Source organism: Oculina patagonica, chromosome 5 (assembly GCF_052425735.1).
Source record: "Oculina patagonica isolate OP01 chromosome 5, crgOcupat, whole genome shotgun sequence".
Classification (NCBI taxonomy): domain Eukaryota; kingdom Metazoa; phylum Cnidaria; class Anthozoa; order Scleractinia; family Oculinidae; genus Oculina; species Oculina patagonica.
In genome coordinates this window covers 15,819,038-15,963,216 of record NC_135762.1, presented here as the reverse complement: position 1 = coordinate 15,963,216, position 144,179 = coordinate 15,819,038, and the positions used below count along the sequence as shown (strand labels likewise).

At 38.2% G+C, this 144,179-nt stretch overlaps 5 protein-coding genes, 2 long non-coding RNA genes and 1 pseudogene across 7 annotated transcripts in view; 6 read left to right on the top strand and 2 right to left on the bottom strand.

Moving 5' to 3' along the window:
* The first annotated feature begins 2,142 nt into the window (after positions 1-2,142).
* On the top strand, positions 2,143-3,661 carry LOC144654780 (uncharacterized). Its single transcript, XR_013570986.1, has 3 exons — positions 2,143-2,313; positions 2,665-2,699; positions 3,088-3,661. It is a non-coding gene; the product is annotated as an uncharacterized LOC144654780 (long non-coding RNA).
* A 4,203-nt stretch (positions 3,662-7,864) lies between these two features.
* Positions 7,865-49,426, top strand: LOC144653000 (uncharacterized). Its single transcript, XR_013570648.1, has 3 exons — positions 7,865-7,931; positions 47,469-47,584; positions 48,413-49,426. It is a non-coding gene; the product is annotated as an uncharacterized LOC144653000 (long non-coding RNA).
* LOC144654510 (uncharacterized) lies at positions 14,878-18,481 on the bottom strand (annotated as a pseudogene).
* On the bottom strand, positions 41,920-43,725 carry LOC144654077 (E3 SUMO-protein ligase KIAA1586-like). Its single transcript, XM_078514185.1, has 2 exons — positions 43,459-43,725; positions 41,920-42,942 (listed from the first exon to the last, which is right to left on the bottom strand). Exon 2 carries the CDS (start codon positions 42,640-42,642, stop codon positions 41,920-41,922), a length of 723 nt encoding a protein of 240 aa, XP_078370311.1. The 5' UTR covers positions 42,643-42,942; positions 43,459-43,725.
* Positions 49,427-62,987: 13,561 nt separating the features above from the next.
* LOC144652981 (uncharacterized) lies at positions 62,988-116,848 on the top strand. The gene is made up of 48 exons (XM_078512877.1): positions 62,988-63,093; positions 64,198-64,307; positions 65,138-65,311; positions 66,177-66,632; positions 67,172-67,564; positions 67,885-68,000; positions 68,807-69,077; positions 69,419-69,609; positions 69,953-70,119; positions 70,428-70,603; positions 71,275-71,361; positions 71,876-72,051; positions 72,858-72,924; positions 73,277-73,366; positions 73,649-73,923; positions 74,454-74,562; positions 74,939-75,163; positions 75,485-75,595; positions 76,060-76,155; positions 76,447-76,584; positions 77,474-77,733; positions 78,379-78,478; positions 79,170-79,253; positions 79,679-79,959; positions 81,284-81,392; positions 82,558-82,707; positions 83,501-83,665; positions 84,040-84,180; positions 84,657-84,888; positions 86,439-86,584; positions 87,593-87,832; positions 89,666-89,934; positions 91,209-91,317; positions 92,996-93,343; positions 93,947-93,976; positions 94,263-94,380; positions 107,202-107,273; positions 108,010-108,081; positions 108,693-108,764; positions 109,400-109,471; positions 109,600-109,671; positions 110,133-110,204; positions 111,987-112,058; positions 112,605-112,682; positions 113,506-113,890; positions 114,090-114,711; positions 115,079-115,221; positions 116,110-116,848. The coding sequence occupies exons 2-48, from the start codon at positions 64,226-64,228 to the stop codon at positions 116,224-116,226; spliced, it is 8,031 nt and encodes a 2,676-aa protein (XP_078369003.1). The 5' UTR covers positions 62,988-63,093; positions 64,198-64,225; the 3' UTR covers positions 116,227-116,848.
* LOC144652991 (neuropeptide FF receptor 2-like) lies at positions 97,036-99,480 on the top strand. The gene has a single exon (XM_078512889.1). It carries the CDS (start codon positions 97,303-97,305, stop codon positions 98,464-98,466), a length of 1,164 nt encoding a protein of 387 aa, XP_078369015.1. The 5' UTR covers positions 97,036-97,302; the 3' UTR covers positions 98,467-99,480.
* Positions 102,659-103,823, top strand: LOC144652992 (neuropeptide FF receptor 2-like). The gene has a single exon (XM_078512890.1). The coding sequence runs from the start codon at positions 102,762-102,764 to the stop codon at positions 103,821-103,823; it is 1,062 nt and encodes a 353-aa protein (XP_078369016.1). The 5' UTR covers positions 102,659-102,761.
* Positions 116,849-128,846: 11,998 nt separating the features above from the next.
* Positions 128,847-144,179, top strand: part of LOC144655022 (WD repeat-containing protein 19-like) — a 17,283-nt gene continuing 1,950 nt past the window's right edge. The window contains exons 1-24 of the mRNA XM_078515241.1: positions 128,847-128,954; positions 130,413-130,504; positions 131,194-131,259; positions 131,741-131,805; positions 132,502-132,562; positions 133,337-133,389; positions 133,668-133,713; positions 133,924-133,984; positions 135,078-135,149; positions 135,783-135,863; positions 136,419-136,499; positions 137,126-137,157; positions 137,577-137,658; positions 137,962-138,053; positions 138,438-138,505; positions 138,916-138,978; positions 139,251-139,336; positions 139,953-139,979; positions 140,369-140,483; positions 140,995-141,101; positions 141,661-141,783; positions 142,215-142,281; positions 142,929-143,011; positions 143,531-143,611. Of these exons, the coding sequence (XP_078371367.1) occupies positions 128,949-128,954; positions 130,413-130,504; positions 131,194-131,259; positions 131,741-131,805; positions 132,502-132,562; positions 133,337-133,389; positions 133,668-133,713; positions 133,924-133,984; positions 135,078-135,149; positions 135,783-135,863; positions 136,419-136,499; positions 137,126-137,157; positions 137,577-137,658; positions 137,962-138,053; positions 138,438-138,505; positions 138,916-138,978; positions 139,251-139,336; positions 139,953-139,979; positions 140,369-140,483; positions 140,995-141,101; positions 141,661-141,783; positions 142,215-142,281; positions 142,929-143,011; positions 143,531-143,611 (1,710 nt within the window). The 5' untranslated portion in view covers positions 128,847-128,948. The remainder of the gene's footprint in view (positions 128,955-130,412; positions 130,505-131,193; positions 131,260-131,740; positions 131,806-132,501; positions 132,563-133,336; positions 133,390-133,667; positions 133,714-133,923; positions 133,985-135,077; positions 135,150-135,782; positions 135,864-136,418; positions 136,500-137,125; positions 137,158-137,576; positions 137,659-137,961; positions 138,054-138,437; positions 138,506-138,915; positions 138,979-139,250; positions 139,337-139,952; positions 139,980-140,368; positions 140,484-140,994; positions 141,102-141,660; positions 141,784-142,214; positions 142,282-142,928; positions 143,012-143,530; positions 143,612-144,179) is intronic.

Genomic DNA, 144,179 nt, shown 5'->3' with positions numbered 1-144,179 from the left:
TGTTGTTATATTTTGTTGTATTTTTTTGTTCCTATTGCGAGCCATCTTGTTATATTAGGTTATATTTTCTGTTTCCTTTCCTCTCTCCCGTTTTCTGGTGGAATTTCTGTTCTTGTGGTAGTCCTCCTCTTGTGTGTTTCTTTTCTGTGCCTTGCCCTCATTTTTTTTTCTTCTTCCGCTCTATTGTTCTTTCTCTCTGGTTGCTCCTTTTTTCTGGTTGCTTTGGTTGTATTATTCTGGTTGATATTGCGCACTCATGTTGTTATATTTTGTTGTATTTTTCTTGTTCCTATTGCGAGCCAATCTTTTTATATTAGGTTATAATTTTCTGTTTCCTATTGCGCACTAAACTCATCATATCCCGTTGTATTTTTCAGATTCCTGGTGGAAATTAATCCTGTTGCATTATGTGGTAAGTTTCTGTTTCCAATTGCACACTGATGTTGTTATATTATGCTGTATTATTCTGGTAGCCATTGCGCACTCATTTTGTTTTACTATGTTGCATTTTTCTTGTTCGTATAACGCGCTAATCTTGTTATATTATTTGGTAATTTTCTGTTTGCTATTGCGCAGTTACCTTACTATATTAGGTTGTATTTTTCTTGTTCGTTTTCCACCCTAATTTTGATTTATTATGATGTATTAATGATGCATTTTTCACGTTTCTTTTGCGCACTAATCTTGTTACACTTTGTTGTACTTTTCAGGTTTTTTGTGCACATTAATCCTGCTATATTATGTGGTAAGTTTCTGTTTGTTATTGCGCACTTGTCTTGTTATGTTAATCTAGTTGCTATTGCACCCTCATATTGTTATATTATGTTGTATTATTCTGGTTGTTATTGCGCACACATGTTGTTATATTAGGTTGCATTATTCTGGTTGCTATTGCGCACTCATGTTGTTATATTTTGTTGTATTTTTCTTGTTCCTATTGCGAGCCAATCTTGTTATATTAGGTTATAATTTTCTGATTCCTATTGCGCACTAAACTCATCATATCCCGTTGTATTTTTCAGATTCCTGGTGGAAATTAATCCTGTTGCATTATGTGGTAAGTTTCCGTTTCCAATTGCTCACTGATGTTGTTATATTATGCTGTATTATTCTGGTAGCCATTGCGCACTCATTTTGTTTTACTATGTTGCATTTTTCTTGTTCGTATAACGCGCTAATCTTGTTATATTATGTGGTAATTTTCTGTTTGCTATTGCGCAGTTACCTTACTATATTATGTTGTATTTTTCTTGTTCGTTTTCCACCCTAATTTTGATTTATTGTGATGTATTAATGATGCATTTTTCACGTTTCTTTTGCGCACTAATCTTGTTTCACTTTGTTGTACTTTTCAGGTTTCTTGTGCTCATTAATCCTGCTATATTATGTGGTAAGTTTCTGTTTGTTATTGCGCACTTGTCTTGTTATGTTAATCTAGTTGCTATTGCACCCTCATATTGTTATATTATGTTGTATTATTCTGGTTGTTATTGCGCACACATGTTGTTATATTAGGTTGTATAATTCTGGGTGCTATTGCGCACTCATGTTGTTATATTTTGTTGTATTTTTCTTGTTGCTATAGCGAACCAATCTTGTTATATTAGGTGATAATTTTCTGTTTTCTATTGCGCACTAAACTTGTTATAGTCTGTTGCATTTTTCAGGTTTCTGGTGGAAATTAATCCTGTTTTATTATATGGCTACATGCGCGCCGTTGGCTGCTGGCGGCTTTCGTCCGGCTTTGTCTCGCTCGCGTGTGTGGTGCTCTGCGGGGGGCCGCGCCGACCTTCTCCGTCTGTGCTCCGTCTCTGTGCGCGGGGCCACGGGCGGGCGGCCTCCAGGTTTTCTGTCTCTTTTGTGTGCTTGGCCATTTTCTTTCCTCGTCCTTCGTCACGGGATCTCACCTCGACCTTCCCCGTCCTCGTCATCCGCTCGTCCCTACTCACTCCGTAATAAGTAGTATGCATTATGTGGTAAGTCTCTGTTTCCTATAGCGCACTGATGTTGTTATGTTATGCTGTATTATTCTGGTAGCCATTGCGCACTCATTTTGTTTTACTATGTTGCATTTATCTTGTTCGTATAACGGGCTAATCTTGTTATATTATGTGGTAATTTTCTGTTTGCTTTTGGGCAGTTATCTTACTATATTATGTTGTATTTTTCTTTTTTTTCCTTTTCCGCACTAATTCTGATTTATAATGATGTATTAATGATTCGTTTTTGCTCTTTTCTTTTGCACACTAATCTTATTATACTCTGTTGCATTTTTCAGGTTTCTTGTGGAAATTAATTCTGTTATATTATGTGGTAGGTTTCTGTTTGCTTTTTCGCACTATTTTTGTTATATTATTCTGGATGGTATTACGCACTCATCTTGTTATATTATGTTGTAATTTTCTGGTTGCTATTGCTCTGGTTGCTATTGCGGACTCATCTTGTTATATTATGGTATATTATTCTGGTTGCTATTGCGCACTTATGTTGTTATATTATGTTGTAATTTTCTGTTTGCTTTTGCTCGCTTATCTTGTTATATTATGTTGTATTTTTCTTGTTTATTTTTTGCACACTAATCTACGTGTATTACTGATGTATTAATGATGTATATTTCACGTTTCTGTTGCGCACTAATCTCGTTATACTCTGTTGTACTTTCAGGTTTCTGGTGCACATTAATCCTGTTATGTTATGTGGTAGGTTTCTGTTTGCTTTCTATTTTGCACTTATCTTGTTATATTATTCTGGTTGCTATCGCGCACTCATGTTGTTTTATGATGTTGCTTTTTTGTTCCTATTGCGCGCTAATCCTGTTACGTTATGTGTAATTCAATTTAGACTTTTGCCTCCTGTCCTGAAATTTCAGTGGCTGTGGAGATTGGGATGAAATGGTAGATTATTGTTTGGGAGTCTTGATCAAGCTAAAATCGAAAGTCTTGAAAATAAGCAAATGCTAAAAGAATCAATTTTACTTCTCTGAGTGATATGGCTATCATATTTCAAAGGAAATGAATAATATTTTTATTTGTTAAGCTGCTCTCACTGCCTTAGTAATATAATTTGCTTAAATAACATTTTTTGCAGGTCATGGCATTAAAGCTATAGAAGAGGAGAAGAAAGTTATTTTATGATCAAGAAACATAATAAAATCCCTTTTAAATGATTGAGTGATGTTGAATGATTAGTCAAGTTACCATAAATGTTAGTGTCAACCCTGCTTGTACACAGAATACAAACACTGCATGTTTTGAGTACTATTAGAAAAGGGGTTGAAGTCTGAGGCAACAGGAAAAAAACCTAACATGGGGTTGTTAAAATCTAAGATACTGCATTTTTTGGGACGAAAAGCTGAAGTGGCAGAAAATTTTCAGAGTTAAATTTTATTTAATACCGATATCTGAGTTTTTCCATCATGCAAAGGAATTCATATCATGCAATCCGGATAGTCCTAAACAAAATATAAGAACTTTTGTGCACACCTGGAACATTTTCAGAGACTCGCATATATTTTAATCATTGAAAATGCATGTGACACATGGGAACGATAGAATAAACTTCCCGTACTAAAACAATTCTAACCTGTGCTAGATTGTATTCACAAAGAGCTGAGTTTGAATTCACTCCCCCAGCACATCAAGATGAAGATTTTAAATGCTCGGAAATGGAAGTTCACAACACTTCAACGGTCATAATAGCCTGATGAAAGAATTATAATAGTGCTTAAACTAGTAATTTAGCTGCAAAAGACTTCTTCATTTGGTAATAGCAAACAGCCACGCTGTAAACCCATTTTGAGGCCGAAGTATCGTTGTTGGTGGCATGCATACCGGAATGTAAGCGAGTGTTCATGATGCTTCGGATGTCTTAGCCTTGCGAACGAGACCTCGTGCATAAAAATCATTTATATTGTTAAAGGGGTCCGGCATAATTTTTTTTAAAATTTTTTAAAAAATTCATATAAAAAAAAATTTAAAAAAAAAAAAAAATTTTATATAAAAAAAAAAAAAAATCCTTTTCCTAAAATTTTTTCCCGGGCGTAAAAAAAAAATAAAAAAAAAAAAAAAATTTAAAAAATTTTCCCCCGGCCAATTTCAAAAACCCAACCCAAACCCTTTCAATCTTCCACACTTTTGGCCATCCGTACCTTTTTTTTCATTTGGTTTGTTATTTAAATATTCCTTCACTTTTTTAAGAGGTTATTTTATAAATTTAAAAAAAATTTAAGGTCATTTCCTATTCCCAAATTTGGCTAAAAACCGTGACACGGTCCCTTTAAGTATAGTGCCGTAGCCTGCGAATACAGCCGCCTCTTTTTCGCCCTTCGCAGCGAGAGCAAACGAGAGGCGGCTGTATTCGTAGGCTAAGTGTTCATTCGCTCTTCCTAGTGCCGTGGAATCCCAACTTATCGAACTTGAGGGGAAACGAAAATTGATTCGAGAAAGCTACGAGAGAAAGGTATGCGTTTATAAGAGTAAAGCAAATCCAAGGAAAACGACCACTGGCTTGAATTGAATCAACCGGGGGTTGAAGCTTGGGTTCATAAATCGGAATTCTACTTCATTGCAATTAGAGCTTGTTATACTCTAGAGCTCTCTTCCATCAGACTCGTGGGCCGACCGTCCGCCAGATTTCTTTTTGCTCATCTTTTCACTGGAGCTTAGTCCTTTCGCGGTCAAAGAAATGGTTTGGTTTTGTGTCAGCCAATCAGATTACAGGAAATCGTATATCCAGCAATGGATTTTCTTACTTTGTAGAAGTTCTTTTCTGAGAACTGTCCTTTGCTGGCCAGGAATGCAGAAATAGTGGTTTTACAACCAATGGATTCCAAAATATCTCTAATGTCAAACCCTTTTTCTGCCATCAGCTGGTCACCTGGCTCCAGTGAGGGATAAAGACCTGACCTTTTCACAAGTTATTTGTCAGAAATTGAGCGTTCGAATAGAGCACTTACTTGAATAATTTCTTCAGATCGGGCTTTCACCATAGTGCCCCTTGTACGTGGTGTGACTGTTGAGAGCCATGCTTTAATCATTTATTTTAGTGACATCAATAACACCCCTGCACCTGGGGTAATGTACTTTAAAGCATGCTGGTGTATGCTGTCTTATCTTCTCCCTCAACATAAAATACAAAAAAATAATCCAAGATACAAAATGCGTCACAGAAAACATCTTCTGTTAAAAAATACGATTTTACTTAGTGTCATTAAAATTTGACAGTCGCCCTCGCATCCTTGGCCTAAAGGGATTTATTTGCTAAATATCGCCAAGATAACGATCGCGCGCACTTTTTATTAAAAGGGAAATGATTCTTAATTTTTGGCTGAGAAATATACCTTGATGACTATTTGTTTTTTGTTTCGAACCACTACACTTCCTTGAACCAAAACAATCCTTCAGTAATGTCTATTTTCAGCGTATAATGCAGGCCATTTTGATTTAATGATTTAACTTCTTTTAAAAACCAAACTAATCAGTTATTAAGACCTCAAAATTTACCATCTTGATTGACACTTGTTGATTTCGACATTGCTGATCCTAGCAGTATGCAGGACACGTGTCACATATCAACCTAGTAAATGGCCCAGCTCATCACGAGTCTCTCTTAGATTAGTTGGTTAGAGCGCCCAACCGGTATCTGGGAGGCCATGGGTTCGATTTCCGTCGGGGACTCCGTATTTTTCTCTGTCCCATGCTCGTGTCATTTTTGGAAATACATCTTTATTATTTATCATCGAACTCAAAATTTACCATCTTTATTGTTTACTTGGTTTCTTTCAATTAGAAAATAAATTTGCTCGTACGAAAAATAACATAATTTATCATAACACACACAGCTTCTGAATAGTAAGGAATTCAGCTTCTGAATAGTAAGGAGACGGGCGTTTAGGATGTGTAGCTGGGGAACAACTGAATTTATGTATCGTGCTCATTGTATTGACAGTATTAAAATTTCTCTTCTTATAAAAAAAAGGTTTCTCAAACAATTCACAAAAAAATTTAAACAATGTATAACTTGGACTGTTTCCAACACTTTTTATAAACGAGAAAATAACTTAAAATATATCAATACTACAACTTGGTGAATCTATCGCTCAATAACTTGTTCACGCAGTACATTGAATTTACAAAAACTGACCTGTTTAGCACGATCCGACTTTTCATAAAACATATCGAGCAAAAAAGGGGCCAACTTAACCAGTATTTCTCTCAGGTTTCTTAAAAAACCTGAATGCTAACGTAACTGCAACTTGGAAAAGACTATTTGGTTATTAATTTTGTCGTAAGTTTTATAATAATAAAATAAATTTTTTTTGTGGCCCCCCCCGCGGGGGGGGGGGGGAAAAAAAAAATATTTTTTTTTTTTTTTTTATTAATTTTTTTCATCGGGGTAGGGGGTGATAATTAAGTAAAGTTTTGAACTGTTCAATAAATTTTTTTGCAAACCAGAGAAAAAAGAAACTTAATTTTTTTCTCGCAAGCCAAGCCTCAGAGAAAAAAAGCCGCGGTTATGTCTCTGCGCGCGCAAATTACCAGTAAAACTTTGCACAGTAACTGGGCAATGCAGTCCTGGGGGTTTATCATGCAAAAATAGACATGCAATTTCAGCATTAGCCGGCTGGTCATTGAATAGTTAACAATTATTCACCGAAGTGGAGGTGAATAGTGGCGGATATTTACCGAGCCGCGAATTTAGTATATACTACACAAGTTGACTAACTAGCGGACTTAAACATCACTTTTAGTAAACAAAGCGACGGGCGAAGGCAGTTTGTTTCTCTTTAGCTGCTCAGAGGTAAATTGTACTCTGCTAATCACCTCCGAGTTAACCAATCAGCGCGCGCGAAAAGCACTATTCAGTTGTGTGGTATATACTAAGTAATAGTAATTGGGCTAATTAATCGTATCAATAACAAAATTCGAGGTCTGGAAGTCTTTGAGAACCTTTTTTGTGAGAAAAAGGTAAATTCAATTGCTTGTACAAAAACTAGGAAAACAGCAAGAAAAAAACCATTTAAATGCGCGTGATTGACACGCGAATGGCGTAGGTGTCCAATTACAGGTATCCAATTTGAAGTTGCTCAAATTGGATACCTGTAATTGGACACCCACGTGATCGCGCGCCGATCGCGTGATTGACCGCGTGGCGTGGTTTCACGGTTCCAATTGGTGCTCATTGAATACCTGTAATTGGACACCCACGTGATCGCGCGCCGATTGCGCGACAAATAGGCACGCGCAGAACCAATCAAAATCGAGAATTTTGTTATAGATACGATTAACTGAAATATCACAAAACGCCTTAACTGAAGCAGAAATCACAAGAAACACGGAGAAGCCAATAACGGGCTTGAATAGTCACTACTTATGCATTTGGGTAAACTTTAAAAACCAGGCGCTGATTTTTTTCAAGATAATCCCAGCTTGACTGAAAATCTAGTGAGCTCTAATAATTGGTTACGCATGGAAATTTTACTGATTTTAACTAGGCTAGATATTTTTTCTTTTTACAGGACCCCTTTAATAACAGTACTCATGTACTGAAGGGCCATCCTGTTTAAATATTCGTTATTATTATTTTATTATTATTATTTGTCCTCGAAGTAATAGCTTTATGGCTCAGATAACAATTTGAAAATATCTAATACTGTCTTTAGTGTGCATAGGATTGATTTCCAGCCATTTGGAATCGAACATATAGCGAGCAGGAAATAAGTTGTCTTGCAGTTACTTCGCGCTCCCTCCCAATTGACCCTCCACGACCCCTCACCCCCTCACAACCCCCCTCACTACCCCTCACCTCCCGTTTTTCTTGTAGTTCCCAGTTTTACGCGGTGTACCATGTGACACGACGCTCGCATGGGAAAACAAAGTTCAGCTGAGCTGATATGGACGGTGTTGATTTGCGGAGTTTTCAGACCTTTTCAGGTAGGAATGCGTATTCCTTTGTTATTAACGAAATAGCCATACAATAAGTAACACTAAAATGAATATGTAACAATGTCCCCAGACGAATTTCTCGTTTAGTCTTACAAATGTGGCTGGCATGCTTCTGGAACTGCGACTGGGATAACGCGGCCCGCCATGTTTAGCTTCTTTCCCGCCATTTCGTATCGAACGTTTTTTTGTCGTTTTCTCGTTGAGCGTACCGTATGTATCTTAGTTCATTATTTGTCTTCAGTGACTACCATCGTGCTAATACGGTGTTCTGGATTCATGGAATCTTCATAATTATTTTTGACAATCAAATATTTTAGCTGAAGTGTAACTGCTGGTTTGCTTCGCGACGCAAGCTGACGGTGGTTGCAAACTTGCTTGCTGGCTTTGGGTCAGGCTTTGCATGGCTCGAAAATGAAAGAAAATATATTTGAATTGCAACACTTTCGTTTTCTTTTTTTTTTTCATTTCTTCTTGACCTCCCGCCTTGAGTAGTTATGTTAAGTCAAACTCTTTTCTTGCTGGTCCAGCCAAGAACAAACTGCTCATGTTTCCTAGGCTTCTCAAAGAAATTATTTAAACGCTATACACAAAACCAAAATTTATATGCTCAATAGATTTGTGAGACATTATAGAAAGTGAACTACACGGAATTAAATAGCCAAATAACAAAATTTATTATAACTGTTAATAACAAGAAAGCATGTATACATGTAGTTATTATTCCACTATTGCACCATTTTACCATATTAGGGCAAAAGAACGCACAAAATATGTCACGTTATTACACAGTAGAACAGGGCAAAAATACGGGTGGACAAACTTACGGAATACTGGCCCAAACAAAGTGGAAAAATTAGTGGAATAATAAATCCCTTATTCAGTGGTTTAACATATAATACGAGCGGAAATTTTGCTCATTGCATGTATTTTTCCTAGCCCCTACGGGGCTCGGATAAATACTACGCAACTCGCAAAATTTCCGCGTGCATTATATGTTAAACCATCGAATAAGGTGTATGTACATGCATGTGTGCATTCATATAGGAATTTGGTCAACTGTTTTAGGATGAAATATACATGAATGAAAAAAATTTGAATCTGCAGCCATAATTGCAACATCAATTTATTGGTTGGTTGTGTTTTGCATTGTTCTTCTTGTGAAATGCAATCCAAAATCTCTGATCAATGTTAAAAAACTATTTAAGAGACTGATGTAAAACAAAGTCCATGAAATAAAAGTTTCACGAAGAGTGGAAGCAATAAAAGTGAGGTTCTTTACACAATGCAACACCACACTGTGTGCACTTGTAAATTGTTTCCCTTCCCTAGTTGCTTGTTTTCCTGCCATCCTTTTTGCACTACATGCAGTTTTGTTTAGAGATACATGTACATGTAGTAAAAAAAATCAATGCCTCTGATATATCACATAGAAAACACAGTGAATAGCAAAATTAATGTCAAAGCAAGGCTGATCATTCCAGTTAGCAAACATAAAAAAGTTGTAAAGGAAAACTTCAGCAATGATTAATGATTAAATTCAGTTGACTGCACATAATATTGTGTGCGTATACATCAAAAAAAGGAAAGATTAAATAATAATTTATGATGTATTTAAAATGTACACGACCAAAAATGTGAACTATCACAATTTTGAAATTTTGCAAATGTCTTCAACTTCTATAAACTCACATGCAAATGCTTAATCAGATAGCTCAATCAGGTTGAGGTGATGTGAAGCTTACTCTTTCAGTGATTTTTTTTATCCTCTTTGCTGTATTTGCTGAGTACATGTAGTCTATCAATCCTTTTAGTTCCACTAGGTTATCCTCTGAGCTAAAGGCTTGGCTCAGAATTTATCACATCCCAATCCACCGGAGAGTTTGGTCTTCTTTTTGCTACCTCTGTGGCAAGCTGGATATTATTCGTTGGTCAGTGAAATGGAGTCATTTTTCCGTCAAACCAAGGGCACTGTATTAAAGTTGTACAGCAAGTCTAATTGTTGGCCTCTACACATTGATAGCACATGGGAAGGCATTTTTCAGTTGCTGTTTTTGTTGGGTGAGGTAAACTGGCATAGTCCTAGAGTCTTGGACAAATTCCAGAGTAGTAATAATTTGATAAGGGATAAAGACTGACTTTTCTGGATGAATGATCAACCCCAGTGAGTCAAATAATTTTATAACAACATTAGCTAGGCAGTCCTGTCCTGGGACATTCTGAGAGCAAAGCCTTGCACAATTATTCTTTCTCGAGGCTAGGTCTTACTGCCTTGTGCCCTACCATTTAATTAATCAATCACTCACTCAATCAATAACTTTATTTAAGTGTCAGTAAGAAGAATAGCGGTGACAACCTTGATAAGCAAGGGGAATTTAATGGTAACATAATTTTGAAAAATGTCAAGAAGTCCTCCCTGGGTTACTAATATTTTAAAATAGCAAAAAAAAAAAAATATAAAAAAAAATAAAACAGTGCTATCTTATCTACATTGTACAAACACCCACTAGTTTGAATTATAGTTGGCAATTTACCACAACCAGTTACTTGGATCAGCTTTTAACTCAAGGTTTGTTAAGTATTGTTGTAATGTGACATTGTTACCTTTGAAATAATTTCACGAAAATCCAAATCCGGCACATCTAATACAGAGCACAATCTGGCTGCTTTATCTAGATCCCCCGTTGCTAAATATTCATAAACAGATGGGCTCATACATGGAAAAGATATATCATGATGAACTATTATGTAGCTCATGATTTTTCCAGCCAATCCAAAAATGTCTGATTGGATGGCTGAAGCGTTGTATATGGGGACCATTCTGTCTGACAACCCCTCGAACAAAGATGCATCATTGGAGAAAATGGTCTTTGCAAGGAGAGAACAGTACTCAATCCTCAAGCCTCAAGCATCTAACCCTGCTTCTCCAGCAAACCGTACCTGCAAAGTTCCCCGGGCGTCAAATTTTGGGTTTTTGAAGGCAATGATGGCATCTTCCCATAGAGTTTCCCTGTTTATGTTCATTTAATTAACCACTTCCTCTGAAATAAACTTGGCAGGATGTGAGGAGAGTACTTTGTTAAGACTGGATGGCTCTGAAAATAATGCACAAAGGATTTTGATATAACGATAATGAAGAACTTCAGCGGACAACAACAGAAAAAGCCTTGCACAATTATTATTCTTTCTTGAGGCTAGGTCTTACTGTCTTGTGCCTTTCCATTCAATCGATCGATCAATCAATCATTCAATCAATCAATCAATCAATCAATCAATTAATCAATCTATTTAAGTGTAAGTAAGAAGAATAGCAGTGACAATCACTCATTGGGGAAACCTATGTAAAGTTGCTATGGAAAATACATCAATGTAAGATTATTTTAAAAAGACTACAATTATTAACACTTACTCATTTTTAAAAAGGTATAAAATTCATGTGCTGCACAATTGTGCAGGTACGTAATTCAAATTGTGTGGCCCAATAAAGCCAGAGCATTGGTATGAAAACAGACCATTTTATCAAGGTCAATTTTGTTGGCATCTGTTTTGCAGGCCTTGAGCAAATTGTCAGTACGTTTTGCAATAATAGTGCCCACCTTACAAATGATGTTCTCAATATTTGCTGTTATCAGGCCCACATGTTTTACCACAAGGCTCATGTTTGTCCAAATTTCAGAGTTCACTTGTAGGACAACTAAGCTATCAAGTTGCGGGACAGGCATGTTTGTTTTAATTTTTCATAGTTTGTCAGAGTTCAATTTCTCCCACCATCTCTTATTGAAGATTTTTGGTCAGTTTGCACATCTGCATTAAGGATATTTGCAATAGTGTCAAGCAGAATGCCCCATAGCTTTGGGCGCTTGTTTAACTGGGCCTGAACCGCGACTTGTATCCTTGCCAGTTGTTTTGGGGGCAATCCCAGCAGAGTTTTCATCCATTCGTTTTTTTATTGTCTGCTCTTTTGTTAAAAACCTTCCAACTACCTGGACAGATTCTGCATCATGTCAAAAAGCTGCTACGATTCAAGTTGCTTTTGCGGGCTGCTTGACTGAAGATGAAGAAACAAATTTTTCCTGGCATGGCGGCAACTCCTCGCTCCCTGATAATTTGTCGTCAAGAATCTCATTATTAACTGGTGGTCCAGCACAGTGCTTGCTCGGGGCAGCGAAGGTATGGTGCTGTGTTGGCATCTTGCAGCCAGGGCAAAGAGATTTGCGCCTGGCATGATAAACACGGAGCTAGCAATACGAAACACAAGGTTACAAAATGAAATGCGATTTCTAGCTATGTACAATACATGCTCACCATTTAAACTTGTATTAACTATCAATACGTGTACCACTAAGCATTGTCACACTGCTTGTTTACACATGCTCCCATAGTTGTTTTTCACTTGAACTTTCAAACCAACTCACTCTGATAGTGCCTCTTCTTAGTTGAAGCCATTCTTTTCAAGCAGCTGCTTCAAGTGCTCAGCAAGTGCATCAGTGGTGTAAAGTTTAAAAACAGAATTTTGATAACTAGGTCTTTATATATATGTAACACAGTCTGAGATACACACTCCCAAAACACGAGTTCATAGGTAGGATGGTGGTGTGGCCCTTGGCTGGAGGTGGTATTGATGGCTGATCAGTTCAGTGGGGTCTGCTGCTTTTGGGAGCAGGGGTTGTGGAGATGGCATAAGTGGAGGTTGCACAATTATATTCTGGGGGTTGAGATGATTGCAGCTGGACATAACTACATGTACATATTCACTTGAAGGATGGGGCTGCAACGGGTTGTTGACGATGTGGCAAGACTATTGTTAAGATGAATTAGTGTGCAAACGTGCGAGCTCCATAGCTATGGTGACAGGGAAGGTTGCATGTGCAAGGTAACATACCAGTAACAGTCAACTCCTTAATAATTTGACAAGCCACAATAAACTACGTGTACATTGCAACAATACCACCGAAACTAAAATAGGTACTGTATCAAAATCTGCAGCCAAAATTCAGCGGTAGCAAATCTCTCCTAACTGTCCATAATTAAAGTATACCTTGAAATTGTTTGCTCTTTGAGTTTACTTTGCCCCATACCTTTCACATCAATTTTATTTTCTGTATAACTCTTAGGAATCTTTTGATCGTGTCCCATTTCTGCCAACACAAGGAAATTTTCTATATAACTGTATTCATGTTAAAGGTAAAGGAACTAAACACACTTTATTGTCCCAAACTTGGAAAACCCAATAGCTAAATTTTGATCAACTGGTGGTTACTTGTTTGCGACTTAAATCACATGATTTAAAACTTCTCACTTCTCACTTAGTAAAAGCAAGAACAACAACAAACAAACAGAAGTGATTGTAATAATTATTTTGGTTCTTAATTATTACAAAACCATAATCAAACATAACAAAGATAAGATATTAATAATGCACTAACTTGTTTAGAGGTATACTTTGAAAGGTGAAGAATATAAATTAGCTTAAAATAAGAACAAAAATTCTAGTACAATAAAAGTTGAATATTATTAAGAGTTTCGAGTACTATAAAGAGGCTTAACTCCATGGCTAGTGTCACCTCTACTGTACAAATGCTGATATGATGGTAGTGCCTGTATTTGTGACACTTCATTCTTTCGGTACATGTACACTGTTAACTGATATAATTATGTTTCAAGCTGATAAAGCACTGTTCTTTTCTTTTTCAACTCTTTACTTGCTGCGGTGTTTGTCACTGTCTTTCAGGCATTGGATATGTGTCCATTTAGAATATGTACTGGTTGGTTTAGACTCCTTGGCAAATAATTGCGGTATCTGTTGGTTGTTCTTTGTGGCCTTTGCAGTAAAGGCGTTTGCTTGACGATTGATCTTTTTTTTCTTATTGCTCCCATTTGCTCGCTCTCTTGCTTCAAGCTGTCTTCTGAAAACCTCAAGAATTTGATCAAGATCCCACTCTCCTTCACTTTTTGACTGACCGTAATCTACAAATCTTTTGGTTACTTGCCTATAACAATAATATTGAAAGTTTTTACCAAGAAGTTCTTTATATTTACCGGTTTGTGCCACAGGGCCTCCACTGTGGTGAAAATGTTGGTCACATTTTTAATGTGATTCTTAGCCCACACATAATCTTCAGCAATGACATTTTCTGAAAAAGGCATGGAATGCATGCTATGGCGATGACATTTCATAAAGCACGTCAGTATGTTTGAAGCCCAGACAGACTGAGAATAGACATTTTGGGCTTTGTTTGGTTGTTGTCCGATTTCATACTATGTGATGTTAGCCTTGAGAATTACTTCTTTCAAATTTAAACAAATTCACAAAATTCAGATAGACGAAAGGAAATTTTCTAGGCGGCATTGTGTGATTTGTAATGGGCAATTTACATACAAAGCTAAAAAGGTCTATTGTTGTGATTGATATAATTGATTGAAGTTGATTTGCTATAAAAGGGGAAAAAGGGTTTGAAGAAATAGCCTTCTCGATGTACAAAATTCACTTTAATGTCAACGATGAAGGAATCATTCTACAATCGAACAAGAACGGAAAAATTACGATACAATACAAGTAGATTAATAACGAAGCGAAAAGCACTTACAAGAAGTCCATAAGGCGAGAAATAGCTCGTTTAGTCCTTTAAATTGTCCGCAGTGTTTCGTAACACAAACATGGCCGACTCGTTCGGCCGAGCACGCGAGTCCCCAGTCAGCGGGTGTACTCAAGAGGAGTCCTGGTACCGGTATGACCAGCGGATAACTCTGCATCCCCCCCTAGTCCGAAAAGCTACAGGCTAACGTAGGTTGGCGGACTCAATCTTGCACCATGTGCCTGTCTCAGGTTCGAACCGTTTCGGTGGCCGACGTTCACAACAGGGGCGTGGTGGTGCTGGCAGGGGTGACGATGACTCTGGTAACAATGCCAGTGGTACTTTTGTTGCTGGCTGTCTGTGAGGGTGCATTTCTGTTGCAGTCTGCACATCTTTCCCTAGTGTCGCGGATGTCCTTTGACATGCCGGGCCAATAAACTATGGCACGGGCACGCTGTTCCATCATGGATGTTCCTTGGTGAGCGGCATGGAGGGTCTGCAGCACTCGGGAGCGGAGAGACGAGGGGACTATGACTCGGTCCTGATACAAGAGGACACCTTCATGTGCATACACGGACTCGCAGATGGGCCACAGGGTCGCGAGAGAGGGGTTGTCACGGGCAAGACTGGGTGCCCCTTGTGCGATCAACTGCAGGAGTGGACTCAGTGAGGTGTCTGAAGCTGTCTCACGCGCGAGGAGGGACCATGTGATGGTTCCAAGTTCCTGAGTGTCTTGGCGGATGGACGGCATCAGTGCCGATTCTACTAGGCCAGGGATGCTGGACACTCCAAGGGAGGTACTATTTGCTGAGCCTGACGGTGAAGGGTGCCTTGATGTTGCATCAGCAGCATGGTTGGTTTTGCCGGGTAGGTGTCTGATGTCGAAGCGCCAGGGAAGGGTATGCTGTTTAAGACGGAACAATCGGGAGTTGGTTATCTCGTCCAACGTGCGGTCGCCAAATATTTTGACCAATGGCTTGTGATCAGTGACGACGACGAGGTTATCACAACCTTGGGTGAAGTAGCGAGTTTGCTCAAGGCCCCATGCGACAGCCAGGGCTTCACCTCCGATGGCCGCATAGCGTTGTTCCGCAGAGGACAGGAACCGTGAACCAGCCAGGGTTATCCGCCATCCCCCAGGGCAGCAGTCTGGGATGCCAGAGGGGCAGCTGCAGTGTTGCTGTAAAAGAAAGTAGCCAATGCCACGCCTGGACCAGTCGGGGCGAAGGCAGGTGCGTTTCTGCATGTCGAAGATCTCCACGCCCTGACGGATGGCGGAGAGGATGGCTTCTTTAGATAACTGAAAGGCCTCCTCCAGTTGAGGGGACCATGAGAACTTGCAGCGGGGACTGAGGAAGGGCTTGAACGGCTCCATTATGTCACGTAGCTGAGCATAGTTGGACACCTGGTTGACTAGGCCAAACCAACTTCTAATATCCGTTGTCGTTGTCGGGGAGGGAAAATCTCTGATGGCATCGAGGTATTTTGGGAGTGGTTCGATGGTGGAGTCTGATACCCTAAATCCTGCAAAATCGACGCTCCTCTCGGCGAACTGGAACTTGTCCGGATTTAGCACAATGCCGGCCTGACCTACACGTGTGAGGAAGTCGATGGTTCTCCACCAGTGCTGCTCGAGGTCAGAGTCATAGTGGATGGTGTCATCGACGCAGCGTTCTTTGCGCTCAAAGGTCGACAGGACGGCATCAAAGCGGCGGTTGTAACCATCTCCCGACGAAAGGAATCCTTGTGGTGCCCTTGTGTACCGCCAGCGGCCAAAAGGGGTGATGAAGGTGGTCAAGTGGCGATCGGACTGGCGCAGAGGTACGCTGTGGTAGCCATTCCAGGCATCGGTGACTGTCTTCCACGTGTCTTTGGGGATGCGACGTGCAAGATGGAAGGGTGTCTCGGTAGCAAATGTCTCTCTTTTACAGAACTTGTTTAGTGGGGAGAGATCAACTGTGCGACGAGGGGAGCCATCATGCTTCCGTGTGATTACCATTCGGTGGCACCATGTCACAGGTTCGCCGTATGGCACGCGTTCAATGACACCAAGAGCCTCGTCTCGCAGGAGGTCTTCATACACTCGCTGCTGCCAATGTAGGGGCACGGTGGCTGGGGTGTGGCATGCCTTTGGTGTGGCAGTCTGGTCGACATGAATCTCGATCGGAGGGCCCTCCATGCTGGGTAATGCGCGGTGAGGGCACGTGTTGAACGTGGAGGAGGCATATCTGTCAAGTAGCCACTTTTTCATCTGCCCATTGTTTTCTGCAGTGCAGGTGAATGGCAGCTCTGAGGGGCGTGGTGGTGTGGCGTCACGCTGAGGGCAAGAGCATGTGATGTCATGTTGGTCACCTGTTGTGTTGCAGCCGTCGTTGATTGACCGCATGGCATTGATGGGCGGTGGCGTGGGCAGCATCAGGGTTGCTGGTGTGGCATCTCTCATTCGGCGTGTCCACTGTCTGGGGCAATGGGAAGTCCTTGGACAGGATACCAAGGTTCAGTAACGAGTCGTACGATAAGTACATGGCTTGGACAGAGCTGCTGACATAAATCATGGAGCGGCAGGAAGTCCCCTCACCATTGCGGAGCTTTGCTGTGAGCTTGGCAAAGAATGCCCCCTCGATAGAGATGGGAGAGCGGTTGGCGGCTGACGGGTAGTAGTTCGTCACGCGAGAACCCACAGGCTAGAAAGTCTTTCATTGACCATATGTCAGACTGGGCGCCGGTGTCGGCGATGGCCGAGACTTCCGCATGAGTGTTTGAGGTGCGGGTGGGGTCGCGATATCTGGACTGGGCTGAGATGTCAATAGAGATGGTGATAGGAACTCTGGGGTGTTCTCTGAGGCGCGCTCGTTTCCACTCACCCTTAGTGAAGATCTGATGGGCGAGTTGCAGGGGCGGATGTCTGCCGACGGTGCCATGTGTTGCAGGAGCACGATTGTGGCGACGTCGCCGGCGGGTTCTGCTGGATTGACACACAGCAATCTGGGAAATTGGATCTGACTCGAAGGCCTGGCTGGTAGGTGGGGGAGCTTGGGGTGTATGAGGTGGACGTTTCCTGCGGCGGCGAACCCTGTAGCAATTGATGCATACTGTATGTGGTTTGGTGTTCCAGCCCCGAGTCCCCTCCGTGAAGATCTTGAAGAGGCTCTTGCAGTCTGGGCAGGTCGCCTGTCTGGCCTGATCCACACGAGACGGGGTCGCTGAAGGAGGCTCTTTCGGTGGATCCTGCTGGCGTTTGAACGAAGAGACGGCGGACAGGGTTGATGACGGAAGGGCATTACGTGCCATCTCCTTGTTTTCCACAAGGGCTATGACGTCATTAACTGGGGTCTTCAGAACATCCTTGTTTCCAAGAATTTCCCTGCGAATGTCTGGGTCAAATATTCCACTAAGAAGGACATCTCGTATTACGTGGTCAGTGTAGTCGACGTTTTTTCCGCACTCACATTTTGTAGCAAAAGCACAGGTTTCTGCCTTCCCACGTACCCTCGTTGTAAATGCGTGAAATGGCTCGTCACGCTCCTGACGTAGTTGCAGCAGCTCGGTGCGTAGGACACCGGTTGCAACCGGGATTACGGCGAGAGAACGCATGGCATCTAGCAGGTCTGTTAAAGTACTGGAGGCAGCATTCGGGTTGGCTTTGAGTAGACTGTCACCGAGCTCATTTTCTGCGCACTGGAATAACTGGGAGGGCGCAGATGCTTCATCAATGCCTGATCCTGTTTAGAATACTTCCCAGCGGCGGGTGAACACGTTCCATTCCTCGGTCGAGACGCCAATATTTACTTTCGGCCGGTCGAGTTTCGGGCCACATGGGGCAGGCGGTTGCGAAGGTCCAGCGACGGTGGGCAATGTGCGTTGATGGACTAGGCCGTGGTTTGCCAAGAGGGCGATGGCGATGGCCTCTGAGACGTCATCGGTCTTGAAGTCACACGCGGGGACGGTACAAGCGATGATTACCATGATTACCATGATTACCATGAAGAAATAGCCTTCTCGATGTACAAAATTCACTTTAATGTCAACGATGAAGGAATCATTCTACAATCGAACAAGAACGGAAAAATCACGATACAATACAAGTAGATTAATAACGAAGCAAAAAGCACTTACAAGAAGTCCATAAGGCGAGAAATAGCTCGTTTAGTCCTTTAAATTGTCCGCAGTGTTTCGTAACACAAACATGGCCGACTCGTTCGGCCGAGCACGCGAGTCCCCGGTCAGCGGGTGTACTCAAGAGGAGTCCTGGTACCGGTATGACCAGCGGATAACTCTGCAGGGTTGGTCAGTAAATAAATTTTGCAAACGGTTGCTTTCGGGTGGTGTTCTTTATTAAGTTGTGCATTCCAAGGCAAGAAGGTTAGTTTCTAACCAATGTTAATAGATAAAAAGCAAATATTGAGCTGCTTTGAACACAAAATTGATATTTAAAGTAGTATGATCCTAACTAAATGTCTTTTATTGTATTTTTATACAGAGAAATGCAACATAGTATGCAACTGTATTAGAAAGCCAGGAAGCTGCCACAACTTTGGCAGAAAAATACTGTCTTGAAATAATGTAACTTGATTAACTCGTGTTAAAATGCAGCTGATAGTTGTCTTCACTGACTATATAATCAGTGATGGAAGATATGTCCAATAAGTTGAAAATACTGTCATTTGGAGCTAATAAAAATACGGTACAAGTGGAGTCCAGGAAGTAAAGGTGATACAGTGGTGAGCCAGTTAAGACCTCTAATCGAAGTGTCTTTTTATTGGTGAATCCGGAGATGTTTAACACAGTTTCTTTTTAACTCCGATGTTACTGCTACATGGTTTTTACTATGTGTTGTTTGAATATAGCTGTCACTCATAGTGAGAATTGGGCCTTTTATTATAATTGTATAGAGACCAATAAGTTCTAGCCAGTTCCAATGCAATGGGCACTATCACACATACATAGTGTCTCTTGACAAAATGCAGATTGAAAATCTTGGAGTAATCAGCACATAACATGACAGGCAGTGGATTCTCTGAAGACTGTATCTTGTGCATTTTCTTGTTGTTTTACATTTCTGTTCTGTAAACATAGTGAAAGAAAAAAACTATAGTTAAAAAATATTATTTTTTTTAACAATATGCTAATACACATGTAAAATAATTAATGTTATCAGGTAATTAACATATTTATATATATCACGATTACATGTACATATAGATAATATGATGTCAAAACAATCTTTATTGTATACTATTTGTATACCTACCTACAGTATTGTGAAAAAGTAATGCAAACGAAATGCGCGAATTTCGTTCTTTGTTCTCCCGAACTTTCGCGCAAAAGTTCGCGAAAAAATTCGTTGCGAACTTCGCGACATTTCACGACATTTCGCGCGAACTTTCGCTGGAACAAAGAACGATATTTTCTAGAACTTTCGCTGCCTCACTGATAATTCGCGAAATTTCGCTAGGTGAGACAATAAATTTCGCTAGACTCTCAACAATAGTTCGCTTTTCTACGTGCAGACTCCGCTACGGGATCGTTCGGTCGGATGGTCATGTAACATACACGAAAGATATCTTTGTTTTGCTCGCAAATGCATGCCGAATTTAAGTAATCAAAGAGGTCTATGACCTACTCGTGAATGCGTTAGATATATTTGAATCGTTCCTTTGGACAGTATAGTATCGATGGAAAATATTCATTATAGTGATTAATAATATTAATCAACTTTATTTAAAGAGGGTGAACATATAACAGGTCGCTTAGGTATAAGAATTACTTTTTTCATCATTTTAATTGCTCAGTAAACCGATGGCTCAGTGGTACTGCTTGCGTTCTGAAGCGTGTGACCCGGGATCGACTCTCATACCCTGTGGCTAAAATTCTTTTTTCTTCTTATTTTTTTTTTCACGAATATTATATACATATCTGTCTTGTATAGAGTTTCGTTACTCTTTTACTGATTATCCTTTAATAAATCGTGCCGTGATTTAACCTTCCCAGTCTTTTAATAACACATACATAAAGTCACTGGTCATCGTTTCCGAATGTTCGCGATTATTATATACGAAAAGGCAATATTTCCTCGTTTGGGAAACGATTGTTTCTCATTTACAGGGTGAAGTATTTTCTACACTTATTTCTTTGAAATGATACCTTTGTAAAGCTGTATTTTTATCCACAGCCGAGGGAAACGAAATTTAGAAAGCGCCCGTGAGCATACCTAATTTGCATAATGTTAACAACGATGGAAGGAAGGACGGATGGACGGATGGCTCAACTTCCCCACTATACTCGTTCATTAGGCATTCACGAGTAAAAATGGTACGTATTGATCATTAAGCGAATAAAGCACGCAACTAACATATATAAAGGGTACTCACGTGGCATTTGCGAAAGGTTTTTAAGCAAGTTCGCTGGCTTGGCTCGATTTGACATACAGTGCTGTCGATGTATACATATTTCATCTATAAGCCGAACGATCATCGATAAAGAAAATTAACAAGCATTTGTTATTAATTCTTGTTCATTACCTTTTATTTAAATGGCGGCTCCTAAAAAGCCATTTGGTTTAGTGAAGAAACGTTAAGAATGAAGTTTTCATTCGTCTTTCCTTCGCTATTTACTTCGCTATAAACTTCGCGCGAAAGTTCACGAATTATCGCACGAAAGTTCGCGACAAATTACCGCACACAGCGGACAACTGCGCGAAAGTTCACGCAAATCGAAACAAAAGACGTCGGGAAAATTCGGCGAAATGTCGCGAATTGTCGAAGAGATTTCGTTTTAAGCGAAATTTCCTCGAAAAGCCACGAAATTTCGTCGAAATTCGTTTGCATTACTTTTTCACAATACTGTACATTGTTATACTGTCGCTCCTCCTCCTTCTTTTTCATTTCTTCTTGATGCTTTCTCACGACCTCTTGAGTGCAGTTTTCTCTTCAGCTCATCCCTCATTTCAAGCGGTGTGACAACACGGTTTCCTTTAAAGATAACCCCATTCTGCAAAGTGAGTTCTTCTTTGAATGGGAAGTAGTCTTGGAGTTCTGGCGGTAAATGAGGCTTGCTTTCTGGCCAACCTTGCTTGATCACATTGGCGAGGGCCTTGAGAAGGAGATCTTTGTGGGTGAATTCTTGAATCAACGCTGTCTGCATTGTCTAGAAGGGGTACACTGTCTTCCCCATATAGCTGTTTGAATGTTTCTTCTGGTAGAATGTTCACCGTGGCCCCACTATCCAGCTGAAATTGCGCTTGTTGGTCATTAAGTACCATGGTAGCAAATAGTTTATCCTTTTGATACTGATTCTCAACAGCACACACTGGCTTCTTCACATCTACACTAGCACGTGAGTAGAGTGTTGGTTCTAAGCAATTTATTTACATCAAGATGCTCAGGATCTTTAAGCCGTGCAGCTATAATTATTCCAGGCTCGGTGAAATTTCTTCCAGTTAGTCGCTAGGCTGCCGCTGAGCTCTAAACGGGGCACTCATCCAAAACCATCAGCCTTAATGCATTTGTAGGCCCTGTCATTACTGATCCAGCTAGGTCTCTTAACTCTTTTAGTGTCTTGCAGAAATACTTGTAATACTTCCAGGTACCTTGCAACATTTCTTTTACTTCTTGAAAGAGTAGAATTGCCTAATATGTGTCTTGTTATTCCACTTCTAGGTTATGGGCAACGCAGTAGACACTTCTAAGGTTTGGGATGCCTCAGTTTAAGATCCCAAAGACTCCACTATTCTGTCCCACCATCACACTGGCAAGCTCACTTTTTTTGCCAGTCAGTAGCCTCAAAGAAACGCTACTGAGTGCATAGGGGATACTGATGATTTGGCAAAGCCAAAATCTATGACAAACCTTCCCTTGTTGAGTAGTTCAAAAACGTCGTAAAATTCATGGTGTTGGAAAGTTTGACCTACTTGCTCGTACACACAAAGATTATATGCCTGCTTTCTATTTCTCAGAACATCTGCCAATAACTTACACCAAAAATTCCCTTTGCCTACTTCTTAGTAGTAATATATAGATTTAGGCGAGCCTAAAAGCGGAGCTCCCCATTTATTTAATTTTCACTGGAGCTTACAATGTTTTCATTCTAGTGAATAAGCGGCCAAAGTACTAATGTTTATGGCGATTTATAGGTGCGACACAAATTTAAATAGCTCACGGTTGTACTGAATGTCAGCAGTACGACAAAAATAATAATCTTAAAGCGGGGCAAATTCATCACTCATGGCACGAAAATTACTTTAGAGTACAGTAAATTATCTGCCTTCTAGCAATAGAAAATAGTTTCGCGATCCTGTTATAGTTTCGCAGCAGTTTAGTAGACTCCACAATATCTATTACATTGATATAGGATATATTCAACCTGCATTACAGAGTCTGTCGGATTAGCTCAATCGGTAAGGTGCTAGTCTGCGGATCCGGAGGTCGTGAGTTCAAATCCCAGAGGGTCAAGTTTTTTTTTTTATTCTATCAACCCGATTTAGCTTTCGAATGCTCCTTCATGTACGATGCTGGCTTTACAGATAGACACGAAAGTCATCGATCGATTATGGCTCTCAATGTCCACTTTTTTGGCGGTCGATTACTTTCTACACGTAATTTTCAGCCACATTTTGTTTCATTGCTTCTTGTTTTTCTTTTCAAACCTCTTTAAATTTTAAAGGCTGCCTTTATACTTTGGGTGTCAAACTAGAAAAATCCTCGATGGGGTGGGGGGGGGGGGGGATTAATTTTTTCTGGAAACACACATTTCTAGTTGGCTGCTAATTTTAATGACAGTATATCGTTGATGAACATCAATAACCAACCACGAATTATTATATAAACAAGACTCAAAGCAAGAATTTTCAACAAACTGTTGAGACTTTAATTTCTTCACGTATTCAACAAAAATATTATCACCTCAATGGTTATGAATAACGAAAACGTTTTTCCCTCCTCCGTTCCCGGTTTGTGGTGGGTTTTCTTCTGCAGAAAAAGAAAAAAAGTAAAGTAAAGTAGTGTACTTAAAATAAAAAAAAGTGAATAATTTGAAACAAAAGGCAATGAGCAGACAAAGAATTGTATCTATGATTTTAATTACATTTAAATCAAATTTAAATAACACATGAGTATATGGTATCTTAGGTGTTTTTAACCAAGGTATGCAGTATTTTTTGGCCAAAATATGGGTACTAAGTATTTTGTTCAGTTTCATGAGTTTTTGGTATTCTTATGTAAACATAATGTTGGTGTTTTTTATTATTTAAGTGTTTTATCCTCAGTGCTTGTGTGACATTTAAAACATCATAAAAGATCTGCAGTTCTTGCATGAATTTAATAATCCGCATGCGACCTCATGCTACGTGTGGTCATGAGTGGGGGTTTTGTCTTTGTCAAAATCTCTTAATTAGGGAAGGGCCATTATTTTTGTTTTGGAGGAGAGGATCAAAACTCCTGAGAAAGGTTATTTGCAAATGCAAAAATGCTCAAATAAATTGTTTGTAGACATGAGAAGAAGAAAAAAAAAAATAGTTTGACGACAAAAGATAGTGAGCGATTTATATACAACATGACACATGATCAACATCATTTTTTTATGCCCAGAATGCTGGAAATGAAATTGCATTTTCGATCTTCTAAATTTCAAGTTCTCTGCATTCTCTGGGAAAGAATGCCCCAGACCCACCTAGGAAAAGGGGCCTCGCATGGGGCCTTTGTTATCAGCTTTAGGTATTTGGTATCAACATCTTACTGGCCTTAAGTGACATTGATATCAATTAATCCTTCCTACTAATAAGTTCTCTAACAACTGCTGGATATAAATTAAACCATACCTTTTCTTTTCTTTGGCCTTTTTGGCCTTGGCCGGGGAGTTGGGCAAAGATACTTCTTGTGCCCTCCCCCCCCCCCCCCCACAGCGAAAACATTTGAGATCGTGATCTATGAAAGAAGTGAGAATGATAATCATTGTGGAGAGGGAGGGGTTAGGGGGTGTTAGAACCCTCACCCTCCCTAATTTATCTTTAGGCGGGGGGGGGGATCCTGTCTATGGGGTTATGGGATGGTTAAATCTTAAAGGGGGATAAGAGGAAACTTGTTGATGGAAGAGATAAATAAAAATATGACTTCTATATTCGTTCTTAAAGTGGCAGGGTGGGGTTACCAAGTCTCAAGGGTCAATTGCTTCTTGCTTTCTTGTTCACGTTGCATGTTATCAGAAAAAAATTGTTCTTTCGCGAACTGCTCCGTCGGTACGTGCCTTGTAGATCATTATTAAAGTCCTGTGAAGAAGTGGCATGGCTTGCCAAACGACTAAAACGGCCTGTGAAAACAGTTCAAACGATTTCTCTAACGCTTTAAACTACCAGACGCTTTTCATAACCACACAAAGGCCATAATAAATTAATATTATAATGTACGTTTCCCCGTGGAAGGTTATTACAATTTTGTTTGCAAAGTCCTTGTTTGACAGACAGCAATTAATGCATCTGGGATACTCTAGATTCTAACTATTAACGGGGATGATCAAATGGGCGCAAAAAGCAAGGTAGAAATCGGAAGTATGTATGTTAGAGATGTGTTCATCTTTTGACTGAAGTGTCTATAATGATGGCGAATATTGACTATACAACATTCCTGGGGGGATTCCCTAATATTTACAACGGGGGTGTGCCGCTGAGTATCTGAGACTCAGAACCTGTTCCAGAGGAAAATTAAAGCTTAACAGTGCTTAATTTGCTACCCTGTTACACTGATAAACATTGCAAAATAGGTACCCTGTTCCATATATATCTCAATTAAAGCGCTCGGCACTCGTCTGTGGCTCGGAGATAAAGCAATTAGATGAACGGAGTTTTGTAGGTAAACTTTATTGTGTTTAATCAGGATAATGGGGAAAAATTTGACCCTGTTTCAGAGTAAAAAGGGTGATTAGTATACCCTGTTCCCGGGACAAGTTATTTACCTGCATCTTCTCTTGATGGGCATATGTAGGCCACATGCCCACGCCCATTACACTTGAAACAGATTTCTGTAAACAAATTTGAAAATATATTGAAGAAAAACTTATGTATACATGGCATGTACATTACCTGTATCAGTTACCACTGTTGCAGTCACTGTGACAGGGTTTACATTTCCAGCAACATGATCCACACCATAACTTTCACCTTGGGAACGACATTCTGCGGGGAAAAAAAGCAATAAATTCATTAATTACCAATAGCGGAACTGTAATTGACCTAATCAGATGTAATGCTTAAGTCAGTCTATACTTCTTGAAGATTAGAATTTCAAAGCTAAGGGTAGGCTTCATGTGAAATTTCTTTGCTATCATGATTCTCAGGCAGACAACACACAAAGACACAAATGTCTAGTAGTGAAAACAGAAATGCTGGACATTGGTGTAAATATAAATTAAAAGCATGAAAATATCCTACAACATCTATTAAATCGATCAATGATTATTATGAATCTGTTGTGGATAATGACAATGAAAATCGATGATGTGAAAAATTACAAAATTTAATTCCTTTCAATTCTGTTTTGATTAAGCTTATCAATATCAACCGACTGATTGATTTATTCATTTCGATTGCAATATTGATCATGGATTTCATTGATTGCTCATGGCCTTCGGTTTTGATTAATTCACAACGTAACACGCATAAATAAATAGAAAAGAGTTAATCTACAAAATAAACGAGAGGTTACTGTACCATCAATTCCGTGAAAGTGCTTGACAAATTCCGAGAAACGTCAAAATTACAGCGCTTAAGCATTCACCATATCAAAAAGTCCGAAAATCCTTAATGGGCAAATTATGCAGAATTTCTTCTCTATTAGCGCAGCAGATTCTGTTTTAGGCACACAGCTTTCTCTGGGATTTTGTTAGTCCGTTGCTACAATAAAGATGGGCTCTTGTCCTTCCAAAAAGCGGAAGATTTACATTATCTAGCATCAGCAGCCATTTTGTATCTTTTGTCCGCAGTAGTATTGTGAAATGATGTCACAAAACTCACTCTCTACTACTCCCTAAGTTTTGATAAGTTCACAACGCGCCGGGCTAATAAATTCAAAATTTTTATTATATAGAATTTACCTGAAAATCTTCTCGCCTCTTGCTGCTCCCCGCGTAAACTTGGCTGCTCTTCTGTACTATTTCTTCTTATTATCCGTTGCCGTTCCCTCTCAGCTTTACGCTGGTCTTCTGTTTTGTTCCTTCGTATTTCCCGTTGTCTCTCTTTTTCTGCTTCACGTTGCTCTTCGGTACTGTTCCTTCGTATTTCTCGTCGTCTTTCTTTTTGTGCTTCACGTTGCTCTTCGGTACTGTTCCTTCGTCTTTCCCGTTGTCTTTCTTGCTCAACTTTACGCTGCTCTTCCGTTATGTTCCTTGCTATTTCCCTTCGCCTCTCTATCTCTGCTTCATGCTGCTCTTCGGTTCTCTTTCTTCTCTTTTCTCTTTGTCGTTTTCTCTCTTTCTCTCTCTTCTTTTGTTTCTGCTCTTCGGTCAAAGTTCTCCCAGCCATCATACAACCTAATAATTATTTGCAATTACAATATTTTAGAAGGGCAGTAAAAGAACACAATATAAGGCAAACTGAGCAACTCTAAAGAATTGAAAAAATAACACTGAGGTTTAGGCTTATATTCCTAGCTTTCCAAAAAATTGAAAAATTCAGGAGAAGAAACTTCCCAAACCGCTTTTTCAACTAAGATCAACTGTAGATTGCTGTAGCTGACCTGACAGATCGGTTGTGTAGCGCGGGGAGCCACGGAAAGCGCGCGAAAACAAAAGCCGAGACCTTTCAAGATCCCGGATGTGCGCAACACCGTATGCCGTACGTACGCGCCCGCGAGGCATGCCGCTAGCCATGATGACCATGAAAACTCGGATGCATAGGTTTCCTATTTTATTTCATGTGTTTTTTTTTCATGTTTTTTTTTTTATGGTTATGGTGCTCCGCTCTGCGGCCCTTACGGGCCACTAAGGAGCTCCGCTATAAAATTAATATGTAATTTTACCGTCAATGATTAAATGAAGAGAATAAATAACATGAATTATTCACTACTTGTCATTGGCAACTTTCAATGTTTTTTTTTCTGCTTTTTCAGGTTTACATTAAAAACTTGTTTTTCTTTCTCATGGCCACATGTCAACTGGGGGTGGTGTGGTATCGTCTGCAATTAGGATACTGTAAGTGTTGACAAGTGCCTTTGACCTGGCCAAACTCTTGTATTGTTTTCCCCTGTGTGTCCAAGTGAATTTGAACTCAGCAGCTCCACGCTCACAACAAGAACACTGCATTACTGCATCAGGACTTGCACCAATGTAAGGCCAGTCAACAGACAGAACTAGACCAGTTTCAGAACAGAGATGTTATAGTGTGTTATTTCTGTGAAATTTCCTTTTATCTCTTTCTGGCTATTGGCTGGCTCATTCATGAAACCTCTTTATTGCCTTTGTTTTCACTTCTCTGTTGTAGCCAAGAATTTGAATAGTAAGGTTATCAGTAGACTGCTATTTGCTATCTTCATCAGTTTTTGCCAGTTCAGATAGTAACCGTGATAATGCAAACACTGTAAAATGCCCATGTCGAACTACAGGTTTGCCCTTTGCTTTTCTTTGCAATAACTTTGTTTAGAACTCCAAGAAAATTCTCAGAAAAACTGTTCACACTGTTCTTCTACAGAAGGGTAAACCTGAGGAACTATTTCAGCCTGACGATTTAAGGGATGGTTCCTGACCTTTTTAGCCGAAGGGTGGTTGTATTGAAAATTAAAATTATCTAGGAAGCCAATGTTCGATTTTTGGTAAAATACACCATAATGATCAAATATGACCAAATTTTAATTTTTTACCCGTCACTTTGTCACAATGGTTACCATAGCAACCATTGACGTTTTCTTTTGTTCTCAAACAAGCTTGATTTTCTCGAAATCTAGATTGACTCTTGGTATACATTTCATATCAATATTGGCAACTAAAAATTCTGATTTATGTTTATGTTTCCGTGTAAACCTGAATAACGGCAATTTTTTCAGGTATTTGCTTCTCTTCTCTTCCCAGGTATTTGCTTCTCTTGTCCTCTCATATTGCTCTACCCACGTGTAGTTTTCTGAATAATCGTGCATGGCACAACAATGACCATCAAGCACAATTTGTTAACTCTACAACTGTCATATTCTCTGTTCATTTACACTTTCAATTACAGTTTGTTGAAAACCCATTAACAATTGGTGAAAAACCCATAAACACATTGTTCCTGATCATGAAAATGGAACTTCTCCATTTCATAGACTTCTTGAAGCCAATACATTTTCTATGTAATTCGACTTGATATCATCATTCATCATGACCCATGAATAAGCATTTTATGGCTAGAAAAATTTTAATAAACCAAAGTTAAACGACATGGGGTATGAAATTTACAGGAAGTGTCAAGAGCTACATTTCACAACCCATGGGAAAAAATTTCGTGGCCACGAAAAATTTAGAACACACCAAAGATTGATTTTACAGGACATGAAATTTCTGTATTTTTTTTTTAATTCATGACACCAGGAAATATTCTCAATGCCCCACGAGTTATCCACAAATGATGAGTCATGACAATTATGATAAGATGTAAGGAAATAAACAGGTGAGCCACCCCGAATAGAGATGTCAGATCTGCTTCTATCGTTGCACTCATACTTTCTCCTTCCCATTGTCCATCCCTTGAAAGCAATCCACAATCGTGTGTAATTCGGGTTCTTTTGGGATCCTGTGACTCATACCAAACAAGAAACGCATTCCACATGAGACGAAAGATACATCTGACTCAATCAAGAGATTTTCAAGTCGAGAATCTGTGTGAAATGTGCCTATGCATACCACTACATTAGAGAACTCGTCAGAAAATCTCCACTGAATTTCCTTTGCCTTGCTATATTGCAAGGTCGAAAGTTGTCAAGTGTCGGCTTGGCCAATCATGGCGCTTATTTTCTGTGCATGTTTTAGGACTGTGTAGATGGTAAAATAGTCAGTGGATGATCATCGACCAAGGACATCTTGGGATAGGTAACAGTGTTGAATCCGGACCAGCTTGGAAACACTTCCTTGCCCAATGCTTTTGCAATAACAGCTTCTCCAAATTTCTTGTGAGAAAGTTGTAGAACAAAGATGAATTAGCGTTACAAGTGGTGCGTATTCCATCGTTCATATTCTTGTACCACTCCATGCCAACGTAACCAACGTGACCAATAACGGCTGGACGTCTTTCTCAAACAGAACACTAATGTCACACACGGTGCTGGTTGTCTAAAATGAATAACAAAAACTCTTATAAACTAGATATATACATGGTCTGTGCATGGAAAAGGAAAACTTGAAAATTCAGTTTTGTAATAATATATAAGCACTTCTAAGTCTATGGCTGTTTTCCTTATATTTTCTCTTGTGTGCTTCTGCAAATGTAGTTTGCCTGCTAACAAAGATTTATTTAATGAAACTGGCAAGGTGACCATTTGTTTGCCTTTATTGAATTGTGGAAAAGGTCCATGAGCACTAAAGGCCACAATGTTCTCGTTTAAGGGTAGGTTATGTTGCAATATTCCTTATGTTCGTTTTGCACTCGACTGGAGAGTTTCTGTATTCTGCTGAAAAATAAAATACTTCAGGGAAATTGTGGTTCTTAGTAGAAATGACAAGTATTACAGTGGAGGAATCATGCCTTCACAATAACTGCAAACATGCATCATATTTTTTTCGTGTTTTGCTTTTCCCTTTTATCGAGGTACATCTCAAGTAATATAGTTTTAAGGAAAGTTGGTGTGATGCCTCACTCTTTACCGACTAAATTAAATGTAGATGCTGTGTATCATTGATTTATATTTTCTTTACTTTTGCCCTAGGCTATTTCTTTCTCTTGTAGGATTTGTCGTCTGTCTTAGGTTTTGACAGTCATGAAACCCATGACAGCCCGGGCACTGTTGCTTTTGGTGAACTGATTACCTCTGGGTATCTGGTATATTCGTCAATGTTTAGGAGCAGGTATTCCCCATTGGGTAGTGACCCCCAAAAGTCCATGCATTTCTGCACTGTCAGGGGCCGTCTGGGAGTTTAGTTGGCTTTGGAGGGTCACATGTAAGAGCATATATGGTGGCTTGTAAGGCCAGGCAGTTCTTGATTTTTGTGTCCACCAGTTTGTCATGGAGCGAGAATCAAATTCTGGCTGCGAGGAGGTGCTTGGGTTTAACTGCCCCTTGGTGCCCCTTAGGTGTGATGTCATCCACGTGTTGAAGGATCCAAGCGATAATTGCTAAAACGTTGATCTAAATGGGCATGCAGTATGTCTGCATATTGGCTTATTCTTTAAACACCAAAGATCAGGAAGAAACATTTATTTCCTTCAACACCTGTGTGAAACAGACAGATCAGTCATTAATTAGCACACGCAGACTCGAGCTCTGCAGTAAATGAAAATCAACTTCTTTTATTTGTATAGCAATTGTCAAAAGCAAGTTGAACTCGAGCAACTTTTCTCATTTACAATACTTAATTACCTTAGTCATGGAGAAGGTTCATTAATGACCAGAAAAATTGGCCAGCAATTCTGCTTATAATTTTGGTGACTTCTGCGGTGCAACACCATCTGTATTGAAAGAGAAAGAAATGTTCAGTAGGTTGCCCTGCTAAGGAGGCCACCAGGTTGCATAAATTGTGTGGTTGTTCACTGAATATATCAAGTGTTATCATTATTAAGAAAATCATTTTCAAAACGATATCCCAGTAGTTTGATAAACTCTGCAAAATGATATTATTACACTTCTAAGAATAATTTACTGTGAGGGCTAGCTAATAAAATTCTGTATCAGAATACTTCAGTTATCACAGCAATGGCCCTGAGAGAAATGTGTTTAAAATTTTTAGTTAAAAGAGGAGTTTTTGAAAATTTCGTATAAACCCATAATATAAGAGGTTTAGTCTTAAAGTGTAATTAAACTTATGCAAAACAAAAAAAAAGTTTTTTAATCGTATTTAAAGCACTGAAAATTGTACTTCAACAAACCATTAAGCTAAAAATCTTGTCCTGAAAAATTTAAATCAGTTGAATCAAATTGCCCACTTTCAGTTTATTTAATCCTATAAAGTTACCAAGCAACGACCCTTTGTTTATACCAAAGATAAAAACAGACAGTCCCTTTGAAAAGGGACTGTTAAGACAGTCCCTTTGTTTATTTCTATTAACAGCTGACATAACGCATATGTAAATCCAGCTCTAAGAAGTGTTCAATCTTCTTTGCATTCCAACATTTATCCTTCGTACATTCTGCTTGATTCTGCTTTTGGAAACAACATTTTTTATAGGTCAGAACGTTAGGTGCTACTGGAAGACTACAGATATTGAAAAAGCATATTTTACATGTAACTGGGAAATTACCAAGATGTGGAATAATTTGACAATTGTAAGGAGAACTTGCTGAAGGAAGTGAATCAGCCGAAGTGAATGAAGCTTAAAAAATGAGCTTGTTTAACAAACACTTCTCAGGGTCTTTTTTAAGCTCTCACATGAACTTTGTTGTATTAGTATTCTATAATTTTTGCAGATGGTGTCCTGCATTTGGATTTTCCCTGAGAAAAACTGATCTTTGCTGGCTAGAAAAAGCTTGCTGTTGCTGGTTAGGTTATAATCTGAATCGTACATAAAGTGCTCTATCTGCAGCCTGACAAAAGCTTTTGTGGGTGCAGGAATCCTTTTGAGGTGTTGTGCCAAGCTTTCTAGTCCTCGTCATCATAACCTTTTCTTCTTTTTGGCGTTGACTCAGCTTTTATCACTTTATCAGCCAGTGTCTACTTTCTTCTTTTTTGTTGACTTCCGTTTTAGTTTTCTTAAACGAATAGTCTTGTTGTTTATCTTTGTTGTAGCCATAGAAGATGAAGTATTTGTGGTACTTGCCTGACTTCCATTGTCACTGTTTGCTGCATCCCTCTCTACTTGCAGTGAGTTTGTGATTGACTCTTCAAGCTTAATGTCGATACTGCCTCACTCTTCCTCGCTTTCACTAGGAATTGCTATTCGGTCACTGTTTCAGCAGGATGATTTATGTGTTTATTCAGCCACTCCACTTCACAAAATTAATTTTCTCTTGAACGACTCCTCTTGATAGCAAACCATCCAACTGTTATTTCTGTCATGGAATCTGGAATGTCTGGAGTTATGATGGAGATCAGGTCCTCGCTTGTTTACGAAATAATTATTTCGTACATGCTCAAACAACTGGATATTTATGTTGACCTTCAGAAGGATTGCCATAGTAGTTTGCCTTTTGGCAAAATTATTATTATTATACATGTTTAAAGGTTTCACGGGTCACATCTCAAAATAGTGACCATAGGCCCCCCTTTTCAGTGAACTGTAGTACAGAAAGTACAGTCTTTACTCATTTCTTTTTTCCAGTCTTTCAAACAATTAAAAGCAATGTGTTCAGGTCGTGGTGGGTCTTCAGGTATGCAGTCAGCTGATGGAAATGATGAATTGATCAAAGAAACCCATTACCAGTCCACGAAATAGTATGAATGAAATGAAATGAAAAACTTTATGAGTGTCAAAACCACATAGCTGGGAAAGATTCCCTTATTTTTTGGGGGGCACATGATTAAAACAAACAAAAAGTGACAACAATATTAAAAACAATAAAATATCAAAATACAAAAATCTAATGTACTAATCATACTAGTCAAATAATTTAAAAATAGTTGGTCTAAAAGTGTAAAAATCAAATTGTAATCGCTAAAAAGTTGATTTCAAAAAATTGATGATATGATTCTAAATAAAATGTAAGATGAGCCGATGGAACAGCCCTTGCAGCCATGATGATTATGATGATGATTCATTTCTTATTTGGTGCAAATTAACATGTATTGGCCTTTGAATAGGTACCTCTTTGCAGTCAGTGATCACCATTACGTTGTTGCACTTTTGAAGCAGTGTGGATAGTAAAGTGACAACTGTTGTTTTGGCTGGTACAAAAATTGTCTTAGTTTAGCAGCTAGTAGTAGTACACATGTAGTCAGGTTGATAACACCTATGAAAGAGAATTGTGCAGGTGAGCTAAAACGGTTCAGCCATTTCATTTTCTGGTTAAAGAGGTCTCTTGGGTCCAGGTCTTTGTTGTTGTTTTCCTCTTTATAATTTTACTTGATTTGTTAGTGCTACCAGTTTTAAAGCACACAGTGGTTATGACCAGTGCCTGTGACTCTGGGCAACATCTTAGGGATAGCAGAAGAACGTCTGTCGTGGCTAGAATAGAAAACAATTCTTTAGTGCCATTGGAAGTTGTGTCTTGAGCATGGGGCACTTTCTTTGTACTCTTGATTGCTTTGAAGGTGGTCTAAATCTTCATATGTCCCTTGACATTCACTTCCCACTTCCCCTTGACTGGCACAACAATAAACATTTTTGTCCTCTCTGCATGCTTGACAAACATCCTTCCCAGTTAACTGCTTCGCTCTCTCTTAGTCTTAGTGTGAGAAAGGAGTCTTATCTTTGATATCTTGGCATGTGTGTTGAGTCGGTAATACTGTAATAGGCGGGGTCTTAACTAGCCTGCCTTTCAACTTGGGTAGCTCACTTAAGAGAGGATGGCAACTCATTTCTATCGAAAATCAAACAAAGTTAAACTTTTCACAGTGATTCTTTTGTTCCAGTGCTCAAGGTATTGCAGTTCTGCCATATCTCAGCGGCCATTAAATCATGGTGGGAAGCGAAATTCCTGGCAATTATTGCGATGGTTATTCATATTTCTGGCGGCAAAAAAATTGCAATGAGAGCGAAATTCCATGACAAATAGCAATATTGTCAATATTGTAAAACTCTTGGTGGGAGTATCAAAGCAGTCAGTATTGACTGCCACATATTTTATTAAATTGCATTTCAAGTGGATTACCTGTAATCCTTTTGTCTTTAAATCACTCAAATCATTTAGTTTCTTGGGGTGCGAAACCAGAAACCGGTGTTCTTGTATTCTTTGGGGCACTGTATTATTCAGTAATGAGATACATGTATGTGTATTAATTCATAAAATTCACTTCATGTATCATTTAAATGGTTCGTTCTTTCAGGTATTGAAACTGGACGCTTCTCATAGTATGCGACCTATAATTGTTAGGTCAGCGTTGGTTGAAACTCACCTTAAATCCTCCAGCCTGGATCCTCTGAGTTCATAAGATGTCCAGATACCGGCTAAATACAAGAATAAGTACATGTAACTTACTCTCAGGATCTGCACTATTGATCCTTCCCATGTAGATTCCTCTAGCCAACTTAACAGGTTTTTTGGTAGTCTTATAAATTATCAGCCAATGCCTGAATATATTAATGATATATATTAAAAAAGCAGCTGGAAATCAAGACTAAAAACAGTGGTCACATGATATTTAATTATTAAATGTTGATATTTAATATTTAAATGTTGTAGTAAGCACAAACATGAGTGGCAACTGCAGTAAAGACCTCATTACTATTACTTTGCAATACAAAGAATTATTTTATAAGCTTGAGAAACCAGTTTGTTGTTTCAAAAAGGTGAAGATGATTTCAACATAAATCAAAGAGAAAATCAAGAAAACGCCATCTTGATAGCAGAACTAGTCAAAAGGAAATTCAATAGAGTCTGCAAATTTGAAGCAGCATGCGCAACTTCATTCTATATATAACCTACAGTTGCGTGTTTATACTTTACTTTTCAGTCGCCAACTCACCCAACAGTAAATTCCTCAGAACTTGCAATTGTGTCAGTGTGTGTAGCTGCAACCAGTGGTGCTGAAGCAGTTAATGGTGATGATGAACCTATAGGCTTGGAGGCAGTCGGAAGAGGTGTTAGAAGAGTTAAAGGAGCCCTTAACTTCCTGCACTGAAGTGTTTCCAGTTTTGTACCTTGCCAGGCTTTTTGATAGAGTACTTAAACTTTCTTCACGTTCTCTTTTCTTTCTGGTTGACAGGACAAAGTACATGATGACCCTCATGTGAGACTTGATCAAAAGCACGAACGTCACGAAAATGCTTTACGTTTTTGTCCTAAATAATTGTATTTTTTTGTATTTTATATAAAGGAATTGAGAGAGGTTTCGTTTCTCTGACATGCGTTCTATTCGGTTCATTCAACATGTGCTTAGGCTGTAGCGTTACTGCGCCCATGCATGCCCACTTTTGTTGTCACATTCCTTTTCCTCTTGTGCTCATGCAATTTGCAATGCAGGCTACATGAACGCTTCGTTTAACGACAAATTTTCTCTGGATAAAACCATATCTGTCATCAACCATGGTGTGTCAAAGACACTGTACATAGGTCTAAACAGTGCACCACAGCCCAGTATGGAAATATGAGGTATTTTGTCTTATTCACTACGCAACCCATGATAAAATCATAAACAGAATCCATGAGCGTCAATTGGGCTCCATTCCTTGGTGTTTTTTAGTGGTTTAATGAAGTCATACGACTAACACCATGTATACAGAAGTGGTGTACCACACCATATTTAATTTGTGGCTGGGCTGTTTCACTTCGGACGAAGAAAGGAACGTAAATTAAAGGGCTGCAAAATGACACTGGCAACAGTTTTTCACACCCGGTGGGGAAAATAAAGAACAGCGTGCAACCGGCAGAACCGCAGGAATTCGTCAGCCGTGTTTGTACATAAACATTGATGGCATACTGGTTTAGTTTAAAAACGTTTTAAATGAAAAAGGTTATGTTAATGAGAGAAATCTTATGCCAATTTATGATAAGATATTGTATCTGGATTTATTATAGCGCAGGAAACACTTCACAGTTGCTACTTGCCTTATTCTTTGGCCTGGTATGTTTTATTGTGTCTCTGCACTTCTGATTTATTTTGCCCAGCAACTGTTTCCTCATTTCCACCTGGTTTTCTTTCTTTATTAGGAAATGTCTGAATATGTGGCCTTAAGAACAGTAATTAAAATAACGTGAGTGGGTAAAGTATACAATTAACACATATCTAATGACTTGATATATAAGATATCATTAGAAGCCAAACTAGGAGATGTTTTGTGTGACGATTATTAAACATCACTACAAATGACTAAGCAACTTCATACTTCAATATCCCCCTCCCCATAAGAAACCAATAACCCCCACCCCCATTTAATGTTAGCTATCAAGGCTTTGATTGCTGAATAAAGTTTCCATCCGCTCTGCAGAGTAGCATAATGGCATTTAATTGAGTGGCATTGCCACACTCATCAGGGCTTTTCAACATTAAAACGATTCAAAGGTTAACCGGTGTTTGCAGGATTTCATTGTTTTTGCATCTTAGGACTTGAGCATCGTGCATGCTATTCCTGGATATCGAGCAGAAACACCCATGAATCATTTTCTTCCATCGACAACTGCTTGAACAACTATATCATGTTGCTGGTAGCGGCTGAAGTAATTGACTGCACTTACTGTAGGAGGTTGAATGCATATATGGTGCCGTCGATTGCACCAATAGAATTAAGAAGGTTAAATATCTATTAAATGTTTCTTCTTGTTTATTATCTTCCAAAATATGAAATGACCACGTTAGCTTATTGTCAATTGTGACTCCAAGAAGTCTTGATTGAGTCACCCACTCTATATTTTGGTCTCCAATTGTTGTCTCCATCCACAATCACCTGTGATGACATAAAGTGGCAACGTTTATCTCCACGGTAAAATTCTGCTTGAAGCGGCCCGGAAGGATGGCGAATCTGTAGGATGGTCCCATTAATGATACTCATGGTGCTTGGGAAGAAAGGAAAATGTTTAGGAATTGGCGACACTATTGCATCGAGTGCCATTTTATGTAGTGTCAAAAATTCACAAATAGAATCGGAACAACATGGTAGATCTCTTCTGCCACGTACTTTCAGAAATTTCGAATATATGCGTGAGGACGTGAAACTTTAAGTATTGCTGAAGCCAAACAATAACAAGCAGCACTCGGTTGTGCATATAAATGTCAGCAAACTCTGCTGGTTGTCGTAATTGTTCTTAACCTGACCTCATTTAGACCATGTTCCAGGTCCTGTAAGGTTGTTAAAAGGAGTTAATAAAAAAAATTGTAATATAATATTATGTATAACAGAATGGTACATTCCAATTTTTTGTTTCTCGGTGTATACAAGGCAGTTAATTCACACTCAGTACTGAAAAAATAACTCTTTCCACGTTGTCATCATCCGATACCGACAATCATTTTCCTGTAAGACAAAACGGCAGTTCATACATATGCTTCTGCTAATAATTCCACAATGACAACTTGATGTACGCAATATTTGGGTACTTCGACATTAAATTGGAAATGGAACAGTAAAGATTCTAAGCAAATCTGGTTTATCTTGGCTGTTTGCGAACATTTCAATAATGCAAACGCGCTGCAATTACCATGAACTGCCTTAGAGTCAGCCACAATGGCGAATTCATTTACTGCTTCATTTCTTCTTTCAGCATTCCTGGGTACAAGAGGCGGCAGAACATCTCTAGCCTATTTCTTCCAGAAGAAATCCACCATTTTTTTGGCTGAAATTAAATCGATGGCAGGGTTTCTCTGTGTGATAAAATGGGCCTTGGAGGAACTGCGCTGGTTGGTCTTCCTAAAAAGATATCCTTTAAGCATAGGTATGCACTATCATCAGGATCATCTGGTATCCTGCCAATGGGTTGCTGTTTACAAGGTTGGCAACTTTAAGAAGACAGGTGTAGAGCTCAAATGGGGTGAGCACAGTATCTCCAGTGGCTTTCTTGAGTGCTTTCTTTACAGTCTGTACCGTAGCCTCTGAACATTTATTCTGGAATGGTGAATTGCCACTTTACCTCCATTGGCGCAGAATTCTTTAAGCTGGTTGTTGTCCCATCCTTCTATCATCAGGTGCTATTCATGCTCTGTTCCTACCATTTTTGAGCCAGACAGAAATTAGAACCTTGGGGTAACCACGATATGAAAAGAGCCTTCTTTATACTTGAAGAAATTCCATAGTGGTGAGATCTGCGGCAAGTTCGCAGTGAACTTCTCTTGTGTTGAGGCACGTGAATATTGCACCATAATGTTTCTTAAAATACAAGTCGAAAAGAGTGCTTTTGGGAAGGAATCTGCTCTTTTTATGAGGCTCACGTTGTTTGCGAAGGCTTTCTTATCTTCCAAAATATGAAGTGACCATGTTAGCTTATTATCAGTAGTGACTCCAAGAAGTCCTGAATGAGTAACCCACTCTATATTCTGGTCTCCAGTTTTGGTCTCCATCCACAATCACCTGTGATGACATAAAGTGGCAACGTTTATCTCCACGGTAACATTCTGCTTGAAGCGGCCCGGAAGGATGGCGAATCTGTAGGATGGTCCCATTAATGATACCCATGGTGTTGGGAAAGAAAGGAAAGATGTTCAGGAATTGGCGACAATTTTGCATCGAGTGCCATTTTATGTGGTGTCAAAAATTCACAATCAGAACCGGAACAACATGGTAGATCTCCTTTGCCACTGTATGTTCAGAAATTCCGAATATATGCGTGGGGACGTGCAACTTTGAGTATTGCTGAAGCCAAGCAATAACAAGCAGCACTCGGTTGTGCACATCAATGTCAGCAAACACTGCTGGTTTTTTTGGGGGCCCTTTTTTTTTGGGAAAAAATGCTGGGGTATTTTTGGGGCCCTTTTTTTTTTTTATTTTTTTTTTTTTTCCCTTTCCCTCTTTTAATAAAGTTGATTGATTGATTGATTGGTTGTCGCAATTGTCCTTAACCTGACCTCATTTAGACCATGTTCCAGGTCCTGTAAGGTTGTTAAAAGGAGCGAATAAAAAAATGTAAAAAATTATGATATTATAACAAAATGGGACATTCCAATTTTTATTTCTCAGTGTATACAAGGCAGTAAATTAATACTCAGTACTGGAAAAATAACTCATTCTTTAAGAGACCCACGTTGTCATCATCCTGTGAGACACGACGGCAGTTCGTACACATGCTTCTGCTAATTATTCCACAATGACAACTTGATGTACAAAATATTTGTGTGCTTCGACATGGGCAGGCATTTCTTTCCCTTTCTCCACAACAAAACCCACTGCACGGTAAGGTAGGGATGTCATTTCTTCCTGCCTCATTTGCAACTGCCTTGATATTGGTTTGTTTTAACTCACTTTCTTCCACAATGGTAGAACATAAACTTTTCATTTCCTTTATGGAAGTATTCATAAATGTTACACTTTGTGACCTTTCACATATCGCTAATTCAAATCAAAACAAGAAACGGAAAAAAATAACAGAGTCTGCACAGTACGAACTGGAAATCATCTTCAACCTTGTCGACGAGTTTAAATTCCATTATTTGTTAACCGTTATTGTTTGTCCAATGTTTGTCAGCAACTCTTTTTCTTTGACGTTTAAAATTACTGAATCAATTGGTGTGGATGCTGTTGTAGTTTCCAGTTGTCTTTCCATTTTTTTTTTACATCGAGATTCTTAAAATGGCACAGTTTTCCCCTGTTCAGCATTGCAGTGGTATCATGTAAAAAATGAATTATTGCATCTTCCAAAACGCAATCTTCTTTGACCATTCTTTTTTATCCGTTTATTTTGAGAAGTTCTTTTGGCTCCAACGAATTACAGTGCAGGCATTACTGCCACTTTTTTCCACCTATGGATGACTGGCAAGTGTAGGAGGGCAGTAGCCTCTCAGTTACATCAAAGATGTTGTCTACTTAACAGGGCTGTCATTAACTTTTCATGTTTGTAACCCTGATTTGGTGAGGGGGGTAGGTGCGGAGGGTTAGGTTTTAGGCAACAAAACGTTTCTCAAAACGCATTAATTTCAATGCAATTTTTATACCACTCCAACTTAAATTACTACAAGTGTTCTCTCTATATATGCATTGACAAGACCTGTTCTGGCTAGTTTTCAAGAGTCATTCTTGATTCTTGTATGCTTTTATCATGACAAAACATCTGAAGGTGACCAACAAAACATTTATGATTTGACTTGGGCAATGGGATATTTATCTTTTAACTCTCTTTTCTTCAATTCAGTCCTACGAAAAATTTACGTCCTTGAATATCTTGTGAAACAGGTTACTGTCACAGAAATGAAACTGTTTTACAATGTGTTTCTGCTCTATAATTGCTTTCAACAGAAACAGTGTATGTTGAACAAAATAACTTAGGCTTAGATTCAACATTGAAATAGTTCAACAGTAAGTCCTAAAAAAACTCATCATCTTCAAAGCCCTCGTCATCATCATCAACATCACCAGGGGCATCTGGAAGGTCACAAGCTTTATGGAAAGCCTCCTCTTCTTCTTCAGCACTGACAGTAATTTGAATCTCTTCTGTCGGCCCTTCTGCATCTGTTTGGACTACAGCATCAACGACAACATAACGCTCTTGAGATTCTCTTTGGGGTTGAACTGTTCCTTGGCAGTCTCCTCCTGTTCTTGGCAGTGGTCCAATCCTTTACTGATCTCTCAATCAGGTCTTTTGCATCCTCCGTTCCAGCAGCTGGCCCATTGATGGAAACTTGCATCAGTGACTGAAGGCGGCATGTCATTTTTAAGGTTGAACGAAACCTTGTTTTTACACGTTTCACACAACTTGCACCTCTCCCGGGCCAGGCATTGGACACAGGCGTTGAGAACATTATGTCCGCCACATTTCTGAGCTGCGGGTAAATGTGCGAGAGACTGCAAATGCGCTGCAGACACCATTCAGTTGCTGTTACTTTACATGGAGACTCAGATGGATTGCATTCTAGTGGAAGATCTTGTTTCCATGTGATTATGTCATACTTCAATTTGGCAAACTTGGTTTTCATTTCCTCTTGAATGGACTACTTGTGATCAGCAGGAAACTCGTGAAGTGATCGGCTATTGTTTGCACCTGGGATTTTCCATACAGCTTAAAGTCAGGGTGATCCTTGTTTGGGACTTTCAGTGGGTCGAATATGGACCAAGCAGAAACCACAGACAGACTTTCCTGAAATCTGTTTTCAATGTTGGTCTTCAAGGCATCCACATAATTGCACAACAGATTTTCCAACACTTGATAGTGATACTGCGTAGCATTCATGTCCAGCAAACCCAGCCTTCCATTTTCTTGGAGATCTTGTTTTAGCTTGCTGATAGAGGACTTTGTTTCAACTGACCCATCAAGCTGCCCCATGATGTATTAAATTGTTGGCGCGATGCTTGAAAAATCTACAGCTCCCTTTTGAAAGATCTTACTCATGGTTGAGAGATGTGGTAATACCATCCTTCAAACTGTTTAAGGTATGAAGTAGAACGGGATAATCTGAATATACTGCCTTAACTGATGCATCAAATGAAAGCGATCTGGTGGTACATGCCTTTTTCAGACGCCTTGTAACTTGACGGCGAGCTTTATCAGTTGACAATGTAAGCTCTTTCATTTCAGCTTGCGTTTTGGTGAATTTTGAAACATATACGACAACTGGGACAACCATTTCAGGACACTACTTATGTAAGACACGCTTGTCAAGGTGTCAGTACAAGCTAGTGCCAATCTGTGGCAAATACAATGAAAGTTAATGAGTTGAGGGTTCAACTCTTTCAACCTCGTGGCAACACCTGACCTGGAGCAAGTCATATCAGATGCTCCATCTGACACAAAAGATGCCAACTTTTTGGAATCTAAACTGAACTTATCCATCGTTTCTATGATGCAGTTGGTGATGGTGCTAGGATCTGCAGATGGCGAATCCTCCAGAAGGTTGTTAATTGACAAGAACCCAGTCTCAACTACTCCACCCGATTTGTTGTAAAACTGTGCAAAAGATATCATTTGTAAAGCAACAGAGATATCTGTTACGTCATCAACTAAAAGACCAAAGTGAGCTGCTTGTTTGAGCTTGCAGAGAAAGGTATCCTGAACAGTTTTTCCAAGTGTGAGGAATATTTCTCTCAATGCATCTTGGGATCGGTATAGGAAATACTTCAAATCATTCATTCCAACCTGTTCAAGAATCTGAAGAAGTGATTTTATTTTGTTGTTTGATAATTCCTCTTTCATTAGCCAATACACAGCTGTAAACACCTTGACAAGCACATCTTCTGCAACTCTTCCACGCTCATCTAGTGTTTTTTGGAAGCAGGACACCCTCTGCAGCATCTCTGCAGATACAGCGTTTTTGTGCTGTGTAGTTTGGAGGTGGTCTGCCAGAGCTTCAAGGCGAAATCGTTTGCAAGGTTCCTTGTTAAAATTTTCGGATTTGTTTTGGGGGTTGAATGTATCATGCTTTCTACACGGTAAACAATAAAGGCCTTTACCTTCTACATACACAGGCCACCAAATCTCAGTAGTAAGACAGAATGATAATGACGTTTTGAACAACCAGCTGTGCTGGAATTGGTAACTTTGCTTTGAAAGCTGTTGTGCCTCATTCTTGCTCACACTGCAGCAATCAGCTTCCTTGCAGAAATCGCGTTGATGGTGCTTGGATGAAAACAGGCTTTTTTCACATTTAATGGCATTGTCAGAAAACGCACTTACGCCATGGCTACTTCCTTGTTCACAGGCTTGCTTATCAAATGTGTTTGACGCATCCTGACTTGGACTCTGAGGTTGACATTGACCTTCACAAGACCGCTTTGCTGTCGACTTCTAAGATTCTTTAACTTCATTTCTAGTAATTTTGGAATTACAAATCATTATTTGTTAAATGTCTCACTAAAAGAAGAACCCTTGTACTTTTTATCATTTTCATTTATATACTTTTTTGAGTCGTTGAGTTTTTTGGTCGCTAGTTTTCCCTGTCTCTATGATTTTATTAAAATGAAAACATACATACATTTTTTTCAAAATCACACTCAGTGATCTACAGTCAACTCTCTCTTAACGGACATCTCTATAAGACGGACACCTGGTGACGGTCCCTGCCGTTGTTCAGTCATTTTATTGTAACCAAACTCCCTATAAGACGGACACCTCTCTAAGACGGACAACGGACACTTTGAAATCGGACACTATTAAAATGTAATTAAAACAAACAAACAAACAAAGGTAAAACAATCAGGTCTCTAAAAAATTAAAATCAAGCTCCTCTTCAGGCAACATTTGAAGTCCTTTAGTGTTGGTTTCAACTTAAGAGTAGAGTCCAATGAGTTCTAGAGTTTAACTGTCCTGAAATAGAAAGTTCTTTGTCCTGTGGCAGTTTAATACATAGAGGATATTACACGGCGGCGCGAAGATATGAATTTTATTTTCGAGTGGTAAAGCAATATTTTACAAATGAGCGCAGCGAATGAGTAAAATATTGCTTTTACCTCGAGAAAATAAAATTCATATCTTCAAGCCACCGTGTAATTTTCTTTTTATTATATAGACAAAAATCATGCATGAAGTAAAAATTAAAGTTCATTTTTATTAATCAAAAGCTTAAACACGAGCGACGGCTAAATATAACAATTGAGCAAATTGCCAAACTGAAAGACAATTTTCGCGAACTGAAGCTTTCAGAAGATGTATAACGTAAATGTAAAAACAGTCTGTTTATTAGCTTTCATCAATGTCACTGACAATAAATAATTCGCCGTTTTGAAATCAGTTTCTGCTCAAACTCACCGCTTTACTACTGATTTCTGATCGCGAAGTCTTGCAGTTCGACGGCTGGAATTTCTTGATTTTCCCGGCTCTCTTCGTCTGACTTTCCACAAGCAAGAAGCTCTTTAAATAATTTCAAGTCATAAGAAGTTTTCTTCTTCGTGTAAGCATTTCCCTGCTCCTCAGTAAGGCATTTATTTTGGCTTCAGTGAACTTCACGAATCGATCTTGATAGCTCGCCATTTCCAACCGGCTTTGGCTGCTTTGCACAAACAACCGTGTAAAGGCGGGAAATGACGTCATCGATATCCTCACTAGTGAGGATATGGAAAATACGCCACTACAGTCCCGGATGCAGTTTCGTATGAATTTTACGGGTGGTCTATTTTCCAGTAAAACACTCGCGGCTATATAATAAAAAGGAATATTTAGTATTTGGGAGTTCCTCGTTGTACGCTTGCTGATGGTAACTCTTTGAATATATTTAGAAATTGGTGCGCACTCAGTCATGCATTTAAAGGCCATTATTGCGTGGCGATAATACAACTGCTGTCTTACAGGAAGCCATTTTAAAACCTTGAGGATTGGGGAGATGTGTTCATATTTCCTTGAATTGCTGACGATACGTGCTGCGAAATTTTGTACGGCTTGAATCCTGCTCAGGTTGTGCTCTGATGTGTTGCACCAAACATTACAACAATAATATAGCTTGCTTAAGACTAAGGCATTAATTAAAATAGTTAAGGTGGTTTTGTCAAAAGCATGTTTAACCCGGTTAATCTGGCCCAGGCGCGCCATGCAGCTGGACACTGTTGAAGTTATGTGATCATTATATGTCAAGCAGGGATCTAGAATGACTCCCAGGTCCTTAGCACAGGCAGCTGGTGTAATTTCCTTTCCTAATAAAGTTAGACGAAAATCCTCTACTTTGCTGACCATCGCTCTGCTGCCAAAAATAATTAACATTGTTTTACAAGGGTTTATAAGAAGTTGATTTCTAAAGGTCCAGTTACTTATTCTGCATATTTTATTTCATCTTATTCTACTTATTCTGCATATTTTTATCATGTTTTATTAGTGAAAACACTTCCAAACTTCGCAAAGTTAGTCCGCGCCCTAAGGATACGTGTATACCAAGCTTACTAACCACAAACAATGATGCTTTAACGGATTACGTCTTTGCTTACGTATATGGACACTAAAGAGGTCGTTTTCTACTTACAGTTTTACAGTCTGTAGAAGCTCTCAATTTTTGCTTTAAAAAGCAAATACGGTCCTTTTATTATTTTAGTCTTGTTATAGCAAAGGTTTGTTGCACTGTGCAAAGGTTTAGCTTTATTTTATCAGAATTACTGGTGTCATGTTACCTCGACTCTCTGTAGAGCTAACACCTCTCTAAGACGGACAGCTGCGGCCGGTCCCGAAGGTGTCCGTTGACTGTATCTCAATACAGTTCAAATATAAAACATAAAACAAACATTTGGCATTTTTATTTATCTAACAGAAATACGTGCGGTGCTATCAATTTTGGGATTCGGAATGATAACATACACCAAGACACCAAATTAAACGGCCGGCGTGACTGGTGACTAATGGCGTGACAGAAAAGAGAAGTTGAAAAAGACTGCAAATGAATGAAACTAACTCGTGACCACGAGCGGAAAAGATGGCGTCGAAAACGTTTCGGGAACGTCAAACTGGTTCAGTTTTTCTTAAAGAAAAACATTGCCTTGAGAAATTAACATGTCAAAACTTTCAGCAGTGATATGGAATACAAAAGGACGAGACAATTTTTTTTCAGGCAAAGCAATAACTGGAACGCATACAAAGCATGTACGATCATGTACAGTTCAACTACCACTCGGGATCTTGCAAATTCATTCACGTATCATCCCGGGTGGTCGCTTCGAAGGCTAAGAGAAACGCTGATCGAAACTAAACCCAAACTGTTTCTTGTTCAGTAAATTATAACCTTACCTTGAAGCAGAGTCAGGACAGAAGAAGGATTCCAGTTTCTTTGGTTATCGACCTCTGCTTTCCGTTTTCTGGATGCCATTTCCATACAGAGCCAAACACTCCGACAACAAAAGAATGTGAATGAAACAAACACGTCGCAAAATCGCGCGCTTTCGAAAGCAGCTGACATCGTTCAATATTACGCGCTTTCATTCAGAGCCTCGCACCAATTGTAATATCGCTCTCTTTAAAAGATCAATAAGAGTTTGTATTGATAAACTAAAGGGTTTTTTAATTCACAATTTTGTTGTTTGATGTAGTTTCCACTTTCCATTGTTTTGGTTTGGTTTCAAAGTAGCCGGGGCTCAAATACGTAGTAGCCGGGGGAATTCCCCGGCCCCCGGCCCTTAGTGACAGCCTTAACTAGTGACAGTTATGCATGCGAATAGCAGCCTGAGAATCTGGTTTCGATAGTGGAACTGATTGGTTGTTGCGAGTACGTGTACTCTGACTACTCCCAGGCTGGTTTGCTTTGTGCCATTAACATAGACAACTTGCACAACTGACTGTCCAGATGCAATTTTCGCAGAAACTACATTTTACCCGTGCATTATTGTCATCCCTCTTGTCTCCACGAACAGGATGGGGACATTTTCTGCAGTGAGGAGGTGCCTTGTTGGGTGAAGGTGCGCTTTTGCTATGAATTTGACTTTGCCCAGGGTTGGAAGAAGAGAGTGGCTGGGCAGCTGGATTAAGATTGGCGAGTTCATTGTTTAGCTGTCTGATGACTCTGTCAAACTCCTCCCTATCCGTGTCTCTTCACGCCTGAAATTTCAGGAAAAGAATCTTCTATTGCCACTGTTGATGTTTCATCACTGTGAACACTTTGGGCATCAGGAACATGCCTGATTGATGCAGAAAAAGCCATTCAAGATCCTGCATCATCCAGGCATGTACATGTACCTGATGTGCAAAGTGTTCACGCCTGAAATTTCAGTAGAAGAATCTTTTGTTGCCCCTGTCGTTGTTTCATCATTGTGAACACTTTAGGCATCAGGAACATGCCTGATTGATGCAGAAAAAGCCATTCAAGATCCTGTATCAAACAGGCATGTGCCTGATGTTCAAAGCGTTTACGCCCGAGATTTCAGTAGAAGAATCTTCTGTTGCCCCTGTTGATTTTTTCATCACTGTAAACACTTTGGGCATCAGGTACATTCCCGATTGATACAGTAAAAGCCATTCAAGATCCTGCATCAACCAGTCATGTACCTAATTCCCAAAGTGTTCACGCCTGAGATTTCAGTAGAAGAATCTTGTTGCCCCTGTAAATGTTTCACCACTGTAAACACTTTGGACATCAGGTACATGCCTGGCTGATGCAGGATCATGAATGGCTTTTTTTGCAATCGCACCAAGTTTTTTACTTTTTGTTTTAGAAAACCTTTATGCAGTCGACATGAAGTTGATTCATTGCAGCATACATCGTGGAAGGAGTGAATACCAATATGCAAGAGTGGCCAATTCTTATCCTGGCTGTAAATGTTAGAATGAGGTTAATCGCATCGTTTTTTAGTCTGGTTTGATTTCATTGTGATATCCTAGAGGTAAAACATTAATTTTTATACTAATATTGGAGGACATCGTTGGCAGAGTGATATGCGTTGGAGCACCTGTGTCGCATCTGTTTTTTGAAGAGAGTCTGCCCTGGACTCTGACAGAGTTTTGTAAACATAGAGGACAGTACTTCAGCGCAACTTCCCTTAGAAAAGCGAGGCTGGTTATGTGAGAATGAAAACTGTTTAGGTGTAGTGAAAAATGATCTGAAGTGGGCCTGTTTATCCTTTGACTGGAAAATAGACTTTGCCTTCTTCCTAAGTTCATCAGCAGAGTCAGAATCTTTTGTCTGTAAACGGAATATGCTATGGGTGTTTTCCACAGGGTTATCCATCAAAAATTGTAATGTACTTCTTGAGGAGGTTATGCAGTTGTGGAGCATGTTTTCCCCTGTAAGAAAACATGTTGATCTAAACAAGTGGTGCTTTGTTAAAGTGCCGGTGTTGCAGGTAGGAGAACATGATCCCAATTCTGATCTCTGAAGTTCTCAGAAAAATTGTTCAGTTTAAAAGAAATGCTATATATCGACAACACCAAAGGTATATTGCTGTCTAACAGATTGGAAAGGATCCATGCTTTACATCTTTGAACGTAGGGACTTTGTCATTACATTACGCCGTATAAGCGTCTAACCACCACACACCATCTCCAGAATCAGACTAACTCTCCAGACTAACTCTCTTTGCTCCTTGGGATAATGGTCTCATAAACTCTTTTTTAAAAAAAATGATGATATAAATTAACTAAATGTTCTCTGCTGTTGAAGGAGATATAGAGTGGCCTAGTAGTTGGCACTTAAGACAGAATGGATGGCTGTAATGTGTTCTGTGGCATGCTGTCGTTCAAGAGATTGCCAACACCACCAGACGTCGATGGAAATGAATTTGAGGAGTGATCAAGTGGAAAGACATCTTGATAAATGCGAAGAAAAAACCACATGAAGTTTATGAGTTAGGATCACGTTTCTTAAAACAATACAATACAATCTAATTAGCGTGGTCAGCACGCCTAGCTGAAAAGGTAGTTTACAGTTGCGCCACGAAATGAAAATACAAAATAGCAAAATATAAACTTCTTAAAAGTGTATAAATTAAGTAAAGCTATAATAAAGAATGACTTCGTGTTACAATATTTTGTGTAACTAAGAATAAAATATAAAAGTTATAAAAATATTATTAAAAGCAGTGAAATAGTAAAACTTGTGTTTAAAAAACAGATTGTTGGATACTTTTACGAATGTGCAACACAACATTCCGTTTTTATGTCTCATTTTAAATGATAAAAATAGTAATATTACAGTGCTATGCACCGTACCGTTGCTACTCGAGAAAGGTTTTGAAATTTCGACAACTTTTGCTGGCTTCTTATTGATCCGGCCAAACAGAATATGGGAGCTGAGAAGAAAAAATAAAAGACCAATGCTGGCATTACCTTATTATTGGAAATAAACGCTTCATGAAATTAACACGAATTTCAAAAATTGGCGTTAATTTAAGTCGCGATAATTTTTGTTAACGTTAATTTCCGTACCGTTAATTAAGTGGAGCGTTAATTTCCGCGACCTTAATTTCAATTAATTTGACCGCAATTTCTCGATACAGTCCAGACGTTTTAATCTTGTAGGAAAGCACAGGGTGAAAATCTACCGGTATCACTGAAACTGTGAAGAACGCTGGAAGCGGTCAGATTCCTTCGCTTAACCCACACGTTTCGGTTATTTTAAGTATCACGAACATTGTTCCGTCTCGGATTATACGCGCCTAGTGTTGAAATAAACTTGTTCCTGTTGTCTCAAGAAGTGTTTTTCTTTGTGTACGTCGCGTTCATTTCCTTCATATTTAAATGTTACCCGCTCTTTCGCGTTAAATTCCTTTATTGGGAAGTAGTTTTCATTTCGATTCGCGTTAATTTAGGTCGCCTTAACTTCAAATACCTTAATTAACACAAACGTTAATTCCTATAATAAGGTAATCCTCAGTTCATAGTTAATATAGGGAAATGGTTAGGAAGCCCGGCAAACATCAAAGGAGCAAACAAAGAGGCTAAGATTTATGTTGGAAGGTCCACGACCCTGCACATCTTTTGTTTTGCGCTCATACACTATGCATGAATTACGTAATCGCAATGTTGTTATTGGTTAGTTACATGTACACACGTAACCACCTATTGTATTTTGTCAGGTTTTGTGCAGGGTCAACCCCCAAAATAGCGAACAAAAACATGCAACAAAGAACTTTGTCGGGATTCCTAACCATTTCCCTCTATTAACTATGCTCAGTTCAAAACCGCTTTTCCATCGAAGCTCGAAAGGAAAAATAAAAGTTCGAGGAATGATAATCGAGAGCTGTTATTTGAAAAAGAAAAACAAAAGATGGAAGGAGTGTTGAAACTCTGGCAATCTATTAATTGTCCAGAACAGCACCACACGTAAAATAAAAAAAGAGCAAACCAGAGTGAAGACAAGTAAATAATAAAGATGGTAAATGTTAAGCTCGGTGATAAATAATGAAGAAATTGTTCAACATGACACGATCGAGGGACAAAGAAAAAATCTGAGTCCCCGACGGGAATCGAACCCATGGTCTTCCAGATACACGCTCGTGTCATGTTGAACAATTTCTTCGTTATTTATCACCGAGCTTAAAATTTACCATCTTTATTATGTACTACAAACTTGATGATTTCGACATTGCTGATCCTAGCAGTATGCAGGACGCGTGTCACATATCAACCTAGTAAATGGCCCAGCTCTCAACGAGTCTCTCGTAGCTCAGTTGGTTAGAGCGCCCAACCGGTATCTGGGAGGCCATGGGTTCGATTCCCGTCGTGGTCTCAGTTTTTTTCTTTGTCCCACGCTCGTGTCATGTTCAACAATTTCTTCATTTCAGAGTGAAGACATTTTCCTGGACGAAACAAATAGGTATTCGTCAAACAATCACAGAGCATTTCCTCGGCAAAACGGCCATGATGGAAATCGCAGTTATCCATAACAAAGGTGTCCCCTCTTCCTAAGAATACACTTCCATCAGGGTTTTGTATTAATAGAGCATTTTCAAAGTATAACAACACAACACCACCTTTGAAGGCCATTTAAAATGTTGTAATGACCCAGACACAGGGGCTGACTGGAGTAAATTGACCGTAAAAGTGGCATTGGATACATACACGTTCTGTTGCCTTGTGTTAGTATTTTCTATCTGGTACGTCTCAAAACTGTAACTAGTCTTCCACGACTAAAGGTCCATTAAAATCTCAGCAAGATGCGACAGGGTTTTGTGAAAGAGACTGTTCGCTTGATGCTTTTTAGCAACATAGCAAATACCTGCTAAATCTGTGCATGTTTCCTAACGAGTACACATCCAATCAACCCAGAGAAATTTGTCAGGAACCGTTTATAACTGGCTCTGGGCTACCCTTTCCTGCTGGTGCTGTTAGCTTGATGAATTATGGGGAAAGAAATTATTGGTAAACACTTGTCAATCATTGTAGTTAGTTGTGTTGAATTGTCAACTTCGGGTCTCACCAGGAACATCGAGAAAAGACTACACGACATCACTGACCTTTGATTGAAACATCGACAGAATATCCCCTTAAAAATGCGGAAGATTGAGAGCTCTTTTCTTGTCGGAGAACTGATTTTTCAACTCTCATAAAACTTTTCCCACATTCTCCTTACGGTTTGTCTAGTGAGATTAGATGTCCTTCTAACATCAGAGACAAAAAGAAATACAGTTTCCATCATTTTGCACAATTGCGTCTATCATGCCTTATCTCATGTCCTCAGATAGGACTTCTCCGGGCAAGAAAGTTCAGCCTGCACTGAACGTACATACATCGCCAGTGTAACTTAAGTGGCGACGCGAGCCACAAAAATAAAGTCACGTGATCAGTATCTTTGAAATCGCAAAACTGAAGCCAACAGTGTTCGACGTGGACTGCTTTTAACTCTTGACAACAGACATCCCCACAGGATAAATCGTCCGTGCTGGTTTTCTTAATGCGCAGGACTTAGGGAGAGAAAGACCAGTGTGGATTCCCGTTTAGCCGAAGCGACAGGACTCTTTGATAAAGAAGACGCCTAGTGAGCGTTTATTGGGGTTAACAACTAGTTAACAAAATCTATAGGTTCGCCACGTGTCGCGTAGTCTCCTGATGGTAAGATTGAATTTTGTCAAGCTGATGTCGTGCGATCCGGTCCTCGTTTTCCTTTTGTAAGGCATACGAACAGCCGTAAAGCCAAATTGAAAACCAATTCAGTATAACTTGCAGGTTATACTACTTAACAAATTGATCTGAAACTAGAACTGTAATTGTACACATTTTAGAAACTCGCAGAGGGCGCGATGATCTAATACAAATGGGAAACTCAGGTTCAAGGTAGGTTTTTAATTTTACACTTAACGTGCACTTTCATAAAGAAATACATTTATCATATCACTTCCAAGAGCGGTTATTCGAACCAGCATTTATCTATAACTCGCTGTGGCGTCGGTATATAATCGTCTCCACCTCTCCCCCGCCTCCCCCTGCTGTCTGTCTCCCTGGTGACAAGATTAGAATGCTGTCTCGTCTGGTCCACGCGTCGACTTGAGCTCGCAGAATATCTTCTAGCGTTTGCACGCGCATCAGGATCTGGAGTCACTTCATAATTATGCATTTTCTTCCAGTCTATAGAAAACCCATGTAAAGTTTTCGATTCGTATTTAGCTTTATCTTTATTCAAGAGCTTCCATTCACCTGTTTCTAAATCGCGATTATTTTTATTACTCGGATCTCCCCAAACATCCATTTTAGAGACACAAAATGTCATTTTTTTTCCTTTTTGTTTTAAGCATCAACGAGACAAGCAAGACGATGATGTAACGAAGACAGTGTAACCGCGACGGGAAAATGTCACGATACCCCGAAAAGAGAGAAGGTGAAGATGAAATTTCAACTCAGGGCGGCAGCCCGAGTAAAGAGCCGATTTCATACCTCGGATACCCATTGCATAGGCTGAGATGATAAGAAAAGACAAAGAACTGCTTTGTTGTAAGTAAGGTTGCTTTTATTCAATCGAAAGGCCCTTGGTGTTATTAAACGAAGATTGAAACAGTTGGGATTTAATAACTCATGTTGGGTTTCACCATATAAAAAAATGATTACCAACTAAGAATTTGTTTTTTGCTCGAAATTTGCATTGCGTTTGCCGTATTTCGCTTAAGGCCAAAACATTATCCATTAGTGAATAATAATGAGTATTTCTTTAAAATCAAAATCAACTTTGTTTTACGAGGGTTGCACATAACGGTCTTTCTACTGACAAACCTGTGGCTCTCGGATTCCCGATCGAATTGGAATTTAGAGGTGTTGGCTTTTGTGGAGGGAGGAAAACCGGAGAACCCGGAGAAAAACCCTCGGAGCAAGGACGAGAACCAACAACAAACTCAACCCACATATGACGCCGGGTCCGGGAATCGAACCCGGGCCACATTGGTGGGAGGCAAGTGCTCTCACCACTGTGCCATCCGTGCTCCCCTCGAGAGAAAGTCCAAACTTTGTTGTGTAGTTTGGTTTGTGTTGTCTGTTTTTTTTTTGTAAATATGTGTTTGTTTGGAATTTGAAGGACCCAAGAAATTGAATTGGAAATTGAATTGAAATTGAATGGAATTCTCTACCCAATTTTATAAGGCTTTGTAACTTCTCAGACTTCAAACAGGACATCAGCAAAGCCAATACATGAAACATGTAAATGACAATTTTATAATTAGTTAATATAGGTCAATTGTAAATATGTAAATAGCAATTTCTATTTTTAATTTTTCGTTATCAAATATTTTGTTCTCGAAATATTAGCTTCTCAAGCTACTCTGAAATTCGAGCTTAAATAAAGTTTATGATGATGATGATGATGATTCCTTTAAAACACGGCATCCTTGTTTCTCGCATCATCAACCTGAGAATAATTGGAATAAACTAGGTTTGTGTGAGTCACCCGTTAATAGTCGTCCCCGGAAGTTCAAGTTCTATTTCGTTTTGCGGTGCAAGACGACCACGTGAACATTTCCACTGACATAAACGCCAGTTACTCAGCGCAGCACGATAATTTGTCCCAAACAAAAAAAGAATAACGGGATTAATAACAGTGTTGAGTAATGGAAACAAATAATACGATAGTGTTCTCAGTATAAAACACTTGTCTTTAAATAAAAATTCGGCATTGACAATTTGTAAAAATGCGTAGATGTGATATGGAGTCCAACAGATGAAACAGGCAGCAACGATCGATATCGCTATCTTTATAACTTTCCCGTTTTGTCTATTTCGCCTTATACTGTCACCCGGCCTTGGTCTTCTTAAGGACTTGATAATGTTATAGTAAAGAACGATTATAAGGATGAAGGGTACACAGTACCACAGAATGAAATCCACGAAAGAGTATATTAACATGAAGGTGTTATCCTTGATCGAGCAAAATGCTTGTCCACCTACATGGACGAGTGAGAAGTGGAAGCAATAGGGCAAGTTAACCGCTATTGCAAACAGCCAAGTTAATGACAGTAAAATTGTGCGAATCTTTGTTGTGATCATGTTCATCTTCAGTGGATAAACAGACGCAATAAATCGATCCTTTGTTATAAGTAGATTACTTGTGATGGAAACTGTACTCGATATTAAGGCAACAAAGCCTATTGTCTGGCATAAAAAAGTTCCTGCCGAATCCATGAGGTCAAAAGTAAACGTTTTAAAGCCAGTGGAGCATTCTATAATGATCCACGGTCCTACAAGGACAATAAATATCAGATCCGAGGTCGCCATGTTGACAATGTAGCAGTTGGCACTTGTCCTGAGAGTCTGTGTCTTGAAGAAAGCCATGACAATCATTATATTACCAACAAGACCCGCGACCGTTAGAAGAGATGAGGCTACCGTGCACATGATGTTAAACATGTACGGACACTCGGAATAATAAACCACGTTAGAGTCGTTCATATTTCCGGGGAAACTGAGATGGCTTTGTTAGACCAGATTCTGAGAAAAAAGAAGATTAAAAGATATCAATGAATATCACATCCCAAAGGTGAAGACCATTGAACAAGTTAATACTTTTTGCAAACGAGGGTATTAACTGTAGTAATAATTACATTTCGTTAGTGTGTCAACTACGCTATGATAGGTTAACGTTTGTCGAAATTACGATCAATGTTGATTTATCAAAGACAAAGCTTAATGAAGCAAATGAAGCAAACGAATGAGCGCTTAACACCTGTCGAGAATGACAGTTTTAATTAACGCAAACTTTGATGTTTGCAATTATACTGTAGTCAATATTCGTTTTTGTTCAACCCGGCATTTCTAGCCTAGCATTGCATATTTCTTTTCTCATCAAACCTACCGTCATCGCTACTTAGCAACTTATGTTTTTATACAAGAATCCCATCAATGCAGGCCGGGTTTTGAGGTATATCGCTTTAAGTGCATTTGCTTGACCTTTTCCAACAAGAAAAGACTACTGGTGCGCTCGTCTCCAGAGATCCACCTTGTGTACCACAAGTGTTGGATCACTGAGGTGGGAGAAATAAGACCTTTTCTCCCATTACCACCATGCCTTACGCAGTGCTGACGCAGTGCTGACGCAGTGCTGAGTCCCAAAAAGGACGAAACAGCTGTCCACTGCTAGGCTGGTGTGTTACCTCAGTCTGGAGATGAGCAAAGTGCACATACCTGAGCGTAGTGAGTCCAGTTCACTAATAAACATAATTATAAAATATAATTCTACGTCGTGTCTTTTGTTGACATGTTTACCCGCGTTTACCGCTGAAGAAGATACCCTTGAAATACAAACTTCGCATAATTACGCATCATTGTATCGCAGTTCAATTCATTGGAAGCACAAATCATTAAATGATCGCTAGATGTGTAACGATAAGGCTTTTCAGATTCCAAGCGTCAATACTTGTTTTGTAAGACTTGTCTTTAATCCATACTAAACTTTAGAAACGATGTCAGTAATAATCAGACACAATTAAATCGATATGGAGTTTCCTTACTGTCGCTCGAATACATTATGAATTACGAATTTGCCGTCACAACAATGTTTTCAATCCAAAAACTGCTTTCTTGTCACTGAAATTGATTCTAGTAAATTACCTTAGTTTTTGCGGTCTTTCAGCAACGTGCTGATGAGGGCAAGTGGACATTACAACTCAACTTCATCTCAATGAAACTAGATCAATAGATCAATTTCGCTTCATATTCAAATCATGTGGCGCATGAAGAATTGTTCCTTTATGTATCTAGTAATGTATTCATGGAAATGTGAATATTGTCAAACGTTAAAGAACCAATTATTTAGAGTAATATTACGTGATATGCAATATAATTTAGTGTCAGCTGAATGATTTTATTATTTTCCTTTTAACCCATTTAATCCATGCCATCATGATAAACAGCAAAAAAAGCAATTGTGAAAAAATGTATATGGTATGGTAACGTACCTGCCTAAGAAATGATTATATATTTAAACGTGCTCAAGCTAGACTAAATAAGTGAATTTGAGTGACGCTTTGGTTTAACTATCAAGTCAATCATGAGAAAGTTGTCTTTTTACCCGAACCTCAAACCCCAAGACAATCGACTTTTTGTTGAGTCGATACCATTTTACTTAGTTGTCAAGAAAAGTAAATTTAAACCCCGCTAAGTTTACAAATTTTAACACTAACTATTCCAGCCGAAAGTGAGACTTGTTGGTGCATTTTTACTGAAAGAAAAATCAAACTAATCAATATTACAGTGGATCCGCAACAGCTCGTGTTTCGAGCTTGCCATCAAAGCAGCAGTCGTGAAAGTGGTTTTGATGTTCGTATTTAATGAAAATGGTTCAGTTGCAAAGTGTGTAGTTTGCAGTTGTCAAAATAGTAGAAACATTCAGTATTTATTCTCATAACTATGCAAAAAAAGTGCGCTTTTCGTTGGAACAAAAATAGTTACCTTTTGTGTCTCTCGTTTTAAAAAAATGCAGTCGAATTCGAGGAATTTTTTTGTATGGTTTACTTTTTGCACTTTATGATGAGTTTATCACTTCCATTTGCCTTAAAATTTCCCAAAAATGGTCTTTGAAATCGAATTTAAAAACGTTATGGAGGTGCCGTTCGGTTTACCATCAAAGTTGCAAGCGGCACCTGCCTTCAACACTTGGCGTTAATGAATAGCGTGTTGAGGTCGTTTCATGCAAATGTTAGACGCTTTCAGAAACGTTGTGTGTGCAAATGTGCTTCCCTTAGTTAGAATTAATCAGAAGGATTCTACTGCCTTTTTTGTATTTTGCTGAGTAAGGGAAGTGATAAGTAACAACACTATTAATCGTTTGTACACTACCTTTAGAATTTTACAGTCAAACCGGATGTTCTTTTGATGGAAACTTTACAATGTTGAGGCGCAATGTTCCAATATTGATTGACAGTTTGCTCGTCGCAACTTGCAAACCTTATTTCAAATTTGCCTGAGCAAGTTGCCAAGTTCCGGTTTTCATTTTGCCATATAAAACGAGGTTATACCACCTTTGTTTCAAAGAAAAAAATAATTACCCCTTATTCGACTGTTCGTCAACAGAATGCGAGAAATAAGCGACAGGCTTTGTTTCATTGCTAAGCTATTACAAAATTTCAAACGTAAGCCGTAACTTTCGGAGCAAATTTGAATTTTTAATTGTAATTCCAAGTTTGGCGATTTCAACTAAGCCTGTCGCTAATTTCTCGCAGTCTGTCGATAAGCAGTCGACCATAGGGCAATTATTTCATCCTTTATTTAAACAGAGGTCGAATTATTATGTTTCATACGGGAAAAATGAAAACTGGAACTTGGCAACTTGCTAACTTGTTGAATCATCTTCGTGTGCCGTTGACCGAATAGACTATGCGTTAACAGGCAGTGAAATCATCTTCATATCCCGTCCATCAAATATAATAAATGGTTAAATTAAGCCTTTTATATTGATCATATAAATGGCATTTACATCTGAAAAGATAATGATAATTTTTTTTAGAATTCAAGCTGCTTAGCGGACATTTTGTTCTATAAAAAATCGCTAAAAGGGTTTGTGCTGAAAAAGTTCAAGCTGTATTCGCGTTCACTGATTTATCGATGGGTTCATCAGTTTTAATCTTGAGGTAAGTGACAAGTCCATTTTTAGTTAAAAAGTAAACAAAGTATTTTGTCTCAGACAAAACCAAGTAGAAATACTATTTTCATAAAGTAATTTTCCGGAATTGTCTGTTTAAGGACATAAACCATTTTTTTCGGGGTAAAACTACTGGCTGGCAAAGAGGACAGAAAATCAACATACCTTGCATAAAAAGATGAAAAGATGTTCCTGGCTGGGAAACCAGAACAAAAAAAAACACATTGCTGACAAAAAGGGTAAACAAATGTTCCTGGCTGGGAAAAAGTCATAACATTATGGATGCTGGCTGGGAAAAACGGCTATTAAAATAATTGATAGCTGGCTCTGAAGAGCAGATATTTTTCCCCACGGTAGTTAAAAATTAACTGAAAATGCCTTTGCGCATGCCCATTTATCATTTAGGCCACTAATGAATGGATTTTGATAATAACCTTCGTTAGATACTTCTGAACCATTGGCAACTAAGCCTACCACAATCCGTGACGGCCGTCCAAGAACACGTATATTCTTTTTATTATATATGAATATAGTTTATAAGAATATCGAGGCTGAAATTTGCGAATTTTTAAGAATATTTTAAGAATAAACCAGAGGCTCAGATTTTGAAAAGAATATAATTTTGAGCTAAAATTTTGTAAATACAATACGGTTAAATGCGCTTTTACTGAACCGTAAAAACCCTTTATTTCTCATAACGGCAAAACTTTTAACTAGCCAATAAAACAATAAAAACCTGTTTTAACCAAATGTTCGATGCTTATGACAGTTCGATGAATGGTAAATCTATTTCATAATTATGTATGATGTACGGCACAAAAGACACAAACTGAAACGCAAAAAGTATCATTTTTATAAATTCTAAAACGGAAATGTCAAACAGAATTATCTAAGAATGCTCATAAGAACAGCCTAAAATCGGCAAAAATAGAATCAGCCTGGTTCGGAAATACAATATTCTTATAAAATAAAAAGAGTACTTACATTCCCAGGTGACATTGGATAGTACCAGGAATTATGCAAATATCCTTCAAAACAATTTACAGTATCCTCTTTTATTGCGAAGATTTGAATTACTTCTCAAGTCCACAGCAAATCCCAAGATGTGACATAGAGAATTTCCTATGTTTGACATGTTTTCTCGACTTATCAGCATTATTACACGTGTTGGAGGGTCTCAATGGGGTGGTGGCTTTTACGGTTAACGGTAAAAATTTTGGCTTTTTTAACGGCTAACGGTTAATTTATTTCCAATACGGTTAACAGAAGTTAAAATTAATTTCCATTGTTTTAAAAATTAAAAATTAATTTGCTTTACTGAAAACACATTTTAGGTCTCAGGTCCATTCTTGGGGGATGAAGTGACCTAATCTGTTTTATTTAAAATTACTGACCGATTTTCTACGGTTAACATAATTTTTTTACGTCTATCGGTTAAACTTTTCTCGACTTATCAGCATTATTACACGTGTTGGAGGGTCTCAATGGGGTGATGGCTTTTACGGTTAACGGTTAAAATTTTGGCTTTTTTTTACGGCTAACGGTTAATTTATTTCCATTACGGTTAACAGAAGTTAAAAATTAATTTCCATAGTTTTAAAAGTTAAAAATTAATTTTCATTACTGAAAAATATATTTTAGGTCTCAGGACCATTCTTGGGCGATGAAGTGATTTTCTACGGTTAACATATTTTACGTCTAACGGTTAAACTTTTCCAATTTTTACGCTTAACGGCTAAATTTTTGGCCGTTTAACGGTTAACCCTATTGAGACTTCTGTGTTGCGCAGGTCTCAGCACAGACAGCCCAATCGTTGTAGGTGACTCTAACACTGTGACGAATTATGCATAACCGTAATTAGAATATTAGAATATGTAAGTGCACGTGCATATGTGTGCAGTATTTAAGTAGTAATTTATGCGAGTAGCAGCCAGCATTTCCAATGTAAGCGCTAGCGATGTTCGGTCACCATTAAAGTCCACATTTACCGTTATCTCTCGTTACAAACACATTGTACTATCAAAAACTGTAGTTCTCAACAGTAAAAATTTCAAATAAAATGTGCTTATTTTTACTTAATTGTTTCTTCAGTTATCCTGGTCGCTTTAGAGTCATTATAACTGTATTTTCACGCCGAATTTGTACAGCATTTGCAGTCGTATTGGACGGTTTATCGCAGCGGCTGAAAGATTGACAAACATGCTGAAGAAAGCCTGCTTACCTTTAATCCATTGTCTCCTATATTAATACCTGGCTCGTTTGAAAGCAATTCTGACGATTCTAGCCATTCCGTTTAGAGTGGCGGACTTGATGAAAGTCTTTTTCGTACAGAGCGAAGGTGTCCACAAGGGCCTGATCTAGCATTTACAAATCCTACAAGGGATGCTTTCAAACTGTTACATTCGTCATTTCACAAAGCAAAGTCGTTCCTCTCTGAAAACAACTTGCACCGTATTGCATAGGATGTCTGCTTTCCAAGTTTTACGACACTGCATGTGGAATAAATATATTTCTTTTCCGGAATTAGTACCCCAAGTCGTCCTACACCAGACATGCATGATTATGCCAGCAATAGACAATATGAAAAAGCGATTAGTCTAAAAGAAAAGGAAGGAAATGAAACTGGTATATCGTCAGTTTTCATCCTCCACAATTGCAAAGTTTGTTTCTTCGTTGATGTTCGAGCCTTCAATGGTCACCGTCTTTTATCAATCAACAAAAGTACGAGTCCTTGGTAGCGTAAATTTAAAAAAAAACTTTAAGTGCTACGGCGTCATTGAAATAACTACATACGAAAAGTAAAATGAAAACTTGTGTTGAATTACAAAAAGCATACAAGAGCGAAGAAAAAATTTAAGAAAACCGCGAGGAATCTCGCTTGTTCTTAAATGTTCGACAGCGACCTGTCCTGGTGTATTAGCAATTCTCCGTATCATCAATCCTTCGTAAACTAGCAATTCCCCTAACTTGTAAGTGTACACGGCTTGTGTTTAGGATCCACGGATTTAACGGGAAAAAAGACTTTCACATAGGACAAGAAAAAGATGAAACCAACATTCTTTACTACATGTAGATGTCATTCCAGCTAACGGGATGCAAATACACCTTCCGAGAATTAAAGATTAGGTTTTGCACTGGGTCACCAGCCGAAAAATAATAGATTACCTGTCGAGATCACTCCTTGCCATATTTTAAATGAGCTGATAAACGTTTTCTTGTTTGCATTTCTTCATTAAATGAGAACTGTTTGTCGATGTAGAAACTTTTATCAGTAAAGTACTTAAGTTATCATCACATCGCTTTTTAATCGGAAAACGTGCTCTGTGAACTTAAAATAGTCACGTAGTTCAAATCGGTCGAGAATTTAAAACAGCTTTAACTGCCTTGTAAAATGCCTGAGAAACTCAGGCATTGGGCTTTTGTTGAGGATCGACTCAACTTCGCCTCATGGATCTACAGCTTTTTAAAGACAAATAGGTACAATCGAAAACACGGCAAAAGGTGCTCAATTTTGCGCTTAAAAATCTCATTTCGTCAAAATATACTGCGCTTGACTGACAGAAACTGTCGCTTGGTTGACAGAATGCCTTATTTAATAGGTAAAGCAGAACGTAGTTGTTCTACTAGCATAAAACTGATAAAGGGTCTAATCGTACGACCAAAATGGTCGAAAATTGCAGCACGTAACTGGTAATTTTCCTGGTTTTAGTACCGAACATTACGTGTCAATGCAGCTATTTGCAGTTCGTTATCTTGGAAATGTTTCCCGAAATGGTGAACCACTAGAGTTAGATAAATATCTAACGATTATTAAGCAAACGAGTATTTATCGTGGTAGAGTGAGGTTTTTGAAGCGATAAACAACGCAACATATTTTATTCCGTTTTTGATGCTTGATAATTTTTGCTTCTTTGTACACTTCGTGCAGGTGTTTAAAACTCAGTGTGTCAAAAAACGTTAGGATAGTAGACCTCATTTAAATAACAGTGAAGACAGATAAAGTCAAACATTAATTTATACTCGAAAGAATGACTCATTCTACCGAAATAGAACTCCTGACACCAACATTGTAATAATACACCAATAGCGTGACTGTATTTCATTTTAAGATATATTTCAAGTAGTTTGGAAAACACACCCTTCATTTGTCTAATTTATTAAAAAACGACAGCATGGGTGACTATCTCAGACACTTTTGGAAAGGCTTTTAAGAAAGAGTTAATCCTTTATTCAGCGAATGAAGAGCAATAAATTATTTTGGTCTGCCTTTATGTGCTTTGTCTTTTATAAACCCCGCGAGGAAATGCTGAAATTTCAAAGGAAGTGATGAGCGGATAAAAAGGCCCTTGACAAAAAATTTTGTTTTTAACATAATATACTAGTACTTATTATCGTGGCACACTTATACTTTTCCTGACATAAGTCAAAGTTTATAGCCACGTGCAGTGCTTTTTGCACGGCAGATAAACAAATTATTACGAAAGATAAAACACCAGAGCTTATTTTTATCATATGACTAAATTATTTTGTCGGGAAATTCGCTGTTATTTTTTGAGGAAGTAAACATTAACCGTAACCATGGTAAATAATAATTCGTAACAGCTGTGGAAATATTAGCCGCAGGCGAGTGTTTCTGCAGCTTATTTCTCTCTTCCATCACCTACGCATGTTACCATAACTCTATGGAAACACGATTAAGGTTTTTTTATTCTTACCTAGAACCACTCACGCAAAAATTCATACTCGTTGTGCGGCCTATATAGAAATAAGAATAAGAGTGAGGACAGTTCAACCTTATTATAAGTTTTATGATACAAGGAAACTAATTTTGTCTAGAAATCCGCTATAGGTTGACTTGAAATGAAATATTCCAAAACATTTTCTGATCGCGTGCGTATAATGGCGTCATTTTCACAGCTTTTGTTCCTTTTTTCCTTTTTACAAAGCACACTTAATTTGAATGCACCACTGTTGGAGCTATAATACAAACAGGAACTAAACAAATCTCCTGTGATGAGCATTTTCATCAAGTGTTGAAGGTCCAGTATCATAACGCGACTTTCCGCCAAGCTCATCCAGGGATGATAAATGGGAATAGGCGTAGTTGTACTTAATTAAAAAACTGCCATAGTTTTACAAAGTAAAACGGCAGATTTAAAAGAGACAGGCGTTGTTGGCACATTACCGGAGGGAAGAGAGAAAAATATATCAGAATGGTTTTATAGAAGGATTCTGAAAGCATACTGTAAGATTAGTTATACATTTCTACAATATCAAAGGTGATCAAGGTACGTGACAAATTAATATATTTTCTTATTCTTTAATTTCTCGTCGTTTGGAATTCCCTCCATGTCGTAAAAGCCTGCTTATTACCGAGTTATAATCTACGGCTATAATCAGAACTTTCAAGTGGTTATTAAATGTTATGTATCAAGAATTATCTTCATGATTACCTTCATGTATCAACTGTTTCTCCAAATTTGAACTACACAGAAGAGTTGTGTTTGAGGTGTCGGTAATTTTTTACCTTTAAATCGAAATTAGACACCTTAAGAAGAAAAACATCAATGAAGTAATAGAAAGAAGGAACAAGGATTGTTAACACTAGTGGAAATTGAGGCGATTACACATGGTGAACATTAGCGATTTGGATTATTTTGGCAATTTGCACCTTCCGCGACTTTGCTCATTTAGTCAGGGCTTTAATTTGAGATCATTTCTCCTTCTCTACCTGTATCCGGTGAGGTAAGATATTCTATAGACCTCAATCGTTTTCTTCAAATATCAAAATATAAATTCCTGAAACGTTGCGCATTCATGATTTAAAATATCTGTTCCATCATTTCGTTTAATTTTCGGATTCTTCTTATTAACTTTTACCTTCGAAGGGATCACAGCGTATTCCATTTTTCCTAAAAGGACGTTATTTTTATGTAAACAATACTTTGCTTTACTCTGTGTCTTTTCAAAATAATTTGTTTACTCGCATATTTAAATGTGGATTTTTTATTTGGGCAAATCAGTGCAATTTACAAGTGTTGAGTTTTATGAATATTAGATACAAGGCCAAGCTTATGAAATTAAACAGATAGTTTACTTTTTTATCCCATAAAGAGCCTTCATAGCGTTTTTCATCATTATTTGTGGTTCCTAATTTTATTAATATGAAGCTAAAGAAATGTTATTTTTAGTTGATTACAATTCAACTATTGCGAGAGACACTGTTGTTAGAATAAAAATTGTAAGGTCAGCCATTTCAAAAGCCTGCCTGTTTGCAGTACAGACAGCGATAGTGCGAAGACTGCAGACAACTGAAAATACTAAATATTTTGAAAAATTCATGAGTGTTTGTCTTCGCAATTCCACAAACTATTTTCTACTTTATTTTCAAGATAATTTTAAAGCGGTCCATAACTGAAAATGCCATGTGATCGTGGGATTTGTTCAAGACTGCCAGTCGTTCCTTTAGCTCTCATGTTTGTAGCAATGGTTTCTTCTTTAGGTAAGTTAATTATTTCAAACGTTTCGCCTTTTGTATATGTGTAAATAAGTAGTTTTCCGTTCGATGAATTTTCTTATGTTTAGAGTGTCAATGAACACAGAAAGGTAGGATACTTATGGGATTTTGAAGGGCCTTCTGGTGTCAGCTTCACACACACTAAAAAATAAGTGATTAAAAAAACTAAACATTTATTGTAAAACACAACAGGTATACCACAAAGACACAAATAAAACTGAAAGAAGATTTATTTTAATTATTTAGATATTGTTAGATGGATTTTTGAATTATAAAGCAAATAAATCATCGCAAGGTGCTTCGAAGTGGGTTCAACAATTCTCCACGATTTTAAGCCATATTTGGTGGACTTGACCTTCCCTAGTTTTAAGTCTGTTTCGGCAAGTAAAACAGGTAGCATGAGAGTGAAAAAAACATATCAGGAAGCTAACAGTAAGAGAGCATAAATTAAAGAAAGTATAACAGTGACAAGGGATAAAAATGACAAAGCATAACAGTAAGAAAGCATAACACAAGAGGAAGCACAAATCACAAAGAAAAGTAGTGAAACAGAAAGCATAACATGATAGTAGAGTATGATAAAATCACACCCTCAAGCTGATGAAAACGTTGATTAACAAGTTAATCACAGTTGTGTTTGCAATTTAAACAATTGCAAAAAGGCAAAAAAGGCTGAAAAATAACCATTTTCAGGCTTCTTTGCAGGCGTTTTAATTACAAACGTTACTGCCATGTTTCTTCCTTTCACACACTATTCGCAGTTCATATATTATTTTCTGTACATATAAATCACTTATCATACTCTTTATTCTAAGCACCAACGGAAGCTTGTTCTACAATGCGCCTTCGATCGGGAAAGTGTTGCGTGTTTCCATTTGAGTACAATGGAAGATCGTACAATGACTGTACAGTTGACGGATCAGCCGGGAGACCTTGGTGTGCCACAACGTCAAATTTTCCCCAGGACGGAGAATGGGAAAACTGTGATTGTAAGTGGTGTTCTGCTGTCATTTTTAATTAACACCCGCCCGTTCTTATGATTGTTTTTTCACCAAATAATATCCACCCCAAAGGTATTGTTTATGGACATAATTGGAAGTATCAGCTGTGATATTGCACGGAACGTGTACTAGCCTAGAACATCACGCTAGAAAACGAAATGAAAATAAGTTCTATCTTTGGTAAACTTAGAATTACAAACCCATGGGAGTATAGACACACATTACAGACACGCAGTGGCAGATGGTTCTTGGAAATTACGAATTGAAAACCTTTAAAGCCTAGTAACTGGATAAATAGAGAAATTGTTCAGAAGTCGTTTCCTTTCGTGATTGTCGTACAACACGTAGAGGTAAAGCCGAAGGTTTTTCGAGATCTAAGCGATCCTTCTAGGAATTCTTATGATCTGAGCTGTTGTCTTCACGATTTACATTAAAGTTTTAGTTTCAGGATTCAAGTAGTCTTTGTTATGATTTAAGTTACACGCTTGTTGTTCTGAGATATCAGGTATTGTTATAGGATATAAGCTAACAATCGCTGGATCAAATGGTTGCTGCGGTATCTTGTCACTGATACCGCCAAGTTGAAGCTTATTGCTATCTATTTTTCTGCTTTGTTTTTTATAAAGTTTGGAGCTACTAAAAATTATTTGGATTATTTGAATTCAGATTCTCAAACGACCAAACATCATTCTTTTCCTTATTACTCTTCAAAGTAAAGCTTGTTGACAGGCGAACAGCCCTGTTGGTGTGCAGCCTTTAATGCCAGGTTACAGTGCTTTGCCGAAAGACGTCTATTGAAGAGTAAATTTATAAGTGTTTTCACACATATAACGATTAGTTTATCTCATTCTAGTGCAACAAGGCCGGTGTCCTTCAGGATGGTTCCATCTAAAAGACAAATGCGTATTCATAAATCCGATTCCATCGACTTTTGATGACCATCACTATGGCGTTAACAGGTGGAAAACTGCATTGAAGAGATGTAACGAGCAAGGTGCTGACCTCATGATGGTGCGAGATCTGAAGGATCTAAACGGACTCTTATCCATGTACTTCACTACGGGAGTTTTTTACCGCAGACCACTGTTTCTCGGATCACGAGAAAACTTCAACTTACGTTGGAAATGGCTAAATGGGGCCGTGGTCTATCCGGCTCTCTGGGGAACCAATGAGCCCAACACAGAATATGGAAGATGTGGAGCGGTTGAGAACTTTGAAAGAAGGTGGTTTAACAGAGGCTGCGGTTGGTGGCTAGCCTCGAAGGGCTGCAAATTTAGACGGGGAGCATACATTTGTGAGACCCGACCAAGTGAGTGTGAAAGGTATTACTGGATTGTAATGCCTTACAGGGTTGCTGCATGACGATGTTGAAATAATACAGTGCCAACAATCGCTACCAGCGCGTGAGGGTTTTTTGTTAAGATCAAGGGTTATGGAAGGCACAAGGAGCAGGGAAAATACCTTAAATTAGCGGTATATAGTTAAATGAAGTTTTGGGTACGTTAACGGCAACGACAAGCTGACTCGAAGTCATTTTAAAATTAATACTATGTTCACTCAGAATGGTATGTGCGAAGGGACCAGGTCAGTTAACTACGCGCGGGAAATATTGGTCTGCAAGTGATTAATAAGCACAAACTGTGTTAGTTTATTTTGACCAAAAACTAAGAAATTAGAAATGAGTGGTTTAGTGGTTTTAAAAATTTATTACAATTTGTAAGTGGTTAATCGGCTATTTATATTAGGATAAGACAGTGACTTCATATTGGAACCACACCACCTGTTATTAATACAAAATTATAATCTTCATTCATGTTATATATATTGATAAGCATAATTTTATTTTAGTAAACAACACCTGTCAACACGATTACACATTGATTGATGACCGCTGCTACAAGGTGCACACCAATCCTCGCCTTTTTTGGAACGATGCTTGGTGGGATTGCGACAGTCAAGGCAGTAACCTGGCAATTATCGACACCCCCGAAAAACTGCAAGGAGTCATTTCACTGCTGGAATCGGTGGAGTGGACATATGCTTTTCAGATTGGGTTGATGAGGGATCAGGACAGTTGGTCATGGCTCGATGGAACAAGTGTCGACATAGCATTGTTTAAAGCAGGATATCCCCAAGTAACACAGAAAGACGAATATTGTATTGCATTTCATGGGTACGATCCAGTCATTATTAATGTGCCATGTGATGACGTTGCTGGCTACGCCTGTCAAAGCTCTGAAGGTGAGAAAAAAGGTTTAGTGATGATCTTGTAGAATTACGGGTGTAGTCTAAACCAGTGGCTAATAGAATCCGAGTCTACGGATCTGGTTTTACGTCCGCCACTCTCGGGAGCAGAATGAAATGGCTATGATCTTTATCAGGGAATAAAAAACTTTGGTTTTGCATTATCTTGTGCAAGTGAGAGTGCATATTGTTATTGATATGCGACGAAAAATCGTGTTTGTGTCAAGGTAGGAAAGTCGAGCCCATAAGGCGTCTGATGGATTTACTGTATTCTTATTTAGTTCTTTCTGTAACTTTAAAATGCCTTTTTTTATTAGTTGTCAAAGCCAATGTTGCTTATGGAAGCTTGACCCGCTTCTCAAGTCTGGCTGCAGGAAGTAATTCATCATTTGCAGTCGACAATAACCTTACAACTTGTTTTTTCTCTAAAAAGGTAAGATATTAAATTATCCATTGTTTTTTTTAATATATTAACACAACACAGTGGCATAACATTTTATGATTATTCTTCTTTCGCACGATTGAGAGAGAAAATTGAAATGTATAAAGTATAGTCTTTTTAAAGATGGATTCCGCTGAAAGTACCAAAAATTAAGTACCAAAAATCTACTTATAGTTCAGTAACATTTTATATACTATTTGAAACATCTCACTGAAATTCATTTGGCTCAGTGACCCCGTGATAAAACTCTAAAGCGTTCTCGAGAAAATTAAAGCCAAACCTCGTAAAAATGTTTAAAACGCGCGCCATTTTCTTTAAAACCGACGCGAAACGTCCGTTTTAACTGAAATGTAGATAATTTCAAATCTATTTTTTCAGGCGGGGTCAGCTTGAGAGCTTAAGTTTTGGTAGGTTTTTGTTAGCTGTGCTCAAACTGTTACCATGCTATGAGATCTCTTTTAGGTAACTTTATTTTTGCCTGTATTGCTCGAAGTTCGGCGGAAACCATCTCAATTGACTGTGCATTGAATAATACAAATACAGTCGAACCCCTTCTAACGGCCCCCTTTCTATAACTGCCTGGTTTTTATTTCCTAATCGTACAGCGATCATTTTTTTCTTGTTGAAACCTAGTAAATGTAGTTTCGAGGATGGGGGTTGCAAAAATCATGCAAGTTCAGCTGTAGTCAGTCGCTTTAAAAATGTAACTTTTCAAGAATACCGATGACCAGAATAAGTAGAAATTTTTTTTTAAAAAAATATTGCTTATTAATGCCTATTTGTATATTTGCGGAAAGGAGGCGAATCCATGGCTCAAAATTGAACTTATCAAAGAATTCTTCATCTACAAAGTGACGGTAGAAAATCCCAAGAACTCAAGCAACGACGGACCTCTAACAGTGTCAGTTGTGTCACGCAGTAATAGCAGCTCGGTGTGCACTGAGAAGCAACACTCTTCATATTTGGAATACCAATGCATTCCCCCGGTGAAAGGTGACGTGTTGTACGTCAACGGGCCAAGTTTCAACACCGCAATGGTTTTGTGTTATGTAACTGTTTTGGCGTTAGGTAAGCGTTGTAAGATTTTCAAAGACAATTTGTAAATCTAAAAAGTTACTATCTGGGTTTTTTAAAATTTATATATCATTATTATTCATTTATTTACTTCTGTTTGGTTGGTTTTTATTTGTTTAATTACTGTAGGTTCTGCAAGGTGGAATTTGAAAAATAGTTTGTTTAGAAAAACATTTGATAAAACATCAATGTTAAACTGCTATCATATAATAATTCCGAAAATATTAAAATTATAATTATATTACGGTGACGGCTGCCTCCTAGTCTGTTATGGTAGAGTCTTTGCGGCCGTGAAAAACTAATTTATAAACTCGAAATTGATTTTTTCTATATAGAAACAGAGATAAACGCCAGAGGAATACTCAGAGAAGTCTGGTATGCGCCAAGAAATAACGAAAGCCCTGATAAATTAAGCGAATGGAATGTTTTCCGGCTTCAAAGTAACTTTTGGAATTTAATTCAAATGATGGATGCACCAACCAACTTTGATGACTACTACGCACAGAAACTGAGCGCCTTTATGAAGGTAAAAAGTATGCTTGGTCAAAGTAAGTAAAGGAGTCTTTTTGGTGCCTTGACTAATATTTTCACAATCTTTATTGGTTCATTATATGGCAAATTAATACAAAACAGTCTGTTCGGCACCAAACTCTCTACATTATGGTAAAAATATAACAAATGTACTAGTGGTCCCAACGAGTAAATGGAAATGTTATGTATTGGCGGATTGTAATAACATTTAATAATTCACCACTTAGCTAATTGTTACAGTTATTGAATGCGTTATGCCAATAACCCTTATAACCTTTAACTCGTACCCTTCAGCTATTTTTGTTATCATTACATTACATTGAACGATTTCTCCTTAGGTCACTGAAAGTGGTTTTCACACATTTTATATGACCTGCGATGATGAATGTGAGTTGTGGTTTCAAGATATTGGCGACCTTCAAGGCTCGGGAGGAAACAAGTCTGAGAGTAAAGAATTAATAACACTTAAAGAGAAGCAAAAGTTAGTGCGACTAGAGTGGGACAGGTAAAATAAACGCTGCAACTTGCTACTGGCTACAGACAAACATTCGTATTTTCATAAAAAAAAAAGTTTTATAAGGAGTCGTTTTTGAGTTAAAAGCAACTCCGAAACGGCCTTATAATAATTTGGCTCTGTTATCTATCTAACAAATGTCGTTCGTCTGGTTTACCACTAGTATTCATGACCTTAAAATTAGACTTCCATACAGGATAGCAAATCGCATGCACTCAAGAAATGTGTTTGTTGACAACATTATTTAAAGTAGTGAGTTTACAGTCACTGGTAGCAAAATTCTTCCATTTTCTGTTTAGGTCGGTCAGCAGGCAAACTTCAAAGCCAATATTCCTTTCTCGATGTCGCTTTTACAAAATTGAGGTCTATATGCGAGAAGAAGTACGTGAAGATCACCTATCTGTTGGAATCAAGTTTCCAAATGGACAAGAGCAAAAGCCAATGAGTGCTGACAATTTATTCTGGTTGAAAACAGGTTTGAGTTTGTGTTTTGTAAATAACTAGCGGGAGCCAATTATGGTCTGAATAGTTTGCTACAAAGGCTGCAAAGTGTCTGTTGCAGTTTGGTAGTGGACTGGTTTATTCCCAAGCAGGGTAATTTTAACATCTAAACCTTAAGCTATTTCATTTTGAGTGACGCAGAACAGCTTCTTGTTGTTAGAAAACAAAATGAGGAAGCTTAAAAGGCCGCGTGAAGTGGACTTAAAGCTTCTATAAGTCGGGAAAAAAAAAAAATCAAAATTTTAATGAAATGAAAGTGAGCGAATTGTAAGCAGGATTAAAAAAAGGCTTCAAGTTGCATGAACAAAACATTTTAAACGACATTTAACCAAGCAACGTCAACAAGTTATTGTGTCATGTTCTTTGGCTAGATACTTGGTATAATACAAAGATGGATAATTGGTACAATACTAGCAAATCGTTGGACAAACTGACACAATGATGAGGGAGTAGGACGCAGATGGGGGGGGGGGGGGGGGGAATTCTTGATCGCCTCCTCAATTCCATCGAGCAATATTTCTGCTCAGGCCATGCTTTGCAAATTGAAGTTGGAGTTGAAGGCCTTTTGTGCTTGCCTGATAGCTCAGAAAATATTTCTATTGCTTTGAAAAAAATTATGACTAACATTTTTTTATTCTTTACCAGGTGAACGGCACCTTACCTTTAGCAACATTCGTTTTGAGCCTGGTCACCAGTTCACAGCAGACGTTGGATCAACGATATCAATCTCAGGTTTGCATGATTTATGCACTGTAGTTTTACCTTTTGCGTCGACCAATAGCTCTTCACAGAGCATGGTACGCCAACAAAACCTTCATCGAAACTAGTTTTTGTCCCTCCCGATCACACCTTCCCACCACTAACCCCAGTTACAGCCAGCGATTGTCATTTTGTATTTGACACTTCCCGTTTACGTTCCTCTAGCCCTTTAGATTCCATTATTTTCCCTTTGGATTCCATTACAATCTTTTCCTCGATGTTCAACTCGAACTTTTGGTGGGTGTTTCCTTCTAGCTCTTTGCCTACGGCACATCGTTTGGTTTATGATTGGCTGTGTTTCACATGTCTTTGATTTTTTTATGTTCTGAGGTCTTCCCTATGCTCGTTTGGGGCTACTTCATGTTTCAGCACGACAGAAGTCGACAGAGTCGACAGAAGTCCATTTATGCATAAATGCGATATTTTAGTCTGATGTCCTTGTTAAAAAGATGAAGGATCAAAATTTACTTCCGTTTCATTCAATTAGGTTCGTACAGATATTGCTGCCAAGGGATTTCCTGTCCTGATTGCGATCGACGAATTTCTATAACGATCTTCGACAACGAATATGTAATCAATTCTTCTCTGCCGATGAGTTGCCAAGAAAATTTATTCAACATTTCACTGCAAGTCGATGTGCGACCAGGAGCCTATCGAATACAGGTGAGTACAGACAAAAGAACATATGTAAGGACTGTTTCCGATAAATCATCGAAGCGCATCAGATTCCGTTTGTCATCGAACCAGAGAGAATTAAAACGAGCAGTCGCTCAAGATTGACGCCATTTGCATGCTGTTTGCTAATTTTTGCACCTGCTCACATAGAAAAAAAGTTGTCCGTTGGTCGTTGTCCCGCCTTCCATGCTAGGCCATTCCAAGAGCGAGAACTTTCATAGGTTTAAAAAGTTTTCTGAAGGGTCACTGGCTATAAAAGTAAGATAATCTTGGGGGTAAGCCAACTTTTCCTATATAAACACTCTGGATATTTTTGCCTTGTCCCACCCGGGAAAGTAGGAATATATGAAACGTGAAAAACCGACAAGAATACGGTTTTTGGCTGGTAAGTAAGGTCATTGGCTGTTTCCATATGACACAATGTGGAAAGATAAAAAGTAAAAAGGCGCAAATTGCAGTGTGGAAAAAGAGCAAACTTTCAGGTTCGAGATATATGGTTGATGTTTTTGCCACGTAAAATTATCATTGCCTTTTGAGAGAGAACATGTGGCAATAAAATTGACAACTGATGGCCCAGTTTAGATTACGCTCTTGTTTATTGACTTGAAAGCTCGAAAAAGGAAAACCAAAAGTTGGTGCCTTCAAATAACAATTATGAGGACTATTTGAAATCCATGTAAGATTCAGGCTTAACGTTTCAAGTTCAAACTTGAAAGAGATTTCAGCATTTTCGGAAATTGCATGTTTTAAAAAATGTCCTATAACACTATTCCATTATTTTCCGTCTCGTTTAGGCCCATTATTCTTTCGTTGATGAAAGCGACATAAAATCCCTTGAACTAGGTCAAGTATCTGTTACAGGTAGGTGTTCATTGATTTTTGCTACTGAAAAGATGATCAGGAATTCAAACTGCAAAAAATAATCGTGTTTTGCTAAATAACTATAAAAACTATCTTTTTCTGATATCCTCAGCCTTAAGCTTCAGCAGAAAATTCAAACCTCGAGCTTGATAATTCTCGCTGTCTCTTTAAGCCTCATTCAATAGGTATATAGCCACATCAATTATCGTCGATCTTTTCGATTCGTGGGTGTTGGCCTTCAAACCGGATAATTTAAATTTAGACATGTTGTATAATTTTACTTGTAGATAAGCTGCTTTTAGGAAAAAATAAGTTAATTATCGTTTACTAACTGGCGAATGTTGTCTTTCAGCTGCTGTACTGAGTGAATGCAGTTTTTCTCAAGGACTTTGCCAATGGAAGAAAAGTGGTTCGAATGGATCCTCGTGGAAGACAGGGGGAGGTATTCTACAAAAGATGTTCTATTTGTAAAGAAACGATTACACGGAAAATACCAGTAAAAACCAATTGCACAACTTTCACAAGACGATGTCAAAATTGTCTTCACAACGCTGTGTCATTTTTTAGAATTCAAATAGTTAAAATGACATTTTATTCATGTCTTGACGTTTTGCTGATAAGAAACGACCGCATATACGTATTCCTACCTGATTTTTATAGGTTTGTAAGCGTAAGTCAAGAATAATAATTTTCCAATAGTAAAAGTCATTGTTCTTGTTATTAGTTTATCAGGGTGCGTATTTGATGGGCGTCGGCAAAGCGTCTCTTGAAAGCCCGTTGCTACCTTGGAAAGATTCCTATAGAAGAACATATACCTGTCTACAGTTCGAATACATATTGCCTGACATGACGAAAGTAACGAGTAATAGAAACACTCCCTCTCTTGAAGTGTACGTTGGTTCAAAGGAGAAAAAAGTATTGCTTTGGGAGATAAGAGGCTACCATGGAAACAAACCATCCAAGGCCCAGGTTTCGTGGGAATCAAGGAAAGATGTTCTGGTACAGCAGAGTTTTGTCATATACTGAATAAAAAATGAGACGGAAAGAACTATAGCCATCATACTACTTTAAAACAATGCTTACACGAAAAATTTAAGTTAGGTTTTTTGTGCGTGTTTTGTGTGTTGGCGGACAAACAGGTGATGTTCCGAACCTGAGTTTTCATTCAAGTAAATTGCTACAGAAATTGAAACTTGCAGGCCTTTTTTTAATGCAATTTACAAAGTTTTTGTTTTGAGCACTTCGCATTAAGCTGTTATAACGATACAAAAACGTGTTGGAGTATTTGGATTATATCTAAACTATTTTAGAACGCACAGCCCCTTCACCACTTCAGCGATGCCAGATTTCTTAGCTTTCTGATTCAGATGTTGCTTGGTTACCTTCTGAGAAGGCATGCAAAAACTTATTGGTGGTTATGTTTCGTGTCCTCATATTAGTATGGGTTTTCCCGAGCTAGGTGGTTATTTAACACGTTAATAAAGTTTCTATTCTATTCTATACTAAAGTTACTGTTTTTTATTATTAAGGTTGTACTGAAAGGAGAAGCAGTGAACAGCGGAATTGTTTCGGTTGTAATTCAGAATTTAAAGATCTTTACAGATAGCTGTGAAAATTTTCCCTTGTTTGCTATTCCAGGTTAGTTTCTGCCATTAACTTGACTTCAAGACCGCTTCAACTTCATTGTGTTTATTAATGGTAAATCGAACTCATTCTGTTAAATTTATATTCAATGAATTTCTGAAAATCAAATAAAAATGATTGCTATTTTACGTAAGCGTCACGAGAAAGTGCAAAAAAAAAACGAAATTCAGGCTTGAACGAAACTTGAACCCACGGCTCCTGCGATACTGCTTCGGTGCTCTTCCAACTAAGCTTTCAAGCCGGCTGGGAGCTGGATAAAGTCATAGAAATGAATACAATATCATATCTTTGGTGGAACAAATTCAAATACTGATATTTCTTATATTCACCTACATGAAAACAAATACTTGATTTCTCTTTAATTTCACAGGGCATAGTTGTAGCAAGGAAGAATTTAAGTGTGACAATTTACAGTGTGTTGAAGGTACTCAAAAATGCGATAACCAGTCACACTGTTTGGATGGATCTGACGAGAGCAACTGCAAATGTCTAAACCATCAGTTTGCGTGTTTATCAGGCGAGTGCTTGTCTTCAGAAGAACTGCGAGATGGAAAAAAAGACTGTAAGGATGGAGAAGATGAAAAGGAAGAACAGGGTAACAAAAATATATTAGGAAATAACTTTATTTCAAAATAGTGTAATTGTAGTAAGGGGATGACATAGTTTGTTAATGGTAACACGCTGACTGTTTCTTTGATGTAACTTTCAAAGAAAGTCTTTGAAAGTAACAACAAAAACAGTCAGCGTCAAACCATCAACAGACCAAGTAATTTTATGTTTTCTCGGTTAAGCCTAATTATCAACTTACCATCTTTTACCTAACACGTCGTTCAGTAGCGCTCTCTAATAAACAATTTCACTGGTCTAAATATTAAATTTTAATTTTAGTTTTGCAATGCTTTAACGTCTTTCTTAGGGAACCTGAAAAATCACTACCTGTGTTTTGATGGAAAGCCGCTATCTTGGTCACAGACCTGCAGGAAAACAGAAGGATGTACTGACGACACTCATTTTCCGTCCATATGCGGTGAGGTCCATTACCGTTATGATGTGTTAGTGCGTCTCAATATAGCTAAAATCATAGGTGTTTTGCTGTTGTGGATGGAGCGGTCACCAAAGTGTCGTAAAACAAAGGATTCAAGTAAAACGACAAAGGCATAACAAATTATCTTTCTAAGAAGCGTTTCCCCAATAAAAAAACTGTTAATTACACACCCCCGTAAAACAATTTTTTGAGTACTGCATTTGATTTTTTGTGGTGTTGGAGTACTTTTTGGAGTACTTTTTTAACATTTTATGAACAACATACCACAAAGAAATACTAACAGAGAACTAGATACAGTGCAAAGGTTACAGGTGTTTTGAGTACTTCTACGTCCAACTAACTCACCTGCCTCTCTCGAAAATGATAACATTTCTTATTTGAGAGTTGATATCCCTTACCGTCCTTGTTTTCTTTTTGAGTGAAAAGAACCTCATTTTCCTACACAGGAAAGACGGAGTGCCCACTGCATGACTTATCTTGTTCAAGACAAAGAGAAGTTAGAACTGAGGACAAGGAAAACACTTGCCAGATTCCGTTTCGAGGTATGATGTTTCACTTCAGACTTGATGGATGCGCTTTAAATTTGTTTCGCAAACTGAAGAGGTTCTGTGATTATACACAAATGACAAGAAATATACTCGAAATCGATTTCTTCCTGCAAATCAGAAATACTTCTCCAAGTTTGCTTGCGCCCTGAAAGGTGTCTTTCTTTTAGATTTTATCCAAGCTGAGCATAATTTGTTTGATTCAGCCAAATCTGATGTTTGTGTTTGTTTGCACTTCGCCACTTCTTAGATAAGTGTTGATAGACATATATTCTGTTTCTATTTCAGGGCCATGCGATTTTCAAAACGGGTTATGTGGATTACGGAATGATGTCAATAGTGAATTTCAGTGGACAATTGGAATAGGATCAACGCCATCAGAAGACACAGGACCTTCCTTTGATCACACGACCTTATCAAAAGATGGTAATTTATGGTGGTCGTACAATTTAAAAATCTGAAAAATGTTGGATAACTTTAATTGTCGAGTGCTAGCACTGAATGACGTCGGGTGTCAGCCAGTTGGCAGGGCAAGTAGCCAGTTTTCCTAATGAAGGGCTAAGGCTTGAAACAACAGCTCTTTGATCTAAGGGCAGTGTAATGTGGTATCAACATTCCATTATTAAAAGCCACAAAGTCCAGGTTAGGGAAACTAGATAGGAAGTATACATGTCTCATTAACGCAGAAAAGGTGTTTTTAAACTCAGGTGAAATGAAAATACGACGCTAGCTTGTAAAGGTTTCAATTGTGGTGATCTAAGCATTCTGTGTTCAAGCGAAATTGCTTACTCATATTTTTATCGTTTTGACCAAACCTGCAGCAGAATCCTCGTTATATTAGCCCTTTAAGGTAGCTCCGTAGTTATTCTGGGAGCACTCTTAGACTACAAACTCTGCGTCATAGCTTTTTCGGCTTTGGTAGCTATGAAACTTTAGGAAAACTTTCACCTATCATTCAATAATATTGAAAAAATATTTGTAATTTTATTGGCGTTCAGCTGGACCCAACTTTTTTGAAAGAATCTCTTCCAGTAACAACATTTATTACTTTAGTTGAAGCAGAAGGGCAGAAATATTGAGGTCACCTCGACTAGGCACTGATTAACATTCTATTGAAACAACTTGTAAGGCCCTAACCAAAATTTCTGTAAGAAACCTTCTTAGTGCTTGCTTAGAGTTGAATTAAGGTTACCTTGATATTTCCACACTTCTGCTCCAACGATTCCCCAGAAAATTGTCATGATGAGTGCGCCCAGAATTAGTACGGAGTCACCTTAACACCTTAAAGGTGTTTATCATAAATGTTTTCTGTTAGGTCGTTACCTGTATATTGAAGCATCAAACAGACAAGCTGGTGAAAAAGCCAGATTACAAAGTGGCTGGTTTATAGAAACGAAGCAGCTTTGTTTACAGTTCTGGTACCACATGTATGGGAAAGAAATAGGATCCCTTAACATTTACATACAAACCAACGGTTCTGAAACAAAGGTATGGAGTCAACAAGGGCACATGGGAGAACACTGGATATTTGCACAACTTCCATTAAATCCACCGAACCTCGAAAGACAATTTCAGGTGAGACAATGCTACGAATACAGTCAACTCTCTCTTAACGGACACCTCTATAAGACGGACACTTCTTTAAGACGGACACCTGGTGTTGGTCCCGTCCCTGCCGTTTTTCAGTCATTTTACTGTAAATAAACTCCCTATAAGACGGACACCTCTCTAAAACGGACAGTTGAAGCCGGTCCCGACGGTGTCCTTTGTAGAGAGAGTTAACTGTACACATAATGGTAAAACTCACTGCGTTTATCATCTTTTAAAAATGACCTTGCTTATAACTACAATTATTAAAATTATTATTGTTTTGCACATATTGCCGTGGGACTGCTAAAAATTCTGGGTAATTTACTCTATGTCAGACATTTCATTTTGTTATCAAAATGGAAATTTTGACCGGTGTGAGAAAATTATGTCCAACAAATACGGATCACCTTGAAGTTACGATTTTAAAAAGGTTATATTTTGTTTTTTAGCTTGCTAGTCGTGCTAGCTATTGCAGCAGTATGTCGAAAGTGAAGAAAGATAAACTTTTTGACACGCAGTCAATTTAATCCAGGGAAACATTCACGAGTCCAACCCGTGATTTCCCTGTATTTGGATGATTTACTTATCCGAGAGACTAGGAACGCACTGATTATGTTATGTTGGTTATAGTTTGCCATAGAAGGCGTGATAAATGGCGGAAGTTCAGGGGATATAGCTATTGATGACGTCGCTGTCATGGATGGGAACTGCTCTAAGATCGTCAAACAGGGTAAGCATAATAGTTTTCTTGAATGTGAACTCTTAATCTAGACAAAAATCTCAGCACTCAGAAAAAGTAAATGAACTCGTACTGTTGTGCCTTGATACAACGAATGTTGGTACAACGGCACTGACTAAACCTTTTAACTTCTGCAACTTAACCCAATATAACGAAGGAATCCCTTCCTGTTAGGAAGAAATGCAATGGAAAACTATTTGGTCTCAGGGGTAATATGGTTGTAAGTTGACGCTGGTTTAACAACATAGGAGTTTTGTCCAAAAGAGGGCAGCGGTTTTTTTGCTAGTCTTCTAATAAAATCTCTGTTCTGAAACACTGGTAACGTTTGTTAAGAACGAAGAACAGATATGACGAAAATGTTTTTGAGCGATTCCGTTTATTTGGAATTATCAATAACTTAGATTTTATTATTTTTTTTTAAAGTGAAAACAGAAATTAGAGACTGTGAATCAAAGAGCGATTTCCATTTGTGTGGAGAAACCGGTGAGAGTTCTCCTGAACTGCACGGTACGGGACGAGTGTGTACAAATTTTCAGTGGAAATGACCGTTTGCATGCGTATAAAATATCTTGGTTCTATATTAATTTAACTTGTATATTTACTGGTAGTTCATTTTAGAACTACATCTGAGTGCTAGTGTATATACAACAATGATTCGTAATTCTTCCATGCCCGTCATCAGAAAGCCCAGACTGTTACTTTGAAGATGGAAGATGTGGTTGGACTGGCGAGGAAGACTGGGAGATAAAGGTTTCTAACGGAAATGGTAATTACAATTTGCTTCTTCTTTCAAAACTTTGAGACGTGAGTGAGTGTGTGGAGAGGGGAACAATCTCTTCGCTTTGTAGCACAGGGTAAGGATAATGAATGTACTCCAAACATACGTACTTAAATAGACAAATATAAAATCTACCAATGAAGAAATTATGGGAACGGAGAAGGGAAGAGAGATCATAGTATTGCCAAGAACTTTTCTGGTGTCTTGACTATCGAAATTATAAATTTCATTTATACATCACAGTAACGCGTTAAGGAAAATCTGGCAATAGCACTCAGTAATTATGTTGAAAGACGGGTAAAGACATGTGCGAGCTAAAAATCTTTTTTTTTCCATAATGCAGTATGACGAATACGACTGATAAGTAAACTGTTGATAATTTTTAAGCTAACAATAATCATTTACTTTTACAGGAAATTTTCTTTACTTTAAATCAGACTTGGGTTACTCAATCAGGAAAACGCTGACAACTAAATTCCTCCAGCCAGCACATGGGTGGCAGTGCTTAACATTTTGGTACTTTACTGGTGAACTAGAGAGATCACATACAAACGACGAGGTTGTTGAGTTAAACGTCTTGCTTCATCTTCATGAAAACAACAGCGACGTCATTACTTTGTGGTCCACGACTTATAGGTCGAACCGCTGGGTTTATGTACAGCTGCCTCTTTACCAATTCGACACTCCTTTCAAGGTAAAACAGAGGCACGAAAAAACTAGGTAGCCTAAACAAACCAAGCCTTACCTTACCTTACCACCACCACCACCACCCAACCATACCTTAACTTAGCAAACCTACGCTAGTCTTACCTAACCTAACCCTGCCTAGCCTAGCCTTTTCTAACCTAACCTCATCTAGCCTAGCTCTGCCTAGCCTAGCCTATTCTAACCTAACCTCATCTAGCCTAAACCAGCCCAACCTAGCCCAACTTTGTTTTGCCTAACCTAGCTTAGCCTAGCCTAACCTAACCTAACCTAGCATAGCCTAGCCTAACCGAACCTAACCTAACCTAGCATAGCCTAGCCTAACCTAACCTAACCTAACCTAGCATAGCCTAGCCTAACCTAACCTAACCTAACCTAGCTTAGCCTAGCCTAGCCTAACCTAACCTAACCTAGCATAGCCTAGCCTAACCCTAACCTAACCTAGCTTAGCCTAGCCTAGCCTAACCTAACCTAACCTAGCTTAGCCTAGCCTAACCTAACCTAACTAACCTAGCATAGCCTAGCCTAGCATAGCCTAACCTAGCATAGCCTAGCCTAGCCTAGCCTGGCCTAACCAAACCTAACCTAACCTAACCTATTGTAGCCTAACCTATCCTTTAAAAGACTTACTTGTTCACGATATGATTTTATAAATGTAAAATCCCAGGCCACTGACGTATAAGCTGTTATAGCGGAGCTCCAGCGCGCCAAGCACGCCAGCGGAGCACCATGGGTAAGGAAATTTGGTAAATCCCTGATGCCGAGAAAATTGGTTATCGAGTAAGCGTACGCCCGCCCGCGCCTACAGACTCTCGGGGAGGGAGACGGAAGTCACAAGGCAACCCGTCTCTGCCTGAATCTTTGATATTGGGCATCCATGATATGGTCAATTGACAGCTGTCATAACAAGGTATCCGTTGACCAGTATCACATGGCCACATCGCGGGCTCAGGTGTACAGCTTATTCGCGTCATGACCTTTTTTGAAGTTGCCCGCTGACCAGGTTATGTTTCCATTGTATCGCGGGCTCAAATCTAATTTTTTCTACGGTAATGGCAGGATTTTGTTAGCAATTTCTGCGATTGGCCGGAGTTGACGATAAATTTCGGCTATGGATCCTTCTTGGGTAGTATACGTTTAACATCTTCAATAACGTTACAGTATTTTCCAGGGAAGTATTTTCTCAAAAGGATAGATTACAACGGATAGGCCCATTGCCGGTACCAGGCTCTAAGTAAAAGTTCCAAAGTTTCTAAGTAATAGTTACCTAAACGCACCCCATTTTACCGTATTTTTTCTGTTATTATCAACAGGTCTCGTTTGAAGGAACTTTACAGTCTTTTGATCCAATTTCCCTTGGACTGGATGACATATCTTTTTCAAAAGAAAATTGCACTCTCATTCCAAATGATGTTCAAAAAGGTATATTGCAAAAATCAGCCGTAAATAAGCACTCTGACTATTTGCAATTAGTTGCTTTTGTTAACCGATTTTTTTCCATCCACGTTAGCAACTATCCTTTATTTAAAAGAATTAAAAATTCAGTGCTAGAACACTATGAGGAAGCATTACGTGATGTCTAACGGTTTGGCGGAGTTGAGCAATTCTAATATTGAATTGAAAGATTAAGATTTAATTTACAAGTTGTTAACTGCAATGTCGGTAAAACTGAGCGTCGGGATCTTGTATTTTCTCCGATCTCTTTATGTCGCAATCGCTTTTTATCAGCGTAATCGTGTTACTTGTCGTAATTTAGAAATTCCCATGTCGCCAGTATTCAGGGTCATGTCAGTATGCCACGCCTGCCCCTGGGAAGTCTTCTTCTACATTGCAAGAAACATGTCACATAAAGTTTTTTTTTTCAACTGAGGACTGAGGCAACTTATTTGAGTTGTTGTTCATCACCCTTCAAAGCCATTTAAGAAATAGAGTGGGAGCCCAACCCCCAAATAACATCCCCGTTTTACTGCCACCTGTTTACTAACAAGCACAAATGCACTAAATTTCTTGTAAAACCCGTGCACTTGTATTCTTTGTTTTTCATCCTGCATTCCGTCACGAGATCCGCGATGGATTAAAATTAGCAAATCTTATGGACACAATGAAGATGAGTCACTTTACTATCACCCTTTCGCACTTCGACCAGCCTCGTATTTTGGCCATTTTTTGGCCCATTAGTGTGTATTCTCAAAATTAGAATTTGTCCACCAGAGAATAAACATGATAAAGCTACTTTTACGTTGTCCTTTTTCAGTACTAGGCAGGCCTGAAATGACGGTACGTTAGAGCGCCAAAGGCGCAATCGAACGTGCGAACTTCCAGGACGATCAGGGGGGTATGCCTCCGCGGGATAGTTTCTACAAATTAAGTTGCCCGAAACAGCATTTTGGGCGATCTGAAGGTTGTATGATATGAAACCAGGGAAATAAAAACAGGGAGAAATAATATTGACCAGGGCCTTTTATATAATTAGCAGGTGCCAGGGAGGTCGGAATTCCACCAGGGAGGGAAAAATTACCCACCAGGTCGGGTTTCACCAGGTCTGTTACAGAGGGGGTTTTTAACTTCTATATTTCTTACATTCCAGATACATGCACCTGGCTAACGACCTACCACACTTGTTGTAAGTTTCCATTTCACTATGAGAACACAGAATACTACTCCTGCACGGGTGACGATAGTGACAGCTTTTGGTGTATTTATGGAGACGCTTGGAACGAATATGGCAACTGCCAGGGTAAGATACAATTTAAACACTCCTATGTCCTGTTTTTTCAATGTTTTTCAAGACGACAATGAAAAGGAGGCTACAAGATGACGACTTTGATGTTTTTCGAGGAGAGCATTCATATAAAGAGAGTCGCGGTGGCCTAATAATTGGGCCTCTGCGTCGAGCAGTCCGGCTTTAAGCCCTGGCCAAGGTGATGGCATTGCGCCCTTTGGCTCGCAACTTTACTCTTGCAGTACGAGGGAATTTAATACTGTGGGTAACCCTGCAGCTGGGATAAGTTTTGGCAAAATTGGACACTTTGATCCCACGCAAACTGAACCCATATAATTCATCCACAATATTAGTAGCCTTACTGTTTTATGTATTGTTTTCCTTTTGAGTGGCGCCGTGGCTCTCAGTGGTTAAACGGTATCTGTACTGTGTAGAAAACGTTTATGAGATTTTGATCTTTTAAGCGAGAACTGTTCTTGGTGGCTCATTATCACAGTAACTGGAAAATTGAAAACAAGCGTGTCGCCTTGTCGATGATGCAGGGCCACAGTCGCTGGGATAAACAGGAACAGTTGCCGCTCATGTCAGACATATCTGCTTCCAGTGTCCAAAAAACTATTTAGCAGCCCTTCCCTGAAGTGTTTAATATTTTTTAAACGCTACTCATAATATGATGGAAAAAGTTAAAAGAGAATAAGGCGTAAGCCTGCCTGTTCAAAAACGTTACTTTTTGACATGAGAAGCGAGGATTTTTTTTTCCTCAAGTGGCTTTTAGTTGAAAAGAAAGTGTTATTTTCTATTTTACTAGATGTCTGCCAGTGGAAAACGGAAAGTGGGCACTGCTGTGCACTTCCCTTCGACTACGGCAATAAGACGTACTCTTCTTGCATCACGACTCCAGACAGGCCAAGACCATGGTGTTCTTTAACCTGGGTGTATGATTTGGACCCTGACGCATGGGACTACTGTAAAGGTGAAAGGATTAGCTAACTAGTGTACCGTTATAAAAACGATATTATCGTCAGCATCATCATCTCCGCCACCACCACCACCATCATTATCATCATCATCGTTACCTGGGTCTAGTTAAAAAAAGCAAATTTCTTATTTACTTTGCCATATAGGATATGATTTACTGTGCCATTGTGTTTTGATCAAATTTGTTTTGAAAGCTAAGCTGGCATTTTCTAACTAGAGTACCTGGGTCTAGTCAAAACGAACAGATGACATCATAGATCTAAGTTTAGAGATCTCATATGTAACTACGTTTCCAGGGTCTTTTAAATCATGATATTTTTAAAACGTCGCTACAAATTTGCGTTTTAAACTATATTAATTCACTTACAGATTATTGTAAACTTGGGCATGAGCTGTGTCAGTGGAAAGTTGATGATGGTGACACGACGTGGCAAACTGTGAGTCGAGAACAAACCAAGAACTGGAACAAACAATTTATATCAGCTAAGGATAAGGAAAAATCATATCAAGGTACGGTAATTGAAGCGATATACCAAAAATGAAGATCTTCAGGTTATTTTGCAGAGAAATAAAAATAAAATACTTTGCAATATGATATTCTTACTTGATGGGTTATGATAGGTCCCATAAATCCCCCTCAAATTTTAAAGGAGACAATTTTGTACTTCTCAAAAGAATGGGGACTAGGCTGTAATAGAAATGTAGCTCTCAAATACACACTACGACCACTTCTGGTAACCAAAAATTAACGGTGGCCATATTTGCATTGGGTCTGATGAAAAATAAGATCATAGGCGAGCAAATTTACACTTTCCACTTCATCGCTGACTAATCACTAATACATACGCTAAGCTTCACGAAAATTCATCTTTTGATTTGACTACATTCCTAATTTTATAGTTACACAAACTGATCCCCTTTGCTTATTATATATTTACCATGCATTCTTATTTTCATTTCAATTCACGTTTTTTATACAATCACAGAGCAAGATGATTTCCAAGTTATCCTTCCACGAGCCTTGTTTGGAAACATCACAGTCAATAAACCTGCGTTAGAAAATGACTTGAAGGCCATCACAGTTTGCGTCTGGCTCCAGAAAAATGGATCCGCGATAGAGATAAAATATACAACGAAATCGGACGGTTGTGACGAGATCACTGCGCTCGGAATACTATTTAACAACAGCATCACAGTTATAATTCTTGGAAACGAATGGTAAGTTACTGACTCCCTTCGCTTACTTTGATATACGTAAGCAGTTATCCAAATCAAACAGTGCATTAGGAGTGTTAGATTTCCCGGTAACATGAAGTCACCGGAGCATTGCTTCCCGGGGGGGCACTCAAAAAAGTTTTATACGGGGAGGCTCCGCCCCAAGCTCTTACCCCTTACCCTTTATATACAATTTTGACAGAAATTGTACCCCTTTCGTATACCTTTTACTGAAAAAAGGTACCCCTTTCATATATCGACGTGACATAGCCTTAGAACAGGACGTTTTCTTGTCATTTTTATAAAGCGCTTAATAAATTAAAATAATACAGTCATAAAGTGCGTCTGTTCGAAATATTTTAATTACAGGTCTTTTAAAAAACCTAAATGACGGATTTCATACCCTTTCATAAACCTAAACTTGTAAAATCGCTACCCTTTTATATACCTGAAGCCTGAAATAGGTACCCCTTTCGGGCGGAGCCTCCCCGTATAGGCCGTTATATGGAGTACCCCCCCCCCCCCGGGCATTGCTTCTTGGCCAAGATGGGAAATTTTAGGCACGGTAAAATAAAAATATCAGTATTAGCTGCAAATAGGCAAAAAAGATAACATACTGTTTAAAATGGTTGCCGTGTGGGATTCTGATGTATCGGCTATTTGGTTGGCTTTCCATTTGAATTGCCCAATAGATCAAGCACCCCTGAATTCTTGGGGCAGATTGCTTCATAGAAGAACACTACTAAAACTGAAACTCGTCTCAGGTAAATGGTTTGTGGCTTAAGCAAAGCGGGTTGTCCTTCAAACCTTCTCATACTGTATTGAACTAGCACCAAGTTTTTGTTTCAGGATTTAAAGTTAATCCCTTACTAGCGTCAACGTCGCGTTCAGTTATATAAGTTATCAGTTACGGTTTCTGTCGTTTGTCCTTTATTTTAAACGTTGACTAATCTTAAACTATGGCTAATACGTTTGCGTTAACTGCCTTTCAACAATTGTACAGTCGAAGCTCTCGTAAGCGGACACCCTCGGGACGCAAAAAAGTGTCCGTAACTGGAGCTGGCCGCTTACGAGAATGGTTCTCGTAAGCGGCCACTGGAGGTGTAGGGGATGGATGTTCGCTTACGGGAGATTGCCCAGCTAACAATAACCGGACGGACGTGTAGGACGACAAAACAAGTACTGAAATATGGTAAAGTTCATTGATAAAAATAAGATGAAGAGGTGTAGATAGGATTTTCTATGGGTTGTCCGCTTACGGGAGCTAAAAAACAAAGAAAAAAGTCTAAGTCGTAATCTCTGAAAGTGTCCGCGGCCGCTTACGGGAATGTCCGCTTACGAGAATGTAAAAATACAGAGTTTGTATGGAAGTTAAAAACGGGGTTCCAACAAGGCGGCTGTAAGTAGAGCTGTCCGCTTACGAGAGCGTCCGTTAAGTCGCTGCTGTGAGACTCTATCAATGATTATGACGTAGCAACCATTATATTTTTTTTTGCAAAACTCCAGATTTCTTATTCGCAATAAAGTCTATAGATTTCCTTCCTTTTCCTCAGGGGTGTTCCATCCTACGTAATTAATAAAGAATGGCATCATGTGTGTGTTACTTGGCTTTCATTTGGCGGGTACCTCAAGGTCTTCGTTAATGGAGCGAAACAGATCAGCAGATATGAATCCTCTCTTGATGCAGTCGTGATCAAAGGTATCAAAAAGTAGTCAATTAAAATAGGTCTTTGCAATAGTTGGACATGTGACCAAATTTCCGTAAATAAAAATAATAATCTTTGGAGAGTTCTTTTATCATGGATGAAAAAAGCGTATAGTACTCAGCTAGCATAAAAATTTTTGTACTTTATCTAAAAAGATTATATTCTTCTGGGCATTTAAAATTAGAAGAATTTAAGTGGGAAGAACAATCATTGCCATTCAGTTACACTCTAGTGTTTTCCCTTACAAATCCTGGTAATTTGTTTGATATTTTTAAGCTGCCATATAATATCTGCCTATAATTTACTGGCCTGACATTTGTAAATACCATTGTCGTTATGAAGGGATTAATTATAGAAAATTTATCTCGATGGCGAGACGTTCTCACTTCTACACAGATCTCACCTTTATATTGCACAGGTCTGAAAATGTTTATTCCGTCAGCTGCATGTTTTACGATAACTGGTCACGTGCCTATCTTTTGCAATAGGCCTATTGTTTCTTATGCAAAGTTGCATATGTGGTTTGGTTTGCCAAGTTTCCATAAGAATTTGTCGTTACACATGTATAGACCAAATTGAAGAAACGTTGACCCTGTGAGAAACATAAGTCATGAACGATAATACCAAATGGGATTCTGGGTAGACAGCATCGGGAAGCTAAGTAATAATCCATTTATTTGTAATCAAGACTTTTCTTTTTTTTTAAGAGCTTTAAGAGCATGATTTATACAACCTGTCTTATTATCGTATTTTCCTGTCTTATTATCGATTTCCAGGTAAACATTTGAGTCGCAATACTTATGATTTATGTTTTTCATGGGTCAACGTTTATTCAATCAGGTGTATACTTAAGTGGATAAATGCCGTGATATGCCCAAGAACACAGCACGCAGACAGCCGTAAGGTCACCGCACTCTATTCCTTCTCATAACGATGCATTAAATTTCACCAATGCAAAATCAAGTCGCCCTTATTTCATTTTATTGTTTATCCACTTAAAGGGGGAGGTCGCCTTACAGTCAGCTGCCCAGATGTAAGCAATTCATCAAAACAAGCAAGCGTTGGCCGCGTCAGTGGCCTCAACATCTGGGAAAATGTGATCGATGATGAAGAGATACAGCGGATGTCTTTAGGCTGCAAGAGGAGAGATGGGGATCTAAAGACTTGGGGAAGCTTGCTCGATGGACTTCAAGGGAACGCTTATGTTTTTTATAACACCTCATCTTGTCGAGATCATACTGGTTTGTAATTACACTTTTCCAGTATTTTTGCTGGTCACATGAATACTGTTGAAACACGCGCGAGGTGACGCCCGCGCGCAAGACCTTTATAGACGCGTAACTCGCTTAAGTAGGTTCCTAAGTGGAGATTATTAATGTTACCTATTACCAAAAATTGTGTTCCTTGGAGTTTCAGTTACAAATCGATGCAATGGAATTATATTTTCGGACGTCTCTTAGAGAATTAAGACTCCAGTAATGACTTCATGCCAACATCGTCATATGTAGCGTAAAGATTTAATTTAGCGCCCGGGGCACTTATTTACTTTTGGCACCTCAAGTGAGGGCGCTTATTCGAGACAGGGAGCTTATTCGGAACAGGGCGCTTATTATTTTTTGAGAAAAATCAAATGTTCAAAACAAAACGTTAATAAATATTAAATAACTAACAATAACATAAACTGTGACGGTAACAAATTGTTGAAAGTTCAGTTACTTTTGAAAGAATTGTACATTTTAGCAGTAAATATATACATGTACGGTGCGGTGAATGTTCACGAGTTTATCTATTCGACGTCGAAGACTTCATAGGGGCGCTTATTAGAATAGGGACGCTTATAAGAATTGGGGCGCTTATTAGAATGGGGGCGCTTATTGACAAAAACACAGTCGAAGGGGGGGGGGGGGGGGCGGCTTATACGGAAGAGGGAAGAGGGCATTTATTGGAAGGAGGGCGCTAAATCGAATCATTACGGTAGGTATGTTCTACGTCCAAGTGATTGACGAAGCTAATTACATATGTAAGTCGGTTGTGTCACCGAACCAATACTTTTGCCTAGGAAAGAGACGAAATAAGGACAATGCTTTTGTCCAGAAAAATTGATTTTTTCGATTCCAAATTCCGTAGTCGACTTGTCTTCCTTGTTTATCTTCGTTTTCTCAGCGTAATCAGTGGCTGACTGTTTGCAAACTTGCAATCTGATTGGTGACACATGTACATACTACTGACCGGTTAGATGGTCCAAGTAGAACTAGTAGCAAGCGCGCAGTTTCTGTACATTATAGCCGAATAGTATCAAAAAAAACCCTCAATAAATAAGTTTTATTAATGTTATAAACATACTTTAAATTGTTCCTTGACGTCGATGCAATACTGGCATTTATTGTTGCATTTCCAGCTTTGCTTCTTCCCTTTTATTTTTTGCTTTCGTGAAGCGTTAAGTGAACGGTTCAAATAAGAACGTTTCTGGAAACTGAAAAATTTAAGAAATTAAGGGGTACATTCAAGGTCTTTCCGCTTCTTAAGGAGTACCAGGATCCCCCCTATTTATTTCGAAATTTAAGTTCAACACGCAAGTTTAAACGAAAATCTATTGTGAGTTCTATTTCATTGAAATGACCTTAAATACATCAAAATTGGGTTGCTCCCCCTGTTGCTCTTGTTGGTCTAGGTTTCTATCCACTTTAATAGCTAACTGGTGGGGCTTCGACCCTCGCCATCTATTTAACAATTAGACTACGAGCCCGAGTTTTCTATGAGCGAATAGTCAACGAGGCGCAGTCCAAAACCTACAATTTTGTGCACTTTGAAGACAAAAATCAAGAAAATTTACCGCTTAAAGAGCTACGCGCGCGCGACTGTTTTCTATCGGCGAATAGAAAACAGTGGGAGAACCAATCAGATTCGCGGATTTCCAATAGAACACAGCTGAGTTTCTACTAAAACCTCGAGCTCCTTGTCTAAGTGTAAATTAGCCGTTAAGTTTCGAGTGTGAAAAACAGTGCTTAGTACTTATGATGTATTTCATGGCTAAATCTTTTGATTAAAGTCAGTTACTTCCCGCTATTTCATAGATAATCGCCTCGCTACCTTCTCCTTATCAAGCAGCAGTGAAACAAAGCGTGCCCGTGTACGAAGCCCGTGGTATAACAGATCAGCGGATGGTTATGGTAAATGCCTGAAGTTCCGTTACATGTTGCTTGGTGCTGGCAATAATACTCTACGACTTTACCAAATAGATAGCATTTTTTCGAGGGAGAGACCAATCTGGCAGGACGAGTCAAGAGGTGATGACTCTTGGCAATATGGACAAGTGTCGGTATCTGGAGTGACACAACATCAGGTGGAAAGAGATTCCCATTGTTTACCATTTACAAAAATGTTTCGGAAATTTCAGTCGGTAATTTCCATACGTGAAGAAAGTGTTCAATTTGAATAATAATAATAACAATAATAAAACGATCTTTTAAGAGGAAGCGCCGGTCACGTAAATACGTGGTTTTCAGGGAGGTCCTCCATGGAAATAAAAAAAAGTATTAAAATCTAAAAGGAAGTACAAATGTCACAGATCTAAAATATAAAATATACAAGCTTAGTTTCTTCAAAGAACCTGCCATTTCATGTGATGGCATTCTCCCAAAAAGACCCAAACTGTACATTTTAAGTCTGGAGTGAAATAAGCTTTAAGAGGAAATCCGCCAGGACTTCGAGTAGTTATTGGACAAAATTATGTACCAAAACTATTTACACCTGATTGCAAGCTTTTGTGTTACTGCTTCAAATATCTTATCGAAACAAATATTTTCTAACAACACCAAACATCGAAAACCAATTTCGAAGTTCCACTGAATTCCCATGAATCGCTTATAAGATGTGAGCTTTTACCCATAGCTTGTGAACTCTGAATATCATTTTCTCAGACTCTGATAAGAAATTGTTGTACCAAAATTATTTCCACCTTATAACAAACTTTTTTGTTACTGCTTCGAATATCTTATCAAAAGAAATCTTTTCTAACAACACCAAACATCGAAAACAAATTTCGAAGTTCCACTGAATTCCACTGAATCGCTTAAAGACGAATTTACAAAATGGCTACACGTGAGATTTTGCCTATAGCTTGTGAACTTTGAAATTCATTTTCTCAGGCTCTGATAAGAAATTGTTGTTGGTGTTATCACGGATAATTACTTACATCTTTAACTTTGATTAATGGTAGGAAATAACGCAATAGGATTTAAATTATTCTGGTACTCGATTTTTGTCCAACTTAAATAAATATTACTCGTCTTCCTAGTGGATTCCGTCTTAATCTACGTGGTGGTATTTCAACACAAGGGCCCAAATCGTCATTTTATTCGTCATGAATCTACGTGATTGCAGTTTTCAAAAAAATACCCAAACTATACATTTCAAGTCTCAAACTGGCCGGTTTTGCTTGATCTGGAGTGAAAATAAGCTCTTATCTTCGTGGTGGTATTTCAACTAATGAAAACACTCGGTGATTGCGCACTTAGGGATAGAACCTGCTTCTAAACTTTGCAACAAAAAACCATCCAATGTATATTGGAGCTTTTAAATCATAATATGTAAATTACTTTGTTCTTTTTGTCTCAGTTGATGTTTGAAGGAAACCTGGGACAGCAAAAAGGCTTCATCGCTATTGCCGCACCTTACTTTACAAATGGTTACTGTTCAGCAAAGCCTACAAAGGCAAATACGGAAGGTAAATGTTATAACAAAGCCCTGATAGAAACACCTTTAGGAGGAGTGAAGAGGTTCGTCTCTCTTCCCATTTACTCATTGAAGCCCTCCACGACAAGCTAGATGAATGCCTACTACTCACAAGGGCTTACCTCATAATACTTCGTCTGTTTGGCAACGGCAATGTGAAATTTAAACGAACGAAGGAGTGAATTAATGTGTTTTATTTAAAGGTCAAATAAACAGGAATTTCAAAATGCCATTTTTACCAAGCAATCGCTAAGACTATTCATTATTGAGTAAAATTAAGAAAAATTTTTGCTTTCCGAGCCTTAAAGCGTGAATAACAGCAAAAAAAAAAAAAATACAAAGATTTCCGAAGGCTTCACGAAAACGTTTTTGAATGACTGCGCACTGAAATGGAAGGAATGGAACGAGTTTTTGACGTCATAATTGGTGTTTTTGAAAACGACCGCAGACGATTCAACAGACCGCACCGACGGCAACGTCAACGACAACGTCGGGTGGAAAATGGATTTATATTTTACTTAAGAATCTCGAACTTACCGGACGTATTCTGCTTACTTATTGCTTTTAGAAGTAGCTCCCGCTGAATATTCAAAGGACCGTTTAACCCCAAATAGAAAAAACAAATATTAGCCGTCGTGGCTGACGTTGTCCAAAATACGCAGAATTTCGTCATTTCGTTGTTCGGCAGAGAACGGCTTTGAAGTGTACCAAGATTCAAAACGTACGTGCAGATAATTCTGCTCATTAACGTTAAATGCTAATGGGAAGAACAATAGAGAATCCTGACTTGTTTTCATACCAGCGTGCATTCTACCTATGTTTCACATGATTATGCAAAACGACAGCAAACAAAACTTTAAGCTATTTTTGAGCCTTAGGTATTTTATTTAATAAAAAAATGCGCGTCTTTGAACAACAACCAACAATCAATCAACTGAAAAACGGCCGAACAGAACGAAATAACTGCTTGAAATGTTGCTAAACACATTTATTTAAATTCTAACCTGCGGTGTGCGGAATCAGTCTGCGGTCGTCTTCAAAAACACCAATTATGACGTCACAAGTTTCTATTACCGACAATTTTCCGACAATTTTTCCGAGCACCCTACGATTATGAAGGCCTAAAAAAGCAGTTTTCAACTTGCGATATCTCTGCGATGCAATGTCCGATTAAAAAAGCAGTTTTCAACTTGCGATATCTCTGCGATGCAATGTCCGATTACTTTGAAACTTCGTAATATGTTTATTTGGATCTTAATAAACACACGGGCAAAAAATGAAACAATTCGAAATTTCTGTTCATTTGACCTTTTTAAAGTGTCAAGGATATTAAGTTGGTAAAACTAAATGGAGACACTGATACCCAAGTTTAAACTTCTTGTGTACAAATATTAAAACTCAGAAATATTTACAATCTAGCGTATTAAAAACTATAAAATTTCAAATGTTACAGCTGGTCGAAATTGAACTATAACCTTGACGCTTTGATTCAAAACTACAAGTGCTTAAAGTAACCGATCTTTTGCAATAGTATAATTACAATGTTTGACTCTTTTAATTAACAGGTGCATAAAACACAGTTCTGACAGCTGTATATTAATGTTGTCGATAAATTCGTGAATGATTATACTGCTGTGTTGTACTGAACCGAATGTGTTTGTTTCCTTCAGGCTGCAGGGAACACTTCACTGATAAAAGTGGTTTAATCATGTCACCATACTATCCTGGATATTATGCAACTGACAGTTGGTGTGAATGGCGTGTCACCGCTCCGATGGGTCACGTGATCAGACTCGAGTTCCTATACTTTCAGCTGGAACAAACGGATCCTCGATGCCTTAATGACTATGTTGAGGTATTTGATGGGAATTCAGCAGATTCTACCTCGCTTGGCAGATTTTGTGGTCACACTTACTCAGAGATGTTAGAATCTTCATTGAATGACATGCTAGTCGTGTTTAAATCTGATAGCAAGGGGGTACGCCCAGGATTCAAAGCTCAGTATTACACAAGAAAAGGTGAGAAAGTTTTAATGTTACACGCTTCACGTGTCTAAATATCTATTTGCAAATTACGAGTCTGCCGTTATCTTCAACTTGTAACGTTGTAGGCCGTGTTCGTATGCCGGCCTAGTCAGTTCTTTGCCTCTCATTTTCCACGAGTTACTCGTCAGAAGTTAGAGCTCGATAGATCGGACGTTTTCTATTCCTACAGACCAAGTTACTTTTTTATGAATGAGGTTAGCTAGAATGGCCAAAAAACCCTCAAAAATTGATCATAGCGTTCAATTCAGGTAAAATAGCTGAAAAGCGAAGTAAAAAGAGACGGTATGAAAATTACACGATGACACAAACTGCGAAGTTACGGTTTTTGTTAGCCCCTTCACGCAGTCGTTTTTAGTAGCAATCGTGTTTCACTCCTTGTCCCTAAAAATGACTGCGTGGGAGACTAGGTTTTTGCATGATAACATTGGTAATAGGACCCTGCTTTCATAAGCACCACCACAACGTGTTACTGTTATAGTAAAGTTATAGTTGTAGTTAACTTTATAATTATCATTCAAGCTGAAAAAGAATGAGTTTCGTAACTCACTCATTACTTTGTTATGTATTGTTTTTCAGACGAGGACGATCAATGCAAAATGAAACCAGGTAATGCTAAATGACTTTCTTCTGTCTTAATAATCACCAGAAAGAACATACTACGAAATGTAAAGGGATGATGCTGAAAATTTCTTAGTGAAAATTCGGAATTGTAAAATTAATGAAAGCGAAATTTAAAAGGTTCCGTCACAGATGAAAATTAACAGATTCAACTACCTATTGTTTAGTGGATACATACAGAACTCTGTGATTGCGTTTGTTGAGGTTCAAAAGGTTCCATATTGCCTTTAACAGAAAACGCAAGCATTATTTTTAAGGTTTTTTTTTCTCCTAGATTGTCCAGTGGGTTGTACATGTTACATTGTAGAAGGACCACCACAGCAATATGTGTTGGAAGGAGCAGATTACATTACAAGTATACCATGGAATATATCAAGTCTTACAACAGTTCTGTAAGTCTGATAATAGTTAATTGGGCAATTTATTTGTGACAAATATATTTAATCGTGTAGATGACACAACAATAATTTGTGAGTAGCCAAAAGTGCGTCAGTAGCGACCTTGGACAGTAAGAGATACACACACAGAGATACGCACGCACAGTGCCCAGTAGAAGTTTCGGAGATTGGGCACCACGGATGCTGACGCAATATTCGCCACATTTTATGTGACGAGTCGTCTACACGAGCAATTTTCGTATGTGACAGCTTTTATTTGTTACATAAAAGCTAACATGCCAGCTTGTCAACAAATATATTTGTCGCATAAAAATTGGCCAATTTTTCTCATCTACACGAGCAAATAAAAGTTGTCACATAAAAATCGTCGTATAAAAATTTCTCGTGTAAACGCGGCTTTACTTTTTGATACTTTTCATACAATGTTGTCATTTATAGACTTATTATTCGAGTTCGGTTCAGTAGCACTTTGCAGCTAGCCGTTTTTGCACTAAAGAAATTCAAGTCGCACCGTCCCAAATGCTAATCAACTTGTCACTGTCAGTAAACATTTTACTTTTACAATTTTGAATATGGTAGGACGCGCAATTAATGGTTGACGAGGGAGACGGTAACGTTTTACTTTTTTTCGCTTATTAACATTTCTTGTATATTCATCTACATCCCGCGTGTAGCCAGTGGAGCCTAGAACGTGGTTAAATTGATTGCTTTCACTTACTTAATAACCACAACGTTTTTAGCGCAGAATGGACTATTGTGATGGTTTGTTGGGGCGGTCATCCGCTAACGCACTAACGTCTCAACTGAATATATTATACTTTATATTGGCAAACGTATAATTGTTATCTTGATAAACAACACCAATACATTTTGCTGTTATTTTGAATAAATACGGAAGACTCCGGTGGAAGTGGATGTAGCCACCATTTTTTTGTTGTTTGGTCTCACATACGTGATCTAGCGAGCGAATAATCAGAATATCTTCGTGTTCTTGGAACAGTTTCCATTTACTTTTCCGCTTTTTGGTTTGAGTCATACGATTCAAAACAGCTGTAACGCTCCCTTTCATTCTTGTAATCTGGTTTATCCATAATGGAATACTCCGACAAACATATATACTATCGAAAGTGTATGTAAACGCTGTTTGCAAATATGTTATTCCGTTTTACAGATCGAAACTGCCCAATTACTGTTGTTATACCTAACACGAGTCTTACAGCCAATAACTTCACGGCTTAACTGACCAATCAGCTTCAACGGACCAGACTTATAACATCATCGACTGACAACAACTTTTCACTTGACTCTGAATATGAGTTCCGCTCAGGTTGTCCAAACGTCAGTCACTAACAACAGTTCTTTTCAGAGCTACTCGCACCCGGACGATCACACTATACGAACAAATATATTATTCTGTTAAGAGTTAAGTCTAAATTTTGGCTTCGAATCTATATATGCTGCTAGCGTTTTACTTGTTTTCTTTTTCGCTCAATTTTACGATCTTTTAAGGTTTCAAAGCAGAATTTTTAAGTGGATTGGAAACGCTAAGGAAACCATTAGTTTATGCCTTCAATTAAGACTACGTCAAAATTCTTGAAGCTGATGCGCTGTGTACCCGCCGTGCCTGAGTAATTAGACAGGCGCTATTTAACCTCGCTGTAATGGGACAGATGCAGTTAAATGGTTTTCTTTTCTCATATTATTAAAAATCCTATGTTATGCGCGATTAACTGCTAACAGGACTAAGTGCGTCGTAAAATTTGGCATTCATTCATTCTTGTGCTTAAGAAATCGGACTTCCATTTTGTGGTCGATTATTACACACCCGCATGACATATGCACCTACTTGGAGTCATTTTTCCATTATTTTTATTACTTGTAGTAAGTGCGCCGTATAAATAACTGATGTGAGCAGCTGGCAAGAAAGGTAATGACAAGTTTATTTGGAATAACTCTGCAGGCCGCTTACAATACATAATAAAAACAGTCAAGAGGCAAAATTTTGTCACGAATCCATTATATTAATCTACATGAACAGCGGAGTGATTAAAAGTGACTGCAATGTTTTTTTCGTTGCATACGAATAGCTTCTGAATCGTCGCACACACAAAAAAGACGACATCCAAATGAAATATGCCCATATTATTAAAAATAGATTTCAGTACAAACGATTTACCACGAAAGGCGATATTAAAAATATACAGCCAAAAGCTAAAAACTGTCGGACTGACGTTATATTTATATTTCAAATCATCATAATTAAAGCATTTTATAATTTTGCTTTCTTTTAAAATAAAACGTTCTCTGTCTGCGAAATAATATCGAAAGATTAAGACTACTAAGAGTTCCGTTTTATTTACACACGGTAGCGAAACAGTGAGATAAAGAAACCAAACGAAAGCAAATACGAAAACCTGTAACTTTAAATTGAACTCCTAAAAATGGATGTGAAATGCAAATATCTTTCAATTTTTCTTTGGGCTTTTTACTTTATTTCAGCGCTTTATTTTTGTCGAAGCCATTTAGCATTTTATTTTCTTTGTTATATAGGCTATTGTCAATGTCAACTCTTAGAAAATGTTCTCGACTGTTTAGCAAAACTACGAAAAGGGCCTTCTTTATTCCATTTGATGTTTATTTGCCTTTATCTTTGTTGATGTAAATTAACAAATACGCCTGCTTTCTGTCAAAGGCAGGTGACATTTAATAAGCCGACACAAAGCATATTCACTGCTAATAGTTTCAAAGCATTGAAAGCCTTTAAAGGCGATCTTGGATAATTATCTTAAGCATAAAGCTGTCTATTATTTAAAGTTCCATTTATATCGTCTGCATCTTCTCACGAAACACGACTCAATACATCGAACGCCGAAGAATTCACCGGTTTAAATACGGTAATTAACAAAAAACAACAACATGTTCACCAAAAACTCCACCTTTGAAACGGCGTTCATCAAGAACATTTCAGTTAGCACAGAAGATGTTCAAAACAATAGCAGTCCGGATTGTCCTGTAGATGATTCCACAGTGGAAGTGGTTTTCAAATCCGTGGCTTATTTCACCATTCTTGGCGTTTCTTTGGTTGGAAATATGTTACTCATTCTGATTATTCGCAACAACAAGCAGTTGCGAAAATCGATCAACTACTTTGTTTTCAACATGGCCGTGTCCGACCTGTTTAACCCGTTGACCATCATGCCTATCACAATCGTTGAGATCATTTCAGGGTCTTATTCTTGGAGGGTTGACAGCCCGTGGATACTGGGAGACATTTTGTGCAAGTTTTCCTACTTTCTTCCTGATGTTTCTCTTGTTGTTTCCATCGAAAGCCTGCTGCTAATCGCTATGGATAGATTCATCGCAGTTGTCTTTCCACTGAAGGCCAAACTCATCTCTACAAAAGCACGTTTCATCAGCATTGGGTGTACGTGGATTATCGCCATTGCAGTTCACGCGCATTATTTCTACACTTTTAGACTGTTCACCGGCAACGACAATAAAACATATTGCTGGCAAGATTGGGGACCGGCATTTGACCACACAGAAACGCACAACAGATACACCACGGCTACTTTCATCACTTTTACCCTTGTTCCCGTCTGTTTGTTAACCATCGTGTATGGCACCATAGCATGGACGTTGAAAAGGAAGAACAAGAAATCCCAGAAACGGTTATCCTGTCGCCAGGGTCGCCGTGATCAACAACACAAGAAAATTATCCGAATGTCAGTGGCCATAATCATTGCCTTCGCTGTTTGTATGATGCCACTGCTTGTGTTCACGTTCAGTCGAATTTTTCTGTGGAATTGGGAAGTGCCACCCATTTGTGCATTCCACAAGACGATTCCATTCATTGCTATATTTATGCTGCATTCGTGGAGCGCTGTAAATCCTTGCATTTGTTTTATTTTTAACAAAAATTACTGGAACGGTTTTAAGCAAATACCATCATCTTTCAGCGGCCGCAAGTCATCAGCAGAAGAAGGAAGTCGTCATATGCAAACTGGAACTTCCAGTTTGCATAGTCGTTGGACGACTTCTATTCATAGCAAACGTTTGTCAAAATCGAGTGCGGTTTGATCCTGATCGACATTCACGACCGAGTGTCACTGATGGCTCATTTAAATTTTCAAACGAATAAGAACAATCTAAATTTAAGCTTTTAACCGAGGAGTTATGCTTTAATTAGTTTACATAAGACATCTCTCAAGAATTTGTCAAAATAGTTTATTACTGCGTCATTTCATCAATTGTAAATGAGGGAAAGAGTGGTATGCAGCAGGGAGGATTTTTAACTTTGGCTGGCCAAAACTCGTTTAGAATTTGGCATTTACCAATTTTTGTGCCAAATGGTTTCTGTCCAGTTCCCTAGGTCGCACTTGAAAAGCCAACAGTCCCTGTGTAAATACTAATAACATTTACAGACAATTTTTAACACCATGGTGAGCCCGTTTACTTAGACATAACATATTTTAATTATCATTTGGACACCAACCATTGTAAAGTCAATGTTTATTATCCAAAAAGATGGAATCACGATGTTTGCGGAATGAAAAGTCGAAACTAAGCCAGCCCACTATTTCTATCACTGAAGATTCTTAATACATGAGCTAAGTATGTACAATATGGCACTCTCAATGAACTCGTGATTTAATGATATCGGCCAAGTTATTTTATTAACTATTTGAAATAAAAATAAAAATGTACATAAATATAATAACTGGTCATCCTCCCACATACATGTGTATATTGATTACGGAAGAACAAATTATGGCGAGTTTACATTAAAATTTAGAGGGGCCAAGTCAGAAAATATTGAGATCATATAATTATTTTAAAATATCTTCAAATAGTTGTGCAGAAAATCAAATATGTGCTTTGATTGTGATTAGGTCTTAAGACAACAAAGTCTGTGTTGGTGTTAGACTTAGAAATTATATCCACCTATAACATTTAAGATTAACGATAAGTTCAATATGCGAAGTTCGGTAGTGCTTGTAAAGATCTGCCATTATATGTTGTAGCAGATATACATCAATGTGTGTAAATTAAATGAAATAATGGAAAAATAATAATAAATTTAATAATACTCCATGAGAAAATCAATCAAACGTAAGAGTGCGGCCAGATGTTCTTTCACTACTCTGGCTATGTTGTTGTCTTGTAGCTAAATTTTGTAACAGCTGAACACCAACTAATAATCTGCATTTTTATGGTTGCTTCCTCATAAGAATGTTTTTTGGAGAATAAGAAAACTTAGACGGCTTCCATACTACCAAGAGAAAAGATTGTTTTCAGTTGATGCTACCGAGGACCATGATCTGGAGGTTTTGACGCGAAGACATCAAAAATGATCCTAATGTCGATGGTGTTAATAAAGATTAAAGATATCACAGATAACAGTAATGGAACTTTTAAATGCGCTCGATAATACAATTCATTGGGGACCATTTTGAAAATAATATTGTATTTGGATCGGTAGATTTTCATAAGGACCTTCCCCTTGATCGTCGAGGCTCACATGTGCTTAGCATTTTCCTCGCTTTTCGCCTGTTTGCTGTTGTAAAAAATTTTCTTTCTTATAAACACACGGGCAAACACACCGCTGTCGTTTTTTATTCACTAAGACATCTTTTTGTACGGCAAATATTTCCTTTTCTGGGGCAAATCGGCCGATTAGGCTCGCATAACTAAAAACCAGACTCGTTGACAGAATATTTGGCAGAATAACCAAATTGGATCTTCCCTTTACGGACTTTACGCTGTTTCAAGTATGAAGTGAGATGGGTATTCGGACTAGATATCCTGAAGCACTTCAAAGGCATTCTTTGTGAGATTGGTTGTTATTTGTTTACCCATGGTATCGCTTTGACTCTTTGAGTCTCTTGTCGTTTTTCTTTGTTAGTCGATGGGGTATTTCTTGCTTTTAGAAAAGGTTGCCGTATGTGTTGGATTTATATCTCAAACTGTGTGAACTTTCTAAATTTCAAAGATCAACATGTTTTCCCTCCATAAAGAGGCGTCAACATGGCGCACCAAAGACAAAAGCTATTAAATTGCATTTATTAGTTGCGGTTCCACTGCCGAAACTGAGACGTTACCCAGAATGGATTTGTGTGTCTTTCCCCTCGCCCATGGAAAATATTGATACAAAAAGAAAAAAGAATTACCCATGACATTTCCCGCCAAGTGTAGGGTTTATCAGTGGTTTATCTCCACAAGAGTGTTCGCCTCGGGTGAGGTTCCCGCAGCTCTGGGCTTTTTGTGTGTTGCGCTTCGCGGCTATCCTGGCACGTACTAAATCTTATACAGTCGAGCTCTATAAGGCCCCTCGGGATGCGAAAAAAGTGTCCACAACTGGAGCTGGCCGCTACGGAATGGTTCTTGTGCGGCCTGAGGTGTGGGGTGATGGCCGCCGGAGCTCCAGCTCTATGGTAATATGCATCTTAGTTGTGTTTCGAAATGTATCCGGGGTGACGACAAAACAAAGACTGAAATATGACTGTAATAGTAAAATATTACGAACGGCGATGTTCTTCGTAGTTGGTTGATTAATACAAGATACATTTATATGATTTTCTTTGCGGTGTCCGCTTACGGAGCTCAAAAACAAAGAAAAAGCTAAGTGGTAATCGGTGTCCGCGGCCGCCGGATGTCCGCTACGAGAATGTAAAAAACAGAGTTTGTATGTAAAAACGGGGTTTCTAACAAGGTGGCCGTAGTAGAGCTGTCCGCTTACGATGTCCGAAGAGAGCTTCGACTGTACAAGACACGCGGCATCAAACATGGCCAACTTTCGAGGTTCACTGTGAGTATATTTTCGAGGGAATACCCAAGCACGTCTTGGCCGGCGAAACTTGTAGGCGACGGGTTCTATAAAACAAATACAGCATCTGAAGAGATTGTAGAAATCGTAATCGCAGACGCCTTCTCTGCATTCTTCTTAACAAAGTTTTGTATACAAATTAACCGGGTATTGCCGTAAAGAAGAGAAGAACGACAAGCACAGGCGCGCCGCCACACTCAAGTCGGACCTCGGAGCGTACGAGGGCCACGGCCACGATCCCACCAGGACCCACGGACCTCGGGCAGAGGTCTAGTGGAACTTCAACTTTTTAAGCTTAGATTTCCTTTCACCGTTTCTACAGACGTAAGCTTGTTAATTTTCGAACTTGATTAATCTACGAGAAGTCATAGCCTCTGCTGCTAAAGCTAATTGGCTCGCAATAGCGTACGAATCAGATAAAGATAGTTTCCTCTTGCCAGTTTGTTCAATTAAAAAAGATATTATATTGACTGTATGTGGCAGATCTTCAACGTTGTGTTATATTTATGTATTGACAACGTCGTAACGAGCATTTCGGTCGGGTGAACAGATGATTTTCTACGATTATTTTGATCAACCGGATTTCGGTTTTAGTTTGTGTAAACTACACGAAACGTGTTGAATCTATTGCAAGCCAGATCGAGTAGATCGCTTTTATCTTTTACTAAGTGTTGTCTTGAACTATAAAATACTTCTATTTCCTGCTGAAAACACGAGTTTTAATTTTTTCCGGACTACTTTGAAATTCACCATATAAATGAAATGAGAGCGTACCTAATGCTTCCTTGATCGAAACGTCCTCCCTTGTTTTTAGACATGCCGGCCGATGGGGTCTGGGCCGAGTCCAAGTGATAATTATACAAATGTTTAATCTCCGAGCTTATGGCTCCATATTGTTGTGCCTCAGATGTTTTGACTCCTCAAAGATTATTCTAGCGTTGTGCATTTCTGTCACCATTGTCTATCCTATACGAAGTGTGTCTGTTTAAGGAGAAGAAATTTCCCATAGTTTGAATGTCATAACCGTCCAATAACCACGTCCGCGCCAGTGAGCTGGCTGGCTCCTCAATTGTTTTTGGTTTGAGAGTGATTATGATAATTTTCCATTTCCTTTTTGAACAAATAAGCCTCTAGACTGAATACACCATTGAACTACTGCTTCCTACATTTTTACTAGGTGGGTGTTCATGTTTTCAAGTTTCCTTTGTTTTGTCTCTAAAAACAGGATACAAACATGTCTTGCCCCGAAGAAGTAACTTTCCGAAAAACCCTTAAAAGCAATTGTTGACCAAGTAGTTAAAAACGCATAACCAATTCATTTTCAGCGCCCGACAAAAAAAATCATGTGCCTTCAAGGCAAACAGAAATTTTTAAAAGCACTTTTTATTGTTTAAGTGTGATCTTGATAATTACCTGAAGTATAAAGCTGTCTGTTTTTTAGAGTTCCGTTCATATCGTCTGCTTATTCTCTCGAGACAGGGCTTGATTCATCGAACACCGAAAGATAACAATATTCACCAGTTCGAATACGGTAACAGAAAACAATAACATGTTCAGCAAAAATTCCACCTTTGAGTCGGCGTTCAACAAGAACATTTCAGAAGACGTTAGAAACAATAGCAGTCAGGATTGCCCTGTAGATGATTCCACAGTGGAAGTGGTTTTCAAATCTGTGGCTTATTTTGTCATTCTCGGCGTTTCTTTAGTTGGAAATATGTTACTCATTCTGATTATTTACAAGAATAAGCAGTTGCGAAAATCGATCAACTACTTTGTTTTCAACATGGCCATGTCCGACCTCAGGTTTAATCCGTTGACCATCATGCCTATCACAATCGTTGAGATCATTTCAGGCTCTTATTCTTGGAAGGTTGACAGTCCGTGGATACTGGGAAACATTTTGTGCAAGTTTTCCTACTTTCTTCCTGATGTTTCTCTTGTTGTTTCCATCGAAAGCCTACTGCTAATCTCAACGGACAGATTCGTCGCAGTTGTCTTTCCACTGAAGGCCAAACTCATCTCTTCAAAAGCACGTTTCATCAGCATTGGGTGTACATGGATTATCGCCATTGCAGTTCACGCGCATTATTTCTACACTTTCAGACTGTTCACCAACAACGACAATAAAACATATTGCTTGCAAGATTGGGGACCGACATTTGACCAAACAGAAACGCACAACAGATACACCACGGCTACTTTCATCACTTTTACCCTTGTTCCCGTCTGTTGGTTAGCCATCTTGTATGGCACCATAGCATGGACGTTGAAAAGGAAGAACAAGAAATCAAAACAGCGGTTATCCTGTCGCCAGGGTCGTCGTGATCAACAACACAAGAAAATTATCCGAATGTCAGTGGCAATAATCATTGCCTTCGCTGTTTGTATGATGCAACTGCTTGTGTTGACGTTCAGTCTAATTTTTCTGTGGAATTGGCAAATGCCACCCATTTGTGCATTCCACAAGACGATTCCATTCATTGCTATATTTATGCTGCATTCGTGGAGCGCTGTAAATCCTTGCATTTGTTTTATTTTTAACAAAAATTACTGGAACGGTTTTAAGCAAATACCATCCTCTTTCAGCGGCCGCAAGTCATCAGCAGAATAAGGAAGTCGTCGTATGCAAACTGGAACTTCATGTTTGCATAGTCGTTGGACGACTTCTATTTATACCAAACGTTTGTTAAAAAAATCGAGTGCGGTTTGATCCTGATCGACATTCACGACCGAGTGTCACTGATGGCTTATTTAAATTTTGAAACGAATAAGACCCACAGTCCAAATTTCAGCTTTTAACAGCGGAGTAATGTTTGACATCACTCAAGAATTTGTCAAAATAGCTTATTACTTCGTCTTTTTATGAATTGTAAATGAGGGAAAGAGTGGGACGCAGCAGGGAGAATTTGTAACTTTGGCCGGCCAAAACTCGTTTAGAATTTGGCATTGACCAATTTTTGTGCAAAATGGTTTCTGTCCATTTTCCTCGGTCGCACTTGAAAAGCCCTTCTTGTAAATACTGATAACATTTACAGACAATTTATAACACCATGATGAGCCCGTTTACTTAGAAATAACATATTTCAATTATCATTTGGACACCAACCAGGCTAAAATCAATCTTCATGATATTTATGATCCAAAAAGATGGAATAATGATGTTTGCGAAATGAAAAGTCGAAACTAAGCTAGCCCCCTATTTCTATCACTGAAGATTCTTAATACATGAGCCAAGTATGTACAATATCAGGGCACTCTCTATGAAATCATGATTTAATGATATTAGCCAAGTTATTTTAATAACTATTTAAAATAAAATAAAAATATACATAAATAAAATAACTTCACCTTCCCACATACATGTGTATATTGATTACGGAAGGACAAATTATGGCGAATTTACTTTAAAATTTATAGGGGCCCAAGCAGATAATATTGAGATCATATAATTCTTTTAAAAATATCTTCAAAAGTTGTACAGAACGTCAAATATATGCTTTGATTATGATTAGGTCCTTAAGACAACAAAGTCTGTCTTGGTGTTAGACTTAGAAATTATCATGATTCACGTATTACATTTAAGTTTAAAGTTTAGTGAAATATGCGAAGTTCGGTAGTGGTTTGTAAAGATCTGCCATTATATGTTGTAGCAGATATACATCAATATTTGTAAAAAAATAAAATAGTGGAAAAATAAGAATAAAATTAAATAATATTTCACGAGAAAATCAGCCAAACGTAAAAGTGCGGTCAGATGAAGAAGTAGTCAAGTTTTTCACTACTCTGGCTATGTGTTTGTCTTGTAGCTAAATTTTGTAACAGCTGAACAACAACTAATAATCTGCATTTTTATATTGGTTGCTTCCTCATAAACATGTTGCGTTTTGAAGAAATAAGAAAACGTAGACGACTTCCTTACTACCAAGAGAAAATGACTTATTGTTTTAGTTGTTGCTACCGAGGATCATGATCTGAAGGCTTTGAAGCGAAACACCAGCAAAATCTTGCATTTTGACCGCCAATGTGGCCGCCGTAACAGTGTGTGAAGACACTGAACGGTGTACATGATCCCGATTTCTCGAACCCTCGACTGCTCGAAACACCTGATGATCCTTATGTCAACGGTTTTGATGAAGATTGAATATATCGCAGACCACAGTAATGGACCTTTTCTCTGCGCTCGATATTTAAATTCATGGGGAACGTTTGGGAGCTAATCTCGCATTTGGATCGGAAGATTTTCATAAGGACCTCGCACTTGACCGTCGAGGCTAACATGTGCTTAGCATTTCCCTCGCTTTTTGCCTGTTTGCTGTATATGAACTTTGTCTCCCATATAAACACACGGGCAAACACACCGCTGTCGTTTTAAAGAGATGTTTGTCTTCCTAAAGCGATTATTTACTAAGACATCTTTATGTCAGGTAATGTTTCCTGATTTGATTTTGGCAAATCGGCCAGTAAGGGTCGCAAAGCTTAAAACCAGACTCGCTGACGGAATATTTATTTAGAGCGACCTGCAACTTTACGGACTTACGTTGTTTCACGTATGAAGTGAGAGGGGTGTCGGACTAAATGTTCTGAAGCACTTCAAAAGCATTCTTTGTGAGATTGGTTTGTAAAAGTTCACCCATGGTATCGATTTGACTCTTTTTAGTTTCTTGTCGTTTTCCTTTGTTAGTCGATGGGGTATTTCTAGCTTTTGAAAAAGGTTGCCATATGTTCTTGATTAATATCTCAAACTGTGTGAACTTTCCAAATTTTGAAGATCAACATGTTTTCCTTCCAAGAGAGGCGTCAACATGGCACATCAAAAACGAAAGCTATGAAATTGCATTTATTTTTAGCTTAGATTGTCTTGCACCATATCTACGCACGTAAGCATGTTAATTTTCGAACGTCGCTCGTGCTAAATCTACGATTGTGTTTATTAACCCCACGTGGGGAGGAGTGAAACACGATCGCCCCTAAAACTACTGCGTGGGGAGGCTACTTCGAAGCCAGTGTGAAAAATAAACTAGATAGAGTTTGTTTAACAGAAATAAAAAGAAAGCCTCCTACCTCCTTGTGCACTGGTTAAAGCTTTTTACAACATTCTTGATAAAAAGAGGGCAAAGAATGCCTTAATTTTATGATGATAATGATGATGATTATTACGACGCTGGTAGGATCAATTTGTTGTTGTACTCCTTTGCTAGACACGGTTATTTTCCACCCAGGAATTAAAGAACGAAGGGATCCGGCTTTCTCGACCTCCAAAGGAAATGAAAATGGGTTCATAAAATCGAAGTCCGAGAAATTGGGAGTTAAATTGAAGTATTTGATAGAGTGAGGCAAATCCAAGGGAAGGGACTTTTGGTTCGAATTATCTGGAGCTCGAGAAGTCGAGGGTTCCAAGAACAGGGATCATAACCACTGAAGAATGTCTTCATACCACGTTACGGCAGTCATATTGGCGTTTTCGGACATGCAGAATAATACATGGGTGCTCGGAGATATAAAATTTCTCTTCGAGGGTTCAACTTGATAAATCACGACTGAGTGCAGTGAATGAGTAAGATATTGAGTTGAACACGAGAAGAGACATTTCATATTTCCAAGCAACCAGATATTCCTGTTTGTTTATTTTCTTAACACACTAAAAACAAGGTTTTTGACGATTTTCGAAGATTTTCCGAATGTTGTCTGAAGGTCATACAAGCGTTTCCGAACATTTTCCAAAAAATTGAAAAGATTAGCGAAGATCACCGAAGATTTCCGAAGCTTCCCAAAAACCTCTGAGGAAGATCCGAAGATGTTTTGACTATATGAATTATCGTATTTTAACTTGTGTTCAATTACGGTTTTTCTGAGGGCTGGATACCCTTCTTTTCTCAGGGATGTCTAATTACTAGAAAATCGGAACGTATTTTAAAAGCTTGTATGTGATGGAAAATAATTAATATCTGAATCTCTCTGTTAACACTCTTCCTCTCCCTTTCTCTTGTAGTTTATTCGGTGGAAGCAAAATCACACGGCTGAGGAAAAGAGATTTTCATTCTCTCTCATCTCTCACCTACATGTAAGTCAGTGCTTTTGTTTGAAAAATCTTGCAAGTTCAGCACTTTGAGTGGTTTTGACTTGAGTGTCAAAAGTAAATCGTGTTTGCTTTGGTCTTGTATTACTACGCTTAGTGATTTGTTAAAGAAAAAACTTGCATGTGTCACTTACTCGACCAATTAGAATTAAACTCAAAACCAAAAGGGACTGTGTCATGGCTGAGTTAAGTTTATTTTATTAATTTTTGCCAAATACTCGCTATGAAACTTAATGTTTGTAATAAAACTACTCCTATGGATCTAAAATGGCAAAACATAGATTCATTGCAAACAAATGTGTCTCCTTGGCGTTATAATTGAGAGTTACTAGCAAACAAGATTAACTTTGAAAACTGTTTAGCCCAACAGTATTTCAAAAAATCCATTTCGCTATCCGTTTCAATCTTCTTCACCTTTAGACATCCGTACCTTTTTTTGTACTTGCTGTGTTATTGAAATGATCCTTCACTGTTTTAAGCAGTTATTTTCATATTTCACCGATTTTAATGACCATTTCCCATGCCTAAATTTGGCTAAAACTGTGACACAGTTCCTTTAACGCCTGCTGCATGTGTTTGCCTCGAGCTCTGATTGGTTCACGGTATTGTTTACGTCCTTTGTGATTGGCCAGAGTAATTACTTTGATTTTTGTTTTACTACTTAATCGAAAACCACTCTTTTAGGAGGTGGAGCTAACTTTCTCGTTTTTTGTTGTTATAGAGACTTAAGCCACAACAAAGTGTTCCAGTTGCAGACGGAGACGTTTCAAGGTTTATCGTCCCTTGAAACTTTGTAAGTTTTTAAAATTTAACACCGAAGCAATGATTCACGAATGCATGACCACCCAAGAGGAATATGAAAATTAACAATTATTCCCAATTGTATTCCAAGCAAATGTTCCAGCATCTAGTTTGGGACATTTGCCTTCCAAAGCGCTCTATATTTTTATGGTTAGATGATTTGTGTGAGGCTCTGGGAAAATGGTTATGAAGCCATATCTTATGTAGGGAAGCAAGACGCTTCATACTATATATTTTGGTGGACACATTTTGAATTGGTTGCTGTAAAATTGTGGTCGATGAAACCATACCAAAACGCAGGAATGCACGTGCGCTCCTCAGGCCGAGGCCGACAAGGGACTGATTTAACAGGAGTACTCAACGACACTTTCACTGGATATTTCACATGTGACTTCACGATCACTGATTAAAAGTTCGTCTGCAACGCAGGCTACTCTTGAACGGCCTAAAGCTTAATTGGTAAACGAGGGTTTTATTGCCGTGAAGAAAAAGCAGAAACAGTTTTTTTTAAATTTATCTTATTATGAACAGATTATATTTAGAAGGCTTTAGGTCAAAAGAATATCAATTTTCTTAACTTAATTGTGTTGTTTCTGTAAATAGGAGACTCAACAATAATTTTCTAAAGGAAATCAATGACGATGTTCTTGGAGGACTATCTCAACTAAAATCCTTGTAAGTCAATTGTTTGTCAAAACATAACATAACTGAAATGAGGTTAAACTATCATAAGTTAAATCTAATTAAAATATTAAAAAAACACGTTTTCTTGTGTAATTCTACTCCCGGTCGAAACACCATTATCCTGAGCAGGTAAACTCTTTAAAACCACTTTAAGTCCACTTGCAAACAGCACAGAAAGAAATGAATGATTTAATAAAAGGGCTCTCATTTTTGCAGGCTCATTAGATAGGTTCACTTCTGGATATCTCTGATTTTTAACAAATTAATACCAAACTCAATATACTATTCTAGTTCTCGGACAAAAATTTACAGGGGTTATCGTTTTGCGTTGCCAACGTTGATATCGGTCTGCAAAGCTCGGCCGTTGTCAATAAAATGGACATATCCTAGGTCCTGAAGGTGGATACATTCAGGCGTTGGAAGAGCCCAAATAGCTTTAAAACCTCACCACATCTCGAGATAAAGTCTTAGATTCATTAACACCAATTTAAGAAGGAAAACTCCACCAGAATAAAAATAAACGCATCTAACCTTTTGTATGGTCACTTACTGTCTGTTTAACCTTCTTGCCAAGTTCGATAACAGAATATAGATATTTCAAAACTTAATTATGTTTTATTTTATAGGGATCTTAGTGAAAACCTTCTTGCCGAAATTCACGAAGGTGTTCTGGATAATCTGACGAATTTGCAAATCTTGTAAGTGACATTCTAACGAATGCTTGCATATCGTACTTTTACAAGGTTAGTGTTATACACTGGCTGGCTATTACGGTTAAGAAAGCTACAACATGCTTAAATTATTATTATTTCCTTTATAATTTCAGAAGCTTAAGATTAAACCGTATTCGTGTCATCAACAGAAACACCTTTAAATACACAAGACGACTTACACATCTGTAAGTATTAGTTGACAATTGCAATTTTACCGAGGTCTAGATCACTCAGTTACATTATGCACTCAACGTGGTCAAAAGTGCTGCTTTTAGAAAAAGAAGAAAATCAATCAATCAATCAATCGATCAATCAATCAATCAATCAACTTTGATTAACGAGGGCAGCACATAATTGCCTGACAAATATGTGGCCCTCAGATTTCCGATCGAATTGGAATTCAAACTTAAGACATCAAGAAGGAAAGACTATGATTAGATAAGATTATTTTCCGTACCAAGAAATCAACTGTGACCCTTGTTATTTACACTTGATTGTGAGTAGAGCATGTTAAGCTTACTCAATTTAAGAAATGTTTAGCAATTTCCCCCCTTATCACGTTAGTCTTTGTTTTCTCCTGGTTATCCTGAATTAAAGTTATCATCCTACTGCTTTTTTTAAGTTTATGTTTTTACAAATGTTCTAGGTACCTTGATCACAACCTTATCAGCAGTATTGAGGAGAGAGCATTCGCGTCGCTATCAAACCTTCAGTATTTGTAAGTTCCTCCTCCTGGTAAAATGTAGCTACAGTTGCGAACATGTTTGTTGAATAACTTCTCCATGGCTTAAGAGCACCTAAATGTGTTTAAAAATTCAAAAGACGATAAGTAGATAAGTATCAGACTCCCAAACAGCAAGTATGTAGAGCGGCTTTAACGCTGCAATACTAGATTTATATGCTGATATTTTACTCCGCTTTTAAGTAAAATTGCCAATCTATCTATCCCTCTGTCTCTTTCGATACTTTCTTTTTTTTTACCATGTTGCCAGAAATATAGGAGTAACTTTTGATACTCACATGAACTTAGAGAAACATGTTATAAACACCTGCAAGACAGCTTTTTATCACTTACGCAATATAGCGAGGATACGGAACTGTCTTTCTCAGGATGAAGCAGAAATACTTGTTCATGCGTTTATTTCATCCAAGTTGGACTTCTGTAATGCACTACTTTATGGCCTACCACAATCAGTGCTGGATAGGCTCCAAAACGTACAAAACTGCTCAGCAAGACTGGTGTCAAAAACGTCAAGATCAGAACACATAACACCTGTTCTTCGTAGATTACATTGGCTCCCAATCCGGCAACGAATCAAATATAAGATACTGCTTCTTACGTATAAATACTAGTTATGTAACGCTTTCGAGTGGTATACTATGGAATATCCCACGAGTCACTTGTATTTTCTCGGTATACACACGAGCCTTTAGGCGAGTGTGTATACGAAGAAAATACAAGTGACAAGTGGGATATTCCATAGTATACCACGAGAAAGTGTTGTGTAACTATTTTATACCATGCCATAGAAAATACGCTCACTAAATTTCATCGAGAATAAGATCGCAGCGCACGATGGGAAGGTTGGGTTGAATACCGTCGAATATACAACGGCTTTCCTGTGTTCTGATTGGCTGTATTTTCTATGGCATGGTGTAAAGCGCTGAATGGCATGGCACCACAATACTTAATTGGTCTACTACAGCACTATACACCGACCAGGCAACTTAGATCATCGTCAATGAATCTGTTGGTTGTACCGAAAACAAACTTGAAGTCTTATGGAGAACGATCTTTTAAAGTTGCCCCCCCCAGACTGTGGAATGCGCTTCCAAAGAAACTTAAACTTATTAAATCACTTGACGTTTTTAAAAAAGAACTTAAAACATTGCTTTTTAGAGAGGCCTTTTTATATTAATCATATTTTATTTTTTAATCCAAAATAAATTGTAAATTACTTAATTAATATTTTACTTTTTAAAATTATCAAGACTTAGAGAGGCCTTTTTATATTAATCATATTTTATTTATTTTTTTTTAAACTCAAAGTAAATTGTAATTTATTTAATTAATATTTTACTTTTTAACATTGTCAAGCGCCCTTGAACGTATGGAAAGGGCGCTATACAAATGATGATTATTATTATTATATACTAGTTATGCAACGCTTTCGAGTGGTATACTATGGAATATCCCACGAGTCACTTGTATTTTCTCGGTATACACACGAGCCTTTAGGCGAGTGTGTATACGAAGAAAATACAAGTGACAAGTGGGATATTCCATAGTATACCACGAGAAAGTGTTGTGTAACTATTTTATACCATGCCATAGAAAATACGCTCACTAAATTTCATCGAGAATAAGATCGCAGCGCACGATGGGAAGGTTGGGTTGAATACCGTCGAATATACAACGGCTTTCCTGTATTCTGATTGGCTGTATTTTCTATGGCATGGTATAAATTATTATATTGAATGACTTTAGCTGTTTCTTTAGACACCTGAACAACAATAAGCTCAAACGACTTACCAAGGATGTCTTCACTGGCTTGGTATCGCTAACAACACTGTAAGTAATTTTTTCTCTGTTTCTGTGTAGTGCCCGTTATTCCAGATATTAAATGAAGCACGGACTGAGGTTTTTAGGAGGTCTTCATGCTTACACACTTTCATGACAACTTTTTTAGCGACACATTAAAATAAACGCGGTTAATACTAATCATTGTTAGTTCTTAGTTCTCGACTCGACTCCAAAAGAATCGTCAAATTGGAAAACGACGAAAAAACGACGAGCAATTAACAATTTTCATGGATTATATATCATGGATAAAACATTAAATGGTTGAAAGAGGGTTGCCGACGTGGATGGATTTTGTAGTGTAAATTGTCAGTCATCTCCTCTTCCCTCAACCCAGACCCCAGGCGAGAGAGTTCCTCCCTCGGCCAGGTTTCTTTGTTGTTGTGGGAAACCGGTGGAGACAATGATATTTTAGGTTGCAGAATTTCGTGTCAATAAAAAAAACTACGGTTTTCTGCTCTTAAACTTAGTATAAAAACTTGTTTTATATCAAGAAGGCATCCTAATTATTTTTTTTATTTGTGTTTTGGGACATAGAATTCTACATGACAATTGGATTATCGAAAGTGAAATTGCGACAGACACTTTTCACCACCTGGGAAACTTAAAAAAATTGTAAGTATATTGTAGCAGTTAAGGTGGTCTTTTCATGGATTCTAATTGTCACCAAGTTACATAGTTTCGTATCATAAGGCTGGCTTTTAATATAACCGCAAGCATAAACAAAACCATAAGTGCATAAGAATAACAAAGATTGTCATTTTTCTTATGCTGTCCTAACTAGGACAAGGCAGCAGAAGCACAAGAAGAAGGAACAATTGTGATTCTTTTTGTGCTTATTCTTATTTCCTTAGAGCTACTCTGTAGAAATGTTACCAATAAAACTATTATTATTATTATTATTATTATTATTATTATTATTATTCCTAGTGTGAACAGCATAAGAAGGCTATAGGCTAATGCTTATGCTTGTGCTATTACCTGTGCTTTTGTCCAGTGACAGCCAGCTCTTTGGTTGTCTCCTGCACAGAAGCTTCTGCCTCAATCTAATATATTTTCAAGAGTGTGTGATCCTACTCGACACCAAGTGACAGTTCTCACTTTACCTAGGTACACAGTTCCATTATACGGAAGAAATAAAAGACAACAACATGATCGTTCGAGTATTTCTGGCTATCCGGAAGATAGGAAAAATCGAAAAACAGAATTCTTGCGAAGCACTCCTTGGAGCCAGACGAGAACCAACAAGAAACCACCAACTTTTTTAATACCAAATCCGAAATTGAATTGGTGCCAGTTCAAATTTAAACATCAAACTCAAGCTCGAACAGTTATGTCAAACTTGTTCGTTCTCAGTAACTGTCAGCTTAACTAACTATGGAAATGCAAAAGGAAAAGCCATTCATATACACGAAAGTCTTTTTGTTGCTTTATTTAGAACCTTGGACAGCTTTATTCTCTGCTGTTATGCCAAGAAGACCACAGACGGCTTGATCTGTGACTCTCCCCAGAACGAGTTCTCCAGTTGTGACGACATGATGAAGAATCCAGCTGTACGGGTGTGTCTTTGGATTCTGGGTATTCTAGCATTAGTCGGCAATCTGTCAGTCATATTCTGGAGGCTGATTTTCAGCGAAGACGGAAAGGTTCAGTCATTTCTCTTGAAGAACCTGGCGGTTTCCGACTTCCTGATGGGAGTCTACCTTATTATTATTGCCGTCCAAGACACTCGTTGGCAAGGGGAATACTTCATGCATGACGTGCAGTGGAGAGCGGGCATAATATGTCAGGTGACAGGTGCTCTGTCAATGCTATCAAGTGAGGTATGTATCATCCTTGAAATTAAAACGAACCCTTAGTTTAATCCCTGGCACTGCGTCAGTGAACTGTCTTGCCCAAGAACACTACCAAATGACCACTTGGTCACTTTTATGCTTCAACATTCGACCTTTATCTTTTGGTGGTTTTCGTAAATCTATAAATCAAATGTTCTCACATATTATTTTCTTCTCATTTTGAAAGGTCTCAGTAATGCTTCTTTCCATCATCACCGCCGACAGACTCATCTGTATCGTGTTCAACTTTCGTGTGCAGCCCTTGACCCTCAAAGGTTGTTACGTCGTCTGCCTTGCCGCGTGGGTACTGGGCTTCGTCCTGTCCTTTCTCCCAATGTCAGGTCTGAGTTACTTCAGTGATGGAGACAATGGAAATCGTTTCTATGGGCGATCTGCAGTGTGTCTGGCTCTGCAGCTCTCAAATGACAGACCACCCGGCTGGGAGTACTCCGTTAGCATATTCATCGGGTTCAATTTACTTGCGTTTCTTTTTATATCGTTCGCCTACGTGGCCATATTTTTGTCAGCTGTGAAGTCAGCAAGTGCGATAAGATCGACGAATGTTAAACGAGAATCTGCCCTTGCCAAGCGAGTCGCTTTTATTATTCTGACCGACTTCTGTTGCTGGATGCCTGTGATCATTGTTGGCATCTTGTCACTGACCGGAAGATTCTATGATCCTGAGAAGCAGGTGTATGTGTGGATGGCAGTGTTCGTACTTCCGGTCAATTCCTCCGTGAATCCTATACTGTACACAATTGCCACGCCTCAGTTGAGGGGATGGTTGTGCAAGGATTCTGGTAACAAAGGTAGGAACCCTTGATAATTGGTGATGCACATATACGTTAGGGCACCTCCTTTGCGACAGCTCTGAGTCGTGTTCGCGGCTTGGGTATATATTGCATTTAATAACCTTTAGTAACATACCATAACCCAAACAGGACACTGAGTTTGGGTCAATTATCGTTTGAAGAAACTGATCCAATGTTCTCAACCCATCAAAATAATTATGCTATTTTTAAAACGAGGGTGGAATTTTCACTAAGAAAATGACATATAGACCTAAAAAGCTAAGCATGCTTGAATAACAGTTTTGTCAGTCGCCTTAGGAATGTATAATCTGTAGTTTACTTGCTAACTCCATTATCATAATTTACCATTTTTTTTTCAACTTAGTGCACGGAACAAGACAGGTGCGTCCTCCAGCTAAACCAGTGGCTGCCTCCAACAGTCTTCCGAATAAACAAGTAAATACTGGATCTACTGGCTTGTCTTCTACAAAGTCTGTCACAAAGGAACAAAATGGAAACAGTCATAAGGTAGGAATCAAACGAAGATAGAACGAAAACGCCACACTGACGGTCAATAATTGACCCATAGTACCTGTTTTGTCATCCCCATTCGTTTCTTTTCAGAAAAATGTAATACGCAGGGGATCCCCCTTATGAAACACGTCTGCAGGGAATTATAGTAGTTGATTTCAGCAAAACATGTCCTCGGGCGCTTTCCATTAGTCAGAACTGGTCGGCCAGTCTGGTGGTTATGAATGTGAAATAGGCCTTTTCCTCGAGGTTTTCCCACAAATTCAACACAACAGTGAATAATATTTATGCATTGACCGATTTGCCACAGCCCCTGATTTGACAGGACAAATCTGACGAACAACAGAATTCTGTTCTCGAATATTCCGGTCTGGCCGGCCAATTATGACTTATGGAAGGCGCGTTTAGAGAAGAAAAATCGGACTCAAATGAATTATAAACACTTCAAAAGCACATTTCTAGACCCCAAAACGGGGCTTATTTGATGCGAATGACCCAGTGACAGGGTATGAGTCACGTTTATTTTGTGTGTTTTTAAAGACTTTTGTAAGCTTTTGGCCGGTTTAAACATTATTTGAAGAAAAAAATCCCACCACGTTTCTAGGCCTACTTTAGGCTTTCCCTGGGCGAAATATGAACAATTTTGAATTTTTCATCAGGTGCCACTTATTTTCTCGATTTGGCTCGATTTTAGTAGACATTTGCTTGATCGAAAAGCCAGTGTCTTCCAGACTAAAAGACCTTCTTGGAAGAAACAATTCTTCAATACTTCTAGCCCTGTTCTCACTAACAATCATGAATTAAGTGACTGCAATTAAAAAGGACGCTTCTACAAACGGCCAACGCATATTCCCATGGCTTTTTATTTATTTGTTTTCTTTCTAGGCTGTTAGCTTACATTCAGCAGAAAACAAAGGCATGGTTTCAGAAAAGAGTGGCTCGAAAGGAGAAGTGCGTTTTGAGTACAACGAAACTAATACTCCATACGACACGCACTTCTGAGACAGTGGAAGCTAGTGTAGGGTCAAGTCAAGAATGTCTCAATAAAAAATTCTGACAGGTTTTGCCTTATTTATTTAAAATTTGTATTTTTGTTTTAAAGTTTTACAAATTTAAAATTTTACAAAGCCAAAATTAAATTTCAGCGTTTACTTTCTATTCTGTACCTTTATAGATTATGATTACGAATATTCAAGCGGGATTATTTTTCCCCAAAGTAGAATACAATTCAACAATCAAGACTTTTCAGAATTATGAAAGTTTTAATTATTTATTAAAAACCGTTGTACCAGTACGATATTCATAGTTTAGTAAACTGAAAGCCTGTGATCAGGAATTTCCATGAAAAACTTTTGCAATCATCTATTATAATAGGGGATTTTTCGGCTTTCTAGAGGCTAAACAAAGTGCCTCTTTGACCTTTTTGTGTATGAGAAACAAAAAAAGTTTCATTGTTACTTTATTGGATTAACTGACTTGAAGGCAAACTGTTGAAGTTTTTGCCGCTGACTTAAAATATTGTACTTTTAATTAGTACTTTGCCCGGAAATTTTACATAAAAACTTTAAACAGCTGTAACTGTAGCAGTTTTGTCTGACATTTAATAAAAAGGTGTGTCAATTGAGTGAGGTAGTCTATCGTCGTGACTTCGTAAGGGACGGACCATAAGAAAAGTGGTGGGAGGGGTGGGGAATTTTCAGCTTGCGCGAACTTTTTTTTACGCTCATATAGCTTGTGCCGGAATTTATTTTTGCGGGGGAAGCCCTCTGCTCAATTTTTTTTGTTATTGAAATGTTCAGTTGATGATCATTTGATAAATGTCTCATCATTCTAGTGTTTAAAAAATATTTGGAATGGCTAAAAACAAAAGACATGTATTGTCACTTTAAACGGAAAATAGAGACGGCAAACTGATCCTGACGGCTAGCGATCAAAAATAAACAAAGTGGATAAAAAAACTAAACTATATAAAGAAAAACTTTGTCATTTATTTGGGTTTGTAATAGTGGGCTAGGCAGAAAAAATCCGGCACCACTCATCGGTTTGTCGCTGTGATATTGCAGATTTTTATTATAATTGTTACTTTATACCATGTTATACTGATTTTTTTTCTTCACCAAATACAAATGTTACAAGCAATTTTATATCGAATGTCTTACAAATTCTCTATCACCATCGGCCTATAGAAATAAAATGTTTTGCTGGTTGGAGAGGACGGGTTGAATGAATTTGCTGTAATAAAACTACAGGGCAAGCGCTGGAGACGTTTGTCTGTAGGAAGTCTGGGGAATCCTCCCCCACAAAACATATTGAAATTTCTAGGCTTAAAAATGCTATTTTTAGCATTTTCCACAATATATATCGTCAGATCTCATCAAGTGTAAAATGGCAGGATTTTAAGTGATTACTAGTAGGAACTTTCCTTCTGCACGAATTTTTTTTAGATTTTTCCCATCCCTCCCATCACTTTTCTCATGGTCTGTCACTAATTAGCATTAATTTGTTAGTAGTGAAGGGGCGTAGGCAGCTTTTTGAAGAGTTGTAGACCTGGCCAACTGCTTCTTGAGGGGCTGGGGTCCACTGGGGAAGGTTTTGCAATCAAGACCCAAGGGAACACTTGTCTCCTTCCGATATTTTGGTGATGCTGTATGTATTTCGACAGCTTCTCCGCATATTTTGCCTCAGAAAACATGAGCTCCATAAGTAACTCACCACCTAATTAAGACATAATCATCCAGCACGAGGTCAATATGCTGCTCTCAGATAAGAAGAGTTCCATATGGAACTCGCCACGGAAGTAAGACAGTTTAGTGTACCACGAGGTTAATATGCTGTCTTTAGATAACAAGGGTTCCATAGGGAACGCACCACCCAAGTTATTTATAATAATTTAGCACAAGGTCAATATGCTGCCCTCAGATAAGAAGAGTTCCATAGGGAACTCATCATCCAAAAAAGACATAATAATCTAGCATGAGGTCAATATGCTGCCCTCAGATAACATGACTCATAATGAACTCACCACCTAAGTACGACAGAAGAATCTGATCTAGCACGAGGTCAATATACTGCCCTCGGACAACAAGAGTTCCATAAGGAACTCACCACCCAAGTCACACAGAATAATTTAGCACGAGGTCAATATGGTTTTCTCAGATAAGGGAGTTCCATAAGGAACTCGCCACACATTTTTAATGCAGGTGATTGATTTATGCTCCGGTTTTTTTTACTCTCACCAAAAACTAAATACCTCTAAATTGCAATATTATTATCCCTGGAAAGTTATTGCAGGTTCTTGCTGACTTCGGCGAAAGAACGACAATAATTGACACGCAATAGGAAAGACTGAAGTCGGTATAGCTTTGTAATTGACACCGTTCTACTTCTCTTTAACTGACAGTTTCAGTATTAGGTATACTTTCAACTGCAAATTTTGGCGTCGATTTTATGGAGAGTTGCTCTTAACCAAAAACCATTCTTTTTTTATTAGTATAATTCGCAAGACTTACTTTTGCCAGACTGGTCACTGTAATCACTGTTTGTTGTTTTGATGTCCGGCAAACTTTAAAGGCGCAAACAAAATGCAAATAGCTATTGTATTTTGTGCACGGTCAAGACCAAAACATGCGAACACAACAGTGATCGAACTTTGTCAAACTATTCACTCTGCCCTTTGCAACCATTCGATAACTGCTGCGCACAGTCGGTTGCCCGGCACCGCTATGCCGCATTTTTGAGTCGTGTAACAAAGAACGTTTCTCTTCCCCCACCCCACCCCTTGGCTCAATCTAATTTCAATTAGGTTGCAGGCTAAGAATGACTAGAGAATGTGATATTTGGGCACGTGAAGTCAAGAGTTAGCAAAATCAGATGCAGGAAGAAAGATTTACAGATCTATGGACATATTACTTCGCTAAGCCTTCCAGCAGTCCCGTCCCGAGTACCAGTGCAAATTGTCACTGGAGAAACCCGCGAATGGCAAATTTATTTAGTGCATTACATTTTACTCCCGACTCCTCACTTTCCCCCACCTCTCCATACATGTCTAGCCGAGGTTGTGTGTTTTCACAGCAATAGCATACTCGCATATTTTGCCTCAGAAAACATGAGCTCCAAAAGTAACTCACCACCCCATTTAGACATAATAATCTGTAGGCTGGAGGTTCATATGCTGCCCTCAGATAATATGAGTTCCATAGGGAACTCACCACCCAAGTAAGACATAATCCTGGGGACATAATCATCTAGCACGAGTTTAATTTGCTATCGTCAAATAAGAAGAGTTCCATAGGAAACTCACCATGGAAGAAAGACAGTTTAGTCTGGCACGAGGTCAATATGCTGCCCTTATATAACAAGAGATCCATAGGGAGCTCACCGCCCAAGTAATTCATAATAATGTAGCACGAGGTCAATGATGCCGCCCTCAGCAGATAAGACGAGTTCCATAGGGAACTCAGCACCCAAGAAAGACATAATAATCTAGCAGAAAATCAATATGCTGCCATCAGATAACATGACCCTCATAATGATCTCACCACCCAAGTAAGACAGAATAATCTGATCTAGCACGAGGGCAATATGCTGCCATCAGACAACAAGAGTTCCATAAGGAACTCAACCAAGTTAGACAGAATAATTTAGCACGAGGTCAATATGGTTGCCTCAGATAAGGGAGTTCCATAAGAAACTCACCACACATTTTTAATGTAGGTGATTGATTTATATGCTCCGGTCTCTGTTCATCTCACAACAAAAGCACTAAAACAATTACATACCTCCATCATTATCCCTGCAAAGTTATTGCACGAGTACCAGTACAAATTGTCACTTGTGGAACCCGCGAATGGCAAATTTATTTTAGTAGTGTATATCACATTTTACTCCCGACTCCCCAATTTCCCCCTACCTCTCTCCACCCGTCCAGTCAACGTTGCGTTCTCTTTTCTCTTTTTATCAAATTTTATAACCACAGCGGGGTTTAAATAATAAGCATGAGAAAAAAAAAAAAAAAAAAAAAGAAAAAGTGAAGGAATTCTGTGGAATTGACACAATCCACAGGCAGATCACCCTATGTGTTCGCGGTGAATTATCTGTTGACTAGCGAAATCGACGAACTAAAACAAAATTTGAAGAAATCTATGGAGGTTATGGAATATAGCACTGAACAATACATATTTAGGCTCATCTTGATCTGGATATCTCAGTTTAGTTTTAAAAATGAAATGTTAGTCGACTCGTGAGCGGCCTTTTGTCCGCCTTTCTGCGAGTGTTTCGCTTTCGACCGTTGGCTTTATATTTACCTTACATATAATACATATTTTTGTGCCCGTTTTTACGAAGATTTGTCATTTCTCGACTGAAAAATCGTTCATTTGTAAATGAGAGCGTGGGATGAGAAATAATTCCTCGCGAAGCGAGGCTGAAGGCCGAGCGTAGCGGGGTGTATAATTTTGTTCCTCAAAGGGCTCAGGCGGGATGAAATCTCGTGTGGAGTTTACGGTCATATATATACTAGTTATGCAACGCTTTCGAGTGGTATACTATGGAATATCCCACGAGTCACTTGTATTTTCTCGGTATACACACGAGCCTTTAGGCGAGTGTGTATACCAAGAAAATACAAGTGACGAGTGGGATATTCCGTAGTATACCACGAGAAAGTGTTGTGTAACTATTTTATACCATGCCATAGAAAATACGCTCACTAAATTTCGTCGAGAATAAGATCGCAGCGCACGATGGGAATGTTGAGTTGAATACCGTCGAATATACAACGGCTTTTCTGAATTCTGATTGGCTGTATTTTCTATGGCATGGTATAAATACTAGTTATGCAACGCTTTCGAGTGGTATACTATGGAATATCCCACGAGTCACTTGTATTTTCTCGGTATACACACGAGCCTTTAGGCGAGTGTGTATACGAAGAAAATACAAGTGACAAGTGGGATATTCCATAGTATACCACGAGAAAGTGTTGTGTAACTATTTTATACCATGCCATAGAAAATACGCTCACTAAATTTCATCGAGAATAAGATCGCAGCGCACGATGGGAAGGTTGGGTTGAATACCGTCGAATATACAACGGCTTTCCTGTATTCTGATTGGCTGTATTTTCTATGGCATGGTATAAATATATTTATACCATGCCATAGAAAATACAGCCAATCAGAATACAGGAAAGCCGTTGTATATTCGACGGTATTCAACCCAACCTTCCCATCGTGCGCTGCGATCTTATTCTCGATGAAATTTAGTGAGCGTATTTTCTATGGCATGGTATAAAATAGTTACACAACACTTTCTCGTGGTATACTATGGAATATCCCACTTGTCACTTGTATTTTCTTCGTATACACACTCGCCTAAAGGCTCGTGTGTATACCGAGAAAATACAAGTGACTCGTGGGATATTCCATAGTATACCACTCGAAAGCGTTGCATAACTAGTATATATTTATTTGTGAGCTTGGTGTGTGGCGGAAATGACGTCACACGGCCGCCGCGCGCTGGTGGCCTAATGGTAAGGCGTCGGACTTGAAATCAGATCTTCGGGACTAAGGCTGGTGGTTCGAATCCGGCTAGTTTTTTTTTTTTTTTTTTTTTTTTTTTTCTCTCTTTTGTGGGTTCGAATCCTGAGCTTTTCATTTTTATCGTTTTTCTTTTCGGATTAAAATAACACTGATTCCACATGATACTCCCTCGACGCCTATAATATTCAGGCTATAAACCTTCGGGCGGGCGGAGGGTTCGAATCCTCCTGCCGTTCGTTCTTCTTCTTTTTTTAATGCCCTCAAATAAATGTCCAAAATGCGACTATCCAATAATTTGTCGATGATTTTGAAAATAGCCTGCGCTTCCCAACGCTTTATACCTCTTTACGAACCAGAAAGAGCCGCCATTTTCAAAGCGGAATAGACCCTGGGAACGAGGGTGTCGCGGGCATGCCCGTTACTAGGCAACAATAACAAATCACCGGTTAAAACCGGTTATCACTCATTATTTACAACACCCCACCCCCCCCCCCCCAAACCCAGAGCTTCGCGAGGCCCTGTGAGTCACGTATTACTAATAATAAACTTTATTGACTTTATCTTCAACTTGAAGATTTCAGTTCCACAGGACTACAACAGAATACACTTAATAACTAAACATTAACATTAACAAGCTAACAACTAACTCTTGGTCGTGAGGGAAAAATTCTCCTCAAGCTCTTTTAGTGATTCATTATAACAGTTTAAAATATCACAGATAAAGTGGGCGCTTAGATTCAAGATATTTTCATCGCACATAGCTAAGATATATATAAAAAGTGCCTTATAATTCAAAAATTTAAAACTGTTATTTATTGAAAAGAGGCGATCTAAGAAGACACCTCTGAGATGAGAAAATGATGAGTGGGTGCATTTCATCAAAAAATGGAACTCGTCACCAATAGATGACTAACAGAATGGGCAAAGTCTCTCATCTCGAGGTATCTTCTTGTATCGACCTGATTCAATAGGCAGTTGATGACTAGAAATCCGCATTTTGGTTATCGCCACTCTTTGATTGACATTTTTTATTATCCTTAGATAAGGTTCAAACCTAACTTCGTTTTTTATTTCGCCGTAAAGACTTAATTTGTTTCCAATTGAAGGATCTAATTTATCCTTATTTATATTTTTCAACCAATGAACCTGAAATTGTTTTGAAAGATTATTTTTAAACAACCTTAACAGGTTGGGTATTTTACTTCTTTCAAAAGTTGAAAAATCTATTGTCATCACATCTAATTTAGTAAAACGCAAAAGGTGTTTAATAGTGGTAAACCAAGAGTGCTTACCAGTGTTATCCAATTGAATGTTTGTCTCAAGAGCACTACTTAACATTTTGTTTTCTGAGAATGTAAGAAGTCTCAAAAAGTATTTAAAAATTGTACTATAAATAAGGAGGTGAAGGGGAAAGCGTCCAAGATCTCCTTTTACTGCGAGGTTACTTGCTTTAGAGTGAACCCCTAGAGCCATTTTGCATACTTTATTATGCATAGTTTCGGGGATTATTCGTTCATCAAAAACTTTGGAAACAAATTTATCGTAATTACCCGCAAACAATTTTAAAAAACAACCCCAAATTTCACAGTTGTACAAAAGAATTGGCTGTATAAGAGAATCGAAAAGCTTAAGAATTGTTGTGACAGAGGCACCATTGTAAATGTTAATCTCTGATAGGAAACTATATAAAGACCTTGTAGCTTTATTATACAGCTTCTTCTGTGCCAGTGAGAAAGAGCCAGAGATTGTGAAAACAATCCCTAGATAGACGTAGCTATCAGTTATTTGTAATGGTTGTTTACCAAGCTTGAATTCACCTCTGAGTACTTTGCCACTTTTGTTAAAAATAATGACCTTAGTCTTCTTGATATTGATTTTCATTTGCCATTTCTTAACGTAACTATTTAATCTATCAAGGCACTTCTGTAAACCGCTTTCCGATTGAGAAAGAAGAACTAAATCATCTGCGTACAGTAAGCAACTAATTTGGCAATCTATCATATGCAGAGGTTCACAACTAGAATCAAACAGATCAACAATGTCGTTTATAAACAAGTTAAACAATGTTGGGCTCAGGTTGCAACCCTGCTTAACTCCTATAAGAGGTTGAAAAAAGGAACTAAGTCCATGCTTAACTTTGACCGCAGAAACAACTCTATCGTACATGTTTTTTAGTAAAAAAATTATTTTTTGAGAAATTCCATATTTCATCAGTTTATAGAACAGCCCATTTCTCCATATTGTGTCATACGCCTTTTGAAAGTCGATAAAGCAAGCGTATACTTTTTTACCGTTTTTTGTATATAGGTCAATGAGAGTCTTTAAAACAAAAATGTGATCTGACGTCCTATAGTTTCTTCGAAAACCGATTTGATTGAAATATATCATATTATTCTCATCTAGATATTTTGTAAGACGTTCATTAATAATTAATGTGAAAAATTTTCCCAGACAACTGCACACGGTGATGCCGCGGTAATTATTAGGGTCTCCTGTATCACCTGCTTTAAATACGGGTGAGATATATCCTACTGACCACAACTGAGGAAAAATGCCTGAGTTTAAAACTTTGTTGAAAAGAATTTTTAAGGCGGGCCCGAGAATGAAAATGCTAGACTTGATCATCTCATTTGAAATACTATCGTTTCCAGCGGCTTTGCCTGTTTTCATTTTGACAGACGCTTTGTGAATCTCCTCAAGAGAGATTTCGTCATCGAGAATTGGGTCATTTACCTTCCCGAAATCAGCAATCCTGGATACGTTAAAGTCAACCAACTTCTCAAACTCACTTTTCGAAGTAATAGTTGGCGAAGATAGTTTTTTAAAATAATCTAACCATTCATCTGCGTTCACCGCGTCTGTTGTTTGTTGGGCTGATTGTTGCCGCAAATCATTTACCATTTCCCAATACTCCTTGGGGTTATTTGATTCAAAGTTGGCAATTTTCTGAAGTAAGGCTTCCTTAAACAATCTCTTCTTCGATTTTACCATCTTTTTGAACGTTTTCTTTACAACGAAAAACCTTCCACGTAAGAAAGGGTCAGAAGGAAATTTAGACGTCAAATTTCCAAGGCGCAGCACCTCCTTTTTTAACTCAAAACAAGACTTATCAAACCATTTTCTTTTCTTCCTCTTTGGAAGCTTCGAGTTTTTTCGCCCAACACAACCCAGTTTAGCCGTTAAGGTAGAATGAGCTACAGTAAAAATAACATCTGAAAAGTCTTTAACTGCGGAATCGACGTCACAGGCGTCATCCTTCAGCCATGTAGTTGATAATTTTTCAATACGGTCACTAACCTTCTGTGATAACATTTCACCCAGAAATTTAGTTTTGGCTATTTCATTCCATTTAAAAGACATTGGTAATGGATTTAACGGAGAAATGCTGGTCTTTTCCGGTTTCATATGCACTCCCGACTTTAGTACAAAAGATATAAGACAATGGCATGACCAGTCCGTTAAAGGGGAGACAACAAAACCTATTATTTCAGTGAGTAATTCCTCACTAACTATAGCATAGTCAATTGAACTTACTCCATTTGGAGTAAAACATGTAAAATCACCGAGCCTATCACCTTTAGCTCTACTGTTAAGAATTCGTAGTTTGAAACCATGGCAAAGCTCTATTAGATGTGAGCCGAATTTATTGACCTTATGATCCTTATTGCTTCTGTGCTTAATATGGTCGCTTACAGATACCCCCAAATTACAACCTGAGTCCCATGAAAAATCTTCTGCAAAATCATCCAAATGACCAGTACGGGCATTGAAATCGCCACAAAGTATGATTTTACCTTTCTTACTGAAATCTAAAAGCTGATTCTGGAGTGTTGTAAAACAATCAAGGCGGTCATTGTTTTTACCTAATAACTGAGTGGAAGACGTGTACGGAGGAAGATACACAGAACAGACAAAGATATCGTCGGAGAGCCCAAAGAAACTCCGATCTAACTTCCACGATAAAAATTTGTCATCTTCGCATTTGTTAATCCTAACACCTTGATATAGGTGCTCTTTTATCAGAAGAGTTATCCCACCAGAGGCACGTTTAGCTCTTGGGTTCTTCTTTCGATATAATGAGAAGCTAATATATCCATCGAAATTGACTTGCTCATCGGTTGGTAACCAAGTTTCAACAAGCGTAACAAAATCATATTTTGATATTTCACTAGTAAAACTGGGGTCTTCCATCTTGTTGCGCAAGCCCTCGACATTAAACGAGGCAAATTTTAAACACCTCTGAGTAAACATGTCGAAAGCAGCTGAGAATTGAATCTCAACAAAACAAAATGATTGGTACTAACGGACAGAACGTTCGTATCTCAAGTAAAAAGTACTAATAATAAAACTGAAGGGGAAAACCCACCCTACGGGCTACAAGTAACTCCGCAGAATGAGGCTCACACAAGGGGAGGGTAGGTAAGTAGTAGTAATATTACGTATTCATGATAATAAAGAAGGAGAGAGAGGAAAAATCAATATACTGCCTGCACTGACTGCCTGAAAGGATATATCGTCTGAGGGAAAGCGCCAGGAGTTCCCGGGCCTTGAAACAGCTGGCGGGAAGAGGCCAAGCCGCTCAGAAGTGACGCATTAACTTGCAGCTGTTGCAACACTTCCCTCATCATGTTCATATTGTCCTCCTGGTGCGACGAAGGTTGCGATGAGGGTGGTGGTGTTCCACCGTCGTCTGGCTGGCGTCTCTTGTCGTCTCTTTTCTGACGTTTCGCTTTTCGTTTATTGGCAGGTGACGTCAACCCTTTGGCAAGTCTAATGCCTCTTATTATGTTGCTGGCAAGCTTTGGGATTCCTACGGTTCTGGATAAATGCTTTGCATCATGAAAACAGTTCTTTTCTTTTATGTTTCCATGTGACACTACATATACATTTTCGACATTTTCTAGTGCAGATCGTAGCTGGACATTTGTTTGTTCCACTTTACCATTCAACTCATCAGAGCGGGGTGTAATCTCCGAAACCACAATCTTGGCAGTGGGAAATTGCGACTTTGTTAAGAAAATTACTTCAGTCAACTTATTTGAGATCGTGGTGGCATCATTTGTTGACTCGACATCATTCACTCCGACGTTAAATACCAGGATCTGTGGATCTTTTAATCCAGATTCTGATATAGTCGACTTCGCTGAATTAGTGTTGCCACATTTCAGAATAGTGGTTTTCTTGTTAGCACTAAGTTTCGCAGGGTCTAGGAATTTTCTATTTGAGTCCATGAGGATAACAATTTCCACAGGGTTGTTTTTCCCATCCCCACGTGCACCGGTACTATGCTTGGTGTGCCCGCTGGTGCCTTCTTCCGAAGTATAGGGCGTCTCAGTGCTCGGTGAATCGTTAGCCTCACAGTGCAAAGACGACTCAATGATACGCTCCTCGAGTAACGCTATTTTGTTTAGCAGATCCGTATTTGAGGTCTCCAAAACGGTGACCTGGGCTTGCAAGTCCTTTACCTGGTGGGATGAATGTTGAAGCTTATCAGTGAGGCTGTCTGTCTTGGCCTGTAACTTCTTTATATCATCCTTATCACTGCTTCTATCTAACTGGCAGGCAGCTAGAAGATCTTGGCCTGACTGGCGCAAGACGACTAAATCATTCTTGACTTGGACTTTAAAGTCTTCAACGTCTTGTCTTATAGTAGACACGCACTCCATAAGTTCTTCACGGAGAGTGTCAAATTGAGTGTTTACGATTTCAGCTACAGATACCTCAAGGGAATTCTTTACAACATTGGTCACGTCATCTCGCAAACCCCGAAATTGACCTTGAAAGCTCTGTAGATCATGTTTCACCTCAGAACTAATGGTGGAGATTTTAATATCAATATCACTTTTGATGTGATTAAGTTTTTCTTCAAAATTTATCGATGTTAAATCAACAGCTAATGCAGACAGATCATGATTGCGTAAAGAATGCTCCACATTTTCGAGGCGTTCTTCCATCTCTTTAAATTCTCCAACAACTGACTTCCGCTGTGGGGATCTCAACGTGACCTTTGGGCTAGCTGGTTTTCTTTTCTTTGATTGCACTTTCGCTGGATCGGTTATTGTCTCCTTTAAATCATCCGAATTACTGGAAACAGGGAAATCTCCCGGCAAAACGTCCTCTTCACAATCGGAAAAGAGCAATTCGTCGTCCTGGAAATCAACTGTTTTCCCCATGTGGCGGTGATACGCTTCGCGCAGGGAAATACCATGTGGACTTACGACATCACTAATGACGGACCGAAACTTGGGGAATTCTTGCATGATCCAGTCCTCCCTGCAATTGCCTTGAATCATGACTTTGGCTTTAGTATCGTAGGCAGTTATGGTATACAAGTTGTGGATATCCTCAGTGTCTACGCCCGCGACCTTAATTATGTGCTCTATAAACGTTCCCGAGTTATCCTTCACGTCTTGCCAATCAATGACAAAAGCACTGTCATTGCCGAGATCGAGCCAGTAACGCAGCTTCAGTGCCCGACATAGGATTTCATAACACTCCCTTGAACATGAGAAAGTGAAAACCATTCCATTTTCAGACCTCTTTGGGGCCTCGATAGCCAGATCTTGTGCTGAAACTATTGGGTCAGCTCGCTTCTTACGAGTGAAATTGCGAAATACCACGGAGCGAGAACCTTGCGCTTTCCATGGGACAGCATCGGTGGGCTTCCTAGAAGCCATTCCAGTGAAAAGATGAACTTCACACTTTTAAAACTACATTACCGTGGCCTCCCACTTGTAGGGAAAACACAAGACGAGAGATTAACGGCGGACAGACGAGCAGAAACAACTGCTCGCCATCTTGATACTTGATACTTCACCATCTTGATACTAGTCCATCATGTGGCTAGATCATGCAGAAGGCTGTGAAAGAAGAGGTCGAGGAGGGTTTGGGTAGTATTTTGCGGACCTCGCTCGCTGAGAGGATGGATGGCGCTACTCAACGGATAAATCTTTATCTTGTGGATAAGAAACTACTCTATCGACACTGGAAAGTGATTGTATCCCGGCCTGTGGATCTGAAGCTTCCGTTACAATCCATGCATCTTATACAACGACTTGCCTCGCTAAACGATAACCGCTGGAACGCTCGTCAAAATTCAAAATGGCGGCAATGGCGGGCTTTATTTGTAGATTTCCTTCTTGATTGGAGTGATATCTGCCTACTTTTGAGTCACACAGTTGAAACATGAAGGTAATTTTCATTTCATTTTATTACCTAGGTTAAAATCACTTAATTTTAAAACGAATTGTCCTTCTCGGGCAAAAACTAATGTAGCTTTCTGCTCGTCTCCATGGTAAATAAACATAAACTCTCCGGCGAAATGTTTTATACAGTGAACAGTTTGGTGAGAATTCAAAATTTTTAGCGTCTTTAAAATAAAAGAATACCAAAAGAACATCTCAATTGTGCTTGTAGTGCGAAACCTTTAATATTTGCATTATGTTTGCAGTTATAGCGAGTGTAGATACAATCATCATGTTTTCAGCTGTCAAACCTTGCATGATATTTTATGATTGCTTAATTCTCCGACAACTAGAAGTCCACACGTTGCAAATCTATATTTGTGGTTTACGAATTCGTAGCTATGGTAAAATAGAATTAAATCTGGGATGATGTGGAACTGAATACAGTCTGAATGAAAAAAAGAAATAATTGTGTACTTGTTTAGAGTTAAAGAAAAACGAGTGTAATGTATCAGTCAATTCCAAGCGAGATCATCCCCCCGGGCCAACCCCCGGGCATTTGCCTTTTTTCAAAATGTTTGATCAAATTCCCCACTATGTGTTCCAGTTACACGGTCAAATGCACCACTGGTCAGGGCTGAAATGTCATTGTGAGTCGGTTTTCTCATTGAATCGCGGTCGTTTTGCCTACGTGTACGAGTGAATTGGCTAATGACCAATTACCTCTGGTTAACACTTGGTCTAAATGGACACTTGTGCCCTATTTATCAACCAATTTTGATAGGAAAAGATAGATACATTCAAACTAGGTACTTGACATTAAAGTAACCAAATTGAAATACTACTGGGTAACTTTGCACACTTGAGCTCGCTAGCGTTATAATTATGACACATTAATTTTGTCAACGGTCAAATGCCCCACCATCCGGGCTTCAGTTCGATCAAATTCCCCACTATCTGGGCTCAGTAGCGGTCAAATGCCCGGGGGTTGCCCAGGATGAGATGATCTCGCTTGGAATTGGCTGAAACATAAGTTTGGTAGAATGTGTTATTTTGTGGGAACACAAGCCTAATGTTTCCTCAGCCACATGTATTTTGACTTCACCCAGACTTTCACAAAGCCTTTTTCCCATGAGTATCCTGGGATCTGTGTAAATTAATTTACATAATTTCTAACAAGTGCCCTGTTTTACATGTATGTGTGAGGTTAACACCTGCGGGTTAATGAAAAAAAATTGATCTCAGTCCATCTTGTGTACATGGACAATAAATTTCTCTTGCATCGCTTGCAAATCTGGACTAGAAGAACCTAAAGTGAACTATTTTACAAGTCCTTGGTATAACAAACAATTTGTTACCCCAGTAGTAGTAAAATAATATAATTGTGGGCCTCCAATCAAGTTCAACTTTGAATGTACAACTATATCTAATGCACAATAAATCTTGTGTTTCATTATTTTTCTAGCGTGTGTTTAGTGTTCCTGAGAAGGTGACAGGAGGGGGTACAGTCACATACAGCTGGCAGCAGAAATTAGGAAACTACTTAGCTGTAACTGGGTAAGCTACATGTATACTTTTAAACCATCAGTCCCCTAAGGTCAGCTGGAACATTTTCCTTTAGTTATTGTGTAATGTATAACTCTTTAGTTTTTAGAGAAAATGAGCCAAACTTGACTGACTTGCCCAGCCAGATAATTACTAAATAAAATAATGTTTGTAGACAATGTTGAGACAACAAATAAAAATCTCCTCTCTTTAATATTTGCCATGCTATATACTGGTAATATAATTATATTTAAATTATTAAAAACTAGCAATGGTATAATTATTGCAATTCCTGCATTTTGATTGGTATATGAGCTCATAATTATACCATTTATCACAAATATGGTAGCCCACACATGTCAACAAAAACTGCTGGGGGCTCAAATATATTTGCAATTCTTTGGGCGTTTTTTAATAAAACAATTATTCCACTCGTGCTTGTTGGATATGAGATTGTTATAGCCAACTTGGCACTACCCGCCTCGTTAGCTATCTACCATCTCATATCCAACGTGCGCTTGTGGAATTATTGTTAATTATAACATACAATCCTGTAGACCTGCCAACCTGTACAAACTGAAAATCTGGAGAATTTTCAAAACAAACCCAAGGAATCTCTGCAGTTTAGCAAACTGGCAAAGTTACTGGAATTTTGGGGAAAAAACATCATACATTCATGTATAATATAATCCTTTCTTTAGAACAAACCGAGTTGTGATGATCTATGATCGTCATGGAGAACAGAGAGATGAAATCAACCTTCCAGGGTGAGGTTTAATTTATTTGCTGTACATGTAGTTGTCATTGTTCTCTATGATACCAGAGGCGTGGTAGTTAACCTACATATAGCGTGCAAAGTGACCTTAAGATTTCAAGATACCAACACAATACATTGTAGACCAAGATCACGCCCATGTTTTTTTTCATTGTCTCATATCATTATGATAATCATAAAAGAAAGGGAAATAAAAATCAAACTGGTTTGAACAATTTTAAGCCAGAGATTACATGTAAATTAATCTACAATTACATGTACATACACACTGATCATGTACGCTGTACTCACCGGCCTCATTTTTTGTGAGCAATAGGGGGCTCAGTTACCGGTACATGTTTTCAGTCATTTGTTTTTTGGACCTGAGGGACTGGGAACCAACTGTATCCATTAAATGTTTTTTAACATTTTGTAAGATAGTAACATCATTGAATTCATCCATTTTATTCGGAAGTTGTGTCAATTTTATTTAGACAATGTACAGGGATGGCATGGGACAAAGATGGTGACACCCTGGCGATTATACAGGATAAAAATGGTAATATTTTCTTTTTTATTGTGAATTTGTTTATTTTTATTTTTGTGATAAATTTTTATTGGTACACACACTTACACTGTAGTATACAATACAAGGTTCTAAAACTGCAAATTTACAATTGCAAGGTTACAGTTATTAAAAACAAATATCTTTACAAGGTATAATAGAAATGATTTAATAATTATACCAAGATTGATTATGACCAGAAGAGGATCAGAGCAATTAAACAATTCATCTTAATCCTAACTTTCCTCTGGGAGAATGGGGCCATCAAATAAACAATTAGTTGATTTATATTTTGAATATGTTTAAATTTACAATGTACAAACTAACATCTTTATGCTTTATATACATGTACACAAGACAAGTAAAAGAAACTTTTTTAATTTGTTATTTGCTAAATGTTGCATACATGTCTTTTTAATTTATACCTTAATTTCATTCTACCTGTGTGATGTTTAACATTATCTGTACATGACTGTATACACGAGACTGTGAAAACAAATCCAGAGCAGTATACAATGTAATTTTACTTCTAATGATTGCACTCACATACAACAATAATATTGTCAGTACCGGTAATCAATTTTAAAACTTTTACTTTGATACTTCTTGCCACTACTGTTTGATAGTTGTACAAACAAGAAAAACGTTTCCACTGCATTTTCTTGAAATGTTTTGTACTTTTTTTTTCAGGTATAGTTTACTTGTGGGATGCTAATTCCCACAAGACCATACAACTAGAAAGTGGCCTAAGGTATGTGTTTCACTAAATTATATCATGGGGGGAGGGGGCTTACAACTGGATGTAGTTTTTTGTCTACAGGTAGATGAGCCTATATCCATGGGGCCTTCTACGCAGGGGGCAGGGAGGGGGAAGGGCATTTTATGGTACCCCTTGTTAAATCCTAGATGAAATTATTTAATAATTATTATAGACTGAGGTACATTATTGTAGAGGTACTTGTACACATTTTTTGTGAATGTGTGGTTCCAGAAAATGTCCATACCCACCCCACAGAAGGTTGTTGGAAATTCCAAGGGGGTGGGGGGTCTCAAAAGCGTACTAAAAAGGTACTGTAAGTTGCTACACTGGGTTTTCAGAAAGGTAGGGTGGGGTGGGGGTGGGTTCAAACTAAAAACCCTTCTTTTATGGAGATGTGGATATTTTCTGGAACAATTAACACAATAGATACTATATACACCTAATTGAAGAAAGATTGACCCTGTGAATAGCATAAACCATGAAAGATACAACCCAATGGTATTCTGGGTAGACATCCTTGGTAAGCTTAGCAATATTTTCTTTATTGATAATCAACATATTTTCTTATTTTGAGAGCCTTAAGAGCATGCTATGCAACCTGTCTTATTATGGTGTTTATATTCTGTCACATACGATGATTATTTTATCTGATTTCCCAGTAAACATTTGCGTCGCATCGCTCATGGTTTACGCTTTCATGGGTCATCGATTCTTCAAGCAGGTGTATATTGCTAAACTTTTGTGCACATTATATTTATTACCCAGGGAGGGACTGACATTTTTGTTATGGTCAAGAGTGGGACCTCAACTAGCAATAGGTAAGTTGGTAATAAAGTTTAGATACTGTAATTTAGCAATTGTGTAACTGTGGTTTTATAACTGCCACATTTAGTTGTAGCCATATTTTTCTAAAGTTGTTTAATCAAATGTTGGGCCACCCATACATGACACTGCAGGCTTAGAAAAATTTGCATAATTATTTTATTTGATATAATTGAACAATGCATGATTTACTGTATTAATTTTTTTACCCTGGTGACACTGTACATTAATGTTGTTTTTTAATTTAAGATGCCTAAATATGTATTCTTTTCAGGAACATCCAAAGGAAATTTGTTAATGTACAATCATCAAACATCAAGGTAATGCAATCTGAAAAGAATAATACACTTATGACATCTGTACAGTCATATGCAAGCACTTACACTGTTATAGTACTGTGTTATTTTTTTTTTTTCCAATTTGACTAAAAATTTATTTATATCATTTTATTTGATTCATGTGAGTTACAGCAGGTGTAGATTTGGCCACTTTTGTTTTAACACCCAAACTTTGTTTGATGTTTTGTGTAGGAAAGTGCCTATTCTTGGAAAACACACCAAGAAAATAGTGTGTGGAGCATGGAACTCTGAGGTACATGTACAATAGAGCTAGAGCTGAGCTTACTAATATATAGTTAACCATTGTAAAAAAACAATAATGATAATTATAAGAATTATCATGAAAGACTAACTTAAAAATATACCTCAGTGTAGTCTAAATTATAATGCGCTTAATCCACAACATACAAACTGTGGTTTCTTTATTAATAATGTAAACCAATATTCAGTACAATGTACATCAGCTCTTTGGGAGGCATGGTGGGCTAATGGGGAGCATGTGGAACTCTTGGACTTGATGAAGAGTTACCCACTGTGTGGGTTTGAGAATTCTTGTTTTCAAGCTTGGACAAAAACTTGCACAGTGCTTCTCTCCATTCAGAAATTTGAAACTGGTGGGAAATAATTTATTTTGGGGGTAATCAGACAAATTGGTGGATTGGGGGGGGGGGGTAACCTTGTGTCGTGTTCATGGGGAGGGCACAGTCACATGCTAAATACTTTCACAGTGCAGCATGCCACTAAGACTTAGCAGTGTATGGGTGGACAGACCACCTGTCCACCAAATGGCTGTTTGTCATTCCCCAGGGGGGTACTCCAGCTTATAAATGACAGAGATGATCAAATGATTTTTTTGGGTTTGAAATTTTCAATTGCTGGATTTTTTTGGGTTGGAAGATTTGGCAAGTATTTTTTTGGGTGACTTGATTCAAATAGGATATTTTTTTGGGTATTAAAAACAAACTAAAGTGCCTTGGCGTGGCCTTGGTGTATTTATGGTATGATGAATAATCAAACTCGAGCGTTATTGCCCCTCCTGGCAATTTAGGGGTAATTTGACAAGGGATTTTTTGGGGGGGTTATTTTTGGGCCAGGGATTTTTTTGGGTAATGTCGGAAGACTTAGGGATTTTTTTGGGTCCTGAGTCTTGCCTTCATTCGATCATCGTCGGAGTACCCCCCCTGGGTGTCATTCCCCTGACACAGAAACATTTAGTGCCAGCAATGATGATCCATTGAACTGGAGAAGAGCGCATTAAAAGCATGTATGCACAGTCTATACATGTTTATCCATACATAGTTTATTTTGAAATTTATTTTGAGCATTTAATATCATTCCCATGGCAGAATTTATTAGCCCTTGGTGGAGAGGACAAGTGCATAACTGTGAGCAATGTTGATGGAGATACAATCAGACAGGTGGGGTAATGTTAAAAGAAATAACATAATTGTTTTAATTTACTTTCTCTTTGTTAATGCTAAGCTTATGTACGTGCAGCTTCATAAAGTTAATGTAATCATAAAATGGCTGTTTACAGGGTTTTTAATAAGGGCCGGTAGCACCGTCTACTTGGCATGATTTCACTGCCTACTTTTCCGGTACTTTTTCTGATACTCTATTGAATAACATGGAAATGTATGGTTTTGTTGTAATAACCTAAAGTAATTCTTACTTCAGAATAAAAGAAATGCATTCTAAGAGGCCCAAATTTTAAATTTTTTCTGGGGAAGCATGCCCCCAAACCCCCCTAGAAGGCTGTGCCTTTGCTGCGAGTACTCCCTTCTCCGCTTACTCCTAAACTTTTGCCGCCTACTCTGATTCTTATTGAAAACCCTGCAGTGTTTTCTATTTCTTTAAATTTTTAATTTATTGTTGTCAACAGTCAAGTCCTTTGACATATAATGTCTGCCAAATTGGATCCCATCAATCATGTACATGGTGTCTTTTGCCAATTAGAGCATGATAAAAATCATGTGCACTGATCCGTCATGGGTGTGTTAAGGGCAACTTTATCTCATTTTTTTCTCTTTTCTCTGTGTACTGAATACTAGGCTACTATCCGTGCAGATCCCACTGAAATCCAGTTCAGTGAGATGAAGACTGATGAACGTAGCTCCATTGGCGAGACAACAGTAAGTTTTGTGTCTTCGAAGCTGCATGATCCACATTTTTATTTACAAAATAATTTACGTCACACGTAGTTAGCAGTTTGGGGGTTAGGTTTGAGCGCTTAGCGATTTGTTTTCAACTGTTAATGTGAGCCATTTTTAGAGGTTAGCGGTCAATGGTTACTGATATGTTGCTCTTCCACTGTTCCCAGTGCTCTTGGCTTAGTATACATCCATAAAATGGATTTGATCACCACAGCAGAAATCTTTCTTGCTTTTTAGTCGCGCGCTTGGTCGTGTAGTTGATTTCATCATTTTTTAGCGAGCAAATTAATCAAAAGCGCGTGTGTCCAGTGTGATTGATGCATTGCATGATGTGCAGAAGAAGTGTACAGAAACAATAGGAGGCGTCCGTCCTTAAGAGTTAGTACCTTTTTGTGTGTGTGTACTATCATGACCAGAAAAAAAAAACAGCAAACAACAACAAACGACACTCAGTTTGCACCTTAGATGTGTTGTATTTTACAGTTCTTGACTAATGGTTTACTTATTGGAACTGATAACTTGTTGACTATTTAGATCAGCATAATAGTTGGAAAGAAAACCTTATATCTATACAACTTGAATGATCCTGACAACCCCATTGAGCTGGCTTTTCAGGTAATATTGCTAACTCATTGTTGTAGTCACATAAAATTAGTGTACAAGTTACATGCATGTCAGATGTGAGGTTGTGAATTAATGGTTGATCCTTTAAAAACATCATTCCTCACAGAACTTTTGTCAAGTTTTATGGATTTTGTTGTCTAGACCATTTTCCCAGGGCCCTCTAGCTCTGAGTCTTGATTTTAATTGCAAAGCTACATGTAAGGAAGTCTTTTTTCGCCAAAAACATATTGATAAATAATAATGGATAGATGTGTGGAGAGAAAGAACTCAGAAAAAAATTCTGAGTTCACAGATGGGACTCGCACCCACGACCTTCCGTACACTAGTCGGACGCTCTAACCGCTGAGCTACTGAGAACATTAATGGTGAGCAGTGGTCATTTGTGGGTGACACAAAGACTGCATGGCGCAAATCACATATTGGCCACCACAACATACATGTTGCCCTGGAAGTTTGCTAAAAATTCAATTTCTGTTTGTAGAGGTACACCGCCCAGCTCTGTATAATTATGTACATGTATTATACTGTCCTTCTCAGTTTGGTTGTTCATAATATATTATTAAACATGCAGGTTTATGCATCCTGTACTGAATTAAATGAGTTGTATTTTTTAACAGCAACGATATGGGAACATAGTGGCTTACAAGTGGTAAGTACAATGTACATGCAGTAATTTCTGCACATTTTTCTTGTTTTGTTGCCCCGTTTTTTATTATTCCCTGGTATTTAGGTCCGCAATGCATGTAGAGGGATGTGCGCTGTGTTATAGTTTCTATTCTTGCAGTTACTTTCTTTCCCTTTAAGTTTTTTAAATATTTTTCATTGCTAATATTTTGGATATACCCATTACCCTGTAAGAGAGAAAATATTAAGCAAAGAGTTAGAGAATAGCGAGTGTAATTATCTGCAAGTCATGTAGCAAATAAGTTTCGGTAAGTTGGTGAAAAGCTATATTTTTTTAATGTTTGAAGTGCAGATGTTACTTTAACATCTTCTCTTACTCCTCAGTTCCTTCTTTTAATTGGGTAACTGTAATGTTAATATGCTTCCTAATTAATTTCCTGGCAGGTTTGGTGATGGTTACATAATGCTGGGTTTCTCCAATGGATATTTTGTTGTAATCTCTACCCATATAAAGGAGATAGGCCAGGTACTGAAAAATCAATCTAGTTGTTGATTAAAATTTACAATATGTTGCCGTAATATTATTAAACAGTAATAAGACTCAGTGAGCTCAAGCTTTCTACTGATGAAAGTAAAGAGTTACATGTATCTAGTTATTTTAGCATATACCCCATGCCCGATCTATTAAACATCCACTTTGCAGGCACATTTTCTCTAATTGTGAGTGCTAAAAAAACATTTACACAGCTCTTGGTCTATGAAGTACTTACATGTATATGTTGCTGTTAATTATGTAACTGTCTTGTGTTTTCTACTATTTACTCCGCAGGAGTTATACCAAACAAGGGACCACAAGGATGAGCTGACAGGCATTGCGATGTCACTGGAACTTAATAAAGCAGCCTCTTGTGGTGACAATTGGTTAGTACCTTCATTTCTTGAAGAGCAGAAGTTTATGGGGAAGATTGTCCTGGTTTTATTTTCTCTTCTCTCACTTTTCACCCATTTTCCCTTCATCATTTTTTTTATCTATTTCCTGCCCTAAATATTTTGTGGTTCTTGAGATTGTGGTATTGATAATATGTTAATGGTGCATCTTTGTTTTTCTTCCTGTACCTTCCTTTCTTTCTTTCCTGCCCTCTATATATCCTGCCTTTTCTACTGGGTATCGATAGACCTATCATGTCTTTATCCTCTTTGTAAAACTGTCAGTACTCAGTAAAGAAAACCTTTGTGGATATAGTTGTGCATTGTAAATGTACTGCTTGATTTATTACTGACACGCTACATGTTTCTGTATTCCAGTGTGAAAATTCACGACTTAGCAGAGATGAAAGAGATTTATGCCATCATCACTTTAGAAGATGCAGGAGGTACTGTACAGTGTTCTTTTCAAGCATTCGTAAATAACCAGACGAGTACAATTATGACAACTGCACATGTACTTTAATTTGCATATGACCCCTTTATACACTTTATGATACAGATCTAAACATCTGTGAAGCAACAAAACGTAGTTCTCTGTGTTTTACATTTTGTGTGTACACTTAACCTAGGAAAAATTCCCCCAGCTGCAAGGGTACTCCTATATAGGGTGGTCATCAAAAATTAAAAAAAACAAACTACAAAGTACATGTATGTTCCCTGTCATGGGCATGGTTCTAGTTTCACCTCCAAAATCTAAAAGGAGGACTAAACTCACCCAGTGTTGGTAATCAGAGTATCTGCATTAACCCATTTGTTCAAGTACATGTGTTGATGATGAAATTCTTTTTTTCCCTAGGACGCCTTGACAAGATCTCTTGGACAGATGATGGTCAATTGCTTGCTGTTAGCACTCAATCAGGTATTATTATGTACAGTAAACAACCGTCTTGATATCATCTCATCCAGAAAGAGTAGCAATTTACATGAAGTTCAGCTTGATGACTTGCTACAGAAACCGGATTATAGCATGCAAACAGGCTCTGGCTTGCCCCACATCCCAATTTTTCTTCCCTATACCTCACTAGCTTCATGCTTGCTGTGTAGGCCACTAGGCTTAAAACAAGACAGTATATCACACATGTGATACTCTTCCGCTTGCTCATAAAATAACTGAACACCTCCACTTTTCAGGTGCCATGTATGTCTACCTTACCAAGTTGCCTGTACTTGGATGTGCCAGTGGTACAAGGTTATCATATCTCACGTCACTTAAAGAGGTAATTGAAACTGCGGAATGTTTGTTGCAAGAGTCTAAACCGTATGCAGGTTATGCATTCTGTTTCAGTTATACAAGCATCAAGTGAACAAAAGAAAATTAATTATTCGCTTGAAAATGAGATGCCAACGTTCCAGTGGAAGTACGTACAAAAACAAAAAATTTAAACACTGCATTACATGTTTTCATCGACGCAGATATGAGATTGATATAATAGATATAAGCAATATAATAAGACAGATAATTTTATGAGCATAATATGGCGCAAAACTAACAGCAGACGTTTTTTCAACAACAAAAAATTGGCCGATACTAACAAAAACTTGAGGGAAACAAAACATGGTTGAAAGGGAACAAAATTTCAAAGCAACTTTTATTTTAGTTGGCAAAGGTTAAAATTTCTTCAAGTTTCACATAAAATAAATTTTGCTTAAAATAAACTGTAATGCCCTGCTTGCGGTAGCTAGCTTGTTTGAAGCATGTACGAACTTTGGAGAAGAAAATATTGGTGATTGCAAGGAATTTAAAAATTCACTATTAACTCATTATTGATATACAGACCTGTACATTACTTGTTTGTTGATTATTTTTATTTCATTTCTTTTTACAAAACGTAGGTGACAATTGTGGACAACGTGATGCAGGTGAGAAAAAAAATCGATCATTGAAAAAACCTCTTCAATGTAAGCTTATACAGCTGTAGCCTAAATGTTAACGTGACTTACAGTACGAAAACGTAACTGTATTTAGGACCATTATAAGTGAAAAACAGTGATTGTTTTGTGTAAGGCACTTCTACGAGGGAAAAACCTAGTGGCCGTTGATTGTCATGCAAAGATGAGGTCTTGCAGTCTCAATTTCGAAATACCCACCATTAAAAAATTCTCCTTTTTGCTTAGCAATCTGTTGACATTGTAGTGTATGGAGAAACAAGTCGTTGAAAGTCACTCTTAGCTTGGTAAACAAGGGGTTAAAAACTGCAAGACAGTATTGTGCGAAAAAACCCCTTTCTATTTTGATTTTTCACTTGAAGGAACGACCTCTAAGTGTGGATATCATAGTAGAGCCCAGCTTTGTAGCCCTCGGACCATATCATCTTGCAGTTGGCATGAATAACCGTGCATGGTTTTACACATTAGCAGACAAAGGTAAGTTGATTGTGACATCATTTTTAACGTCCTTGTATTTCGATTCCTTTCACCAAGTCGCATGAAGTTAAGGAAGGGTGGCTGTTTGTGGTTACTGATAAGTTTTATCATGTGATTGTCTAAGTTGTTCACAATTATCTACAGTGCTGCCCATTAGTACATTTTGCAACGTTTGTTTGCGTGCGCCAAAGTACTTGTAATTTAGATGCATGTAGAGCTCACATACAATACAGTTCAAACTAACTATTTGGTTTACTATCGACAGCAAGTCATAAACTTTCTGCATTCTCACAACTTTACCTTTTCAGTGTAGTTAATTGTCTACTTCAAGTGGATTCTTGTCAAGTTAATTGTAGTGGATATTCTGAGAGTAAGCCCTTCATCAAGGCCAATAAGGAGATTTTGTTTTGTACAGTAACATATGCAGAATTTTGTCACTGGTGGAATGGTTTTGCGTGAAAGGAAAACATTACTGTACCTTTCATCTGAGACATTATTTCTATCACAACAGGTCCTGAGCAGTTAAAAGACAGAGAATACCTTGGAACTGTTAATGCCATTCATCTAAACGCTGATTATGCTGCTGTCTTGTTTGAAGGCAAAGTCCAACTTCATTTGGTTAGTGCCAATAGTGTTCCAGTAAGGTTATAAGAAATTGTTTGAAAAAAAAAAACTCACAAAAGTCGGGCCAAAATAGTATAAGAGTTATCAAAAGTTCAAAATCTTGCTCTTGTTTGGAGTAAAACTCTTGCAAGCCCTTTTCAACTCGTCAACTTTTGGCTTCTCTTGTCGAATTTGAACCTGTTCAAATTTTTATGAGAGTGAATGACAGCTTCGCTCGTGTAGTTTCATCCTCGTTTGTAATGGCCTTTATGAATAAAATGTTTTTTCTTTTGGCTCTTGTAGCAGCCCAGCCACTTTTGAAAGGCTAGTGGCCCACGTTTAAGAGGATTTGAATGGAAAAGTTTTTCAAAGTTTGTTTGCTGCCTTGGATTGTTTCTGTTATGAAGATTCAAAACCTTGCATGTTATTTATGGAGGATACAAAACATTATCAGTCAAACTTGTCATCAGTCAACTTTTCGTAAGAAAACATAAATTCAACCGGGGCTTAAGCAGAGAGAAATTCTAGCTGAAAAAGGCTATTCTTAATTTGCGTGTCACATTTTCTCTCACAGATCGAAGGTGAAGCACTAGATGCGGCGGATGAGCGAGAAACCAGACTTTTCCCAGATAAAGGAAACCAAGGACGAATCACATGCTGTGCTTTGACGTCAGACTTTCTAATTTATGGAACTGATGTAAGTTACAATGAAGAGTTACCTTATACGTATGAACTGAAACTTTTGGCTCGATTGATAAGAAAATTAAAAACGGCTAGTTTGAACTGGAGTAACCATATTGTCCATTTGATTTTAAAACCAAAAATTCTGAAAGGCACAAATTATCTGTTTATCCTGATAAGTTCCCTTGAATCAGTTTCAATTTTAAAGGATCTTGACTATCTCCATGTTGTTATTTCTCCTCACTGAAGCTCTTTACTACTTAGGCCTACACAATGCAGAAATTGATTTCAATTTCTGGGATGCCCTGAAGATTTACATGTATTTGCTATTGCATAGTTTTACTTTAATTTTTCAGTGAACAAGATACAGCAGGATAATTCTCTGCATGGTTCAACTGATTGCATATGTTGCAAAAGCGTAATCATTTTTTCTCGCTTCTTATTCAGAATGGAAGTCTGTTCTATTTCTTCATCGAAGACTGGCAGTTTGTGAATGAATTCAGACATGTAGTAGGTTAGTAAATCGAACAAGGCCATGCACTAACCAATGAAGCAATTTAAAAATACATCATTTACGACGTCGTTGCTAACACAAATTAACCTTTTAAATTATTGTTGAGATAAACATCAGGTTGGCAGAGAGTTTTAGGAAACAAACCCTTACTGTTTGATAATTCTAGCTGCAACGTTTCGTTTTATAAGAGCTTGAATGATATAAGAGCTCCAATGATTTCAGAGGAACGTGGATAAGTCATTCTCATTCCTAAAGTTGCCAGAAGATTTAAAGTTGACTGGCCGACTGACTTACTGACTGACAGACGAAAAACGAGCAAAGAAATCACATTTCTGTGAACAATTTCAAGGTTGCCACGAATCTGCAATAGACCTTTATCGCTTGGGCGGTTTGTTTTCCCATTACAGACCACGTGATGTTCTCTTAAGAATTTTCCTTTTATCCACATAAAATTTATTCATTCATATGCACGCGACTATTTGAAAATTTGAAAGCAAGAATTCTCAAGAGTATCATCGCATCGTCTGTAATGGGGCAACAAAACGCCCAAGCGAAAAAGGTCTATTGTAGAATTATCGTCAGTGTAAATTATGAGATTGAATAGTGAGTTATGAACATGAAGATAATTTCAGTATTTTCTCTGCAAGGTATCAAAAAGATCTTTCCGGATATCAGCGGGACTCACGTTGTGTTCATTGATGAAAAGAGTGATGGATTTGTCTACAACCCTGTGAGTATTCAGCGAAATAAAACAACACCAGTAGTCTCTCTATGGCTTACTTTGAAAACCAGTGGTAGCCTTCATTGGATTATTTGCGGGGACGTAATGACTAAATATGGCGGAACAAGATGCCATATTTGCTTCTAAAACTCATTAATAATTTATCAAGTAAAAACAAAAAAAAAAAGACCGTGAAAAAGGTTTAGATACCGGGTCTTAATAAGCATAGATTTTTACGATTTTATTTCTCCGCTTGCTCCGTAGTTTTTGTTTTGATTGAGAAGATATATCAAACACTCAGGACAGTGTTTCATCGGCTATCCAATCATTCCAAACACCTCAAATTTCGTCTTCTTTGGTGCTTGGCTATCCCGATGAAACAATGGCTTCAAGTTGAGGCTGGGGTGCATGGACAAAAATAACGTAAATTAAACAAAAAGCATTGTTATTTATAAGACTTCTGGTTTCTTATTAGTATTCCTTGCCATTGTTATTTTCATTTAACAGTTTTTTTTTCGTTTCCTGCAGGTCAATGATGCTACCTTTGAGATTCCAAACTTTTCTCCTAACATCAGAGGCATTGTTTGGGAAAACTGGGCTTTAGATAAGGTATGTTTGAAATGCTCTAACTGACTTCAGTGCGGAAATAAACCAATCCTCGCTGAACTATTTGAAAAGTTTCAAGTTCTTATTGTCTAGTCATCAGAAACAGTACGAGCCATTAACAAATTGTCATATAAGTTTTTTTTTTAAATAATAATCGATTTTCAACAGGGTAACCCCGTCAGTCGCAGGACTGGAATCAACGGGGGCTCTGTATAACATAAAATGAAAAAGGGTTACATTAATAATTGAAAAAAAAAAACTTTAAAAACATATCGGTAAAATGTTTAAACAGTTAAAAAGCTTAATAAATTTAACACAGTTTTAACGAATTTGAATTACGATTAAAATATTTTATAAATAAAAAGCGGAAATAGACTGGAAACGTAGCTTGGGTGGTAAAGTCTACTTGTTCGTTTGAAGTTTATTAAATATGGATGCACCATGATAATATAACGATTTTTTTGCAACATCTCAATGGCATTTAGCATGTTGGTGTTGCTATGGACATTTATTATTCAACAAATGCGCGTGCTGCCCATATAATTATGGTCAAAATGTTAACGTTATCTGT

What these genes read in the sequence shown, in the direction of transcription:
- LOC144654077 (XM_078514185.1), bottom strand. Translation starts at nt 42,642, where the DNA reads ATGCTGCAGAGGGTGTCCTGCTTCCAAAAAACACTAGATGAGCGTGGA.
- LOC144652981 (XM_078512877.1), top strand. Translation starts at nt 64,226, where the DNA reads ATGCCATGTGATCGTGGGATTTGTTCAAGACTGCCAGTCGTTCCTTTA. An exon ending in AGCAATGGTTTCTTCTTTAG is followed by an intron (nt 64,308 to 65,137) that starts GTAAGTTAATTA and finishes CTTTATTCTAAG; the next exon opens with CACCAACGGAAGCTTGTTCT. An exon ending in CTATCAAACCTTCAGTATTT is followed by an intron (nt 110,205 to 111,986) that starts GTAAGTTCCTCC and finishes CTGTTTCTTTAG; the next exon opens with ACACCTGAACAACAATAAGC.
- LOC144652991 (XM_078512889.1), top strand. Translation starts at nt 97,303, where the DNA reads ATGTTCACCAAAAACTCCACCTTTGAAACGGCGTTCATCAAGAACATT.
- LOC144652992 (XM_078512890.1), top strand. Translation starts at nt 102,762, where the DNA reads ATGTTCAGCAAAAATTCCACCTTTGAGTCGGCGTTCAACAAGAACATT.